The 136,306-nt window shown below is 38.4% G+C and overlaps 3 protein-coding genes across 8 annotated transcripts in view; all 3 read left to right on the top strand.

Annotated features, from left to right (window-relative positions):
• Window positions 1-25,616: 25,616 nt before the first annotated feature.
• On the top strand, window positions 25,617-72,272 carry LOC128229097 (zinc finger protein basonuclin-2-like). Of its 4 annotated transcripts, none has more exons than XM_052940763.1 (5): window positions 25,617-25,737; window positions 39,634-39,736; window positions 62,486-62,630; window positions 62,885-62,984; window positions 66,453-72,272. In XM_052940763.1, exons 1-5 carry the CDS (start codon window positions 25,723-25,725, stop codon window positions 68,973-68,975), a joined length of 2,886 nt encoding a protein of 961 aa, XP_052796723.1. In that variant the 5' UTR covers window positions 25,617-25,722; the 3' UTR covers window positions 68,976-72,272. The 4 variants fall into 4 exon arrangements, with proteins under 4 accessions (XP_052796723.1, XP_052796722.1, XP_052796721.1 ...); XM_052940762.1 differs by lacking the exon at window positions 25,617-25,737 and adding an exon at window positions 38,179-38,479 and having other exon boundaries at window positions 62,885-62,978; XM_052940761.1 differs by lacking the exon at window positions 25,617-25,737 and adding an exon at window positions 38,179-38,479.
• A 9,034-nt stretch (window positions 72,273-81,306) lies between these two features.
• Window positions 81,307-99,664, top strand: LOC128228311 (glycerol 3-phosphate dehydrogenase-like). Of its 3 annotated transcripts, none has more exons than XM_052939551.1 (7): window positions 81,307-81,369; window positions 84,820-84,959; window positions 85,529-85,679; window positions 86,011-86,372; window positions 86,499-86,617; window positions 86,931-87,138; window positions 98,748-99,664. In XM_052939551.1, the coding sequence occupies exons 2-7, from the start codon at window positions 84,820-84,822 to the stop codon at window positions 98,818-98,820; spliced, it is 1,053 nt and encodes a 350-aa protein (XP_052795511.1). In that variant the 5' UTR covers window positions 81,307-81,369; the 3' UTR covers window positions 98,821-99,664. The 3 variants fall into 3 exon arrangements, with proteins under 3 accessions (XP_052795511.1, XP_052795510.1, XP_052795512.1); XM_052939550.1 differs by having other exon boundaries at window positions 86,931-87,150; XM_052939552.1 differs by lacking the exon at window positions 84,820-84,959 and having other exon boundaries at window positions 81,325-81,369; window positions 86,931-87,150.
• Window positions 99,665-122,109: 22,445 nt separating this feature from the next.
• LOC128229009 (uncharacterized) overlaps window positions 122,110-136,306 on the top strand; it is a 17,151-nt gene continuing 2,954 nt past the window's right edge. The window contains exon 1 of the mRNA XM_052940632.1: window positions 122,110-122,568. Within this exon, the coding sequence (XP_052796592.1) occupies window positions 122,421-122,568 (148 nt within the window). The 5' untranslated portion in view covers window positions 122,110-122,420. The remainder of the gene's footprint in view (window positions 122,569-136,306) is intronic.

The raw sequence follows: 136,306 nt of genomic DNA, 5'->3' as shown, positions 1-136,306 counted from the left end.
TCTGTTAAATATATCTGCAACAGTGGCGATTCAAGGATATTTTACGTAAGAGGGGGCGTTACCCTTTCGCCCCTCCCTCAATACCAGAAAGTATTTGGTTTAAAATGTTGTCAGTGGGGTTTGAATGTACTCCCCCTAGCAAATTTTAACAATTTCTATTCCGAAATGATGCATTTTGAGTATTACTTTTTTCTCCAATATTGACAAATATAATATTGATATAAATATAATAACTTGGATGATTTTAGGGGCATGCGTGCGCCAGGTGCTTTCCTTGGACCTGCTAGTGTATAGGTGCACCGATTTCTGTACATTCTACTTTAGAGCCTAAAATCAGCTTAAAATGTATATCTGGCATAGTAATTTTTTCCCATTTTTCAGTTAAGTGTTAAGGCTTAAATCATTTTTTGCATCTGTTTGTATTGGTACATATACAAAATACTATAAGGGCATACCATTTCTAAAATCAATTTACGACTGTTTTGGGAACAAAAACTTTGACCTGTCAACATTTCAATACACAACTGCATATTTGTGTACAGTCAGCTATGCTCCTGATACCACGGACACCTTAATTAATAAATCTTTATTTATTGTTATTAGGTGTATCCACTAGCTAACGATGAGAAATTTTCAGATATCGATTACCTGGTTTATTCTTGTCGTACAGACACCATGTGGACACATACCTTATAAGTGAAGAGTATACAAACACACACATACAGGGTATATCAGAGCTTCTTGACAGCTCCCCTCGACTACCTGTGGTCTCTGTCTCTGGGTATCCAAAGATTGAATCCTCAAAAATATGGTACAAGACCATTAAACAATGGACTAGAAGCTACGATTGTACAGTCTCGAGAATCGTATGATTTTATAAATTGTAAGGACATTGTATGGATATGAAACCGAGGCATTATTTAAGGCAATATGCCACCTCAGAGGCTTTGTTGAGGTAGAGGTGTTGAAACTTTGATGCTCATGAAAACTGTATTAATTGACAAGAGCACACTCGGGCTTCCATATCCCTCCACAGAATTAAGAACAATATCAACTTCACCTTTAAACAAAAGATACCATTGAATGAACATTAAAAAAGCGCAATAAAAATACTGCACCTAGAGTATTTTTATGGTTCCTGTGCACTGAACTTCTGCTCAATTGGATCTATCTGTAAATGAAGTTTGAAGTCAATATCTCAACGCCTTTTCAAGTTATGCTCTGGACAATGAATGTGTATGAAAATTAACAATGGGAAATAATTGAAAGAATACTGCAGCCAGAGCTAAAGTTCTTGTGCACTGCACTTCTCCTTAATATCATCCATCTGTATATGAAGTTTGAAGTCAATACCTTTAATACTTTTCAAGTGTTCTCCAGAAAAGATTGCCTGGACACACACAACACACACAGGCTCACATACACATGCCTACCATTGCTTTATCCCCTTCGTTTGCCTTTTGTTGGGGGATAAAAACAGATTTTGGAGGAATTCAACAAGTGCTAAGTTAATTTTCAAGATTTTACAGGTTTTAGGATGATAAACACCAAAAAAATGTTTTACTTTTAGAATATAGGTCAGTTTTTGTAGTGACAGGTTTTTGAATGTGCAAAGTTAATATTGGGAATTGGCAGACTTGTCTCTCTTGATTATTAGCAATTCACATAACAGAATACTTACATAAATCAATCATTTACATTTATATGGTATTTTTAACAAAATTGTACTGCATTTCAGTTTTGGTTTGATTATTGTTGATATATATTCAAAGATGATATATTTTCGAAGAAAAGAAGTATAGTACTGGTCCTGTTATTGAAATACATTAAAATACATTCTTTTTAAAAGAGGTTATGTTGTTCTAGAAACCCTCAAAAAAGCTGCTTGTATATCTATATTTTCACCATAAAACACATGGTAGAACTCACTTTCCATTGTCTCTGCATTGGACTGATTCTTGTAACTGCTCATACAAATACAAATAGTTCCATATACCGTAAATGACCTATTAGACACACTGGACCTGTGGCTTTTTGAGAACTCTACTATATAAGAACCATTTTTCCTATTCAGCATATGTTTTAAAATCTTCTAAATTTTGATGTACAATCATGTATAGAGTCATAAATATCAAATACCAACTAGGCTTGTCACAACTACCCATCATCTAGACGGTAGAGTCAAAAGCCCGCACCTATAATCAGTGCTAAGTTTCCTCTACAGTGCTTCTGTATACACCTCCTATTGTGTAAAATAATAAAGTGGACCACTGAATATGTGGCTTCAAACTATGGACAAGAATGAGAACCTTCACATGCTCTGTTTTCAACATAGGTGGTGTGTAACCTAAATTATACAATAGGGTATGGCTTCAAATGCATGATGTGAGCATGTCAGCAGGTGCGCTACAACTGATGCAGATGTTATCCTTTTGATAAGTACATATTGCATTTTGTTTAAGTATATATAGCAGTGGCGGATCCAGGTTTCTCAGTTAGGGGGGGCGTAACTTCTGAAATTGACTTCTGTTGGCCGCTAAGGCCCCCATGTGTTTTCATGGTAATTCATGGGGTCGGAGGCCTTCGCGACGGCCTCAAGCTCTTAAATTATTGCATGTGTTTACTATGGAACGCCGATGTAAGACATAGGCTACTGATACTGCTACAGAAATATTATTATATGGTGGAAGAAACGATACTCTTTCTAACCTAACGCGTTTACAGCAATATACAGAGTTGCACATCTTGCTATTCGCAATCTAACTGACTTTCTGGCATATTTTCTCTAGGACACCTCTTTACTTTACCGTTTCTGAATATTATATTGTATTGGTGTGTTTATATATGTTATTCTAATGAATAGACACAACAAACATATTATTTTTCACCTCTATTACATGCAGATAAAAGTATTTTTCAAATTAATGTGTTCCTTTTTTCATTTCATACAAAATGATTCTGCTCAATTTATGCTAACTACGGTAAAAAATATTGAATCGAAGCTTTTCGCATTTCGCAAAAAGAATTTCGCATTAAGCAATTCGCAAAAAGCATTTCGCATAAAGCATTAAGCGTTTTGCAAAAAACATTAAGCATTATGCAAAAAGCATGAAGTATTTCGCATTTTGCAAGAAGCATTTCGCCCCGGCATTCCATAGTTTACACTGTTTTTACAAAGCTTGAACTGCGAAAAACACTTTGTAACGTAGTAACGCCGTTAAGCTGATCGTCACTTCCCTATAGAACAAGTTTTTTTCCCCGCATAAATTGAAAGACCTTGGTAAAATTAAAAAAGTAATTCATACAGTTATTGCGCAAACTTTTGTTTGTTCAGTGACACCGAGTGAAAGTGTCTGCTTTAAGCAAGTAGTCCGCTGAATTCTCGTGTATTTGATCTCTAAAGTTAATCTTGTTTCATATTATCGGATTTGGTGAAAATGTTACTGGATTGCTAAACGGTTTGGATCAATTAGACGCCGAGTTACTCGGCGTCTGATCCGGATCCAATCTGGTTGACGACATCACTACGGTCGCTATCAGCATGTTTAGGGTTACAAACAAAACTTTATCGAAATTACCCATTTACTTTATAGATACGCATGTATTAGCATCTCGAGCAGATAGAAATTGACGCCATAGTGGGAATGTTTTTTTTTTTATGAGTTTAAATGAATTGCCTCTCGTAAATTGTCCCTTACCGCTACAAACAGTGTTGACCCTTATCATACCGATCGCGACCATAGTAATTTTAAAGTTAACCAGCTTGGACGAACTAACTCGGCGTCTGATCTGGATCCAAGCTGTTTTACACTCAGTCAACTGTTTTACCAGTTTTCAGACGGGCCAAACAAGTTTTAATGACCAAACACATGATAATTCAGCGGACTATTTCTTTGAAGGCAGGATGAGGGTTAAACCATTACAGTTTGGGAGCTATGGAAACCGGAATCGGATCTGAATATGTTAAGGGTAGTTTGAAACTCTCCTCATGTCAAGTTTCATTTAATGCATTAATTCAAGCAATCTACATAGATTTGCATGAACTGTCGTGGAGGCTTTTATTTATGTCTTATGATCTAAAGACACCTCTTACTTTTGCACTTGGTAAAATTGATATCTTACTTGGCGATTAATGAGGATGATGATGATGATGAGGTTAGCATTGTACTACAGTAGGACAATGTTTTTGTCCGATTAAGTATTCTACGTTACGTGTCGTCTGATCTGAGCAGGGTCTTAACTTATCAATGTAGACGGCATGTGGTTATTTTTAGTTGTTAACAGTGCAGAGTCAGATCATATGCCGTACATCCAAAGCAGCGTCTGATCTTATTCTAAATTTACTGCCATTCATTTCTAGTTTATTGTTTAAAGTCGCTTTATACTGACTTCTGCGAATATATTCAGAGAAGGTGAAATATTAACTCCTTTCCGGCTGATGATATAATTATGCCCCCCTTCGAAGAAGAGGGGTATATTGCTTTGCACAGGCATGTCGGTATGTCGGTCGGTCAATCGGTCCGTCGGTAGACCAAAGCTTGTCCGAGTGATAACTCAACAATTCCTGGACGTATGGTCATCAAACTTGACATGAAGGTTGGGCCTGACCAGTAGATGACCCCTATTGATTTTAGGGCTCATCGGGTCAAAGGTCAAGGTCACAGTGACCTTTAATGGTAAAATAATTTTAAAGCTTGTCCGAGTGATAACTCAACAATGCCTAGACCTATGGTCATCAAACTTGATATGGAAGTTGGGCCTGACCATTAGATGACCCCTATTGTTATTGGGGGTCATCGGCCCAAAGGTCAAGGTCACAGTGACCTTGAATGGTAAAAGGATGTCCGAGTGATAACTCGACAATGCCTGCACCCTTGGCCTTCATTCTTGACTTGGATGTTGGGCCTGACCAGTAGCTGACCCCTATTGTTTTTGGGGCTCATCGGGTCAAAGATCAAGGTCATAGTGACATTGAATGGTAAAAGGTTGTCCGAGTGATAACTCAACAATTCCTGGACGTATGGTCATCAAACTTGACATGAAGGTTGGGCCTGACCAGTAGATGACCCCAATTGATTTTAGGGTCATCGGGTCAAAGGTCAAGGTCACAGTGACCTTTAATGGTAAAATAATTTTAAAGCTTGTCCGAGTGATAACTCAACAATGCCTAGACCTATGGTCATCAAACTTGATATGGAAGTTGGGCCTGACCATTAGATGACCCCTATTGTTATTGGGGGTCATCGGCCCAAAGGTCAAGGTCACAGTGACCTTGAATGGTAAAAGGATGTCCGAGTGATAACTCGACAATGCCTGCACCCTTGGCCCTCATTCTTGACTTGGATGTTGGGCCTGACCAGTAGCTGACCCCTATTGTTTTTGGGGCTCATCAGGTCAAAGATCAAGGTCATAGTGACATTGAATGGTAAAAGGTTGTCCGAGTGATAACTCAACAATGCCTGCACCCATGGCCCTCATAATTGACTTGGAGGTTGGGTCTGACCAGTAGATGAACCCTATTGTTTTTGGGGGTCATCCGGCCAAAGGTCAAGGTCACAGTGACCTTGAATGGTAAAAGGTTGTCCGTGTCATTACTCGACAATGCCTGCACCTATGGCCCTCAAACTTGACTTGGAGGTTGGATCAGTAGATGACCCCTATTGTTTTTGGGGGTCATCGGGCCAAAGGTCAAGGTCACAGTGACCTTGAATGGTAAAAGATTGTCTGAGTGATAACTCGACAATGCCTGCACCCACGGCCATCAAACTTGAATTGGAGGTTGAGCCTGACCATTAGATGGCCCCTATTGATTTTAGGGGTCATTGGGCCAAAGGTCAAGGTAACAGTGACTTTGAACGATAAAAGGTTGCCCGAGTGATAACTCAACAATGCCTGCGCCCATGGCCCTCAAACTTGACTTGGAGGTTGGGCCTGACCAGTAGATGACCCCTATTGATTTAAGGGGTCAGAGGTCAAGGTCACAGTGACCTTGAAAGCAAACTCGACAATTCCTGGACCTATGGTCATCAAACTTGACATGAAGGTTGGGCCTGACCAGTAGATGACCCCTCTTGACTTTGCGGGTCATCAGGCCAAGGTCAAGGTCACAGTAACCTTTAACGCAAAAAAGTTAACAAATCTTCTCCCAGTGATATCTCAACAATGCCTGAATCTATGATCATCAAACTTGACATGTAAGTTGGGCCTGACCAGGAGATGACCCTTATTGATTTTAGGAGTCATTGGGTCAAAGGTCAGGTTCACAGTGACCTTGAATGCGAAAATGTTTCAAGTGATAATTGGACAATGCCTGCACCCATGGCCCTCAAACTTGACTTGGAGTTGTGTCTGACCTGTAGATGACCCTTTATGATTTAAGAAGTCATTGGATCAAAGGTCAAGATTACAGTGACCTCGAACGAAAAATGCTTGTCTGTGTGATAACTTGTCAATGCCTGCACCCATGGCCCTCAAACTTAACATTTAGATTTTTGGTGACCAGCTGATGACTACTATGGATTTTGAGGTCATAGAGTCAAAGGTCATGGTCATAACACACTCTATCCTCAAACTTTGAATGGTCATAATCTTAAAACTGCCTCAACGGCATACAATGTTAGCGACAAATCAGCTGTCATTTCGGTCCATGCATATTTCATTTAATTGTCCATATAATCCTGACAAAATGGCGCTCAGGGGGGGCATAATGTTTGACAAACATCTCTTGTTAATATGGAAACAGCTTGGATCCATATAAGATGACAAGCTACTCGGCGTCTGATATGATTCAAAGCTGTTTGACACTCCCGCCATATCAATCTTTCGAACAGATTTGTTAAGCATAAGACAGTCGCTTATAGTAATAAACTTTAAAATACTTCCAAAGTCATAGAAATGTGAAGACAAATAAAAAAAAATTGTTTGCACAGAACGTAGTCTGCTGGGTGCTATTCTGTACATTGTATTTAGTCATTATGACGAACGATCCGAAAAGTGAAACAGACGAGCAAACGTCTGTTTCACTGACTTCTCAGGGTTAATACATTCAACACAATGTCGAATAAAACCAGAACATATTTTATTAAAATAACTGTTGTGTCCGATATTCCCCGCATGTATTTCAGCCGTCCGATATTCACTACAAAACTACGCATGTGTCCGATTGAACGGCGTTTTACTTCCTGTGTATAGCCGTTAAAAAGGAGGATAGCCAAACGCTAACACATTCTACTGAATATGTCATAATAGATAATTTAATCGATAAGAGCGTTCCACAACGTCTCGGACCAATTATGTTTCGTAAGAGTCCAATGTGGCCAAATAGATGTTCGATACAACCACGGTAAATCGAGATCTATTTTTTTTGTGTGGAGCAAATCATAACCTTAAAAGCTATCTACAATGATGGAACGATATTAATAATTTATACGTATACTTGGAAAATTTTAGGGGGGGGCGCGCACCGGGTCCGCCCCCCCTGGATCCGCCTATGTATAGTTAGGGTTGTCTTTGTTCTAGTTAGAATAGGAAAATAGACCTATAAAAAAGACCTCAAGCGCAACTGATTAAAAAAAAACAAAAAAAACTTTATCTACAGAATGCCCTGTTATATTTTAAGAATGCAAATAGTACGTAAACTGTCATCATGGGATACCCCCAATACAGTAATACTTCAGTGTGTACCATGGGTGATTAAGCTAGGAAAAGATCGTAATCATTGATAATGAATGAAGCAGTTTCATTTGTTCCACAATGAACCAATGCAGAAATATGAACAGATACTGTAAAAATGTTCTTGTCAAAGTTGGACTTGAACCTGTAGGTCCAGATCACTACAAGTTTTAGAACAGCTTCAGAACCTACTCCTCTGTGGAGACAACTGACAGTATATGGTTATTGAAGTATACTTAATTGTTACATGCAATTTCATTGGAAGAAGAGTTGTCTCCCCTGCCTCTTGCATCTCGTTGAATGGGTGGAGTTTAGCTGATTTCCAATCAAATCATTGATTTTTTTGTGGTACTAATCTTTCTTTATTTTTAAAAAAATGAACTCGCGTGGCTTTAAGAAACAAAGAACAAGTTTTTGTTTCAGTGAAAGATAGCAATATTTTTCTCTGAGTGAGACAAAATGTTATATTTTCTTTAGTTTCATGAGGTGAAATATTTTGAAATATGTTGGCTTAAAAACCATTCAAGATATTCAGATGAAACTTGGTACACATGTTATGCACAAGTAAAACAAGGCCCATAACTCTGACTTCAAATATTGTTATAGTCGTGGTGGCGATGGCATGCACAAACTTTAATTAACACACGTCATGTTGCTAGACACAATACATACATGCATAACTCTGACTTCAATAATTTTTTACATTGATGGCCGCAGCATTGCACAACAACATGTTGCCATAGAAAATCATAATTATGCAGATGTATAGCAAGGCCCACAACTCTGAATTTATAAATCACCAAAAAGCATCAAATACAAATTTTTCTAGCAGGCTTTGTGTCGGCTATATTGAAGTGTTTATGGAAATACTCATAGTTAAGGAATCTGCCCATGAATAGCGAGGCAAAGAGTCATATTTTCTAAACAAATTTTGACAAAAAATATTCTGGTGATTTTCCTTGTGTTGTGTCCGCATGGAGCCATAGACGAAAAGAAACGAAATTGATACTTGGTCTCTATGGTAACCGTTCCATTTGTCACAGTATGTCTTGAGCTGCTCTGCAGCTATCAACAATTTCCAATTCATTTCAATAACATTTTGTCATTTATTAGAGAGATAATGAATTTCATTTCCTGCCCTTTGACAACAGGAGGAGAAATTGTTTATTATAAAGGCAATCATAAATATATCAAGAATTCTGATGAAAAAGTTTACTTGATAGGACAGGGAATTCACTGTCCCATTGTGAACATGTATTTACATAAGTTGAAATAAATTAAGTGCAGACAAATGCAATTGATTATGATGGTGATGATGAGGGCAGTAGTATATATTTTACAATTGTATGTTTCTGCTACTTCAGATTGCTATTATAATCTAAATCAAGTTTGCACATGCACTTTTCCCCACATTTCAGGCTATTACCTCAAAGATGGTGTATATTTCATGTGCATGCACTTTTCCCCACATTTCAGGCTATTACCTCAAAGATGGTGTTTATTTCATGTGCATGCACTTTTCCCCACATTTCAGGCTATTTTCTCGAAGATGGTGTATATTTCATATGCATGCGCTTTTACCCACATTTCAGGCTATTCCCTTGATAATGGTGTATATTTCATGTACAAGCACTTTTCCCCACATTTCAGGCTATTCCCTTGAAAATGGTGTATATTTCATGTACATGCACTTTTACCCACATTTCAGCTAGGCTATTCCCTTGAAAATGGTGTATATTTTATGTACATGCACCTTTACCCCCATTTCAGGCTATTCCCTTGAAAATGGTGTATATTTCATGTACATACACTTTTACCCACATTTCAGACTTAGGTATTCCCTCGAAGCTGGTGTATATTTTCATGAACATGCACTTTTACCCACATTTCAGACTACGGTATTCCCTCGAAGCTGGTGTATATTTCATGTACATGCACTTTCACTTTTACCCACATTTCAGGCTATAAACTTGAAAATGGTGTATATTTCATGTACATGCACTTTCACTTTTACCCACATTTCAGGCTATAAACTTGAAAATGGTGTATATTTCTTGTACATGCACTTTTACCCACATTTCAGACTACGGTATTCCCTCGAAGCTGGTGTATATTTCATGTACATGCACTCTCACTTTTACCCACATTTCAGGTTATTCCTTTGAAGACGGTGTATATTTCATGTACATGCACAATATTTACATTTGCAAGGGATTATGACATCATTGTTTATTTCAATATTGCGCTCCGATTGGATTAGTGTGATGTCATTTATCCAATTGTTTACGACATAACAAATATCAGCTATTCTTTTATGCAAACATATGTTGTTTGTAACAAATACCCAATTCCAATTAGTAAATACTGCTAATTTTTAACGGTAATGAACAATTATTTTAAAATTGAATATAGGTATTGATCACATTTTTTCTTGTGTTTCATGGAATTTGCTCACATGCCCAACTGCACGCAAGAATTATGTGATCACTCCTGAAGTTATAGTGATTGGTAAGTGTGCTTTAATTCAGGTTATTCTCCTGAAGATAGTGTTTAATGCATGAACATGCACTTAAATACCTTTGGTAAGTGTGTCACATGTCAGGCTACTCTCTTGAAGAAGGTGTATTTTTCATGTTTTTGTACGCGACAATGGCACTCGGGTATCTTTTAAATATCTCCGTAATTTTCTCCCTTTTCTGCTACGGTATCTACCCTGTTGAAAATAACATGAACTGAGTTCATGAATTATTCATGATTTAATTCATGAACTATTCATGATCTTAGTTCATGAACTATTCATGATCTTAGTTCATGAACTATTCATGAATGACAAATTGGACAAATCAAGTTCATGAACTAAGTGGGAGTGAAATACCACCTAGTTCATGAACTTTCAAGTTAATGAACTCCCATTTAGTTCATGAACTTGATTTGTCCAATTTTTCATTCATGAATAGTTCATGAACAATTCATGAACGAAGTTGATTGAAGGGGTCATGGCTCTCAAACTTCACTTGGAGGTTGGGTCTGACCAGCAGATGACCCCTATTGATTGAAGGGGTCATCAGGTCAAAGGTCAAGGTCACAGTGACCTTTAATGGGAAATGGTTGTCAGTGCTTGTCTGAGTGATAACTCAACAATGCCTGGACCTATGGTCATCAAACTTGACATTGAGTCTGGGCCTGACCAGTAGATCACCCCTATTGCTAAAGGGGTTGTCGGGTTAAAGGTCAAGGTCATAGTTAATTTCAATGCTAAAATGTCCGAGTGATAACCCAACAATGCCTGCACCCATGGCCTTCAAACTTCACTTGGAGGTTGGGCCTGACCAGTATTTGATTTAAGGGGTCATTTGGTGAAAGGTAGAGGTCACAGTGACTTTGAATGCAAACATGACAATTCCTGGACTTATGGTCATTAAACTTGACATGAAGGATGGGCCTGGCCAGTAGATGACCCTTATTGATTAAATGGGTCATAAATGCTAAATGAATGCTAAAAGGTTTTCTGGGTGAGAACTCGACAATGCCCGCTGCCATGGCTCTCAAACTTCACTTGGAGGTTGGGTCTGACCAGTAGATGACCCCTATTGATTGAAGGGGTCATCAGGTCAAAGTTCAAGGTCAAAGTGACCTTGAACGCTATTATGACAATTCCTGGACCTATGGTCATCAAACTTGACATGAAGGTTGGGCCTGGCCAGTAGATGACCCCTATTGTTTTTAGGGGTCAAAGGATAAGGTCACAGTGACCTTTAGCATGAAAAGGTTTACAAAGCTTCTTCTAATGATAACTCAACAATGCCTGGACCTATGGCAATTAAACATTACATTGAGGCTGGGCCTGATCAGTAGATTCCCCCTGTTGATTTAGGGGTCATCAGGTCAGTGGTCAAGGTCACAGTGACCTTGAATGCTAAAAGGTTGTCCGAGTGATTACTGGAAATGCCTGCATCAATGGCAGCTTGACTTGGAGGTTGGGCCTGACCCCTATTGATTTTAAGGGTCATCAGTTCAAAGGTCAAGGTATCAATGACCTTGAACACAAAAAGCTTGTCTGTGTGATTTTAACTTGACAATGGCTGGTGCACACCCATGGCCCTCAAACTTGACATTTAGGTTGGGGGTGACCAGAAGAATTGAGGTCATAAAGTCAAAGGTCAAGGTCACAACTTATATTTGTCATCAAAATGACGTCATATTTACTTATTCCCTGCTGCTAAGGGGATACACCTTTATCTGCAAATATCAGTCATCATCTGAACATGATAACAAAACTGTACCTTCTATCCTCACACTTTGAATGGTCATAATCTTAAAAAAGCCTCAAAGGTAACCAATGTAAATGACAAATCAGCTGTCATTTCAGTCCATGCATATTTCATTCAATTGTCCAAATATTCTTGACAACATAGCGCTCTTATTTGAATTATGATTTTTTTTTTTTAAGATTTGCTTTATTTTTGCTTATAAAGAAATATTTAAAGGATTTGTTTGTTGGAGAAAAATGTGTCATGGATGAAAGAGAGATACAATAAAACTGTGATCATTCGAGTATGCCAGGCCTGTAGCTAAAAGCTTAAGTGATCCAATCTTTTGAATGATCCAAGTTTCCATTTAAGTCTGTTATGTCTTACAATGTATTTTCAAAGATTGAAGCCTTCATACAGGTTGTTAACTTTGGTACAGTTTATGTATTTTGTGGAAATCGCTCATATGTTCAATAGGTGTCGTATACTGAATGTGAAACTGTAGACGTAAAACAAACCAGAGAATAAATAGCAAAGTTTATATATAATTGTACAAAAAAGCTCATTTTCTAAACATGCAAAGTTGGAATTTGACAATGCTCAGGTGTTTGCAAAGTTTGTAAGATCTTTTTCATTCGTCATATTGCAAAGCAAAGTGGCAAAAAGGAATTCTTCTATGATGGACTGTTATGGTAGGGTTTTATTCATATGTTTATTACTCATTAACATTGCTAAAATTTAATTATTCATCATTAACTTTTTACAATTATCTTTTGAAATACCCTTATCAAGTTATAGCAGTCATATGTAAACAATGATAACTGTTTTTTCACCTCAGTAAATGGTGTGAGTTTAAACCTTGGGAAATGGTGTGAGTTTATGACCTCTAGGTAATTATTAGGTTTCGGGCATTATTTGTGTATTTGGGACCGGCAATAGTGCTCGATTCCTCAATTTTTTAGGTTTTGATCAATCGTCAGTATATTTTATATGAAAATAGAAGGAATCATGGTCGGGACTAAGCCATGACCTCGACCAATCGCTAGCTCTGGAATGATGGCCTGCTCGAGCAATCGCAGTTTTACTGTACATCAACTCCATTTTAACTTTCATTCTTTTCTATAATTTATATGAAAAAGAAATATATTTTAACACATAGAATTTTTTTATGTTCAAGAAATGTTATCAAGACAGTTAAAAATGCATGCATGTAAATGTAAATTTATATCTTAATGTAGGGAACCATTCTGGTTTTGCAATGACATATTTAGATAGGAAATATTTTGTGATTAAAACCATAAGCAGCTACTTTATCACTAAAAAAATAAAAATAAAAATACTCATCACAGTTAATAATAAAGTTGCTATAATCCTGCCCGTTTTTTTTTAGTTCACCTTAGCCGTATGCTGAGGGTGAGCTTTTAGGATCGATGATTGTCCATCGTCTGTCGTATGCCACACTTAGTTTGTTAACACTCTAGGGGTCACATTTTTGCCTCAATTGTCACGAAACTTGGTCAGGATGTTTGTCCCAGTAATTACTCGGACGAGTTTAAATATGGGTCATCTGGGGTCAAAAACTTGGTCATAGCACCCAAATATGGAAAAACCTTGTTGACACTCTAGAGGTAACATTTTGAGCTTAAATATCCTGGAAATTTGTCAGAAAGGTTTTTTCAATGATTTCTAGATCAAGATCGAATATGGGTCATCTGGGGTCAAAAACTATGTCACAACGCCCAAATATGGAAATACCTTGTTAACACTCTAGAGGTAACATTTTCAGCTCAAATATCCTTGAAATTTGTAAAAAGGTTGTTTCAATGATTTCTAGCTCAAGTTCGAATATGGGTCATCTTGGTAAAAAACTAGGTCACAGAGCCCAAATATGGAAATACTTTGTTAACATTCTAGAGGTAACATTTTCAGCCCAAATATCCTGGAAATTTGTCAGAAAGATTGTTTCGATGATTTCTAGCTCAAGTTCAAATATGGGTCATCTGGGGTCAAAAACTAGGTCACAACGCCCAAATATGGAAATACCTTGTTAACACTCTCAAGGTAACATTTTCAGCCCTAATATCCTGGAAATTTGTGAGAAAGGTTAATTTGATGATTTCTAGCTCAAGTATGATTATGGGTCATCTAGGGTTAAAAACTAGGTCACAGAGCCCAATTATGGAAAAACCTTGTTAACATTCTAGAGACAACATTTTCAGCCCAAATATCCTGGAAATTTGTCAGAAAGGTTGTTTCAATGATTTCTAGCTCAAGTTTAAATATGGGTTATCTGGGGTCAAAAACTAGGTCACAGAGCCCAAATATAGAAATACCTTGTTAACTCTCTCGAGGTAACATTTTCAGCCCAAATATCCTGGAAATATGAAAGAAAGGTTGTTTTGATGATTTCTAGCTCAAGTTCGAATATGGGTCATCTGGGGTCAAAAACTAGGTCACAGGGCCAAAATATGGAAATACCTTGTTAACACTCTCGAGGTAACAATTTCATACATCAGAGAAGCCAGATCCCTGTTATTGCCCTTTAATTATCAACAAGTCTATAGCACAAAGTTTTACTGAGGTGAGCAATATAGGGCCATCTTGGCCCTCTTGTTTGAGTTACCTCCCCTGAAACTCCTCATATCCGATAGCTTTTGAAGAGTTTGTAGAGGCCATATCTGGGATATTTGTGAATTTCAATTGATGCTTTTTTATTGCATTGCTTTAAATTTACTTTAAAATTTGATTCCCAAACCGGCTTATATCTTTCATGTTATGAGTTATTCCTACTTGTGTATAATAATGCTACAACCATTTACCTTCTACCAGGACATTGTATTATCAATGATGCTGTTTAATAGAAAATGGGCGTATGGGAAGCATCCATCACTTCCAGCGATACTCTTGTTATACTTATACACATATTGCCTGTGTTGAGGAGAAGTGCTTTGCATAAGAAACACAGTTCTGTGAATGGTATTAGAGTTATTGCACTTTGATTATTTTAATACTTATGTGTTTACTTCTTTCCGTAACTCCATAGCTATGTTTTTGAGGTATGGACATCAAACTTCAAACAACACATATCGACTGTGTTGTGGAGCCTCAGTTGCTGCATTTTTAGCTCGACTATTCGAAAACTTGAAACTTGAAACTTGTTTATTTGCTTAAACGCCTATTTCTACATATAAATACATATTCAATGGCGTTGAATAATTTATTATAAGATAATAAAAGCAATACAGCAATACAGACACAAGAAATAAATAACCAGTAATCACTGAAAAAAAAATCACGAATATTAGCACACAGTACACAACATACATAGTTCAATGAATAGTATATAAATTATTTACAACATGATGGGTGTTCACCATCGTGTAAACAGACAACAGCTCATCAATATATTGGTAAATAGTTCATGGGTATACATTTTAAACAATGCATAATAATCTCTGAAAAGATGAGTTTTCAAAATTAATGTTTCTTGAATATGTTTACTGAATCACTTTGTCTAAGGCTCAGAGGCAGTTCATTCCAAAGCTTAGGCTAGGCCAATAGTTCTAAAACTTCTGTTTATGAAGGTCTTTTTCTTATTAAAGGCACAACATAGCATCCTATTGATGATTCCGAGGATCGTAGTGTGCGTTTTGAATTTTTTCTAGACAAAAGTTCAATAAGGTATTGAGGAGCATTTCCAACGGAACAGTTGTACATATAAGTGAGGATCTTCAAATTAATTCTTGCCTTTATGGGTAACCAGTGCAGGTCATATAATGCCTGTTTTGAACTATCACGCCTAAAGCGGTTGAGAAAAAGTTTGGCACACATATTCTGGATGCGTTGTTATTTATGTAGTTCACACTGAGCGACACCATACAGAATGACGTTACAATAATCCAAGTGTGAAATTACTGATGACAGAACTTAGACCTCAGTTGCTTCTTTGGTTAGAAACTTACGGATAGTTTTTATCTTAAAATAGTTCAACATAGCAGTTTTACACTTTCTTTTAATATGCTTTTTGAAATTAAGTGTAGCATCTAGAAAAGCACCCAAATGTCTGATATAATTTGCAGTTTGATGTTATCACCACATATTTCAATTTCTTTGGTGTTACATTTATCCAACTGCGGGCGACTACCAAACATGATAAATTCTGTTTTGGATGCATTCATTTTTAGTTTGTTATTGTTCATTGAGTCATTTATGACAATAGCACAGCCTTGAAGTTCCTGAATTGCAGCCTCTTCTGCGATTGTTGTTGGTTTGAAACGAACGTTCGCTGTATGGTCGTCCGCAAACCCAAACACGGAAATGGACGGGAGCACAATGTCAAATAGAGTCCCAGCATAGGTCAAATAGAGCCAAGGACCCAAACAACTTCCTTGCGGGACACTACATGTAAGATGGCGCTGAGATGAAGAAATTTGATTCACCTTCATGCAGCAGCCATGTGGTTGCAGGTACGAATCCACCCATTCCAGCCCTGATCCACAAACACCATACTGGTTGGTCAATACATGGACGAGAATGTCGTGGTCGACCGTGTCGAACACCGCACTAAGGTCTATAGCTATTAGTGCCGTAACCCCCTGATGTTCCATCCCATCAAGCAAATCATTCCCAAGCCGAAGTAAAGCGGACTCGTGCGATAGGAAGAATAAGGAGAGCTATCCTAGTCACCCGAGTGTCGGCGTTGGTGTTGGTGTTGGCGTCGGTGTCGGCGTAACCACTTATGTTAGAGTTTGTGTACCACCTCAAATATTGACATATGGCTTTAAAACTTTGCACACTTGTTCAACATCATGCCCCCACCCTGTACACAGGAGGAGATAACTCTTTCAAGCATTTTTACAAATTTATGCCCCTTTTTCAAATTAGAATTCAGGTTAAAGTTTGCATTCCACCTCAAATATTTTTCAAAGTCCATTGACATCTGGCTTTGAAACTTTGCACACTTGTTAACCATCATGCCCCCAACCTGTACACAGGAGGAGGTAACTCATTCAAGCATTTTGACAAAATTATGCCCCTTCTTCTACTTAGAATTTATGTTCAAGTTTGCGTACCACCTCAAATATTTTCAAAGTCCATTGACATCTGGCTTGGAAACTTTGCATGCTTGTTTAAGTTTGCGTACCACCTCAAATATTTTCAAAGTCCATTGACATCTGGCTTTGAAACTTTGCACGCTTGTTCACCATTATGCCCCCAACCTGTACACAGGAGGAGGTAACTCTATCAAGCTTTTTGACAAAATTATGCCCCTTCTTCTACTTAGAATTTATGTTCAAGTTTGCGTACCACCTCAAATATTTTCAAAGTCCATTGACATCTGGCTTGGAAACTTTGCATGCTTGTTCACCATCATACCCCCAACCTGTACACAGGAGGAGGTAACTCTATCAAGCATTTTGACAAAATTATGCCCCTTTTTCGACTTAGAATTTACGTTAAAGTTTGCGTTCCACCTCAAATATTTTCCATTCAATTTATGTAAATATCTCAGCACATCATGTATTGCATTGAATTCTAATCTAACAGTGATCTATGCATGTTTCGCCAAAACCTTTTCAATAGGGATGGAAGCGAATATCTGAGTATCCGGATATCCGGATATCACGCAAGTATTCGGATACCAAAATGGGTATTCAAATATTCGTAAAGAATTAAAATTTCAATGAAATAGCTTAGCAGAGACATAGCAATTGTTATAAAACTTTTCAGATGAAATATTTCAGGTGATCAACAGTGTCTGTCGCGAAGCGGGTATGTGTCACAAATCGTCTGCTAATTGGGTGTTTGCACAAGGCGTGATATTGTGTCCTTGTGCAGCACCCGGTAAAGTTCTATGACCTTGTTTACAATGACAAGTGTTGTTTTATGATCTCAGATGTGCTTAATTGACACTAATTGGCACTAGTTGATATTAAACGGATTGATCATTAATCCGTAGGAATTGATCGTCCAATCACAACATAAGGGTCGTGCAATCAAAGCTATAAATGACCAATCGTATTTTTGATGAATATGCATGAAGAAATTATTGCTATCTGAACAATAAATACAAAAACAAATTTGTTTATCTTTTCACTTTTCAATCAAATTTCCATCATTTTGCATCTTGTAATTTAGTTTTCATACGATATGTAAACATGTTTAGTTTATTGATAAATAAAAAAGTACACGCATGTAAATTAAGAAAAATCAGATTGTCTTTTTGTATTTTTATCTTTTCCGCAATTATATCCTTCATTACAAAACGCCGCAGAAATTGTAGGTATTGCATTAAATCAAACAATGTAATGAAATAAAATTGCAATCGACTATCAAATAATCAAAGCGTCATTTAACATACCTGCTGATAATTAACAAACTCGAAAGCATGTGGCAGTAACCAAGCAACCACCTCGGCCGAATTTGCGAGGTGTTTATGTGGTATTCATCATGAGTTTTATGACGTAAAATGAGTTGTTTAGCTTTGATTATAACATTATAATTTATTAAGACTGAGAAAGAATAAATAAAAAAGTGAAATTGCCATATGACGAATTATAAATTAAGTGGACAATTATGTCAAATAACAGAAGGTGGGTGACATATAATAGGAAATTTACTTATTATGAAAACAATTTGATAAGAGTATCCGGATAGTATTCGAATACTTGATACGAATATCCGGATACCGATTTGGTATCCGGTTTCCATCCCTACTTTTCAATCCATACACTGAAAAGCGACGTAATAGTCAAGCACGCTGTCTCTGTGACAGCTCTTGTCATGTGTATGGTCCTTTTAGAGTTATTGCCCTTTTACTTTTATACTTGACTCCATAATTCCATGTTTTTAGGTATTGACTTCAAACTTCATACACATATTGATGGAGGAGAATTGTGCAAAGAAGACATTTATAGTGTGTGTATGGAATTTAAGGGTAATTGCCCTTTGATTATTTTGATGCTTATGTTTTAACGTATGTCCATAATATGATATGTTTTGAAGTATTGACTTCAAACTGTTCAAAAGAAACATTAGGACCATTTACTTAATTGATGCCTTCTCATCGACATTGAATGAGCATTCATCACTCCCAGAATACTCATTTTCAGAAAGACAAAAATCAATACATTATGAACAAACCAAAAACAAAATTAAATTTCACTGCCTTCATGTTTGTAAACAATGTGAACTTAGATGGATCTCTGGTCAAATGGCATTTTGCGCAAATCGAGGGTCTTTCCATTGGACGAGCAGCCTCGTTCTGGGATTGACCTCTATCAAATATAACTATGGAAAAATCAAACCAACCTGGGAACTAGTAAAATAATAAAACAAAAACATATGTGATTTTTTACTCTTCAATTGTACATAAATAGAGAAAATCTCCTAAAACGCTATAATATACAGTTACATTTCAAAGCATGAACATTATATATAAACATGGAAAACAGTTTAAAAGACATGTATATATGTAAATATGTAACTCCATCATTGTAGCACATGCCATTCATATCATCACGGCGATTTGAGCAATGTTGCACAGCTTCAACTTGCAGACAACACATTGGTGTGAAAGCTGATTCCTTAAATCACTTTAATTGGCAAAGGCATTTAAATTTACTGAAAATAGTTGATTTTTTTATGTCACTTGTCTAATTGCCAGTTATTGTAAAATTACGGGGACTTTTATAGTACCCGACAATATGTCCCTAAATTAAGGAATGAATTGTGGGTTGATGTCATTATTGGAGTATGAACACAATTGGGCTGGCCAAAGTGTGTGGAGCAAGCCCAATTGCTTTCATAACCACGATAATGATATCAACCCCGCAATGCATTACTTATATTTATACCATTAGTTCATAATTTCATTCAATAAATGTTAAAAAAATACTTCATTTCATTTAAGAAAACCTTTCAGTAAACCTTTCTTACCCATTCTGTAAATAGAACGACCCGACTGTAACCGGAAACATTTTTTCAAATGAGGTCACAATAATGCGGGAAAAGATCAACCACTTGAAATCACTTAAATGTTAAATTGAAACACTTATGGCAACAATACACTTAAAATATAATAAATTAACACTTTCTAAAATGTTTTATATTTTACGGGACCTTCTGACACAATACAAACAATAACAAGATCAATAGTTTTCATGTATATTGTTATGCTATGAATTGCGATCCGAACATAATCCAAAGATGTTGCGTTCATCGATTGATAAACCCAATTGCCGAAAGGCAGTTCATTTAAGGAATTGAAGTTGAGGTGTAAATATTGACATATGACAGGTGTTTAGTGCATTGTCATCACATTCACACCTCTGGCATTATGGGCCAGTCGTTGTAAAAAGAAGACAAACAAACAATATACACAACGACATAATTGTAGGCAAAAGGTTTATTAATCTATTTATTCAACAACAAAACATCGATTATTCGAATACCGATTTTGACATTTGAATACTAACCGTTTGATCGAATATTCATTTGAATCCCTAGTTGAAATGTGTGGTCTGTCTCAGCGCACGAGATGTATAGAGATTAAAGGCGCATGAAAATGTATTGTAAGGTGCTAAATAAATTGTCCAAACTTTTAGGGTTTTTTGGGGGGGGGGGGCGTTAAGGGGGAGAGGAGAGGGTGCCCATTCATTGCATGCCCGTTCTGATTGATATCTCAAACTTTTAGAAGCCCTGTTTGATATATATTCAAACTTGACTACAAACTATTTTACAGCAACCTTTCAATGTTTTTTTTGTTCAAAACTGGACTGCAAAATGTTGTTCTAAGAAATTCCAAAAGTATAATAAATTATTATGCTAACAAAACATTAAAATTTTATTGTTAAGCAATGGAAGGAAGTTGTTCTTCGGGAGGTAGGATTTCCGGAATGTTTACTTTAATTCTGACAAACCCTTTCTTTTATCTTTAATTATTTTCAGTATACTCCAACTAGGCAAAACAATTGGCATTGTGGGGGCTTATCCCATGTCCCCTGACATATTCATACATGCCATATCTCCCGGCGGGGGGGAAAAATCCCCCGGAATTTCGATCCAACCCCCGGTCTCCCGGTGGGAGATAAAAATCACCCGAAATTAAAAAAAAAAAATTTTTTTTTTTTTTTTTTTTTTTTTAGAAATTTTACATCAGGCAATAATGACAAAGTGAAACCACAGTATGTGAGTGAAACTGAATGTAAAGAAACAACTCCACAATGCCAAAAGGAAACTTTTACAACAAGTGATCAATTAATTTGTCTGAAAGTCATCAAAGGTGAAGCACAATTTTTTAAAAGACTTAGGATGGTAAATTTAATTTAATTGTCTCGAAAACATATTTTTCCAATGACATATTTTGTTCTGCAAGTGCATTACAGTATGACATGACAGTGTATCATAAGAATATGATAAAAACATAATGACATAAAATAATTCTGTATAATGAAAAAGTTAAGAGGTTTTCAAAGCAAACTTATAATATGTGAATACATTTTTTCGTACTTGCGTCTAAAAATACGTTAAAATTTCGCCAAATTACCTGCTAAAAAAATCCCCCTGAATACAACCAAAATCCCCCTGAATTTTCAGCCTTTTGAACAAATCCCCCTGAATGGTCTCCAGAAAATATGTCATGTATGCATATTTTAGTCCTCAACTGATTGTAAGCTTAAATTAAAAATACTAATGAATTCTTAACATGTTTTATTTGTCAACATAAGATTAATGCCTTAATGTTGAGTTCTGTGTGCCTAACATGTGCTGTAGACCTTTCTCGTTACTATGACAGACAGACTGTCATTGACAATGTTACCAATGGTGTGACTGTTGTGCTTTATCGCAATATTGGCCAGTTAATTATTCATGGTAATTAGTTTACCTTAATAACAAGTAGATGACTGTCTCCTTTCAATTATTCAAGGTGGCATGATAGGCAACTGTTCAATACAAGTCCCATGCTTACTTTGACACGTTTAAAAGCCACCCATGATCAATAGGGACATATAAAAGATGCTCCATTGTAAGAGATGATCTTTAAAAGGCTAATCTTCGTGAGCACATTTCTGAATTATGTTTCTGACCTGGTTTGTGATTTTCCACACTTGTCACTTTTATTTAGCTGATAGGCCAATGCCATAGTTAGTGGTCATTTACTAAAATATTAAATTGATGCCAAAAATATATAAAAAACCAAACAAGTTCACTTATAAGTGGATTTTCTTCTTGTTTTGGCCAGTGTTTTTGTTTACGGTACACATTTTAACTCTATTAACCGGAAGGCGTTGGGACCCAACTAAAAATTTCGAATTAACGATATTTCAGAATAATTTGTTTTAGAAAATGACAGCTATTGCGTATTATTGGTGACGTAAAATATTAAGTCCTGAAGATTTCAATGTAGGCTAAATGCTACCATGTTGCATTTTGTTTGAGTGATCATTCAGTATACATGTATGCTGAATTATTGTTTAATAAATTGCTTATAATTTGTAATTATATTTTATTTTTTTATTCATTAACAACATAATGTGTGTAAAACAAAATGAAAGCTCATGCATGCATTCGTAACATGGCACAGTTTATATAAAACATGTTTGAATAGCCAATCCAGATATCCTCCTGGACTAGAACTGTTATTTTGACTTCGAAATAATGATAATTCTGTAATAGTGATTTCAGTTATTTGATGGAAATTTTAATCAAACAAAGAAGATATAAAATCAGGACCAAAAAAAATCTAAATGATCGATAATTTTTGTTGAACGGTGTTCAGATTAACGGTGTTTAAATGTATTAACAAATAAAGAAATATGAATAAGAGGTTGACTTAGGCCTTTTAACTTTTTATATATTACCTTACTACCTGCATGATAGCAAAAACTGTCATGGTACCTTGTTTGTTTCTTAATTCTCAAAACTTTCAAAGATGTTTCATATTTAGCAACAGTTAATGTATGTTGAATCTGTCAATTTTTTGAATTATAAGTGTTTCCTGTTAGCAAAGAAATAAAAAATCCTGTGCGAAGCCCCAGCTCTGAGAAGCTGGCTATCGGTCCAATTTATTTTTGTTGCCATTTAATGAGTTTCCCCTGTAAGCTAGATGCTGTTGAGGGCACATGGGACATTGGACTGCAGCGATGGGCCAGCACACAGGCAGTTGGACACCATGCACAAGTTTACATATAAGCCAGGTGAGTCTTCGAGGAAAGGAGATTGACAGCACATAGCAATAGTGTAGACCATAAACTCTTACTGGTTGCATAAGAACACTTTAAACAACTTACTTGTGTTTATTAAGAAACCAACACTAGCACTATTTATCATGGTACTGGAAAACATGTGCAGGCATAATTATCTTTTATTTGAAAGCTATTTGAAAGCAAAATTATCTTGTATTTGAAAGCATAATTATCTTGTATTTGAAAAAAACAACCTTGGGGAAAATCTGAACATTCTATTCGTTATCATTTAGTTGTCAGTTTGTCAGTCTAAAAAAACCCCACAAAATTACCTCTTTTTCATCATTTTCTTTAAATCTGCACCAGAACTTTCAAAGGAACTTTTCATGCCTTGCAGGCCATGTTTACAGAATCAAAGGCCTCCAAGAGTCACCAGCCTGTGATAAATCTCCATGAAAGCTGGCTCCTGTGGCTGGATCAAATGTCCCTGCTTAACTGTACATACCAGCCTTGTAACAAGCTCACCTGCTGTAATTGACATTCCTGCCCAGCCACATGGCCTATCAGTCAATAGCTGAATTGAAAAATGGTTGATCATCTGCTTCAGGTTGGTTCAACTTGGTGTGCTTATTGAAGTAGTTTTGTACCTGAGGACTATCTGAAATTTACCTTTTTTATGTTTAACTTTGACAAGCCATATCAACTGCAATGTAAACAAACCAATCGATGCAACTATAAACTTTGTGACTACATTTCCTTCCATGTTGTCAAATATAAGACAAAAAACTGATAATTTGAAAAAGACCCATGATGATTCGCTTTGTTTTCTGGACAAAGAGTTCATATTGTTTATAGTATAGGCCCCATATATGCAGAGTACCAGCTAAGAAATAAATGGTTTAACATTATACGTCTTAACATGGCTAAGGCAACTGTACTTGTACAGTATAGGTTTCTGGGCTATAGAGCACTGTGTATGATGGATGTCTTGACATAGCAAATCCTGACTTAGTTGAAAATGGGGCTCAATGCTATTTTCATTTTTATTGTTGTCATTTGTGAAGATATAGGTTGATGTATTGTCATCTATGAAGCCATAGGTTCATGTATTGTCATCTGTGAAGACCACGGTTAATGTCTTTTCATCTGTGAAGACTATGGTTGATGTATTGTCATCTGGCAAAGGCTGATGTAATGTCATTTGTGTAAAACAAGGGTTGATGTATTGTCATCTGTGAATACATAGGTTGATGTCTTGTCCTATTGGGAAAACAAAGGATGGTGTATTTTTCAATTGTGAAGGCAATTAGGTTCATGTAGTGTCATCTGTGAAGGCAAAGGTTTATGTTTTGTCATCTGTGAAGACAAAGGTTCACCATTTGTCATCTATGAAGACAATTAGGTTCATGTATTGTCATATGTGAAGACAAAGGTTCAGTGTCATATGTGAAGACAATAAGGTTCATGCATTGTCATCTGTGAAGACAATTTGGTTTATGTATTGTCATCTGTGAAAACAATTAGGTTCATGTATTGTCATATGTCAAGACAAAGGCTGATGTATTTTTGTCATCTGTGAAGACAAAGGTTCATGTATTGTCATATGTGAAGACAAAGGTTCATGTATAGTCATCTGTGAAGACAAATGTTGGTATACTGTCAAGACAGGGTGTTCTTGTTATTGAAACTGTAGACATAGCAATATAGATTTCCATACTAAACGTAAAACCTACTTTTGGTTGTCATCTTGCAGAACAAGTCAAAGCACAGTCTTTCCTCAAGTAGGTTAATACTTTGATGAATTTGGAAAAAATAGTATTTGCATCCAAGTACAGTGTTCTTGACCATCAGTAGTTTTAGTTTATTATAAAATACTTATATCACAGTATGCATGTGTTATGGTATAAGTAAATATCAAAGTATTTAAAATTAAGTTGCAGAATGTCCAACAATGGAGAGGGAGTCAGAAGTCTTCAGTGACCTACGGGGACTAGGCTGTGATGGTTACAGTGCAGATTGCCCAACAGGTAGTTGTAACAGCATGTTCACTCATCTGAGTGAAAGGCCGCACACCCCCAGCAGCAGAATATACTGAATGTCATACAACTGAGTTTGATATTAGTGTTGTATTACATTATTTTAGACCAAAAGTACAGCCTCATTTACTTAAGTTTACAATCCCTGCATAACACAGTGTAAGAATCAACAGCCAACATGTTCTTGGCTTGGCTTATGAGCAGGTAAACACTACCCAGAAGTTGTGTACAGAGATAGTCACTTTGTTGATAAGTCACAGCAGCATTCACCTGGTGCGCCTGACAGTTCCAGTATCATCCTTTTAGTGAACCAAAACAATTCCCCAGCCAGCCATATGCCATTTGTCAGCCTTCCCAAACAGTAGCTGCTAAAGTCGCTACTTCTCTACCCGTCCATTTGCCAGTGTGGCTTCTGCGTGATCTAAATTTAGTAACAGTGTGAACTGTATTTCTGTGTACATAGGTGTGGGGAGGCCCGGTGTTCGCTGTGATTGGTCGCAATATATTTTCTTGAGAAATTCTCACTGCCATATACCAGTAGTGTCATAGATTCAAGGAATGTGAAGTGCCGTGGTCATCATGAAACCCTTAGAGGTAGGACATTTGTCGTATATTTTTAAGTATTTTTATAGTGCATTTAGTTTACAAATGTAAATTATGTCATTTTTGTATTATCTGTATTGGGGATGACAATCACTGCTTAATATTGTTGTCAGCTTCGAAATTGTATAACTAAAGACTATAAGATTTTCTTAGAATAGATAAAGATTTTACATCCGCGCCAGATAATTTATGGTTTAATTTACACACGAGGCTGGTTTTGTTAAATCTTGGAAGATTGTCAAATAATAAGGAAATGTATGTCAAATGTCAAACTGGTTTTTGAGTCATGGTTTTTGTCATGCATATGAGTAGCTGTTGTTTGTCTTGTGTAAGGGGGGTTTGTAATAAATCTTCTTTAAGATATCTAGACATGTCTGGCTTTATGATATCTGTAAGAAATAATTATCATACATGTGGTTGAACCATCTTTTGATACTTGTAATTCAAATACATTGCTTGATGACAATGCTCAATGCTAGTTTGATAGTTTTGCTCTTTAAATGTTTTTTTAATAAGGATTATTGCTCAATTAGAATTGGGTCTTCATTTCATCAAAAAAATTCTTTGTTCTTTGTTGTAAATTTCATTGTGATAATACATATTTCACAAAATTATTGTGCTTTGTGACAAATCTTTAAATGTCCCTTGCAACATGTGTATTCTTGTCTGTATATTTTTGTTTCTATATGAAGGCTGACCTGTGTTTTAATTAAATATTTTGACGAATTTCAAGTGAATTGTAGACAAAGACATTGTATAAGATGAGATCTATATAGATCACTTTAATGTCTTGACACAGGCAGGAAGTGAACAGGAAGCTGATGAGTACAAGCTGTATTCTCATTGGTTGAATTTTGGAGAGAAGTTCAGGTGTGAATACATTATGATAATTGATTGTACAGGTAAGTGGGTTTAAGTAGGAAGTGAAATAGGTATGTCCTGACTTTGAAAGACTGATTGAATCTCAGAAGCTGACAAAGATAAGACAAACCCAGGCCCCATACAGGGCAATGGAGGCAATTTGGTTAATCTGCTGGCTTATCAGGAAACATCAGGAGATTTTAAGTGAAGTCAGGAAGAGATTAGAGGGAGACATGGTGTCAGTGTTTACAAACCTGTAAATAAATGGATACAGCTCCCCAACATGTACAAGTCTGTCTTGTATTTTGTACACATAATTATGATAGAGAGGTCATTAGAGCCTATCTACTAATCATTATATGTTGTTGAAAAGGGATCAAAATAAAATGTGCACTGCTTTGGTAAAATAACTTTTTATTCTGGTACAATATTTAAATTAAAGTGTTCTTTGATGATAATTTGAGCCAAGTCGTAATGTTAACCAAGATCAGAGTCACAGAATGACTTCTGACAGTGTGTCTTTGTAGCAATGAGCGTGAGAACATCATGTTGTGACAAAGTTTTCCCTGTAAACATATCTTGAGTGAAATCTTGCACCACATGTCATTTCTGAACTACATAGTATAACATGATTTGTTGCCAGCACCCACACAGTCAACTAACACAGCCATAGCCCTTATTTCTCGAAATGTCCTAAGTCCCCTATAAAAGGATCAAGCTAAGCTTACTATTTTTGTTTTGGTATAATATGTGTAATATTCTCATTGCGAAGAGTTATGAGGGTTTTTGAAGGAAAGTCATAATTAAATTCTTGACAATTTTTTACTGTTTTGTTAAATCAAGTTTTAGTAAGTTATTTGGTTAACTGAAATAAGATGAGATGCTAAATGTTATGCTGAAGATGTTTGAGAAAGTTTAGCCTGGTCATTACATATATTATGCTCTGTTTAGCTGTAAGAAGTTTTGGTCTCTAAATTCACTTCTGAAGTGGTCATTTCATGAGAGGTTTTTATGCCATTTTCCCATCATTTTCCCTGTCGTTCCTAAGTAACAGCTGCTGATAAGCCCCAGTGTGGCTTTTATGTGTTAAATATGCCATGAAGGCTCTGGGTGACTTTTTGTATAGAAGTTGTCTCATGTGACAGTCCTGTTTTCAAGGAAATAGGGGCCTTAGGCAGGGAATTCAGAGTGAGATTAGTAAATTGGAAACACATGTGGCCACCCTGGCCTTAGAAAAAAACATGTCACATTGATACCAGCTAAGATAGGCTACAGTGTATCTTTCTTATTTCTGTAAATTCATGATTTTGAGGGTTATCATGCAGTTCTTAATTTCTTTGACAAATATTTAGTAACTTTCTGTATGAGATATAAGGACAGTTGTTCCAATCACATGAGCCATTCTAGAGTGTCTGAGGTTTGCACAGGACATGCGGCAGCTGACAGGAAACTGAACACACCTACCCCTTCAAAACTACCTGACACAGATCAACCCATTGATTTCCACACTTTCTTGGGGGAAATACTTGAAACTGTTTTCAAGACAGTAAGAGGCAGACCTAAAGTATCATAAAAGAACACATTAAAACAGTTGTTCCCTATCTGACAACACATCCATCCATTGAAAAACACTCTTGTCTTTTCTTTTAACATCATGTTCTACTGATCATCCTTTTAAAATAAAACAATTTTCAGTAGATCAGTTGCTATTGGTTTCTAAGTGTTCTGTTGAAAAAAGACAATGGCTTGATTATTTGGGGTAAATGTTTCTTTTTGAGATTGAAATAAAATGGAGTCTTGAAATAACGTTTGTCCTTCCAGCCCATGCATGAGATCTCGAGTGAGGTAACTGGTAAATGCTTGCATTGTTTCCTAGGTAATAAGAACATCAATGGATGCATGATAGGAAATTAATTATAACTTTGACACTGAAGGCCCTTGTTTCTTGTTCATACCTGCACTTCTGGCCTGTTCATAGTCTGTCCTGCTTTCTTAAACTGTCAGAGATTTTATGTGTCATGCTTTCTTCAAAACAAGAGAAATAAATAGCAATACATGGATAAATTGGGTAAAAAATGTCAGATTTATAAAAAACATGCCCTGCACTCTTATAAATTTAAGTGTGTTTTTGTGGTAAAATACCAAATTGTTGTTATTTAATCATTTTAGGGCAAAACCTAGCATTTTTTATTCCTTTGACAAAGTTCAGAGTTGATTTTCCTGCATTTTGTTTTTGCAGGATTTAGTACAGATCTTGTTAATTATTATGCATGTTTACTCAAAAGCCTTTGATGTTGTTAGCACCATTGAACATTCCATTAAACTAAGCTTGAAAAGAGAGTGCAAAGCAAAGAAATTGTTTTTTGGGACGTCAATACTTCATTAAAGACATCTAGATCAAAGACTGAGAAGCGTTTGACACTCGGAAAGAGCGGCGACATTTGCTGATCTCTGGTGACCAAATATATTGCCAACAAACATTACTGAGAAAATAAAACATGCCTAATGTAATAGATTGTATTGATTATATTAATGGTTTCCCTGTTTAAGTTATAGCGATTGATTCAAAAGTGACAATTGTTGGGGACATTTCCTCGCAAATGCCTAAAATACCACTCTTTTGACGAAGCGATGAATGTTTTCCTAAATGGAGTAATTATGTTCTTGCAGACAAAATAGCAAAAGTTTTGTCACTCTGTATCATATTGGACATTGAAATGACGCGACAACTGATTGAGGATGATAAATAGGGTTTGGAATACAAGTCAGAACGTTGGTTGCTTATGAATAACCATTGTCACGCTGCAAGATAGCTCCGAAAGTATTGCATTTTGTGGCATCTGAATTTAGCTCATTTACTTGTTTCTTGAGCCTTGTGGTCATCCTGCTAGCCACTGAGTCACCAAAAGAACTTCATATATATTTTCTTAAAAAATAGTGGACATGTTTTGGTTGACACTAAATTTATAAACTGAGTGTTTTATAGGTTCTGTCCCTTGTTCATTTTAGTGGAGAAAAGAGCCTGTTCAATGTTAGCTGTGCATTAATGTTTACTTGTAACATTTTTTTTTTTTTAAATTGATTGCTTTATCACAGTAGTTCTCTTTATTTGTGATATGTTTTTTTATTTATTAGGAATATATATAATTTTTTTTTTTTTTAAATCAAATATGTTATAGGTATACTGTGTAGAAAATTTTAGGTTCCAACCAAAACCACCAAATGTGCTATAAAAGAAATGAAAGGTGGTAAAGAGTATCATTTTTGCCTTGTTGAGAATATGGAAAGCCATGTGGTGACATTTTCTCAAGAACTAATGTCTCCTGGTATTGTTCCAATAGTTGTGGGACAGGGCAAATTGTTTCATGCTATTACTTCTCTCAATAAAATTAATCAACGTTTCATGTCGCAATGTCTTTCTTGGGACATTTATAGAGCGCAGAATGTCTCCAAACTTTTTAATTCAATTTATGTGACAAAGCATGTGGGGCAAATGTGGAATATCTATCGATATAACAGTATGTGATCAAGTTAATTGAAAACACCGTGCTATGGAGAGCCGAGTCTAATGGTGATTTTGGGCATTCTATCTTTGGAAAGTTTTGTGTGTGGACTTCTCCTTTCTCAGAAATGTCACAAATATTGTCCTGTGTCATTGAGAAGCTTTCTTATTGATTTCAAGCCTTTACAGCATCAAGTTTCAATCTTTTCCTGGACTATTGATGTTTTGCAATTCTGTCCTCCAAAATCGGGGCAATTAAATCGAGAGACCAAAAATTTTATAAGATTAAATCAGTAGATAGCTTTTCCTTGCTAAAATGATTTCAAGAATTCTTTTGTTGTTCAACGGGGCAATTTGATGAAAGTGTCTCCGTGGTTATGACAAAGTCGTAAGAATTCATTTATCTTTGTCAGAAGATACAAAACTGTTATGACAAAAAGGGAATCAGACAATATCCGACCCAAGGAGAATGAAAATGTTTTCCACTATGTCAATTTGCTGTAAAGGAATTGTTAATGAGAAATAAGAAAGCATGAACGGTGTTGGGAGATTTTCCCCAAAAGATACAAGTCAGAAAGAGTCCAAAGACATTGGTGGAGTTATAAGATACTCATCCAGAGTTTCACACAATCATTATTTTAAAACGAAACCCCCAAAACAGTCAGTGTATAGGTATTCGAAAGTTATTGTCAAAGAAAATGATCAATAACATTCCTGATTTAATTCTTGTCTGGTTTATTGCTTCCTGAGAAGCTTCCTGCTTGACATGTTTAAATATAAAAAATTGATGTGTCACATTCTGTGAGACTTGATTGAGAAAACAATGGAGTGATGTAACATTATCGTGTTTGTCACCTTTTGTCTTCTGGGATTGGAACTTCTTGATGTCACATTGTTAAGCCGTAGGTTTGCTCACATCGATTTTCGCCACTTCATTCCGTTTTCTAGTGACAGCATGTGACAGCACTTTGTCGCATGTCACAAGTCACAGCCATTTTTATGGTAATCTGATTGTAGATCAGAGTTATTCAAGTGGTTCCAGTGAAAAGAAAGCCTACGTTTGCAGTATTAGATTTAAACCGGCAGTGCCATGGAAAGCCTTTGAGTTCCTGTCGGTAGTTTGTCACAAACATCCCTGCAACTGCAGCTAGGAGGGTGCGAGGACATTGCGAGGACATTGCGAGGACGTTGCGAGGACATTGCAAGGACATTGCGAGGACATTGCGAGGACGTTGCGAGGACATTGCCGTCAGCATTGAAGGACCGCAACATTTACCATCAACTTTTGGTTGTTCATGATTTGTTTTCTGAATATTATAGTATTAAATAAATTATTTCGAGTATGCTGACACTTATCCAATACAAGATGCAAGAAGAGGGATGCAGATTTCCTCTCACTGTCAGATATGTAAACAGAAAAATGTATCATTTGAACATATTGTCATGGATTTTTGTAAATATTTCTTTCAAATGGTTAATTTCAAAATTTTAATTAAATCAAAACAATTTATTTCTTTAAATTACAAACAAATTCTGCTTGGAAAGTTTGATGGGGCATCCCTACATGGTGCACCCCTTGACAATTCCTCATGCCTTTATAAACCAGCTTTGTTGCTACATGTATGTGCATATGTAATTTATTATTGTAATGCATCTTGTTTATTAATTAAATATTTCAGAATCTGTAAGGAATGAAACTCGTATTCCACATGAAAAACTTCATGGTTAAAAGTTTTAAAGTAATTGTTTTAAAACAAATTGTTTCCTGGCAATATATTTAAATGTTTGTCTCAATTTGGTAAATGTCTAAAGTCAGTTTTATACTTCTTCCATAAACGATATGTCAGGTTACCAGTCTCTGAAGAGATCATTTTCTAACTTAAAACCCCAAAAATAATCACTAACTTGGTATCATTGAAATAATGTGCACTGAACAGATTTCATGTCACTGTTTTTTCTGAAGATAAATACTTTCTGTTGTAATGTTCTTTGAATTATGTGCATGTCAACTTCGTGAAATAGATTTAAAAGAAAATTTTACCATTCAAGAGCAATTTCATTTCGGGCAAATCGATGAAGCACATTTAATCTGACAAGTTAAATTGTAGTGCTTTTGGACCTTTATGCGACAGTTGATTGTCTTAGCTAGGACATAAAAACATTTAACGTTTGAGCTCTGATTTTCTTAACTGTCCTGAAAGCATTAAACTTCAGTGATGCATTACACTATGACACAAACATTTAAATGTGGGGTAAAAGTTATGTCTTTTGGCATGAGCCAGCGCCTTTACTCAGGAAATCTGCGACTAATATTCATGGAGGTTGCTTTCCCGTTTTATTAATTTCTTTGACAACCAGATTATTACAGTGCACATAATTACAGCCTGAAACTATGACAAAGATAGGGTGTGCTTCTTCTACCATCTTTGAATAAATCTTTTAGTCTAAGTACACAGTTGTGCCACAATTCCTTGGGAGACAGAATCTTGTTTGACAAAGATATGACTGTCTTGCGTGTCTCTTACAGTTTTAACTTTATTCCATTAAAGAATTTACTGCGGTAAAGCTACATCTCCATGTCATTATTGTTGTTCCAAAACTGTCTCCTTAAATGTGAATGATTACAACTAAAGAAATGTATTCAAATTAAAACCATGCCTGATTTTCAAGTTAGATCATCTTTATAAGATTACATCAAAATGGGCTTTATAGATTGAGTATTTACTTGGTTAGGCTTTCTAGATTGAATATGAACTTGGTTGGGCTCAATAGATTGAGTATGAACTTGGTTGGGCTTTCTTGATTGAGTAATAACTTGGTTGGACTTAATAGATTAAAAATGGACTGGTTGAGTCGATAGTATTGCGTATGAAGTTAGTGAGGCTTTCTAGATTGAATATGAACTTGGTTGGGCTTGAAAGATTCAGTATGAACTTGGTTGGGCTTTCTTGATTGAGTATGAACTTGGTTGGGCTTTCTAGATTGAGTTTGATCTTGGTTGGGCTAAATTCTAAATTGAGTCTGAACTTGGTTGGGCTCGATAGATTATGATCTTGGTTGGGCTCGATAGATTGAGTATGATTTTAGTTGGGGCTTTCTAGATTGAGTATGAACTTGGTTGGGCTCGCTAGATTGACTATAAACTTGGTTGGGCTTGATAGATTGAGTATGATCTTGGCTGGGCTTTCTAGATTGAGTATGATCTTGGTTGGGCTTGATAGATTGAGTATGAACTTGGTTTGGCTAGCTAGATTGAGTATGAACTTGGTTGAGCTTGATAGATCGAGTATGAACTTGGTTGGGCTTGATAGATTGAGTATGATTTTGGTTGAGCTCAATAGATTGAGTATGAACTTGGTTGGGCTCGCTTGATTGAGTATGAACTTGGTTGGGCTTGATAGATTGAGTATGATTTTGGTTGAGCTTGATAGATTGAGTATGAACTTGGTTGGGCTCGATAGATTGAGTATGATTTTGGTTGAGCTTGATTGATTGAGTATGAACTTGGTTGAGCTCGATAGATTGAGTATGAACTTGGTTGGGCTCGATAGATTGAGTATGAACTTGGTTGAGCTCGATAGATTGAGTATGATCTTGGTTGGGCTTTCTAGATTGAATATGGACTTGGTTGGGCTTGATGGATTGATTATGAACTTGGTTGGGCTTGATAGATTGAGTATGATTTTGGTTGAGCTCGATAGATTGAGTATGAACTTGGTTGGGCTCGCTTGATTGAGTATGAACTTGGTTGGGCTCGATAGATTGAGTATGATTTTGGTTGAGCTCGATAGATTGAGTATGAACTTGGTTGGGCTCGATAGATTGAGTATGATTTTGGTTGAGCTCGATTGATTGAGTATGAACTTGGTTGGGCTCGATAGATTGATTATGAACTTGGTTGGGCTCGATAGATTGAGTATGAACTTGGTTGAGCTCGATAGATTGAGTATGATCTTGGTTGGGCTTTCTAGATTGAATATGGACTTGGTTGGGCTTGATGGATTGATTATGAACTTGGTTGGACTTTCTGGATTGAGTATTGATAAGGTTAGACTCGATAGATAGAATATGGACATGTTTTGACTTGATAGATTGATTCTGGACTTGGTTTGGCTTAACAGAATTAATACAGACTTGGTTAAAAATGTGTTTTAGATACTTGAACATGATAATCAATAGTTGGTCAGATAGTGTTGGTTGACACCAATATCAACAAGTTCTCCAAGAACTGGACTTTCTAAGATGTTGAATTGTGTGAGTAGATAATCAAATCACTGCCAGATTGTCTCTGATATGTAATAAAGTGGGTATAAATCTGGTCCCAAGGAGTCAAAACATGCTGTTTAAAAATTCAGTCATTCCTAATGTGAGTGTAAGAAAATCTAGCACTCCCTGGAGAGTGACATTAACCATGACATAAACCTTTTGAAACTGCAGGGCAAGGTTCACAAGGCATTCTTAATGACAAGATATTGCCTGGCACTGTCTTTTTACCTTGTGTTTATGACACAGGAAATCAGAGACACAGAGGAACCCATCCATTATAGATGAGGAGAGGCCCTTAATGTTTAATGATGCTGTGACTTTTGTCCAGCTGTAAAGGTAATCCAATTTTACCTCAGTCAGGAAAATAATTGTGATACCATTGTGATATGGTACTGATTTGAGACAGTTATGTTTAATGGTAAAGAAGTAAGTGAGAAAGAAAACAATATTAGTATTGTGAGGAACGAAATCAAAGCACTGAAAAACATAAATGAAATATCTACGATGGAATGACAGGTCACACACACAATGACATATTATTATTGCCAAACAATTCCTGCTAAGTAATTGAAAATTAATTAATATCTATATACTCTCATTTTATATACATTTATTGTATTAAAGGTCTGTATTCACTGTGTTTGAATGGTGTGTGTTGGGCCAGGTACAGGAGGAGACTGTCTCCAGCCCTTGATGGCTGCCATCTGGTTCCCATTGTGGGCCAACTCTCATGTGTGTGACATGATTCACCCCCCATCAATCCAGCAAACATATGTGTAATTGTCCTGCCATAATTACTTAATTAAGGACACTCTTAGTCCTAGGACTGTCTCTTTGTACAAGGAGATGTGAACAATTTTGAGGTGTTTTTGTGGTTGGGGCACTTCTTTGAGACAATCATAGGCTTTGATGTACAATAGATACTCGGGTCGGGGACATAATGAATTATGTCAGTGTATAGTGTAGCTAGTGTTTAGTCTTTTTCCAAGTAGCTAGTAAAGCATTGATGCTCAACATGTCATCTTAGAATATAGGGAGAAATAATTATACCCATCACGTTTTTTCTGCAATCATGTAGAATATATTGTCATAAAACTACAGCAGTTATAACATTCTAAGCAACATTATCCTTACTACAGGTATTTTTTTTGCTGCAGATTAATTTATTTGACAATTTGTTAATTAATGCAAATAATTAAGTCATGCCAAACTTTTTCCTAGAGCGCAGAGGGAGAAAAAGTTCTCTCAGAAAAGAGTAATATTTATATTACTTGCATGATGATTTAATGAATGTGATTATTGTATTTTGTGGAATGGTGGAAGGTTATAACATGGGTCCTATGTGTGTTGTAAGTCTTTGATAAGCAGACATTGGTCTGAGATCAGTTTTGACAAGTGTCGGCTCATTTCGACAACCTTGCACCTCAATCATTCCTGGAAATGTCTATTGTCTAATACTTTTATAGCCTTATGAACAATTAGCAGTCATATGTCTAAGGCAAGATCACATATCAGCCATGAAACTCCAATCAAATTCAGCCACTTGAGTAAAAAGCCTTCGTGAGTGAGTGCCTTGTATTCTTTGTCAATTACAAGCATATTTTCAGGGCGCTGATTGTCACACCCTGTTGATTCCACAAGGGTCACATTCAAGTCTTGCTCTCATCTACATGCATTAGAATAAAGTCCAGAAAGGAACTTCCTGTCCTCGGAGACAAATAACTGAAAGGAGCCAAAAACATGATCCGAGAAAAACAATTAACTGCAGTAAAATCATGAGACTTTCCGTCTCCATTTTCAAAGTCACTTCATAAATATAATTTGTGATTATGACAGTATTATTTTGTGATGTCTTTTATTGCACATGCTACCCTTAGTCTGATTCCTGGGTGTCATTGATAGCTGTGATACAATTTTCATCTCCTAATGGATACTGTTGATGATTTCTTCTTGCAAGGTTCTTTCCTTATAATATTTACTGTACTCAATGAATGATACAAGGCCTGTAATTAAAAGCTCAGGTTTTCCTTTATTAACTGCAATATTATTTAAAAAATGATGACAAAAAATTAAAATTGTTTTCAATAATTTGAGCAATCAAATTTTGGCTGGTATTCAAACAAAAGAAACAACTTAGAATTTTAAAACTAATATTTTAGAAAATATTCTAAATATTGGACCAAAAATGAGTTTTCCCGGTAATGCACCTGAAAACACTTATTTAATAATTATTTTACTCTTTGATACTGAAATTGCAGAAAAAAATAAAATTTAAGTATAAAACAAAATGGCTGTAGTGTGGAGCGTACCCATGCCTGTAATGTAAAGAATAAAATAGAAAATCATTACAATATCCAGTCACCCAAAAATACTCATATTAGGCTGACGGATAGTTTTAATGAATAAATTGGTAGCATTACATGATAATGTCAATCAACCAATCATGATTCAGCCTTTTGTTGAATCATGTTACAAAAGTTTTTCAAAATCGTGGCCTGCAAAGACAATATTTGAGCATAATATCAACATTTATTGAAAGGTTCCAGCTGTCAGTATCTTAGTTTAAACACTCCTTATGATTTCCCATACTATATGAACGTAATATTTTTTTATTATGAAGAACTATGAAATAGTCCAATTAACATGTAGTTGAAATATTAATGTATATTTTATGTATGCTATGTAGTTAAAATGTTGAAATAAGTCTTAATATGTAAGAGATGACGGTATATTCTACTACTGACCAGTTGTCATGGTAACCATGCATCAGAGGGGTCTGAGAATGTCATTACTGATAAGCTGGACCCTAGGGGATAAACAGCTGCAATACATTGGTCATGGATACTTTTGCAACACTGCCCCTTGTGGTTGCAGTTCTGCTCTGGCCCCCAGGTATTTGTATAGGATTATACAAACATTTTTGCTGAACTGAAAATTGGATTGGACATATTTTCTTCTCAGAAAAATACTTTAATCAAATAACAAAAAAGTTGAGTACAAAATTTAAAGATACTGTATTTATTTAATCCCTTTTAAAAAGAAAACAGCATACACTTCAAACCTTTTAAATATGTGTAGAAACAACAACAACAAATTTTAATTAATGCCCAATGAGGCTGATACTATCATACAATAAATGCTGTTCAACTTTCTGATATTGTCACAGAGCAGCAGGAATTTTCTCCAATACAGGAACTGAGAGACTCCAATAGCAGTAACAGCATTTCCTGTGACTGTCCCGTTGTCCCGCTAGCGGGGCGTGTATATCTGCTGACGGGACAGTCTCTCTGAACTCCGTTTGTCCAATACCCGCCGTCTTTCCTGTATATAGTCAACTTTTTTTTGAGCCTGTGACAATATATAGCCAGAGCCATTGTTGTTAAAAGAACAAAATGTACTAGAATGGGTAAAGATAATTTTTTGACGACAAGTTTTCTGGGACATAATTGTTTTTTAAAAAGAGGGATAAAAAAGTCATTATTCTTAAAAAAAAACATTTAAATGAAAAAAAAAACATTTAGTAAACCTTGGTTAAAATTTGTCTGTAATGGTTAAGAGTCTTCAACAACAAAATGATTAATAAAAGTTAAGAAATGGGCAAGATTTTGGCAAATACTTGTAGAGTAGACTGCATGCCAGGATGGCAGATAAGATCTGTAGGTAGCTTCTTATTGGACAGTAGGACAATCAGCAGCCAGATAAATTATTTACAGGACACATGTGGAATCCTTCTGGCTGGAAGGTCCCTGCATTTCCTGTCATGTGACATAGTGGCTGTTCTTGATTGATTGAGACAGGTTGGAACTTTGGTGGGCTTGATTGACATGATCACATGCCACAAAGATTTGTCAAGGAATGGCTCATCACTGGAGATGATTTTTGCAGACTTCAGATAAACTTTGCTTCTTGATTGAGACTCGCTTGGTGCCAAACAGTTACTGAAGTGTTAGTAGTGATTGAGGTAACTTTATGAATTAAAAGGTTTATTGAAGAGTTTTATGAGTAGTGAAATACCTGGTTTCATGCAGGTGCTGATAAGCCTTGGACATTGTGTTACAAATGCCTGAGAAAACCATTTCTATGGATTCTATAGCTTGTAAAAAGGTAGGTTTTACTGAAGTGTTTAAACAATGTTGATACTTTTAATGTGATTTATAGAATTAACAATCATGAATTATTATTTTGTATTACTCAAAATATTTTTTTAAACCTTTATTACATTTTTGATGAACTATTCTAAGACATTTTCTCTAATAATTGTGTTTTTTCTTTCATCTAAAATATACTTCATTTAATCATAATTCATTGTAGTTTAGTTTGCCCCAAGAACTGTCAGTATTTATATTGATAGTCAATTTAAAGCATCATTTACCCAATAGATATCATTCTGTTACTATGAAAGTCTTCAAAAGCATCAGAGACGCAGCTCACTGTGCCAAAGAAGTAAATTTAGTGAGAATTGATTATGATAATGATTTAAAAGGTTAAGTGCCGGAGCATATGTTCCTCTCCAACATCACTCTTGGAGCAGGCTTCCAAGGGTTTCCAATACCAGCAGCCCTTGTATTGGGTGGCACATATTGGGTTCAAAGTTCATTAAAAGGTTTTGTCTATTCTACTTGAATTTGAAATATTTTTTCCTCCTGTGCAGTAATGACGTAGCACAGAGTTAATGCAAAACAAGCAATTATGAGTTAACTCGCTTGCTCTTCTAATCATTATCAGGTTTTGAGAACTGTTCAGACTTTGAAGAGATAACATTGAAAAGTGATGATGTTCTAAGACATTGCATCCTACATGTGAAAACAATAAAAAAATGTTGTGCTTTGTGAAATTAAATTATTTAAATGAAGCAGGATAATTTGTTACACTTATGAAAATAAAATAATAGTTGCGTTTTCTTTTTTTAAATTAAGTGATTTTTTTTTTAAATTAAGTGATTTTTTTTTTAATTTAGGAAATAACATGCTGTGAGATGACACAAGTTAAACAAACTCTATATATAAGACATTAATTGCCAAAAGTGAATCAACATAGAAGACTAGAGGTTGTTTGAAAAGGAAACCGGTTTTATCCCTCCATACTTGAGCTCTAGAGTGTCCAAAAGCTGGTGGACTATCTCCCTTTAGAGAGTTACTGTAGACAAAATGGTAGAGAGTGTGAGAACTGGCTCTGCTCTGCTGGACCTCGCCAAGTCTGAGCGATACCGCCGGGTGCTGCAGTACATATCATCAACACCTCCACGTCTCTTCTTTCAGGCCATACGATGTACAACCCCGAGCTGTGGCTGCGAATGTTTTCTCCCAGCCAAGTCCAGTCTTCGCTTGTGTGACACGTGCAAGCATGGTTGGGTCGCCCACGGTAAGTGATATCTCCTCATAGATAAGTAGATTTATCATCTATAGCATCTTTAGCATGTCTTATTTGGAAAGCTGTTGTCATATTTTTATTGGCTACACATATTAACTATGCATGATTGGTTTTTCATTACATGAAAAATGAATTATAAAGGGCAAAGGGTTGCTGTCACACAATAAAGTTAAATATTTGCTTTTTTCCCCCGGAGGGTAAACTCGCCAATATCATGAGGAGGCATTTTTGTCTTAGAATTAAAAAAATAGATGAACTACCGGTACATATTAAATTGATAGAATGAATGATAAAATCATGAAATATTACTATCTCTATCTTAAATTAATTTCATTAAAAAAAGTGTAGAAAAAAATATAAGTTCATATCAAGTGTATTTCTCAAGTCTATACATATGTAACCGAGAAAACCCCTCTATATTTTTGTCTCCAAGCAATATTTACCAGCATGTCTCCCCTGGATAGATTAATGGTCTGTACTGGGAAAGGTCAGTTGTGTCCTGCCGCACAATGGAGCTTGGCCATATTTGGTCAGCATCAGTAAATCTTGGCCCGGGTGGTGACACTTAGTTATATTACATGTCCCTCTCTTTTTCGACTGCCCTGTAGAGGAGGTCTCGCTAGTAGTTGACAGCAATACTTACAAAAGAATGTTATGCCTACAAAATTTAATCTATATATATATGCAATGCTTACAAATGAAAAGTCTACACAAAATAAATGTACATGTAATGTTTATTTTTAAATTATATGTAATGCTTACAAAATTCAAAGTGTACATGAAAAAAATAACAATATAATCTGCTAACATATAGGTAAAAAAAACTTCACCCTGTGTCATTTTCTAGTGACCTAATACAGTGCTGATGGGCACAGCCACTTGACACCTTTGTGTGTAAGCCAATTTTATTTGGATATTACATGATAAAAAATGGAAGGAATGAAGATTTATTTGCTAATTTCATAATTGAACAAAAATTTCTCGGCATTTCAGTAATTATTTGTTCAATAAAAGAAATAATTTCTTAATTTAATTTCAATAAATGTTTCCATATACAGAAAACTGAGTACCACAGTATGTTGGTAGTTCATGTATTTGAATATTGCAAAAATAGGAAGTTTGTAGCGATTGTTTCCAAATTCTGGCAATACAAATATATGTTCAATAAAAAAAGGCACCTGAATGGGTGAAAGTTTTCAGCGCTAATACTGAACTCAGGTTTTTGGCAAATATTTCTTCTATTTAATGTATTACAAAATGAAACACCCTATTTTCCGCATATTTTATTTGTCTTACCTTTCTTCCTTGCACATGTTAAATATTTCACATGGAAAATTTCTTCTGTATGTTTGTTTTTCATGGATATTATAATAAAACAAATTTAAACAATTTTGAGGTGATATTTTTCATTGAATTGACATGATGCAGAATCGGAGGAAGACTACCCTGGATAGTATTTTTTTAACAAAAGAAAATATTAACATTTGTTTGTCCAGGGTTACCATCTGTCAACAGTATTGCTATATATCGCTGATTTTACTACATTTTTAACTTTAATTGACAATAAATCAGAATTAAAATTAATTAATAAATAAAGTTTAAGCAAAAGTATATTTACAAAGCTTAATAAAATAAAGAAAGAGACAATAGTCATTATGTAAAGTGGGTGGATGGTTAAAGACAGTTAAATAACTGCAGAAAAGGGCAAAAGCATTTTATTGATATTTTATTTATAAAATTGCTTATTGTTCGCCTCAATTATTTTTTAAACATATTAATTGTTACCGATTAAAATAAATATTTTGAGAACATGTGATATCTCAGTATTTTGAAAATTTTGATTGGCTATTTTTTTAATATGAAAGTTTGTTTAAATTAATAATACTAGTATTTTGTGTATTTTATTGTGACATGACAACATTAGAACACTTTGTGTTGTTTCTTTCTTGTGCCTTATCCATAGTACTTTAAATAAATAGAGATTTAGAATAATTATGAGTAAAAGCTACATAAGAAACAGTGTTATGGTTTAAAGAAAGATTAAATCTTTCTCTTCAGAATTTTTTTTTTCTGAAAACATTAAAATCATATAAATATACAATGTAAGGAGAGCAATGGTACTCTGCCGTCTTTCTTCTCTTCCAGAAAAAGTTACTCTCTAAACTTCTCAGTATTGACAGGTTAAAAAATTACCCATTTAAGCATATTTGATCGCAGGTAATTTATACAATATGTTTTATAAATGTGCTCAGGTTTCAAATTTTTACATACATTTTTTTAAATGGTTGATACAAAAATATTACAAAGTGCCCTAAGAATACCACTTAAAAATATTATATTAAAAAAATGTTTATAACTACATTTAAAATTATTTTATCATACATTTCTGGTGCTTTTGAAGACTTTATCAGTGATGTCATTTTCGAAGTAACTTAACTTAAGAAATTCCACAGTATTCAGATTTTATGCATTTAAATGTCATTTTAGATTTTAAGCATATAATAAACAGAATGAGTTTCATTAAGATATCAATTATATTTTATCTCATTAATATTTAAGTTGGATATTCTGCTACTCATAAAGTAACTGTATGACTTTGGGTCCTGGCTCAATTAAATATTATCCATACCACACCGAAACAAACTATTATCATCAGTGTTTTCCTATATCCTAAAGAAAATTATGAGTTAAGAACAAATTTACAAGAATTATTCATTTTTGTGGTGTACTTGTCGAGTTACGGCCCTTGTGGTGTACTTGTTGAGTGATGTCCCTTGGCATCGACCTGTGGTGTACTTGTTGAGTGATGTCCCTTGGCCAACTGCACCTTGACGTCAGCCTGTGGTGTACTTGATGAGTTATGTCCCTTGGCCAATTGCACCTTGGCATCGACCTGTGGTGTACTTGTTGAGTGATGTCCCTTGGCCAACTGCACCTTGACGTCAGCCTGTGGTGTACTTGTTGAGTGATGTCCCTTGGCCAACTGCACCTTGGCATCAACCTGTGGTGTACTTGTCTAACAATGTCCCTTGGCCAGCTGCACCTTGGCATAGACCTGTGGTGTTCTAGCCTAATAATGTCCCTTGGCCAACTGTACCTAGCATCGACCTGTGGTATTCTTGTTGGGCTATGTTCCTTTGCCAACCACACCATGGCATCAACCTGTGGTGTACTTGACGAGTTGTGTCCCTTGGCCAACTGCACCTTGGCATCAGCCTGTGGTGTACTTGTCTAATAATGTTTCTTGGCCAACTGCACCTTGGTATTGGCCTTTGGTGTACATGTCTAATTATGTGCCTTGGCCAACTGCACCTTGGTATTGGCCTTTGGTGTACTTGTCTAATTATGTGCCTTGGCCAACTGCACCTTGGTATTGGCCTTTGGTGTACATGTCTAATTATGTGCCTTGGCCAACTGCACCTTGGTATTGGCCTTTGGTGTACTTGTCTAATTATGTGCCTTGGCCAACTGCACCTTGGTATTGGCCTTTGGTGTACTTGTCTAATTATGTGCCTTGGCCAACTGCACCTTGGTATTGGCCTTTGGTGTACTTGTCTAATTATGTCCCTTGGCCAACTGCACCTTGGCATCAGCCTGTGGTGTACTTGTCTAATAATGTTTCTTGGCCAACTGCACCTTGGTATTGGCCTTTGGTGTACATGTCTAATTATGTGCCTTGGCCAACTGCACCTTGGTATTGGCCTTTGGTGTACTTGTCTAATTATGTGCCTTGGCCAACTGCACCTTGGTATTGGCCTTTGGTGTACTTGTCTAATTATGTGCCTTGGCCAATCTCACCTTTTCATCAGCCTGTGGTGTACTTATCGAGTTGTGTCCCTTGGCCAACCAGACGTTGGCATCGGCCTGTGGTATTCTGGTCAAGTTATGTGTCTTGGCCAACCACACCCATGCATCGGCCTTTGGTGTTTTTGTCCTTGGTTGAGTTTTTCCTTTTAGCTTATCAAGATATTTCTAGAACAGTACATTAGCCTGAGATTTTATGTCAAATTACAGGAACATTTTTTGGCTGCTTTATGATAATAGCATTTTCAAATTTTACGAAATGATGGCTTTTTACCAGACAAAAGCTGTTTATTTAGGCGGAGCTTCTCTATAATTCAAAATAAAGTCTAAAAAGACTATCTAGTAGTTAAGGAATAAGAAACACGACAATGTCATCAATAAATATCATCCCAGTAAATTGACTGGTTTTAAGCCTGCCGTATAAAACACGTTTACGGAGATTGTGAACCCCACGTCTCCCGTGCTTTATTGCCTGGGACATCACGTCATTGGGCCATTTATTTACAAATGCTATCTTCACTTAAATGCTTAAGACCCATTCGTGTCCCTATATTTATTAGACAGAATCCTTACATATATGGAACACAAAGATATAATTTGCCAGATTTGCCGTGCCCGCTCTATAATCTGCGTCAGACAAATAGTATTGCAATGACAGTCCTCTAAAATACCCAGATCAATATGAAAAAATCACAGCGGACATTTTTAGAAGGATGTTTGCCATAATTTGTAGCTTTACATCAATTTTATGGGCTCACCTCAGCAAGGAATGGAATACTAAATTCATAAGAGAAGTTTTAGGACAGTTAGTTGTCGCAGATAGTCATAAATCGTGTGGACGGCTCCCATTTAGTGTGGTCCTGTGTCAGGGGTAGAGTATTCATCATGTTTCATTACTCTGCTGGCAATGAGCATTTTGATGGGAAAACAGCTCATATCCATAGTAAATTAGGAATATAGAATTAGCAGAAGAAACATTCTTCCTAACAAAATTTGTCTTGGACAAGAGTTGTGATATGAAAAATTTGATGTTGTCATAAAAACCTTACATGTTTTCTTTTTTTGAAAGTCATTTGTACTTCTTTAATTAAATTAACAATATGAAGTTAATTTACAAACACAAATTCAATTTGTTAAATGTGCCAAATATGTGTTAAACAAAAATCTAATACAGCCGTTTAAAAATTAACATAAGTAATTGTAGACAAACCAGCTTTCTGTAATTAATTGTCCTTCCAACATTTACAGTTAAGTTTTTCTTTTTGGTTGCTGTTGCGTGAATTGTTGGCCAATGTTCGTCACGAGGACATCCAATTACAGTTGAGTTAATTGAGTTACACAAAAGAAACAGAATGACTTTGTTATTGCTTGAAAAGTATCGCATTCAATTAGATTGTCCTCAAAATAATTTCAAGTCACACTCTACTAATGGAGAGACAGTTATCATTGAAATAAAGCCATCATGAATTGATACTAAAGAAGCAATTTCTTCCATACCAATTTCAGCCTCCCATGGCAATGTTACTTTCTCTTTGACTTCTTTAGGGTCCCCTGATAAATATAAATGATAAAGACGATATCGTTATAGACAAACAATTGATTCCGTAAATGGAATTGTAAACTCTCAGAGGACACAGGACATCATCCAGAAAATAGATTTTCCGGCAAACTGCACAAAGAAGAAATAAAAATCAAACATCCCATTTATTGTCAACGTGAAATGGGAATGTGAAAAATAGTTGTGACACTTGGTTCTTTCACAAACTTGATTGAACAAGAATCAATGCTACAAGTGTCTATCGAAATCCATCATTTGTCAGGGGCTTTGTATCACATTCCATATTAAGCCAAATACAATTAAAATTGTCAATACTTATGTCTCTGAATCATATCGCTGTCTAAGGATTGTGCGACAGTTAAATTATTGTCCGGTGATGCTAGCACAACCTTAATTTCCTCCTACAAATTGTCTAAGATCAAACCTTAAGATTGTTTATCATACGAGGTGACACATGTTATTTTGTTCTGTGGTCATGGTTCCAGATTGGCTTTCCTCAGACAGTTTTGATGATACAAGTTGAGGAAATTTCATTTGTTTTGGGTAGTTTATTGGCCGCCATCATGCGATGCTATATGGGAGGGATCGTGCAGACAGCAAGGACAGTCTCGCAATAAATGGACACGAGGACAGTCCCAAAACCATTAAACTGAATCAACTTTTGGGGTATAAATAGATTTCCTCCATGTGGTAAATTTTTGTATGTTTGAATTTTAAATAAGGAACAATGATGGAATGTGTTCATGTTTGTTGGAATTATTGCTCATTTGTTTACACAGCACAGTCATGCTCAGGCTTTATGCAGAATATTAAAAGGACTTGGTCGTGTGTCATCTATTTTGTCAAAACTTTGGCGATGTATTGTGTTTTAAACACATAGACAATTGTTTTTTGGCGGTGACCGCGGTCATTTGTCTGGTCCACTCTTCGATATTAACCATCAATGGAATATTGACACTGACCACGTTGTGATAAATGTACCGGCCATCCGGTGACAGCAGTCTCATCAATATTACTGCCCGCGTGTCTAATTATATTTGTCTTACACCCCAATTCCTACCACAACCATCGTATGATGATTCGTCATAGAGCTTATAATGTCCAGCTCTAAACTAATCGTCATTTTTGTTTACACTTGAGCGATGATTCTGCGACAAGTTTTTATCAGGCGATCAACATAACTTGAAATCTGGACCATATTACAGACATCTTGACAGTCTCATTAGTGACGGGAAGTCTTGGCCATATTTGTACTTTACTTGATCGCAGTTGGTTGACGCCTTCCGCAGTACTAATCATTAGGACTGTCATCAGAGCTTTCAGTTCGTTTCTTGGATAAACAGTGTCATTTACAGGATAATCAACTTAATAATCTTTAATGCATGCAAATTATGTGTTTCAAGATTTGCCAGCAGATTCGTTTTTAATCTGTGGGGGAAATTGTATTTATGAGTTTAATAAAATTACTGTACATGTGTTTGTGAAAGAAATGTGGTGTTTGGAGAAACATTCTTAATTGATCATGGGCATAGCTATTGAAAACAGAAAGTTTGTCTCAGTTTCTAAGTGAAAGACCAGACATCAGAGATCAACAGAGAAGCCATTTGCCAAAACCTCAAGTGGAAAATCACAGATATTTACTTGTCAAACTCAATTATAGTTAGGTCCAATCTGTACCTACAAAAATTTATAACATGTGCGAGGATGTGTTAAAAATTTCTATCAGGAAGTCCTAATTATGTTTACATTTGGTTGCCCTGGCAACGGGCCATCAGGAAGCCAGGTATCGGGTGCTGGTGTCCCAGACAGACACGGCCTGCCACCTTATCTGTCTGATAAAAGACATCCCCGTCCTAGACTGGCCCATGCTGCTGCCGTCACCATTGCAGAGGGCAGCTTTCAGTATTTTAAACAAATAAATGTGATGTGAGAAACCCTGATTTTATTCAGTAAAAAAATAATAATGTAAAAACAAAATGAAAAAGTATTGTAGGTGAGCCAATATCTAGACAAAATGGCAAAGTTTATCACATATTCCCAAAATTTAAAATTAATGTTTCCTGACTATCACAGGACACAGCAGCTATCTTCTACTGTTTTAATCAGCAGTGTGATACAGGACCACATTTATATCAGATTGTTTTTCTCTTCTGGCTTTATCACAGGCTTATCAGCAGTGCCAGGTCATTTGGCATGGGGACCAAGCCTCCGGGTACTCCAGATCTCAAAACAAAAACATTTACAGCTAGTCATATCCTGTGCCTTGGCTTCTAATTTGTGATGTATATTATTTTTTAAGACATTTTCAGAGGCAAAATTATAATCTGATTTTTCCTGCCTTGTAACATTCACCTTGATCATTTTGTATAATCTTCAAGGCTAATGAAAAATAAAGCATTTGGAAAAGATGATATATTTGATTAAGGCAATTAAATGAAGAGTTATCTCCCTCTGCAACAAGTGCAGGTTGGGGATATTTACCCTGATGGTAATGGTTGTTATCTGTCAATTTCCGCATCTTATCAGGGGCTTGTATCTAAATAAAAGTGGTAAGATGTAGCCATATCTAATGACAAGAACCTGTTTGTTGCCGATGCTACATGATAGCTGGACTCTGGCATGTATGCTTGCATGAATTGTATGCCTGAATTCGCCATCAGAACTTTGACAGCCCTGCTTCCCATCTTGAAAGAAAATACTTTACTCTGAAATGCAGAAGATGACAGGGTTCAAGTTTGAAATATTAATTGTCAATTCAGCTTGAATACTGATTATGGCAATTTGTTGAGACAATCAAGATAGTGGTATTCACAGGCATTTTTTGCCAACTTGGTTGCCAAATATTGGCGGAGAAATGACAAGTAATGGACGACCAAGTGGCGTTATTCATTCACTGAATGTGTTAATACGACAAATTGATAATTTTGGATGCACATCGGCATCGAGTCCCTGATCTATCTGTCACATCATAAATTTCTTAGGACGTTCTTTTACAACTTTGATCCATGATATTTTACAGAATTTCCATAATTCTGTCAGCGTAATTTCTCATCAGCCTTATTGAGGAGACTAGTCTCGATAATGTCACATTTGAATGATTCAACCTAAGTGATACAAAGTGACCCCGGTACAAGACTGTCATTTTTCCACAAACGACTTTCGATTTTCGTATTGCTAGAGACGGCCCTTTTTGGTTGGTGCTCATGTAATTATGACAATTTTTCATCAGACAAGATCATGCTTCCTTGTGCCTGTGGCTGGTGCTCATCATCCATAGAAAATTGACAAAGCATCATAATAGGACATAAATGACTAATTTGCTTGGGGATAGTTCAAAACAGATAAATTTGTATCATAATAACATTTTATTGGCGGAGTCTCTCAAAGGACTCGTTAAATGAGGGACGAAAGTCAATTGTCATGTAGAGAGCCATTACTTTAAATCATCGAATTTCGCCCACAAATTGTCTGTTGGGATACTTGTACAACAAATTAGTATTAGTCGCGCTTGTTTGATATTGTCCTGTCTAATATCAGTAGGATTCAATTGTGCGGGTGACATATTAGCTGTATTTAGAGGGTCAATGAGGAGCTATTAACGCAGTTAGCGATGGATGCCTCGTGTACCTTCTATATATACTCCTCACCATGGTGGATGTGAAATAGAAGCCGAGGGTGGGACATACAGAACAAGAATGTCTAAATGTTTGATTTTTAGGAGTGGTCATTGGCATTCTGAGGTGTACTGGGCAAAAACAATCTTCTCATGAAAGCAGTTTACATTATTTTGAAAGTGGGTACCAGAGGAATCATGGAAACACATGGAATTTGATCAATGTATTTTTTGCAGAAAGACCCCTCTTCAGGAGTAATGGGTTCTGTTATTGTGGTGCCATATTGTAAATCACTCATTCTTCATTTACCTGTAAACTATTTTAACAACACACACAGATTTGTCAATTTCCTCCTGTCTTCTTGTCTCTACACTAATTCCTTCAACAGACATCGCGGAAACTTGAACATGAAGGAAATTACATTCTAGAAAAATGACATTGACTTAATAATATGCTATTCAAACTATACTAAAACAAGATTTAGGATGCTGTTGGTAATTGTTTCTACTTAAACATGTTCAATTGTATTTGCTAACGAACAAGGAAAGCATCAAATTAACAGCTATAAAATATGGTACAAGTATTAAAGGGGAAAATAACTAGCAAAGATAAAATACATGGGCCTTAAGTAAATCCAACCTCTTCAAGGAAAGATTTGTTTTTGCACACTGGATAGGCATTTCCGGAGAATTTAGCGTGCTGGAATACTCTGCCAACCCCATGCTAAATGAGTCACGCGCTGTGACGCAATACTTTTTATTTCTTTATAATACACTTTATGTAAGCATAATTATGATACTTTAATAGATGATTTCTATTAACATTTTCTTAACAAAAAATATAGCGTCAACACAAAACAAAATAACTCTTAAAAGATGTTGTATTGCAGGAATTTCGAATGTATGCAGTCAATAAAAATTACTGGGCGTCATGTTGTCCGTAAACATCATTGCACACGCTTTTTGGTAAAACATACAAAAATGCATTTTTCTATGCCAAGTTTTTCACAAAAAAGCCTTGTAACCTGGCAACACAGGTGGCCTCACGTTGGATTTTTCTATCCGGACCGGAATCACATGACAGATATTATAAGTATCATTTGGTTTGAAATTATGTCTGTGTCCTAATGAGAGGCAATGAAATATTTGTTTCCTGTTTGACTGCTGATCTCATGTCAAGGCATCTCATGTCAAGGCATCTATGACCACACATGCCCCCAGTGTGTTGATGCAATCAGTGCCATGTTTACTCCTATCCTTCATCTGTACTTGTGTCCAGGTCCTGGTCATCTGATGTAGATGGGAGATCATACAACCTGATAGCCAATGTCCAGTTTTCTGCAGTACTCTACTGTGTTGGTGTTTATGTGGTCAGCCCTGCATAAGACTGATGTTTATTTTAGTGGTAATCTATAGTTTTTTTGCAGTATAAATATGAAAGAAAGCTAGGTACAGGTCTTTATAGAGACTTCTGCCTGAAGGAACCACACAAAGGCAGATTTTCATCAGTAGACCAAGTACATTTTCATAAACTGCAGAAGACACCCAGTGCCATGTGGAGAGCCAGGATGATACTTATCAGTCATATAAATTCTGCTGGGAGATATCAATCTTTTGATGTCATTTCTTGGCTCAGATTTGGCCAATTTTCATTGGTTGCAGAAGATAGCTGCATATCAGGCACAGTGTGGCACCAGTAGCAAGGACCAGAGATGTGAGCACCTGTCCTCAACATAAACTCTGCTGTTCAATCTGTCTCTGCAGGCCTGCTGCCTCCTTTGCTTTTGTGGTCTTATGTCTTCAACTTAATCTTTTATATTGATGTATATACATGTATTTAAAAAGAAAAAATGGGACATTGGGATATTTGCCCATAATACTGTGACTAATAAAACTCAGAATGATACTGCATATTTCTCAATTTGAATGTCATTAAAAGAGGAAATGAATGCAACTAATTGTTGTTATTTTAGCAGCTGTATATCTTTATTAAAATTTCACAGGTACAATGATATATTTCACTAAAATAATGGCTTATATTTATTATAAATCATTAGAATCGTTCCACGTTTTCTGGAAAAGCTGTGAATTTTTTGGTTGTCATGTGCTGTGGGCTGGCAGTACATGATTTTTGCTGGAGCTAAATGCTATGGGCGTATGTTGTGCTTGATAGTTGTCATTTGTTTCATGGCGCCAGACCATTAATACTCAGGCTTTTGTCAGTTTGAACAAGTCAACACATGGTAAATAGTGGGAAAAAATGAATGATAAGTGTAAAGTGAGACATGTTAATAATTTAAGCCAGTGCAGGAATTCGTTCAATCAACTGAAAAGAACTAAATATCTAAAGTGAATGACACAGAGGGTTCTAATATGCTATCCTTCCAGTCTGGTGTAAAGTGATAGTCAGTGCCCCTTACATCATGTCAGCTTTCTGGCATCTGTCCTCAGACAAGGGACACTCTTGGGACCTGAAGTAAATGTCATTAGCAGGAACAAAAGCTCAGAGACCATAGATAAACGCTGTTTGATGGTCGCCAGTATTGCGGGATGGCTGCTGTATCAGGCCGCGGACTATCAGGGGAGGCAGTTGGGCTTTCACTATGTAACATGGTTAGCCTATCTCCTCCCGGAGGCCTCATCCGCCTTCATTGCACACTGTTTGATCTCCCTGCCAAATGATATTGTCACCATGAATGATCGGGTGTAATTTGCATGATACACATTAAGAGATAGGCAAAAATTTTATGACAAACGTTTGCCTCCAAAACAGAGTATTTTTAGTCCATTACTGCAGTTAATGTCGCAGATGCTCGGGATACTCTGGTCTAGAGGGCCACAAGTGTCCTAGTGTTAGGGAATTTGCATAAAAGGCTGAGGACTATAAAACATTTTATGGTGGCTCTTGCCTGTCATTGTTTGGATAGCTGTCTTCTGTCATTCTCTGAGGCTAGGAGACACTTTATGATGAGTGTTCTTCATGTGTCGGCATAAAACCAACATGCCATCATTGTCTTTGCCAGCTCTTGGCATTAACTTTTATGTTCCTGATGTGAGAAGAACTTGAGTCCATAATGTACACAATGAATATAAGTATAGGCCTCCAAGACAAAGGCAATTATTCTGTGCTCAAGGACAGTCCCCGGTCCACACTTTACATTGCGTTTGTTAGCTATTGTATTCACAACAGTTCACCACAATCACCAGGCAGAGCTTATATTTAATATCATTTACGAAACTTTAACATTATTTAATGTTATGCCTTGACTGCACTGTGTCATGTTGATGTGGTATCATTTTCACATGAATGTATTCACAATATAACTGTTATTTTTGTTCTTTTGCAAGCAATACAATCTGATGCTTATGGTAAGTTTCCTTCGTGTTTGTATGTAGGTTTTTTGTTGTTGTTTTTTTTACAATCTTTTCTAAGTATTTTATCTCTTATGAGTCCTCCCTGCTATTTTGTATGCATGTGTCCATTTTGCTGTAGACAGAAAAGCACAGTGGACCATTTTTTGTCAATTATTTGTCGGCTCTTTTGCTATATTACGATTATTTCATGCTTCTCAGTGGTATATTGATAAATAATGGTTGATTATAATTTTCCTAATAAATTCACTGTTTGAAACAATGAGTTCATTCAAATATAATTTCACTGTTTCTCTCATTTTAGCTTGCACACATTATTTAGAAGAAAAATCAATGATGTCATTGGCTAAAATTTGGCAGAATATTCCAAATGAATATCAATTAATTATTATTTTTGATGAATTATAAGCATGGAGTAAAGAGAAAATCTAGTTTTTTTTTCTGTGTAAGATTGCAAAATATTTCATCTCATGAAATCTGAAAGTAAATATTTCACACATGGTGAAGCAAGTTTAGTTTTGGTGCTCACTATTGAAATATATTGTGATGTTACTGTCTGAGATTATCAATTATCCTCTTTTTATTTCTACCAAAATGTCTGTATATATATTGTCTTGTAAATGGCAAAATAGAGTTTTGCTGACAAAAGAATCTTTGTCTGAGCCCTAAATATTTTAAATATGCCCTAGTAACATTTAAAATTGTTAAATAATTCCATTTTTTTTCTTTACTCTGTCAGGAATTCTTTGGATCTTGTGTAACCCTTTCAAAGAAGCTGGAGTCTATAGACAGGGGCTTAAAGCACTGATTAAGATTAGCACAAACATTTTAATTGTTTTCCTCATGTCTTCCAGCAGTGTTTAATCATCAATAGCTTTCTTGCCTAAAAGGAACCAACTTTCAAACACTGGGATTAAGAAACAGGAACCTCATAATATTAAAGGTATTTGTGCTCAAAATTACCATTTCCAATAAAACTTTCTGAATTACTTTCTTTATGGGACACAGGATTAGTTATGCATTATCTTTAATAATCACTGTCTTTTAGTTTTTGCCTTTTTGTGATTGAAACTTGGTTCATTTTGTACTTGAAGAATTATCCATGTTATCCCCGGGAATCCACACAAACTGGATCAAAGTTGTGCGCTATGACGGCAATGAGGAAGCAGGGTTTTGATGCTACTCATCTTCTATATCTTTATGCCACCACATGGGACATACATCTGCCCATTAGCATTGTACAAATTGCTCAAATTATTTTAAGACAAAAATTAGATCCTCATGTTATTATGGTTAATTGATTAAACACATTTGTGCATTTTGGCATGCATGACAACTTTTAATTTTTGCAAAGAACACAAAATTGATCTTGTTCTGTAAACAGGCCATTATTTCATTATTAACAGTCCTTTATGATAGCTGGTTTCAATATATTTGTAACATGTAGTTTACGACCAAATGTTTTTTTATAGTCTTATATTTTACCAAGAGAAATTCAAGGGGCTTAGGAGGATGATAGTCCAATTATTTCAGCTTTAGAGCTGGAATCCTGCCTGTGTCCCCTGTCTGAAGAAGAATTAGTACAACCTTTGATTTGTGGCGCTGTAAAGGCACTTGTTCTCACTTTGCGGTTTAATCAAGGTGAAATGTTTTTCCAAAGAGGCTTTGACCCCAAACTTCCAGACTTAAGCAAATTAACCCTCAATGTCATAATATGCACTTCCTGAACTTCAGGTGCATTGAAATAAAAACCATTTCCAGTATCTGAAATAACAACCACATCATCTCCACCATCAAAAGTTTGTTTGGGTTCAATGTGTTGCTCTTTAGGTTGTATGCTTAATCAAATGCAGCATTGTCACATTATAATCTTGTTAAAACACATTTGGATCCTGACATTTTCATTAATAAAATGTAAGCTAAACCTTAAAACCTTTTTACCAGCTAATAAGGACATATTTATCATTTCAATCTAAAAACCAATCTTAGAACTGTTGTGGTAGTCTTTAAGGATGGCAATTTTCATATTGTCATTGCACAAATTTGATTTAAAAGTGTGTAATTTGTCACAAGAAGGACGGAATACGCAGGAATCTGCTTATCCGGATACTCAAGTTCCCCATGTAATTAAATTGGTCGGGAATGACACAATGAAAGAATTGGAGTGTCGCATGTAGTAGGACAATTAATTGTCCAATGTCTTGCAAAAGCGGGAAAACTTTTGTCTTCCAGAGTCAACTTTTGTCACTGAGAGGGACAAATCAGAAGTAAATATTTTTCCACAGTCATCTTAATTTGATGGAAGTCAGTATTTGAAGTAAGGCAAAACAGAAAGTAATGAAATGTTTTCGTTTTGTCCTATGACGTTTTTGCTCTCAACTGCTCTTGACGATGTCTATGATTATTGGAAAAAGGGGTACATTTTGATCTATAACTTCTTGTACATGTTATGGAAGCTTTTCATGAAATTAATTTTGTTTTACATACATTCATTAGTTACCAACATGGATGTTCTAGCTAGGTAATGAGACATGTGTTTCCTGGTTTCTTTGTCAGGGTAAGACTATCCTCTACAAATGCACAATGTTATTTCAACAATTAAAGGAAGGAGTTTTTGTGGATCAATTATGGAATTTGTTTGATATTTATGGTGATACTCTAAATGACAGAGCTATGCTGAAGGTGTTTAGGACCAGTTATTTTCAATTGAAAGCAATGAATGTACTGCAGGAATATGGGTTTTTTGTCTGATTTTATAACTGGAGATAATTAGTCAAGAATGTTTACAGGAGCACGAATTAGCAAAAACAAAACAAATTTGTGTCTGAGTGACACATATTTAGAACAAAGGGATATTCTGTTCAGAAACAAATACATTTTTTATTACAACTTCTGGTCTCTAGATCCTATTTAGTCTTCAAATGTTGTCTGTGTGTTGGAAGGGACAGGGGACTGCATGGTTTATTTAGTCCTCAAATGTTGTCCGGGTGATGGAAGGGAGAGAGGACAGCATGGTTTAAGAGAATTATTCTTATTTTAATATAGCACAAAAGCTTTTTTCATTTCCCTGAATCTGTCTTGGACATTTTATCTGTTGGACATAATTTTGAAGTCTATGGCTTGATGATATCCACTAATGGTCTAGTGTTGGTTAAAAAATGCTCCACTGCCATACTTAATTATCCCTGGGTTTGTTTCCTTTGAATTTATTGTTTCTAATGGTACATTATACTGACAAGTCTAATTAAAAACACTCCAAAGGACAGATTTGAAGCTCCAAACTTGAACGGGTGCCCAGGTTTTTGATTGTACATTGATCTGAGAGGCTTAGCACTCACCAGTAGGCCTGGCAGGCTAGCTGTCTTCAAGCAAGCCCAGCTCAGTGCTGAACAATAAAGTGACGAGAGGGAGTACATGAAATCTGTTCCCAATTGCTCCTCTCAAATTAATTTTATAATGAAAGCAAAAAAGTTTCATAACATCAACACAGTTTTCAATGAGGAGTGGTATACAAACTTTTTACTGTATCCTTTGGCTTGTTTCTTTGTATTTGAAGGTGGACGGTCTTTTCTGATGGCTGGTAGATAGAGCAGGCATTTTCTGGTCATTAACCAGCCTGTCATAAATATTCCCACCGACCCTGGGTACCATTCACACTCCTAATGACTGCCTTATGTTTAGAAAAATGTCTTGGCCTGTCCAGAACAATTTTGCTCACAGTTTATGGCTTAGGCCTGTGGAGTGATTTGTTGATAGGCACTAGATGTTTTGGACTTGTGACCTGCCACCATTATATTTATGCTAATGGCATTTCTGTGCACAAGGAATAGAATATAATAGGTGAACATTTACTCAGGCATTTCATTTTCATCATTGCAAACAATTTTGTCCGGGATTATAATGCCCAAGGACAAGCAGCATTTTTAGTGTCTAACCATTCCTTGAAGACCTGGTTGCTATAATAATTTCAAGACACACACAGCTGATTAGCGTCAATACGACAGGAAAAATGTTGTGCACGAATTCCCACATATATCAAACACTTGAGTGTTATGGACAGCCATTATTAAAAAAGTATTAAATAAATTATCATAGCTTTTTGACAGTGTTCCAACTTCCTGATTCTCTTAGAACTTCTGTTTGACAAAAATGAAAGTGGCAATTACAGTGAAGTACTGCAGCAACATGTGCTTTTGTATTTATGACTTTTAATTAAGAGACTGCCATCTCATTGAAAGTAAAATATTAGAAAATGCTGGTACTCTCATAGGAATTTAATATTTTCTGTACTTGCAAGTCATTCTCATGTCAGCAACCTTAGGGTGGTCATTTTCAACACCAGACAAGTATTCAGTCAGACAAGAACAAAAGAATGAAAAAGTGGTTTGAAAGTTGTTTTTATCAGGGCATTTGTAAGGATCATACATGCCTGGCCTGAGGTGGAGAAACAGAGATCGTGGAACTGCTAGTGATTCTGAGTAACATTTAGGCCTAGCTTCACCCCTGTTCCACAGAGCTATCATAGACTCTAGAAAAAACACTGATAGCTATACCCCTGTCCCACAGAGCTATCACTAACTCCAGGAATACACTGATAGCTATACCCCTGCCCTGAGAGCTATCACAGACTCTAGGAATACACTGATAGCTATACCCCTGCCCTGAGAGCTATCACAGACTCCAGGAAGACAATGATAGCTATACCCCTGTCCCACAGAGCTATCACAGACTCCAGGAATACACTGATAGCTATACCCCTGTTCTACAGAGCTATCACAGACTCCAGGAATACACTGATAGCTATACCCCTGTCCCACAGAGCTATCACAGACTCTAGGAATACACTGATAGCTATACCCCTGCCCTGAGAGCTATCACAGACTCTAGGAATACACTGATAGCTATACCCCTGCCCTGAGAGCTATCACCGACTCCAGGAAGACAATGATAGCTATACCCCTGTCCCACAGAGCTATCACAGACTCCAGGAATACACTGATAGATATACCCCTGTTCTACAGAGCTATCACAGACTCCAGGAATACACTGATAGCTATACCCCTGTCCCACAGAGCTATCACAGACTCTAGGAATACACTGATAGCTATACCCCTGCCCTGAGAGCTATCACAGACTCTAGGAATACACTGATAGCTATACCCCTGCCCTGAGAGCTATCACCGACTCCAGGAAGACAATGATAGCTATACCCCTGTCCCACAGAGCTATCTGACTCCAGGAAGACACTGATTATTAATAGTAAACCCTTACATGAAGTAGACCTAAGTAATTGCTTCATAATGAGATTTCACTAAAATTGAAACAAGCGAGCTTGACTAATGATGCACAGATGGCTGGTTCAATGGTGGGGTTGGCTGTTGAGACTCTCAGAGATTCCTCTCCTCCCTGGCCATCACTTCTCAAGCCTCTTCCTGTCTCAGCACATGTTCACAGTCATTCAGAGGCTTTTTGCGTCACTGTTACCCATAAAATTTTGAAGATATTGATATTTCCGTGATTGTGTATGTTCATTATCCATCTATACTTTATCACTCCCACACCTGTGGTTAGCTATTTCAGTATTTAAGTCATTTTGTACACAAACTGATATTACAATTTTGCTAATAGCTTTTGAATATTTTGAGACTCTTGACAGCAAAAAAGTAGCACAGGTGTCTTTAATAGTTGAATATTTTCATGTTCAATATCATTGCTATAAAGTGAAGTATGAACATGTGCATCAAAATGTTCATTTCCTAATTGCCTAAATTCTATCTTGCAGATCTGCTATTTAGTGCAGACTTCACAAATTTGCAGATTCTTGTCACTATATCTATATATATCAATGTTTTTTTCTGTGTGAATTCAAAACTTTAATACCTAATGATGTGCAACCAAGCAGAGTGGCATTTTAGCATCACTTCAATAGCACTCATGTCTGACTTTTAAGCAATCATGGTGATATAATTTGAAAACATAATGAGGTTAAAATTAGTTACATCTTGCCAAATGTGAAGACATTTTACTTCACATGGTGATCATCTGCATTACATCACAAATTTTAATTTTATGAACATATTAAAGTATGTAATTAGATTATGAAGTTTTCTTATGGTAATAAAACCTTGGCACATGTTTTTTAATATGCTTGAATTAATCAAAATAAGAAAACACATTTAAACTTCCATTGATTTTGGTGATTTTGTTTCTGAAGCTGCATGACTCTTTGTTTGTCGAAGACAGAAAACAGTAGCAAGTTCTGAAGTCTTTTGAGAGACAATGACCACAGACAACCGTATGTTTTATCTCAAACCTGTCAGGTGAAAAAAGAGCATATGTTCACACAAAAGCTTGTATCCCACCTTACTAACCATAAATTAGTTTTACAGATGATATGTGACTGTCATTCCTGTCTGTGTTTATCACTGAGTTGGATGAATGTTGCAGTCGGCCCAGCCATACAGGGCATATCAGTATCAACTGAACTGATCAACAGTTTATCGGCAGCTGGAGTTTTTGAAGAGTTTCAAGTGCCGTTCAAGTTTGGCAATCACTCAAGTCACCTGGCAAAGTGTAAAAGCCATACCTGCTTGTCTTGTCTCAAGAATTTTCACAAAAATCTTAAATTGCCAGGAACTTGGGTCTCAGATAGCTGGAATCATCATCTCAACTTCCTTGTTGACAGTTTTGGCATGTCTGAAAATGTGTTCTCACTAAACTTTCTCAAAGCACTGCATTCATGTCCTCAAATTCTATGAACATAGACTAAAATCAATAAGTTAATTCATGATAATAACATTGTATGTAAAATAATTAGACTGGGTCCCCTGCACCATGTGCACAAGGGTTGAAAGGAAGTGAACTGAGAAAAAGACAGTTATAATAACTGCACATGAAGGGTGGGGAGGGTAACAGGAGCCATCTGGCCCGCTTTGTGATCACAGGCCTGAATTAGAACACATGCGGGACACAGAACAAGCTTCAGGGAGACATATGTCTGTCATTTATACCAATTAATGCTTCCCTGGATAACTGGATGTGTATTAGAACTAACAAGGAAAACAGGGTAGTATTAATTCTACAAAGTCAACAAGTTCCAAGGAGTGGGCTGTGAGTTGTTTTCAGAATAAGTAGCTATTAATAAAGACCATAAGTTAGATATCAAGCCACAAATTAACGGTACACAGATTTTAATTTCTTTGTCTGGGACATCAAGGCCCTCTGACTTATCTCTTCAGGAATAATTCATGAGTGTTAAACACTTTTAAGTGCATGTAGAATAACCTGCATCAAATAAGAAAAAGGTTGTCCAGTTAGAACAGTGGTTAGCCCACTTCTCACCAAGGCTTCCTGGGTTTCTGGTCACCAAGCTGGACAAGTGTGTTGTTTTCTAAATACTCAGGTTCCCCCTGCAACACAAGTCCGCATTTCTGTGTATCATTGTGCAATGAGATACTAAGCATAAGTTAATATAACTTTCTTCGCAATTGTTGTAACATAAAGAAAGTTCAAACTAAATTATACTTCAGGGACACCCTGTTTTGGAAACATATTTTTTTCGCATCCCAAATATTATAATTAACTGATTTTAGTCAAATAAAATGATTCACACAGTGGTTTCAAACTGTAATCATGCCAATCTGGATGAATGTAAATTACTTTACATCCCCTGTTAAAGGACATGTTGAGTTTAAGTTGCGATAAGTCATTCATAAAATATTGTTATCAGGGTGTTACATAATAAATTTTCTGAATCTTGACATGGAAACTGAAATGCAACAATTCTATGAAACAAGAAACCATTTTTGTTTTGCATTTTAATTTCTTTGCACTTTGAAACAATCACTTTTCTGTTTTTCTTTCAATGTTGATCTCAGCAAGTTCAGTTTTTCATAGAACTTGCAAATAATGTATTTTTTAATCTAGCCATTAACTCATTTTTAGTTCTAAGATAAGAAAAACCCTCATGCTAAAAAGTATTGCGATATTTATCGTTAAACAATTTCTGAACCATTCCACAGCATCAAAATGACATTATTGAATTAAATATTTGCGTGACGATATGAATAAACCCTCATCTGTCGCAAACCATTTCCAAATTGGGGAAGAATAATTGTTGTCCGTGTCCCAAATTGACGATTATTTCTAAACTCCTCTAATTGACTTCATCTATTCTGGACCTGTTTTAGTCTCACTTCAATAATTCTGCCAAACATTCGAGCCACTGTCTCTGTACGGAGGCAGGGAATCTTTGGCAAAAATCTAGAAATGGCCGTCTTTGCATGAGTACAACATCTAAAGGTGTCCTAAAGGACTGGTCTATTATATTAGGAACATATTGGGCTGGCCATCATTTTTGTAGTAGTTAAACCATTACTGATCTATGTCTCTGGTAGCTGTCAAGGGGTCCACTAGGGAGACACTTTTAAAGTAATTACAGCCCCACCGGGGCTGGGAAAACATACTTATTAGGGTACCTCGTCAGGACAAATGGAACTGGCATGCCAAATTTACATTACCATGGCCAGCCTCCTGGCTAAGATATGATTTGTATCTGTCTCTTTGATCAGGAACTTTGTTTATTCACATGACAGAAAGTGTGGTGTTTGTGGCTGTAGAAAATAAATCCACTTCCTCAAATATAAGTCAAAATTAAACTCTATGTATAAGTATCTTATATATTATTGTTAAGAAACATGTATGGTTAAATTTGTCGATGCAATTTACTTATTGATTGTATTTTTGTTATAGATTTCTTGTAAAATTAGCTGTTTTTCTTTGAATGAATTCTGCATTTTCTTAACTCTATGGAAAAAAGTTATAATATTGCCCCATATCCTTGCCAAGGTCTTTGGAGATCAAGTACCATGTTTACCAAGTAGATCAAGTGTGGTGCCGTGACTAAGTGCCCTGTGATGCCATGTAACCATGGTAACCTACTGAATTAATGTAGTGTGTGACATTTGTATGGCTTATCAGCAGGCTGTGTCTCTTTGTGTTGGCATGTGTTCCCGGCAGGCATGTCAATGTTCGCAGAGTGCCATTAACTGCTGGGCGGTTTCTACCACTAACCTTGTTATTAATATCTAATATCTTGGAAGGACTGAAGGAACAAAACTCTTGTTTTATTTTGGGGTGAGAGGTATTTTATCATGGGTTCTTGTCATGAAGTAAAAGTGGAAGAACAATAAAAATATTCTTGTCCTCTCTTAGATTGACTGATACTTTGAAAACCTGCTGCAACTCACATGTGCAGTTCTGTATGTATTATGTGAATGAAATACTTCACTTTTTATGAGAATCAGAAATATAAATCAACATCATGACAATACATATGGGTTATTCATTGAGGGGTTACTATATATGGTGCAGAAATGAATGTTTCAGACATATGCACTCATTATGTGTCGTTGCCCTTACGGCTGATCCAATTATGCCAATCTTGAGAACACAGATGGATAAATTAATTCCACATTAATGACAGAACTGTTTGGCACAAAATATGTCTTGTACAGCAGAGAGCCATTAAATGCAAGGACTGACAGTCACTTCTGAAAGTAAAAATTTCATACCATCTATAACCTATATAATGGCAGCTTTATATATACTCAGCAACAAAAAATTTGCAACATGGTATATAACTGAAAATAATTTTGTTATGTAAAAGTAAGATGACATGAAGTAAATTTTTAATGAATAAGAATGGGCAGAGTGAGACTAATGATATCGACGACATCAACATTCGTCAACATCGGTTTTTTTATGCGTTGCGACATGAAGCCGAATAAGAACATGGTAATACATGAACCAATCTACGTCAAATAAAATTTGACCTCCATATAACATCGGAGACGATAGTAAAAGCTTGAAAATTTTGCTTTGTAGATATTATATTGAATTAGCGTAAACTTTGTGACTTTCGATGCCAGGCCCTTACCAATAGCAAATATGTTTTTGACACAGTAAATGAATATCTATTTAACCTTTGTTACATTTTAAGGTAGGGAAGAGTTGACACTTACCAAAAATGTATAACAATTCATCTGGATATTAAATATTTGTTTTGAAATATTGATATATAAACGCATTGTTGCATGAGTTTTTTCTGAATTTATGAATAAATGCATAGTTTAAATGCTCCTTTTTCTTTCTTTTATGTTATAATAAAGGTAGTTCCTTTTTTTGTTAATCATTTTGAGTGTTATATGACATGATTATCAATATGTAATGGTGATCATTTTCAGGAAGGTCATAACTGCAAAGGCTTGTTTACAAGTACTAGTAGGGAACTTGTTTCAGCACAACTATTGTAGAAATTCTACACAATCATGAAATACTTGAAAGAAAATGAATATTCCGTGTGATGTTTACTGTGTACAATGATATATTTCAGCCCTGGACAAGCTTGGTTACCGTCATGTGTTCAATGCTGGACTGCAGGTGGAGATCGTTCAACCAAACATTGTGTTTGACATTGCATCCCTCATGCTGTATGGAGCACAGGCCACGCCCATACGACTGAAAATACTCCTTGACAGGTCAGCAGTCAATGCTTACATAATTATTTCCATCATGCCAATGTATGATATGACAATTTTGCTTAAAATGTTTCTTGTTGTATTTAAGTTTTTGGCTTCTGCATTCATTCCTGTAGTCTCATTGCTTAATCAAAAAGTAATTGATGAATTGGAAAAACTGCTGTCATAATTATATATGTTTAAAATATGAAATGTTTACATATGACAATAAATGTAACCATTCTATTATATGTATTTTTATGTTACATGTGCAGGTTGTTCAGCGTATTACAGCACGAGGAAGTATTACAAGTGCTGCACGGGTTTGGCTGGACGTACGAAGACTATGCACGTGGCTATATCCTACAGGTACAGGTACAGACCCACATTACACAATAAAGCTGTGCATGTTATATCCCTTTCCCCTTTTTTAACCTAATTTATTGGCTGGGAAAACAAAGTTAAATTGGAGTCTCAAGGTTACATTAAGATGTGTGGACTAAACCAGAGATGTTGCTGTAATGAACATGACATGCTTTCAATAAAGCCATCAGAGACAGTCTGAAATCTGGTCCCTGTTCATATCTTGTACTTAGATTTAGATAATGTGGCAAATTTACAGTAATCAGTTGGCATGGAGACAAGGGGACTGTGTTGCTTGTGCCTGAACTTTTCTCTGTATGTTCCCGTAGGCCAGAGATGGGGCACATGGCGGCTGTGTTGACGGGTCAATGATAGTCTTATGTCTGGCGTGTAGACTGATTGCTGAAATTACTCTGTCAAACCTACCAGCACACCCTGACACTTACACTCAACTCTTTAAACTGGTTTAAAATTTTAATGGCAATGTCTTGAAATATCCTGGTGTTTTCTGGTTATTTTGTTTGGTTAGGAAAAAACTCCCACATCTAGAGTGTTGTGTAATATTTTAAAAACTGCGACATACTCCTCGATGAATTTGAGAAATTGGAGATTGATTTTTTTTAACAAAATATACACTTAACCAAATTACAGAGCAATCGTGTAAGTTTTATCATATCTTGGCAGATATTGAGGATTTTACACATTTTTACACAGATTTTAGCCTTTATAATATTCTTTAAATGTGGCTTCACAACACTTTCATAATGAGGCCCAGCATTCATTAAACATCTTGAGTCATTTCGTAACTTACCGGGTAAGTTGAGTTCCTTAAGTTTTCATAGTGAAGTTTTAATATGACTCTCAAGTGTTTTTAAGACAACAGTTTTTGTATATTAACATAAAATTAATAAAAAAAGGAAATGTTTTAGATACTATTTAGTTATTATATCATATGACCAGTGAGATACTAGGAAATGACTCAAGATATTTTATGGTTACAGGCCCAGATTTTTATTTACTTCGAAAAAAAGCTTGGAAGATCATTTTTTCTCTGCCTGAATTATCTTCAACATGTCAAACACTGGTACAATTCCTGCTACAAAATGACACCGTAGTGCAGCTGGCTGTGTACATGCATGTGTGTCGGGATCTCGTCCTTCCTATTTCCCTTGAAAGTGTCAAAGAGACAGTAATTACACACCTCTCTGATATATTGTGACCGGCTTAGTGTCAAGTGACCAATATCATAAGTATTATAACCTGTGGATCTGTCACACAAAGAAATACCACTGTATAATTCTATCCTGAAAACATCTCCTCTGGGAAAATTGCAATTAGTTTACTGGTGGTGATCGTGGAAGGGGGGGGGGGGGAATCTTTGGTCCAAGGGAAGGAACTCTGCCTAAATGTGTCAATAGTAATGAATACACTTGTTTCCCCTCTTTTCTTGCCATGAATATTTATTTTGTACTGATTTTATTATTATTATTTTATTTATTATTATACTTCATTATGGTAATCATGTTAACTGATATATCAACCATTTATTTTTGAATTTTATTGATGTTTTCTGCACATTAAGTAAAGTTCATTTGGTGCTAGACTTTCATAGAAGTGAAACTTGTGAACCTAACAGTATATTTTCATTAGATGCTTAGGATGACCTTTTATTAACAGTAAAAATTGAAGGGTTTCTGACATCTTTATATTTTAATGAATTTATGATTAAGCAAGAATTTCATTTTGATTCTGAAATAGTAATTTTAAGAAATGTTACCAGACATTAGCTCCAAGTATAATGAATAATTGAGGAAACATTTCATTAGATTTTCAAGGAAGAAAAGACAATCTATTGCCATAATTATCTTCATGTAAAACATTTTTATGCCCCCACAAAGTGGCGGCATATAGGGTTGCCCTTGTCCGTACGTACGTCTGTCTGTCTGTCTGTCTGTCTGTACGTACGTACGTCCCGAAGATTGTTTCCGATCTAATTCTTGAAAACCGTTTGTCCAATCCTCACCAAACTTTAAACACATGTTTGTGACTATAATATCTTGATCAAGTTCGATAGTCATGGAAATCGCTTTAGTCATTTAGGAGTTACGGCCCTTTTTTGCCAAAAATACTTCAAAAATATATGTTTCCAATCTAATTCTTGAAAAGTATGTGTCCAATCCTCACCAAACTTTACATACATGATTGTGACCATAATATCTTGATCAAGTTCGATAGCCATGGAAATCGCTTTTGTCATTTAGGAGTTACGGCCCTTTATTGGCAAAAAAAGACTTGAAAAATACGTCCCGAAGATTGTTTTCGATCTAATTCTTGAAAACTGTTTGTCCAATCCTCACCAAACTTTTAACACATGTTTGTGACCATAATATCTTGATCAAGTTCGATAGCCATGGAAATCGCTTTAATCATTTAGGAGTTAGGGCCCTCAGATTATCCTGAATAATCATTATGGCTTATTTTCTGTGACAAAAAATCGAAGTGGGGGCATCCGTGTCCTATGGACACATTTTAGTTGATATTGACATTATCCAAAACCTGAAACCATTTGAGATATTGCAGTGAAACTGTTTGACATGCCCAAAAACACATAGGGCTGTAATACCTCCTAACTTAAGTCAATTTCTTAAATTTTTCATAGTCCAATTAAAGAAATGTATAAGTGTTTTAACAATAAGCTCAATGAAAAGAATGAATTTTGGAAATTTTGAAAATTTTATTTGATATGACTAACAAGATACTAAATTTAGGAAAGTGATTTAAGTTAAGAAATGACTTAAGAAGTTATATGAATACTACCCCAGATTAGTAAATCCCCTTGATTAACTGGAATGCAGTCAGTTGTACTTGCTTGTACTGCTTATGCTGTGTAGTCGAATGGCTTGAATGATTGAATGATTCATTTATGGATAGATTGGTGAATTAGATTTAGCTTTTAATTTCTGGTCTACCTATTGGAAGATTCATGGAATATATAACTAAATGAGATTAAATACAGAATAAGCGAGAATTATGGAGTAAAATTAATAATATCTGCTTTGTGGTGCATCACTCTAAGCGGAAATCCTACTGGTTTTATGGTGTTTACAGCATTTGTCTCTGATCATTATCAGATTAATGTTGGTTTGAAAGTCAAACCATGAACATTATTAATGCCTAATTGAAATTGAAAATAACAATGATTTAACGGATGCTGTTTATAGTCCTGCCTGTCATTTTACCTGAAACAATATCATTCATTGTGAGATTTTTTTTGTTTTATTCATAGGTGGCACAGTGTACTTGCTTTTATATTGTTGTAATGGTACGCTGTTGTCGAAAGAATTTGTAGCAATGTTAGTCAACTAATCAGTTATATGTTGATATGAAATGTAATGAAATATGACAAGAAGTTCATATTTCATTACATTTCATGAGTGACTCCACAACTTGTTTATATAGTCAACATTTTTCTTTTTGCAGGAGACCTCTGGCCGTGTATTGGACAAGTGGATCTGCGCTACAAGGGACGAGGAGTTCGTAATTATGCAGCAGTTCCTGCGCTTTGGGGAAACCAAATCCATTGCCCAGGAGATCATTCTTCAGGACACAAAAGAAAGACAGGATATCTTCCTCAAGCAGACAACACATAACGACAGTGAAATAAAAAAGTTTATTGACCGGAGCAATCTCTCTATGCAAAATCTTATTCGTCCATTTGATGTTCGTCACCTATTTGGTGCTAGATTGCCATACTTGTCCCCGACAGGAAGCCGGTTGTTAAGCCCTCCACTTGGGTTTTCCACCCCAACCTCTAGCTCCCGTGACCTACGACCTCCGCTGATATCGGTGAGCTCTACCAGCCCTGTGACCACGTCCCCACTAGGCAGACTGCAAACAATGCAGCCATTTGACTACCGGCGTGAGTCAGTCAGCCCTTCAGCTCTTAGCCCTGGAGAGAAACCATCCTCCCGTGCCTCTCCAAAGAGTGAAAGTCCACAAAATCTTAGCAAGAACCCTGCCTCTGCGCAGTCCACACCTCCTCACACACCATTTACTCCAGTAAAGCATGAAAATGAGCCCCATATGAGTCACATCTCCCTGCCTCAAACCCTACACCTGGGTGGACCTGCCCTCATCTTGCCCGCGCTTCAGAGACATGGACCACCTGATGATGGAGTCATCAACTTTTCTTTGAAAGAGGACCAAGACAGCCAATCTTACTATGATAGAAAGAATAAACATTTAAGGAAATCATCCAATCCTATCAAACGTAACTGGATGCCTGACCCTAGCTTTGGGGCTTCAATGATCGGACCAAATGGAAAGAAACGTGTTCTATGTACCGCCTGCAATAAGTCATTCTGTGACAAAGGGGCCCTGAAAATCCATTACAGTGCTGTTCACTTAAAAGAAATGCACAAGTGTTCAGTTGAAGGTTGCACCATGATGTTCAGTTCAAGACGCAGTAGAAATCGCCACAGTGCAAATCCAAATCCAAAACTCCACATGCCACAAAAACGACCAAAGATTCCTGAGGGGGCCAGACTTGTTGATGATGGAACCGGTGCTTCTGCCAAGCGCCAACTTTCTTCCCCTCCATCTGTTTTCATGTCTAATTCAATGATGTCGCAAAGCCCTGGAAGCATGGTTGAATGTCCAAGCCAGCGGCCGTTTTACGCCGACCCAAACATTACAATGCCAGTATTTCCAACAGCTGCTAAGCGTCTTAAACTAGATGGTTTAGATGATGGACCAAAGGACCTGAGCTTACCAATTATGAGGAGTGGACAGAGCTCACGGGAGACAAGTCCTGGGAATGCAAGTCTGTCTCTGGTGCCTGATCATGTCCTTGATGAGTACCAGAATGCTGTAAAAGGGTCTCTAGATGACAGCCAGGATTCAGACAGCAGCAACACTCAGGCTACTGGCTCCCCAGGCCAGCCCCGTTTACACAATAGAAGGAAGAATATACCAACACGTCTTGCCCAGCCATACAGGGAACCAAATGGGTGTAATGAGGAAAGTCTGACCAGCAGAGAAAATGTTGATGGAAATGAGCATGAGAATTTGAAAAATGGGTCTGATGTGGCAAAGCTTGAAGTAGATAATGAATGTTCTGACATAGATGATAGGTCTCTGGATAAGAGTGATGGCAAGCTGGTTATAAATGATGACGAAGATGACAGTTGTAATGAGGATGATGAAGAGGATGATGATATGGATACAGGGGAGGTTCTAGACTTTGCAATGCACATGCCAGAAGGATTGGATGGGGAGAATATGTCGGGTCCAGATTCCAATGATGCTTCACATGATTCAAATGAAGATTCTTCTGATAATTCTAAACATGGAGAGTCATTGTCTGATGTTGAAATACCTTTGGATAAAGAAAACCCCAAACAGTGTATATCTTGTGGAAAAGCTTTTTTGAATATTTTTGGACTAAAAATTCACTATAAGAATGTTCACTTGAAGCTGATGCACAAATGTACCGTTGAAGGCTGCAGTGCCTCCTTTCCATCTAAGCGTAGTAGAGACAGGCACAGCTCAAACCTTAACCTCCACAGGAAACTCCTCTTGACTGCAGAAGATCAAAATTCTGCTTCTGGAGAAACTGATGACAATCAGAACTTTAGGGCTGATGTTATACAGAAACTGTATGAACAGAACATGTCTAGTGATGATGATAATGCGGAACCTACTGACTTGAGTCAACCTGTTGTTAATGGAAAGTTTACCAATGACAAAGCCATACACGATACTGATCATGATAACTGTGTGAATGAAAATAAGACCAATGAATCCAACAGTGACTTTTTGGGAAGTGCAGAACACCAAAATGGTACCCAGGAGGAGCCGAGTGAAGACATGGACTTGCCAAAAAACAACAACTCAAAGTCCTTGGTTGACAAAGTTTCCCCAAACACCCGCAAATCCAGGCGGCAGGTTGGCCAAGGTGATATTCGCAAGACCACTGTTGGTGATAAGGCTGTTTCTGTGTAAAGTAATGCTGATATGTTCAATGTATGCATGAAACTGCCAAATAAGACTTGATATTTAAATATGTATTTGACTTGAATCAAGTCCATTTTTCTTAAGTGAAGTGGAAGATAAGCTGTCTAAACTTGAAATGCCAAAATAATGTATCAGTATCCAGCCAGTTATGTCATATGTTGGAGGCCAAAATGTGCAATTTATTGTTTGTAATTGAAATCGAGATTACTCTATGCATAATAATTATTCTAACAAGTATATTTCACTATGCATGATAATTATTTTAAAAGTTATTCATTCTTATACATGGTTTTATTGCTTAATGCATTTTGAAGGAATAGCATGGGCATTTTTATTATATTAACGTTTTGACATGAAAACCTGAACCATGACATTTTTTATTTATCATTATTATGTTATGTAAAATACTTGAAAAAATAGGGATTTGAAAGCCAGTTTAGATATTAATATGTTTTTTACTGATTTCAACTGTTGTGGGCTGTTTGTTGTTAAAGCCGTTAGAAACTGGTTTAACATATAAAGATAGAAGCATTGATATGTGAATATGTTTATAATATTATAGTTCAGTTAAATGTTAATGTTAATTCGTTATTATACCAAGCTTCTACATTTAGGTCAGAGTTGTTTTTCTGTTAGCTTTCAATATTGGTTTACTTTGGAATTTCTTATAACTCAACTACTTAAGACTGTCAAATATTTATATGTGTTGTGTATATGTAACATATTTCTATGATGTACATTTATAGCTGTTAATACATTGATGTTGTTCTTGTATATTAGATGTTGTATCATAGAATCTCATGCTTTATATTGTTGTTATGTCTATGCTGACTATGTTACTGCCAATATCGCTCTGCTAGATTAGACTGGCATGATTTTAACGTGCTAGTTAATATTCACTCATGAAGACATTACATGTTGGTAACAGTGCAGAATTAACATAGAAACCCCCCCACAATCTGTGACCACTGATTGGCAATTTAATTAAAGATATTGGCTAATTTTGGTGAAGTCAGTCGAAATAGTGATGCTCAATTTGTTATTTGTGCTTTTATTACTTAAATTTTATGCATATATATGTAGTTATGTAATGAGTATTGCTAATTTATTTATTAATCTTCATCATTATGTGTACGACTTTCTCTTTAACATTTAAAAAAAAAAAAATTGGTAAGAATTGTTGATGTATCGGTATGTTAGTATGGATATATTCCCACCATGTCGTAGCTCCGTTATAACGGGCACGGCAAACATCACTTTGTTTCTATGCAATTTGTTATAGCGCTATTTTCATTGTAGTTTGTACAATAGAAATAGCAGTTTCTTACTAGATAGTAAATATGCACTTGATGTTTAATATGATCTCTTTATATATATATGACTTTAATAAATGTCTTGTAGGAATAAGAAACTGTTCCGTGTACCTGCCAGACTTGGTAGTTTTCCCTGACAATTTTTATGCTACTTTGATTTTCTGACCAAGGTTTTTATGTTTGTTTCACTGTTATATGTGAGCAAAGTTCAGCCCAGGCAGAATCTATGCGATAAATGCCCTTACAATATATTCATTGAAACGCAGTTTATGCAAAAAAGTGACACTCTTATTAAAAATCAATTCATACACATGTATAACAAACATAGATTTTGGGTGATAAACCTTTAACTACTTACTAAATGCATTTTTGGAAAATATTTCTTACTGATAATACCATTGTTACCTTGTATTTAATAGCTTTACACGTAAAATATTACCGGTAAATGATAGGTGAGTGATCAAAGATTAAGTGTGATCTACTGTTGTAAGGTAGAAATACCATGTTTTCTGCATTTAAAATTAAACTCGGTATCCTTCATGGGAACCATTGTTTTTTACATTTATTCATCCTTTTTGGTATATAAAAACATTTGTATTAATTGTAGAAAATCTTATTTTGGAGTAAAAGTGCATCTTTAATGATCTTACATGGCATTACAATTTTTTATTGAAATAGGGTCCTTAGTGTTATAATTATGTTGATGTAATCTTTAATCTGTACATGTAGTTCTGAGGGTATGAAACAAGTAAATATACTAGTTTTGTTATATTTCTTAAATTTTATATATGTTACTGGATTAATCACTTTCAATGATTCAAAATCAAGACATTCTGCTCTTTAATTTTGTGTAAGCTGTTTATGGGTTAGCTTTGTCAAAGCAAATGGTCAAGTTATAGGGTAAGATAGGATAGTTTTTGGTCAGTTTGGCCAGTCAGAGGATAATAACTGAAACTGAAATGGCTCAAGTAGTTTCAAATTACGTCTATTTATAACACTTATAAAATAAGTTGCGCAAAAAAACTTGTGTAGACATTTTATTTTCTCTTGTATTTAATCTAATACTGTAGAATAATATCATTTTTGAACACAAACATGAACAAACTCTATAATTCACCAAAAGGGAAACAGAATTATATATACGAATTACTCGCTTAATTATAAAGAAGATGTGTCCTATGATGACATTATTGAAAACATTTTTGTTTGTCATAAGGCGTAAATAATACGATTGTTTACGGTTTCATGCCCCAAAGAGATCAAATTCTGTCAAACAAACAATTCTTTTTCACACCAATTTGAACAAAACCACCACAGATGATAGTTTGAACGCTGAGTTTATAACATATTAAATGTATGTACATAACAGATATATATATCAGCCATTCAATATCACCGGCTTACACACCCTGTTTTTTTTCCATATTTTTATTTTCTGTCAGTATTACTATGATTGTGTTCTTAAGCAGTTTCCATAGTGTCTATGCAACGTACCAACCATGTGCTCAGTAATAAATAATTGTTTCTTTAAAAACATGCAAGTACTGATTTCTTTTTTGTGTGTATTATTGTTCAATAGCCATGCAATTATATTTATGCAACATAAACAAAACAGAAAATCACTGTCCTCATGCTGTGTAGCTCATAGCTAAGTGATTTCCGTTCATTGTAATATACTTACTCAACTGAAAGCACATTTAATATTGCAATGTACAGTCATCTTTATATAATTATTGTTATTTTATTAGGCTTTCTGTTTTGATATTTTATAGCAGCAATGTTGCCAAATGTAGCACCAGACGGGTGTAGTTATAATTCTGTCCAGTTAATTTATTATATTAAGTTTAGTGCATGTTAGACTAGCGACCATATATGTGTATTGTAAGGTATAATGTAGATCTGTGAAAGTGTCTCGAGAGCAGGCCATGTACATTGGTTATATAGTGGAATAGAATAAACAATTTTAAAAGCATTTTCATTGTCCTTGTTTGATTTTGTGTGTAGCTTGCACTCCGGGGGCGCTTTCCGCAGCATTGGCTTCACACTTTAGTTTCCAATTAATAAATCTTGAACAACTTGTCTGAGATTATTCAAACCTTATAAATTATGCACATTGGCAAGGCTTATTGAATTTTGGGTCAGAAGGTCAATGTCATGCTGACCTTTAAAGCAAAATCGGCTTTCATTCAATTAAATCTTAAAATGTGAATTACCGACACTGTCCTCCAACTCTGGAGGCATATGGTTATGGTCAGTAGATGACCCTTATTTTGTCCCTTTCAAAAAAAGTGGTGAATATTGTGTTGCAATTGTGCTGTCGTTGATCCAAATCTTGTCCGATTGATAACTAGAGAACGCTTGGGCTTCGAAGGCAGTTTGGTCATGGCCAGCAAATGATCCTTTTTATTATGAGGTCAGTAGCTGAAAGGTCACAGTTGTGGTGACACAAAAAGCTCGTGCACTTAATAGCTAGAGTATGATTGGGCCTATGGTCCTCAAGATTATTGGTAGCAAGGTTGGTCATGAAGAGCAGATGATGTATGTAATGAGTTTGAGGTCAGAGGTTACGATCGCGATGACATTGAACTCAACACGCTTGTCCGATTAATAGTAAAAGTATGCTTGGGACTGCAGTCCTCAGACTCGGTTGGAAACTTGGTCACGACCAGCAGCTGACCCCTGTTGAGACCTAAAATCACAATGACAATGAACACCAAAAAAACTTGTGCAATGTATAAATAGAGTATTATTGGGCCTAAGGACCTCAAATGTGGTAGAAATGTTGGTTGTGACCAGCTGATGAATCCTATTGATCACTTGGTCAACGGTCAATATGACCATTTAACACAAATAGCTCTTCCGATTGATTACAACATTATGCCAATTTATGCTAAGGCCTACTGTCCTGGTCATGACCACATATCATATAACTGGTATAAAAATGATTTAAAAGTCATGGTCGTGTGAACTTGAACACCAAAACCTTGTCCAAATGACCAATAGAGGACCTAGCTAGGAACTAGGACCTACGGTCCTCACATTTGATAGATAGGTTGGTATTACCTGCAGATGACCACTTTTGATTTTAAGGTCAAATGTCAAGGTCATAGTAACCTTGAACAGAAACAACTTGTCCGATCAATATATGGAGAACACTTGGACGCACCATCCGCAAACTAAGTAGAGACGTTGGTCATATATAACCTGTTAATCCCTAATGTAAACCCCTATTTTATATCAACAGATCAAAATACCAGTGCCACTAGATAGACCACAATCATGGTCATATTTTAATGCATACTTTAAATAAAAAAAAGTTAAACGTTACCCCTTTGGTCATCAAATAATATTACAATCGACAACCAACATTCTGTAACAGGCCATAAAAGATGGGGTCTTGAACCTCATACCATCACATGAGTTTGTTCATGAATGGGTGCCAAAGAAGGAGGGAAAATAGAGTTCTTGTGAGCAAAGAATTCTTCAAGGTTTCTGTCTCGTACTTGACATAAAACATACAGTTTAGAAAAGAGGGAACAATCCTGTTTAAGGAAGCTAATCTGCTGATTTTTTTGAGATCTGTTTGGGAGTTTGTCTTCTGAAAAGAGGAAATTTGTTTTGTTTAATAGAACTACTCAGCTGTGTGCCACTCTATTATAACCGCTCAGCCAAAAACATGTTGTAATGGCCCTTTCCAACCTGTTCTATGTTCCTCACAGTTTCAGCAACACTGGAATCTACAATAATCCTACTGTCTAAGACCAGAATATTTTTTAGAGAGGTCATTAAATGGGTTTCCCATATCTGGACCTAAAACCATCCAGCGCAGCAGCTGATTGGCATTTTCAGTGAGCCCTACAGCTCCACCATCACCTTTGATGAGTTTATTATTTTGTTCATGTGCACGGTCAAGTGCAATTGCCGAGAATAATCGGTGAATTTTGTGAACAAAAAACTTGCCTTGTGCAAACTGGGTGGCAACATCTGGGTTTTTCTGTTCAAGGACAACCACGTCATGAAAGTGCACGGGCAGCCAACAAGCATAATTTGGATGTTCAAGAGCAAAAAAAAAAGCACGGGGCAAGCAACAGGAAAGCTTCCTTGAACAACGCCAAACTACCTTTAAGCAATGATTAAATTTAATTTCAAACCTCAGTGTGATTGACCAAATCAGAATGGTACAAACACTTTCCGTTTAATCAAACGTGCTATCCTGAAACTCTGGTTCTCTGACAAGAAACGCCCGATATATAAGGAATTACGAGGCACATGCTACTACCTGATTTGCATAGAAAGTTCTACTAACATGTGATGCTTTTAAAAAAGAATATGCAGTACCAACAGTTGCTACATTTGTCCAGCCACTGTCTTTCAACCAATTATTAAGAGCTTTCAGACCGACAATTTAAATGTGATGGCGTTGGTAAGCACTGGTTATTTGCACTATTTTGGTCTGAAGAATTCATTTTTTTCAATCCGCCGTAATTTGAGTTTACTAAAAGAATTCTACAGAGTTTGTGCCATTTGGCTTATGTTTTAAAAGGGTTTCTGGCATGCCTTCACCATCATATATCAAGCTTATATCAACTGCCATTGGAAGGCTTTTCAAATCATCAAACCACTTCAAATCTTCTACCAATGATATATAGCCAATGTTATTGTTAGACATTAAAGTAGTTGGACTAGTTAGCCCTTCAAAAGTGTTGCTTTTGCACAAAATAATTTTTGACCAATTCATTAATTTGGCCATTGTCTGATGTTTGAAAACATATGGACGATTAGCCATGTTTCTTGTGTTAGTTTTTGTAAAAGAAAACTAGTCTACATGATGTAGAACTACACAAAAGTTAGTCTCTATATTATGGGTTCATGTTAAATAATCAAAAGATAGAATCACTAAATACTGGATGTCTTTTAAAAATTATAAAGCTAGTTCTATCAAATTTTAGAAAATATATCATTTAATGATGTTTTTACAAAATAAAAATAGGTTTCATTAAATGTTATCGCTTTAAAATGTTAATCATTGATCAACTTCTTAGTACATTAAATATAAATGTTGAACAAACAGTCTATGTCGTCTCAAAACCATGTGGCATTTTTTATTGGTGCTTGTTTTAATACTATTTCAGCTTTTTGGTAAATATCATAGCTTACCTCTTAACATTTTGAAATATTGCAGTAAGTTTCAGGCATAAATTCATTTCAGTTAGCAGAGAATTATGTATAACCAAATGTAATTGATCAACAAAAATTCGTCTGCAAATGGCAAATTTTAAACAAGGGGAAATAACTTGTTTATTTTAATCCAAATAAATTACTCGAAATGATTCATTTTTTTTTAATAAAGATCAATTCTTGTATTGAAAATGATTAATTGGTCTGAAATTGTATTGATATATTATTTTGATGAATAATTTAAATGTCAAAACATGTATTGCGGTTGGATTTTGTCGGCCATTTTGGACTTATCAGAGTGGGTCTAGGGCTCATTTTTCAGTTTGTTCTTAAGATAGTGTGTTCAAAAATTGGTGCTGTTCCCATTTTCTGAAGTATTCTGGCAACTATCTGACTGGACTATTATCCGCATACCATCGTAAGCAAACTTCCTGTAGCAGGTCATAACCGACGGGGTCTTTAACCTCATACCATCGACAGCCAACATCTTCCTGTAGCAGGTCATAACCGACGGGGTCTTTAATCACATACCATCGACAGCCAACGTTCAACTTCCTGTAGCAGGTCACAACCGACGGCCGGGGTCTTTAATCTCATACCATCGACAGCCAACTTCTTGTAGCAGGTCACAACCGACGGGGTCTTTAACCTCATACCATCGACAGCCAACATCCTGTAGCAGGTCACTACCGACGGGGTCTTTAACCTCATACCATAGACAGCCAACATCCTGTAGCAGTCATAAACGATGGGGTCTTTAACCTCATACAATCGACAGCCAACATTCTGTAGCAGTCATAAACGATATGGTCTTTAACCTCATACAATCGACAGCCAACATCCTGTAGCAGTCATAAACGATAGGGTCTTTAACCTCATACAATCGACAGCCAACATCCTGTAGCAGGTCACAACCGACGGGGTCTTTAACCTCATACCATAGACAGCCAACATCCTGTAGCAGTCATAAACGATAGGGTCTTTAACCTCATACAATCGACAGCCAACATCCTGTAGCAGGTCATAACCGACGGGGTCTTTAACCTCATACCATAGACAGCCAACATCCTGTAGCAGTCATAAACGATAGGGTCTTTAACCTCATACAATCGACAGCCAACATCCTGTAGCAGGTCACAACCGATGGGGTCTTTAACCTCATACCATAGACAGCCAACATCCTATAGCAGTCACAACCGACGGGGTCTTTAACCTCATACCATAGACAGCCAACTTCCTATAGCAGTCACAACCGACGGGGTCTTTAACCTCATACCATAGACAGCCAACTTCCTATAGCAGTCACAACCGACGGGGTCTTTAACCTCATATCATAGACAGCCAACTTCCTGTAGCAGTCATAAACGATAGGGTCTTTAACCTCATACAATCGACAGCCAACATCCTGTAGCAGTCATAAACGATAGGGTCTTTAACCTCATACAATCGACAGCCAACATCCTGTAGCAGGTCACAACCGACGGGGTCTTTAACCTCATACAATCGACAGCCAACATCCTGTAGCAGGTCACAACCGACGGGGTCTTTAACCTCATACCATAGACAGCCAACATCCTGTAGCAGTCATAAACGATAGGGTCTTTAACCTCATACAATCGACAGCCAACATCCTGTAGCAGGTCACAACCGATGGGGTCTTTAACCTCATACCATAGACAGCCAACATCCTATAGCAGTCACAACCGACGGGGTCTTTAACCTCATACCATAGACAGCCAACATCCTGTAGCAGTCATAAACGATGGGGTCTTTAACCTCATACCATAGACAGCCAACTTCCTATAGCAGTCACAACCGACGGGGTCTTTAACCTCATACCATCGACAGCCAACATTGTGTAGCAGGTCACAACCTGCGGGGTCTAAATAACCTCATACCATAAACAGCCAACTTCCTGTAGCAGTCATAAACGATAGGGTCTTTAACCTCATACAATCGACAGCCAACATCCTGTAGCAGGTCACAACCGACGGGGTCTTTAACCTTATACCATAGACAGCCAACATCCTGTAGCAGTCATCAACGATGGGGTCTTTAAGTTCATACAATCGACAGCCAACTTCTTGTAGCAGGTCACAACCGACGGGGTGTTTAACCTCATACCATGGACAGCCAACATCCTGTAGCAGGTTACAACCGACGGGGTCTTTAACCTCATACAATCGACAGCCAACTTCCTGTAGCAGTCATAAATGATAGGGTCTTTAACCTCATACCATCGACAGCCAACTTCTTGTAGCAGGTCATAACCGACGGAATTTTTAACCTTATACCATCGACAGCAAACATCCTGTAGCAGTCACAACCGACGGGGTCTTTAACCTCATACCATCGACAACCAACTTCCTGTAGTAGTCATAAACGATAGGGTCTTTAACCTCATACAATCGACAGCCAACATTCTGTAGCAGGTCACAACCTACGGGGTCTAAATAACCTCATACCATCGACAGCCAACTTCCTGTAGCAGTCATAAACGATAGGGTCTTTAACCTCATACAATCGACAGCCAACATTCTGTAGCAGGTCACAACCGACGGGGTCTTTAACCTCATACCATAGACAGCCAACATCCTGTAGCAGTCATAAACGATAGGGTCTTTAACCTCATACAATCGACAGCCAACATCCTGTAGCAGGTCACAACCGATGGGGTCTTTAACCTCATACCATAGACAGCCAACATCCTATAGCAGTCACAACCGACGGGGTCTTTAACCTCATACCATAGACAGCCAACATCCTGTAGCAGTCATAAACGATGGGGACTTTAACCTCATACCATAGACAGCCAACTTCCTATAGCAGTCACAACCGACGGGGTCTTTAACCTCATACCATCGACAGCCAACACTGTGTAGCAGGTCACAACCTACGGGGTCTAAATAACCTCATACCATAAACAGCCAACTTCCTGTAGCAGTCATAAATGATAGGGTCTTTAACCTCATACAATCGACAGCCAACATCCTGTAGCAGGTCACAACCGACGGGGTCTTTAACCTCATACCATAGACAGCCAACATCCTGTAGCAGTCATCAACGACGGGGTCTTTAAGTTCATACCATCGACAGCCAACTTCTTGTAGCAGGTCACAACCGACGGGGTCTTTAACCTAATACCATGGACAGCCAACATCCTGTAGCAGGTTACAACCGACGGGGTCTTTAACCTCATACAATCGACAGCCAACTTCCTGTAGCAGTCATAAATGATAGGGTCTTTAACCTCATACCATCGACAGCCAACTTCTTGTAGCAGGTCATAACCGATGGAATTTTTAACCTTATACCATCGACAGCAAACATCCTGTAGCAGTCACAACCGACGGGGTCTTTAACCTCATACCATCGACAACCAACTTCCTGTAGTAGTCATAAACGATAGGGTCTATAACCTCATACAATCGACAGCCAACATTCTGTAGCAGGTCACAACCTACGGGGTCTAAATAACCTCATACCATCGACAGCCAACTTCCTGTAGCAGGTCATAAACGATGGGGTCTTTAAGTTCATACCATCGACAGCCAACTTCCTGTAGCAGGTCATAAAAGATGGGATTTTTAACCTCAAACCATAGACAGCCAACTTCCTGTAGCAGGTCATAAACGATGGGGTCTTTAAGTTCATACCATCGACAGCCAACTTCCTGTAGCAGGTCATAAACGATGGGGTCTGTAAGTTCATACCATCGACAGCCAACTTCGTGTAGCAGGTCATAAACGATGGGATTTTTAACCTCATACCATAGACAGCCAACTTCCTGTAGCAGGTCATAAACGATGGGGTCTTTAAGTTCATACCATCGACATCCAACTTCCTGTAGCAGGTCATAAACGATGGGGTCTGTAAGTTCATACCATCGACAGCCAACTTCCTGTAGCAGGTCATAAAAGATGGGATTTTTAACCTCATACCATAGACAGCCAACTTCCTGTAGCAGGTCATAAACGATGGGGTCTTTAAGTTCATACCATCGACATCCAACTTCCTGTAGCAGGTCATAAACGATGGGGTCTGTAAGTTCATACCATCGACAGCCAACTTCCTGTAGCAGGTCATAAAAGATGGGATTTTTAACCTCATACCATAGACAGCCAACTTCCTGTAGCAGGTCATAAACGATGGGGTCTTTAAGTTCATACCATCGACATCCAACTTCCTGTAGCAGGTCATCAACGATGGGGTCTTTAAGTTCATACCATCGACAGCCAACTTCTTGTAGCAGGTCATAAACGATGGGGTCTTTAAGTTCATACCATCGACAGCCAACTTCCTGTAGCAGGTCATAAACGATGGGATCTTTAACCTCATACAATCGACGACCAACTTTCTGTAGCAGGTCATAAACGATGGGATCTTTAACCTCATACAATCGACGACTAACTTTCTGTAGCAGGTCATAAACGAAGGGGTCTTTAAGTTCATACCATCGACAGCCAACTTCCTGTAGCAGGTCATAAACGATGGGGTCTTTAAGTTCATACAATCGACGACCAACTTTCTGTAGCAGGTCATAAACGATGGGGTCTTTAAGTTCATACCATCGACAGCCAACTTCCTGTAGCAGTCATAAACGATAGGGTCTTTAACCTCATACCATCGACAGCCAACATCCTGTAGCAGGTTACAACCGACGGGGTCTTTAACCTCATACCATCGACAGCCAACATCCTGTAGCAGGTTACAACCGACGGGGTCTTTAACCTCATACCATAGACAGCCAACATCCTGTAGCAGTCATAAACGATAGGGTCTTTAACCTCATACCATAGACAGCCAACATCCTGTAGCAGTCATAAACGATAGGGTCTTTAACCTCATACCATAGACAGCCAACATCCTGTAGTAGTCATAAACGATAGGGTCTTTAACCTCATACCATAGACAGCCAACATCCTGTAGCAGTCATAAACGATGGGGTCTTTAACCTCATACCATAGACAGCCAACATCCTGTAGCAGTCACAACAGACGGGGTCTTTAACCCCATACCATCGACAGCCATTTTTTTTGTAGCAGGTCATAAACGATGGAATCTCGAACCTATTACGATCGACAGCCAACTTCCTGTAGCAGGCTATAATCGGTGAGGTCTTCAATTCACAGAGATGGCACAGCGTGAGGAGCCATACATTCTGTTACAAAGGAAAGCTACTTTTCAGAGGCATCGAATTTTACACAAATGCTCAAAAAGGGCCAACACTTATTTCAAAAATCATTTTTTGAAACACTACAAATAAAAGAAGAACATATGCATATTAAAAGTGTGATCGGATTGTTTTATTTAAAAAATGCAGAAGAATGTTTGGGTTCTTCTTATTGCAGTGTATCTTTGGTTGACCAACAAAAAACTAATAAAAGGACCAAAATGTATAATCAAAGGTTTATAATATATATAAACGCATCTTACAGGGCAAGAGTTTTTTTTCTAGCATATATGTAGATAAGTAAGAAGTTTAGTCTACTGTCTTTTATAGCAATTTAACTGATTTTCCCTAAATAATTTACTTAAGTTTCCGAAACAAAGGATTTTCTCGAAGTTTCACATCATGCTCAGATGCTCTACATGTATAAATCATAGTCACATTTATAAAGTTTGTCTTATTTGCCAACATTTTACGTGTAATCCCCATAACAACGTTTAACGACTGCTACGGCAACGTCATATTACTAAAAATGGTCACAACATTACGTCATATATATAAATAACATGTATTTAACGTTTAAGGGAGACCACTGCGCGGGATTGAACTGGCACAAGGAGTTAACCCTGTTCAGTAAATTTTAGTATTGTTGTCTGCTACCTATTTATCCTTGATCAAAACTGAAAGTATATAGATAAATCAAGTGCTCGAATGCTGAAGGGTAAGTGCAACAATTTGGGTCCACAATGTTCCACAGTGTTGTATCATAGACTACAAGTTTTTATAGCACTACTGTATATAACAGCTTTATAACAACTGATTTAAATTATGTGTAAGAACATATTAAGATCTATGTACTTTGGACTAAACATGCCAGTCGAAACTAGACCATCACATCCATACATACGAGTAGGTTCGCAATCGGGAGAAAATTTTCACCGGATTTTTTTTAACTCGTCGAGGTCTCGGGAACTGGGTGAAAATGTGCACCCGAGTCTTCGCCGAGCTCGTAGAACATTTTGATTTCGGGAGCCGCTCGCAAGGGCCCCGCCGGTAGAGCTCATGCGGGCACTCGATGTCCGTGCGGACTTTGAACACCGCGAGTCCCGTAATGGCCAGGCACGGTCAACGAACGATGTTCGTGCGGATTTGGAACACCGCGAGTCCCCCAAGAGTCTTGCACGGTCAACGTACGATGTCCACGCGGATTTGAAAAACCGCGAGTCCCGTTAGAGCCTTACACGGCCAACGTACGATGTTCGTGCGGATTTGGAACACCGCGAGTCCCGTTAGAGCCTTGCACGGTCAACGTACGATGTCCATGCAGATTTGGAACACCGCGAGTCCCGTAAGAGCCTTGCACGGTCAACGTACGATGTCCGTGCGGATTTGGAACACCGCGAGTCCCGTTAGAGCCTTGCACGGTCAACGTACGATGTCCGTGCGAATATGGAACACCGCGAGTCCCCCAAGAGTCTTGCACGGTCAACGTACGATGTCCACGCGGATTTGAAAAACCGCGAGTCCCGTTAGAGCCTTACACGGCCAACGTACGATGTCCGTGCGGATTTGGAACACCGCGAGTCCCCTAAGAGCCTTGCACGGTCAACGTACGATGTCCGTGCGGATTTGGAACACCGCGAGTCCCCTAAGAGCCTTGCACGGTCAACGTACGATGTCCGTGCGGATTTGGAACAAAGCGAGTCCCGTTAGAGCCTTGCAAGGTCAACGTACGATGTCCGTTGGAATTTGGAACACCGCGAGTCCCGTTAGAGCCTTGCACGGTCAACGTACGATGTCCATATGGATTTGGAACAGCACGAGGCCCGTAAGAGCCTTACACGGTCAACGTACGATGTCCATATGGATTTGGAACACTGCGAGTCCCCTAAGAGCCTTGCACGGTCAACGTACGATGTCCGTGCGGATTTGGAACAAAGCGAGTCCCGTTAGAGCCTTGCAAGGTCAACGTACGATGTCCGTTGGAATTTGGAACACCGCGAGTCCCGTTAGAGCCTTGCACGGTCAACGTACGATGTCCATATGGATTTGGAACACCACGAGGCCCGTAAGAGCCTTACACGGTCAACGTACGATGTCCGTATGGATTTTGAACACCGCGAGTCCCGTAAGAGCCTTGCACGGTCAACGTACGATGTCCGTATGGATTTTGAACACCGCGAGTCCCGTAAGAGCCTTGCACGGTCAACGTACGATGTCCGTGCGGATTTGGAACACCACGAGGCCCGTAACATCCTTGTACGGTCAACGTACGATATCCGTGCGGATTTGGAACACGGCGAGGCCCGTAATAGTCTTGCACGGTCAATGTATGATGTCCGTTCTGATTTGGAACACCGCAAGGCCCGTAAGAGTCTTGCACGGTCAACGTACGATGTCGGTGTGAACTAGGAATATCGTTAGTCTAATAATAATAATAATAATAATAATAATAATAATAATAATAATAACAACTTTATTTAACGAAGGTTACATACTAAGTGTACAATCATTACAGACATACTACTTATTTCCAGCATGGCCTTCACACAAAAAGTATTACAAAAACACATGTACTATACATATTAAGCAACATACAAAACATACATTCACACTATCACTATCATACATTTCTTCGACAAACACAACTCAGTTTAATATGATGATTATAAATTGCAATAATTTCATACTGTAAATAATGTAGATATATTCAGTAAAACCACATTCAATCAATATATTTACATATTTGGTAGTATCCATTACAAGTTGTTGCAAGAATGTCATATACGTACATTAACACAATTCATGTAAACAATGAACTATTTATTATAATGTGATTTAAATAAAGTGTCAAGATTTTTTGTTCATGTGATAAAATTATTTTGCCAATAAGTAGCCTTTTAATGCATGTTTAAAGGCTGGTAGCTTATCTTGACATTTTATGTATGTAGGAAGATTATTCCAAATTTTCATTGCTTTATAGGCAAATGTATTTTTGATATAGTCTCGTAAGAGTATTGCTACGGACACATATTTAATAAGTCTAAATTTATTATTACTAGACTAACTCACAGGATTTGAGTCAGTGTTTGGTGTAAAATTATATATCAAATTCATTTTATAACCAATTACTGACAAAAGTAACGATTTCTAACAAAAATCTGATCACTGATACCATCCTTTAAGAAAGATCGCAGTTTTCTTTACATAACCAAAAAAAATCTTTAAATACTGTGCATCTTTGAGAAGCTCAGTCCATAACGTTGACAATGATATACAACACTTGACACTTCATTGGCAAAACAAAAAGAAATCAATTAAAAATGAATCCAATCAGTGAAATTTATAAATGTCAGAGAAGTTTTTAGAATCGTTAATTATGCGATTCTGTAAAAACATGCACAGACACCATTTGGCAAATAAATTTGAATTTTCATAAATGGCACAACTGGCCTTCTATTCGGTAACAATCCAAATTCAGTTTTAATAACTATCGGCTAAAATATTCCTAGAATAACGGTTGTTGTCATTTTTTCGATCTCCGGCAACTGGCTTGACCATTCCAGAAACCCCCTTCCCTCAACCCGCTATCTGCGCGCGATATTTTCAAAACAGAAACTTATTTGGATTGTTACCCAATAAAACGTTAGTTGTGCCTAAGGCTTTTATCAAATTACGTGCATATCTATCTTCGATAAGCAACATTTATTTTCTACCTAAGGCGGATTTCTACGAATTCGGGAATCGGGGGTATCGAAGAGGTCCGCGGCAATCATGCTAAGGTGTTGCGGTCACATACGCGGACCCGCACTCTGCCCCTGATGTTTTCACGGCTCTATTTGGCCGTGTGTAAGCCGCAGGGGAATTACAGGATAATACTGCAAACGCTCTTTACGTTATTTAACGACATTTACACATAGTTCGGTGCGCTCGCACGGACATCGCGATATTCTCGTAATATGATCCCAAACAAGTACGACACCAAATGCTGCTAGCCCCCGGTTGGTGCCCGTGCGTTGCTTTTTACTATCACCGTGTTTCTCATTAAAGCGACTTTATTTCAATAGTTACAGATGTTTGATATGTTATCATTATGCCGGCTTAATTAAAAGGTTTCAGTTCTAGTCAGTATACAGAACGAGACTTGATTAACGTCTTACATCGATTATAGATGGATACATATGACGTCATTGTTATCGGCGGCGGAGTGACGGGGTGTGCCTGTCTGTTCGAACTGGCGTCATGTGGGTATTCGTGCCTTTTACTTGAGAAAAATGACCATCTGCTTGACGAGGCTAGCTCGGGAAACAGGTATATAGTTTATGTAGAGCTCCGACATAGTCGCCACAAAGGCGATTTGTGCGAATGTTCACCTTGATAAAATGCGGTGTGTCTCGTACAAGACCCCATGTATATCGGTCAATGGCCAATGCACACTAAAGGGTCGTTTGTCAAAATTGGCTTCTCTGGTTGTAACTGGACAATGCATTAGGGAATTTTATATTAACTTGGCACAAATAATCATCATTAGAAGACGGCGTGTCGCGTTCAAGACATACTAGTAAGTCTGTAGGTAAAAGTTCAATTACACTCAAGGGTCATTGGTCAAAATCCGATGTATGTTGGATTTTCCGGGCTGTTACTTGCCCATGCATTAGGGGATTTAAAAATACTTTGCCCAACTGTTCACATTGAGAAGACCGTGTGGCGCGTGCAGGACTCATATCTGTAGGATCAAGGTCATACTTAGGGATCATTTTTCAGAATTATTGATATAGGTTTTTTGTTCTTTTTTGTATTACAATTATTTTTTTAGATTTATCCGAAAATTGTGGCCCTTTGTTATATGTATGAAGCTACTTTTAGGCGCACTGTTGCAGTGGGATGCTGCACACGGGGTTTGACGCCGTGGAGCCACTGGAGAGTGACTGTATCCGGGTGTGCCAGAAACGCGTCTTTCCCCTTGCCCGGAAGATAGGGGTGCCCGTCAACCACATCGGCGCCACCATGGTCGCCTGGAGCCAGCAACAGGTAACTCAGATTATCAATGTAATCGGAATCTGGTGTTAATAATCGTTGACGCTATATGTCTGAGGCCAAAGACTGATTGTAAAAACTCTATATAGTTCCTATATCAATAAGTTTATATATTAACCAATATTTGTATTTTACATGAAACATGGATGGACTCGAAGTATATATACTTACATTTATTTAAAAAGGAGACTTATAGCAGTTTGCTTACCACCTAAGTTGAATATAATACAATTTACAAGAACACCCATATATGCACCATTCTGTTAAGAATTATAATTGTTAAAATATGCTCTTTTAATATTTAATGTTTTTAAAAACAATGTAGCTACAGAACTTCGACAAAGTCAAAGATAATTCAAGACAGGTCGATTGCAGTGAAGTCCGCGAACTGAGTGTATCCGAGCTGTATGCGCGGGAGTCGCGACTGGGCCCGGGGGCGCTAGGCGCCTTGCATATCCCTGGAGAGGCGGTCACCGACCCCTGGCTTCTCCCCATCCTGCTAGCTAACGACGCACGGAAAAAGGGGGCTAGGCTGGTATGCTGGTCACGTGTTGAGAGCTTGTCACGTGACGGAAACAAGTGGACAGTGGACTCCACTTCAGGGAAATACAGGGGGAGATGTGTGATTAACTGTGGAGGCCTCTACGGTGATATTCTTGAAGGACTAGCGTGCGGACAGGCGTTTAGGTAAGATACTGTATCCTGTTTGTAGTGGGAATCGGTGTTCGTTGTAAAGAATGAAATAAGTATTTGTTATCAAATCATGTGTGTTTAAGACGAACGTGTTACCTATGAACTAACATTTTCTTTTAGAATCTTACCACGGAAAGGACAGTATACAGTATACTCGGCTGCGGCCTGTTCGATTATAAAGTCAAGCATACTTCCGGTTCCAACGAGTGCCGGAAAAGGTGTTATTGTGTTCCGTTCAGGTAAGTCTCCATTCTCTTTGCAGTACGGTATTGCAGACCGGAAATTCCTTGGAAAAATGACGCCGTCTGCTTATTATACCTTTTTCTTGATGTTTATTTTAAACCGAATACAGTATATTGTACTGTTACACAGTTATATAATCCAGTTTAACAGATCTTTTGTTGGAGTGCTTATTTCACTATGTTCATAGAAATAGAAGGTATATGGCGTCAATGTATAAGAGATATGCGTTGTTACGATAAAGCATTCTCATAGAACTGATAAAGGAGCACTGCGATTCTTCAATTATCTTAACCTCGGTGCATGTTCCAGTGTACGATAATGTGGTGGTGGGGCCAACCAACGAATACGTACAGAGCCGGGAGAGAGCGCCTATTAACACTGACGTCACGCGGCGTCTCGCGGAAGTCGCAAGGAGCGTCGTCCCGGATTTGACGTCACATCCTATCGTTACCATGTACACGGGCGTGCGGCCAGCCACGAAGGACAAGGATTACATCATACATGGCGACAGAGAAAAGTATAAGAATAAGTATATATCCACTTTTGTTTCTACATGCAAAGAACTTAGTTCCATATTTGGCTAGAGTGTGTCTTTATAACGATTGGCAGCATAACGTACCATACGTATCAGAATTTTGGTTCTATTCTAGTCACAAATCGGAATCTGGTTTCTCTATTATACGCGTAGAAAACGTTTTATTTCCGCCAGCGGTGAATTATTATCTTTAATGAATGAATTCTGATGAATTATGGTGTCAAATCAGAGCATCATTGCCAGGGGGTCATGATCCACCGAATATTTATGCGTTAATATGTTATTTCTGATAGAATTTGGTAAATTCATATTTATGCACTGGATTATACCTTAAGTAATTCTTTAACCATTCATCTTACACGCTTGTGGATTATTCGGAAACTCACTTAATACCGTTCATTTTTTGTTTACAACAGAGTATAAACAAGAAGTAATCTGGTAGGCAAATGACAAGCAAGTGAAGTTTTAATATTGTTTTCGGAGAAGACGAAATCGTGTTGTTTCAACTATTTTAATGTCTTTTAGAGTAAATACAATTTCATTTGTCTGCAACGCCTGTATTATAAACACACAGGAAATTTATCATTGATAAAATTACGCGTATTCAATCTTAAGCGTAACATTTATTTGTATACATGACCAGCAGACAGTGGTCGGCTGTTTGATATACTGGAATTTGCTCGTTATCAACTCGGAAACTTTATCTCGATTAACATCGGTTTAATCTTTAAACTTAAAGCACAATTTAGAAAAGTCGGGGTTCCGTGTTCCAGCGGTCACAGGCTCGATCCACCGCCTCAGCGCCAACATATATGGCGGTCTTTCTATAGGGACGTTAAACGGGGGTCCCGTGTGATAGTGATATACCCTGGTACAAGAGTTACCTACAGCACGGTATAACCCAAGGTCGGTACCTACAGCCCGGTATTTTTCCAGGCCAGTACCTACAGCACGATGTACTTCAAGGCCGGTACTTTCAGTACGGTATACTTCAAGGCCGGTACCTACATCACGGTATACGTCAAAGCCGGTGCCTACAGCGCGGTATACCCCTAGGCCGGTACCTTCAGTACGATATACTTAAAGGCCGGAACCTACAGCACGGTATACCCAAAGGCCGGTACCTACAGCACGGTATACTTCAACGTCGTTGCCTACAGCACGGTATACAACAAGGCCGGTACCTACAGCACGATATACTCCAAGGCCGGTGCTTACAGCACGATATACTGCAAGGCCGGTACCTACAGCATGGTATACTTCAAAGCCTATGCCTGCAGCACGGTATACTTCCAAGTCCGGTGCCTTCAGCACGATATACTTCAAGGCCGGTACATACATCACGGTATACCCCAAGGCCGGTACCTACAGGACGGTGTAACCCCAAGGCCGGTGCCTACAGCACGGTGTAACCCCAAGGTCGGTACCTACAGCACGATATACCCCAAGGCCGGTGCCTACAGCACGATATACCCCAAGGCCGGTGCCTACAGCACGATATACCCCAAGGCCGGTACCTACATCACGGTATACGTCAAAGCCGGTGCCTACAGCACGGTTTACTTTAAGGCCGGTACCTACAGCACGGTTTACTTCAAGGCCGGTGCCTACAGCACGATATACCCCAAGGCCGGTACCTACATCACGGTATACGTCAAAGCCGGTGCCTACAGCACGATATACTTCAAGGCCGGTACCTACAGCACGGTTTACTTCAAGGCCGGTGCCTACAGCACGATATACCCCAAGGCCGGTACCTTCAGCACGGTATACCCCAAGGCAGGTACCTACAGCACGGTATACCCCAAGGCCGGTGCCTACAGCACGATATACCCCAAGGCCGGTGCCTACAGCACGATATACCCCAAGGCTGTAACTACAGTACGGTATACCACAAGGCCGGTACCTACAGCACAGTATACCCCAAGGCCGGTACCTACAGCACGGTATACCCCAAGGCCGGTGCCTACAGCACGATATACCCCAAGGCCGGTGCCTACAGCACGATATACCCCAAGGCCGGTACCTACATCACGGTATACGTCAAAGCCGGTGCCTACAGCACGGTTTACTTCAAGGCCGGTACCTACAGCACGGTTTACTTCAAGGCCGGTGCCTACAGCACGATATACCCCAAGGCCGGTACCTACATCACGGTATACGTCAAAGCCGGTGCCTACAGCACGATATACTTCAAGGCCGGTACCTACAGCACGGTTTACTTCAAGGCCGGTGCCTACAGCACGATATACCCCAAGGCCGGTACCTACAGTACGGTATACTTCAAGGCCGGTATCTACCTAAAAGGCAAATTGCCAAATGAAATTTTAACATTTTATACGACATTAAAAAAGTTCAGATATGTGTTTGAACTATGATAAAACAATTGTGGTTCTATCCTATGTGCATATGTCAAAACATCAAAGCTGATATTATTATAGAAGTCACAATCGTAAAAAGGTGCGTTTCATCCTCAACTGACAAAATATCACAATAACAACATATCATTACATTTTGCGTACCTACTTGGTTCTATGGCCAATGGTAAATTACAACATCGTAATTTGGAAAGAACACAGCGTTGGTCACTACACAGTCATACAAAAGCAATTAGATTAATAATAACATATATGAATCTGTTTTAAACTCATGTTTGTAGGTTCTATTAGTTGTAAGCTTATTACCAAAATTTGCACCTCTGCCATCGCATTGGAGGCTATCATTTCATGCAGTTACATGCAATGAAAACAGTTTTTAAATACTAAAGGTCATACTTTAAAAAGATCGATCATGATATTAATTCAGTTAATTGTTAATTTTCGTGTTATGAAATTGCTACAGTTTTTTTCACAATTCGTTTCCTACTAAATTACTATTCATGAGCACCACAACCTATTCATTGGCACCACAACGTTCAGAAAATCGAGCATAGTGCAGCAAGTTAAACAAATAAAGTTCTAAAATTTGTAACGCGGCAACCTTTTGTCAATAAAAAGCCATACACATGTAAAGAAAATGCTTAAACGTAAGGTACGAGAACAATTCTCACGAAAATCCAGATTTTTACGTCGTCAACACTAACGTCTAGCAAGTTATGCAAGTTCTAGACGATCAGATATTAAATCTTATTCAGAACTTTTACATTTAGAACAACTCATGGCCATTCCTGTGTGGAACTACATTCTCCAATTTTTTAAATTTACTCGAATAATCCTCTAAAAATGAAAAATAAGAAACCATACTCACTGTTTACATCCATATTCCACTCATTGGCACTATAACGGAAGACGCGTTGGAGCATTTTCAACACATAACAAAATGTTATGGCTCCAATGATGACCCGCCGTGTAGTATTTACGGTTGAGCTTGCACTTCCATTCCTAGAAAGTGTCCTTAACATTATTCTCACATGAAGTGCGCTCCGGTTGTTCATCACGCCTTCTATTACGGTCATGTTTACATGTTAACTGCACACTTCTGCAGCGATTCCGTACTTGTATTGTGCAGCGATACCGTACTTGTATTGAGCAACGAGTCCGTACTTGTATTGTGCAGCAATTCCGTACTTGTATTGAGCAGCGATTCCGTACTTGTATTGAGCAGCGATTCCGTACTTGTATTGTGCAGCGATTCCGTACTTGTATTGTGCAGCGATTCCGTACTTGTATTGTGCAGCGATTCCGTACTTGTATTGAGCAGCGATTCCGTACTTGTATTGGGCAGCGATTCCGTACTTGTATTGTGCAGCGATTCCGTACTTGTATTGAGCAAAGATTCCGTACGTGTATTGTGCAACAATTCCGTACTTGTATGAGCAGCGATTCCTAACTTGTATTGAGCAGCGATTCCGTACTTGTATTGGGCAGATTCTGTACTTGTGTTGTGCAACGATTCCGTACTTGTATTGAGCAGCGATTCCGTACTTGTATTGAGCAGCGATTCCGTACTTGTATTGGGCAGATTCCGTACTTGTATTGAGCAGCGATTCCGTACTCTTATTGTGCACCGATTCCGTACTTTGTATTGTGCAGCGATGCTGTACTTATATTGTGCAGCGATTCCGTACTTGTATTGTGCAGCGATTCTGTACTTGTATTGTGCACCGATTCCGTACTTGTGTTGTGCAGCGATTCCGTACTTGTATTGTGCAGCGATGCTGTACTTATATTGTGCAGCGATTCCGTACATGTATTGTGCAGCGATGCTGTACTTATATTGTGCAGCGATTCCGTACTTGTATTGTGCGGCGATTCCGTACTTATATTGTGCAGCGATGCTGTACTTATATTGTGCAGCGATTCCGTACTTGTATTGTGCACCGATTCTGTACTTGTATTGTGTGGCGATTCCGTACTTGTATTGTGCAGCGACGTTGTACTTATATTGTGCAGCGATTCCGTACTTGTATTGTGCAGTGATTCTGTACTTGTATTGTGCAGCGATTCCGTACTTGTGTTGTGTAGCGATTCCGTACTTGTATAATGCAGCGATTCCGTACTTGTATTGGCCAGATTCCGTACTTGTATTGTGCAGCGATTCTGTACTTGTATAATGCAGCGATTCCGTACTTGTATTATGCAGCGATTCCGTACTTGTATTGGCCAGATTCCGTACTTGTATTGTGCAACGATTCCGTACTTGTATTGGGCAGATTCCGTACTTGTATTGGGCAGATTCCGTACTTGTATTGTGCAACGATTCCGTACTTGTATTGTGCAGCGATTCCGTACTTGTATTGGGCAGATTCCGTACTTATATTGTGCAACGATTCCGTACTTGTAAAGGGCAGGTTCCGTACTTGTATTGTGCAACGATTCTGTACTTGTAATGTGCAGCGATTCTGTACTTGTATAATGCAGCGATTCCGTACGTGTTTTGTTCAGCGATTCTGTACTTGTATTGTGCAGCGATTCCGTACTTGTATTGTGCAGCGATTCCGTACTTGTATTGTGCAGCGATTTCCTACTTGTATTGTGCAGCGATTCCCTACTTGTATTGTGCAGCGATTCTGTAATTGTATTGTGCAGCTATTCCCTACTTGTATTGTGCAGCGATTCCGTACTTGTATTGTGCAGCGATTCCCTACTTGTATTGTGCAGCGATTCCGTACTTGTATAATGCAGCGATTCCGTACTTGTATTGTTCACCGATTCCGTACTTGTATTGAGCACCGATTCCGTAATTGTATTGTGCAATGATTCCGTACTTGTATTGTGCAGCGATTCCGTACTTGTATTGAGCAACGATTCCGTACTTGTATCATGCAGCGATTTTGTACTTGTATTGAGCAACGATTCCGTACTTGTATAATGCAGCGATTCCGTACTTGTATTGTTCACCGATTCCGTACTTGTATTGAGCACCGATTCCGTAATTGTATTGTGCAATGATTCCGTACTTGTATTGTGCAGCGATTCCGTACTTGTATTGAGCAGCGATTCCGTACTTGTGTTGTGCAGCGATTCCGTACTTGTATTGTGCAGCGATGCTGTACTTATATTGTGCAGCGATTCCGTACTTGTATTGTGCAGCGATGCTGTACTTATATTGTGCAGCGATTCCGTACTTGTATTGTGCACCGATTCTGTACTTGTATTGTGTGGCGATTCCGTGCTTGTATTGTGCAGCGACGTTGTACTTATATTGTGCAGCGATTCCGTACATGTATTGTGCAGTGATTCTGTACTTGTATTGTGCAGCGATTCCGTACTTGTGTTGTGTAGCGATTCCGTACTTGTATAATGCAGCGATTCCGTACTTGTATTATGCAGCGATTCCGTACTTGTATTGGCCAGATTCCGTACTTGTATTGTGCAACGATTCCGTACTTGTATTGGGCAGATTCCGTACTTGTATTGTGCAACGATTCCGTACTTGTATTGTGCAGCGATTCCGTACTTGTATTGGGCAGATTCCGTACTTATATTGTGCAACGATTCCGTACTTGTAAAGGGCAGGTTCCGTACTTGTATTGTGCAACGATTCTGTACTTGTAATGTGCAGCGATTCTGTACTTGTATAATGCAGCGATTCCGTACGTGTTTTGTTCAGCGATTCTGTACTTGTATTGTGCAGCGATTCCGTACTTGTATTGTGCAGCGATTTCGTACTTGTATTGTGCAGCTATTCCCTACTTGTATTGTGCAGCGATTCCCTACTTGTATTGTGCAGCGATTCTGTAATTGTATTGTGCAGCTATTCCCTACTTGCATTGTGCAGCGATTCCGTACTTGTATTGTGCAGCGATTCCCTTCTTGTATTGTGCAGCGATTCCGTACTTGTATAATGCAGCGATTCCGTACTTGTATTGAGCACCGATTCCGTTCTTGTATTGAGCACCGATTCCGTAATTGTATTGTGCAATGATTCCGTACTTGTATTGTGCAGCGATTCCGTACTTGTATTGAGCAACGATTCCGTACTTGTATCATGCAGCGATTTTGTACTTGTATTGAGCAACGATTCCGTACTTGTATAATGCAGCGATTCCGTACTTGTATTGTGCAGCGATTCCGTACTTGTATAATGCAGCGATTCCGTACTTGTACTGAGCAGCGATTCTGTACTTGTATTGAGCAGTGATTCCGTACTTGTATTGAGCAGCGATTCTGTACTTGTATAATGCAGCGATTCCGTACTTGTATTGTGCAGCGATTCCGTACTTGTATTGTGCAGCGATTCGGTACTTGTATAATGCAGCGATTCTGTACTTGTATTGAGCAGCGATTCTGTATTTGTATAATGCAGCGATTCCGTACTTGTATTGAGCTGCGAATCTGTACTTGTATTGAGCAGCGATTCTGTACTTGTATAATGCAGCGATTCCGTACTTGTATTGAGCAGCGAATCTGTACATGTATTGAGCAGCGATACTGTACTTGTATAATGCAGCGATTCCGTACTTGTATTGAGCAGCGATTCCGTACTTGTATTGAGCAGCGATTCTGTACTTGTATAATGCAGCGATTCCGTACTTGTATTGAGCAACGAATCTGTACTTTTATAATGCAGCGATTCCGTACTTGTATTGTGCAGCGATTCCGTACTGATATTGTGCAGCGATTCCGTACTTGTCTTGAGCAGCGATTCTGTACCTGTATAATGCAGCGATTCCGTACTTGTATTGTGCAGCAATTCTGTACTTGTATTGTGCAGCGATTCCGTACTTGTATTGTGCAGCTATTCCCTGCTTGTAGTGTGCAGCGATTCCGTACTTGTATTGTGCAGCGATTCCATACTTGTATTCAGCAACGATTCCGTACTTGTATTGTGCAGCGATTCCGTACTTGTATTGAGCAACGATTCCGTACTTGTATTGTGCAGCGATTCCGTACTTGTATTGGGCAGCGATTCCGTACTTGTATTGAGCAGCGATTTTGTACTTGTATTGAGCAACGATTCCGTACTTGTATTGTGCAGCGATTCTGTACTTGTATTGTGCAGCTATTCCCTACTTGTATTGTGCAGCGATTCCGTACTTGTATTGTGCAGCGATTCCGTACTTGTATTGAGCAGCGAATCCGTACTTGCATTGTGCAGCGATTCCGTACTTGTATTTTGCAGCAAATCCGTACTTGTGTTGTGCTCCGATTCCGTACTAATATTGTGCACCGATTCCGTACTTGTATTGAGCAACGATTCCGTACTGGTTTTGTGCAGCGATTCCGTACTTTTATAGAGCAGCGATTCCGTACTTGTATTGAGCAGCGAGTCCGTACTTGTATTGAGCAGCGATTCCGTACTTGTATTGAACAGCGATTCCGTACTTGTATTGAGCAGCGATTCGGTACTTGTATTGTGCAGCGATTCCGTACTTATATTGTGCAGCGATTCCGTACTTGTATTGTGCTCCGATTCCGTATTTGTATTGTGCAGCGATTCCGTACTTTTATTGTGCAGCGATTCCGTACTTATATTGTGCAGCGATTCCGTACTTGTATTGTGCTCCGATTCCGTACTTGTATTGAGCAGCGATTCCGTACTTGTATAGTGCTCCGATTCCGTACTTGTATTGTGCAGCGATTCCTTACTTGTATTGTGCAGCGATTCCGTACTTGTATTTTGCAGCGATTCCGTACTTGTATTGTGCTCCGATTCCGTGCTTGTATTGTGCAGCGATTCCCTACTTGTATTGAGCAACGATTCCGTACTGGTATTGAGCAACGATTCCGTACCTGTAGTGAGCAACGATTCCGTATTTGTATTGTGCCGCATTTCCGTACTTGTATTGAGTAACGATTCCGTACTTGTATTGTTCTCCGATTCCGTACTTGTATTGTTCTCCGATTCCGTACTTGTATTGAGTTCCGATTCCGTACTTGTATTGAGCACCGATTTCGTACTTGTATTAGGCACTGATTCCGTACTTGTATTGAGCACCGATTCCGTACTTGTATTGAACAACGATTCCGTACTTGTATTTAGCAACGAATCCGTACTTGTATTGAGCAACGATTCCGTACTTGTATTGTGCAGCGATTCCGTACTTGTATTTTGCACCGATTCTGCACCTGTACTGTGCAGCGATTCCGTTCCTGTATTGTGCAGCGATTCCGTTCCTGTATTGAGCAGCGATTCTGTACCTGTATTGTGCAGCGATTCTGTATCTGTATTGTGCAGCGATTCTGTACCTGAACTGTGCAGCGATTCCGTTCCTGTATTGAGCAGAGATTCTGTACCTGTATTGTGCAGCGATTCTGTACCTGTACTGTGCAGAAATTCCGAGTCTGGATTGTACAGCGATTCCGTTCCTGTATTGAGTAGCGATTCTGTATTTGTATTGTGCAGCGATTCCGTTCCTGTATTGAGCAGCGATTCTGTACTTGTATTGAGCAGCGATTCTGTACTTGTATTGTGCAGCGATTCTGTACTGGTATTGTGCTGCGATTCTGTATCTGTACTGTGCAGCAATTCCGGGTCTGGATTGTGCAGCGATTACGTTCCTGTATTGAGCAGCGATTCTGTACTTGTATTGTGCAGCGATTCCGTTCCTGTATTGAGCAGCGATTCTGTACTTGTATTGTGCAGCGATTCCGTTCCTGTATTGAGCAGCGATTCTGTACTTGTATTGACAGCGATTCTGTACTTGTATTGTGCAGCGATTCTGTACTTGTATTGTGCAGCGATTCTGTATCTGTATTGTGCAGCGGTTCTGTACCTGTACTGCGCAGCAATTCCGAGTCTGGATTGTGCAGCGATTCCGTTCCTGTATTTAGCAGCGATTCTGTACTTGTATTGTGCAGCGATTCCATTCCTGTATTGAGCAGCGATTCTGTACTTGTATTGTGCAGCGATTCCGTTCCTGTTTTGAGGACCGATTCTGTTCTTGTATTGTGCAGCGATTCCGTTCCTGTATTGAGCAGCGATTCTGTACTGGTATTGTGCAGCGATTCCGTTCCTGTATTGGGCAGCGATTCTGTACTTGTTTTTAGCAGCGATTCTGTACTTGTATTGTGCAACGATTCCGTACTTGTATTGTGCGGCGATTCCGTACTTGTAATGAGCAGCGATTCCGTTCCTGTAATGAGCAGCGATTCTGTGCTTGCATTGTGCAGCGATTCCGTTCCTGTATTGAGCAGCGGTTCTGTACTTGTATTGTGCAGCGATTCCGTTCCTGTATTGAGGAGCGATTCCGTACCTGTATTGTGCAGCGATTCCGTACTTGTATTGAGCAGCGATTCTGTACTTGTATTGTGCAGCGATTCTGTACCTGTTTTGTGCAGCGATTATGTACCTGTATTGTGCAGCGATTCCGTTCCTGTATTGAGCAGCGAATCTGTACTTGTATTGTGCAGCGATTCCGTTCCTGTATTGAGCAGCGATTCCATACGTATATTGTGCATCGATTCCGTACTTGTATTGAGCAGCGATTCCGTTCCTGTATTGTGCAGCGATTCCGTTCCTGTATTGAGCAGGGATTCCGTACTTGTATTATGCAGCGATTCCGTTCCTGTATTGAGCAGCGGTTCTGTACTTGAAGTGTTGTTTGAACCTTTCTTATTTTTGACCTTTTGGTTGGAAAAATTTGAATGGACACCTGCAGCCATGCTTGGCTCATTCATCCTGTTCTGTTAGCACCGTCGGCGTTTTGATTTATATACTACTAGCTGAAAATTACGAAATTTGTCTTATATGATTATAAGATGTGTACCTCCATCAATTAACTCATAAATGTCAATGCATATGACCTTTTTAGAACTATGCCATTTTTTTATATGACATGTTATTTCAGTGGATATTAACGAACTAGTTTTCTATCCCCAGATGTTGTTGTTTTCAGTTTGAACTCACAACTGAATGTAGGTGTAGATGCTGTTTCGCAAAACGTGTACTTAAAATGATCTATAAAACAGATTGGAACGCTGTGTGATGTATTACTGGTTATTTTGATTGTGTGAAGTAAGCAAACATACGACATTGGACATTTAAATTGATTGTTGTGATTGGAAGAAATTGACAATGGACATTCAAATAAATGTACAAAAAATGAATGTCATGCTTGCACAACATTTGACATTCAAAAATTAAATGTCGGGCTCGCACGACATTTGACATTCAAAAAAAACGAATGTTGTGCTTTGACGAATCATTACCCGCTTTGTTCTAATTATGCCGACTTATAAATATCAGGAAGGTTTGTAAAACACATAGTTTCATATTAACTCCACAGCATGGATATGACGTAGCAGGTCAACTAGTTTAGTCTATATGTCAGCACGACCTTCATGTTCAATGTCGTAACGACTTCCATTTTTTTTAAATAGTTTTCGAGGTCCAATGTCGTGACAACACGAGATTCATTTTGGAATGTTCAATGTCGTGCCAGCACGAGATTTATTTCGGAATGTTCCATGTCGTGCCGGGACAATATTTGTTTTTAAATGTTCAATGTGATGCCAGCACGACATTTATATTTTGAATACTTTTCAATGTCCAATGTCGTAAACGACATTAATGTTTTGAACGTTCAATTTTGAGTGTGCAGTCCTGTCCAGTCATGCCAGCACGACATTCAGTTTGAATGTCCAGTGTCATGCAAGCTCAAAAATAGTTAAAATGTCAAAGCCAAATGTCGTGCCAAGTGTCGTGTCAAACGTTGTGTAAGCAAGACAATCATTTTTTGAATGTCCAATGTCGTGCCAGCATTACATTATCTTTTGTATTTCCAACTTTTAATGTCTAGCCAGCAAAACCTTTTTATGAATATATTTCAATGCCCAATGTCACTACATTCATTTGTTGAATATTGAATATCCAGCACGACATTCATTTTTTTATATTTTGCTTGGAATGTCCAATATCCTGCCAGCACGACAGTCGTTTTTGAATGTCCAATGTCCAATGTAGTGCCAGCACGACATTTACTTTTGAATGTTCAATGTCCAATGTCGTATGTTTAGCTTACTTTGCACAGCTGGGTGTTTAAGCTATTTTTGCCGCATGTGCTATTACATTTTTTTCTAGAAATATATTACTTCAAGGAAACCCGAGGCCTATGAAGCTTCAGGCTTTATTCAAATGTCAAGGTTGTACATGCGTTTAAAACATGTGATAAAGGATTTAATCTATCCCGTCTTTTGCCCTTATTGCAGACGGTGGGTGGGATCCGATCTACTGGATTGTCGGGCTGTCTCGGCATCGCAGAGCGCGTGGCCAACATTATAGCCGAGAGTTTTGACCTTACTCCCACCGGACGTAGGAATTTGCACGTGGACCAGCCGGAAGTGACGTTCACTGGGTACAACACAGCCGTCGTCGACGGTTGGGAAAACAGGATAACACATCCTCTGACATTAGCGGGCAAACAGCAAGAAGCGGCGGCCAAACTGTAGACACTGCCTGACGCAAAGAAAATATGCACGTGAAGTTTAGTTTTTTTGTTATATATAAGAAATACAAAATCATACGTTACCACACGTGTCAGTCGTTCTTCCTCTTATGCAGTCAGAAGACACAGAGCTCAAACAATTTGTATGGTGTGCTTAATATATTTTTGAGTTCACAACAGCTAAATTTGAAGTTGTTGGGCGAATTTCGTTTTGATTATACCTTTATGTGTATTTCATTTTTAATATTGACCGCTACTGTTATCATATATTCACAATGTCGTGGATGTAGATCGACACTATACTGCTTAGTTATATTGGAACTGTAGTTATGACCAAATGTTGCTTGAAGAATTACTTAGACCAAATGAACGGCGGGGAATCGTTGGAACTGAAGTATTTTGTAATAAGTTGAAAAAGTTTTTTCGTTATGGTGCCAGGAGGTGAACGGTGAGTATGATCGGTTGTTTTTTTATTTCCAGCTGTTCTACGCGCATAATAAAAGATAATGGGGGAATGTAGTACCTCATAGAATTTACTTTCTCCCAAAATTTGACCATACTAGAAATTTGTTTCTCCCACCTTAGAAAAGTAGATCCAAAAAATTGACCATGCTAGAAATTGCCAACGGGCATAGATAAAACAAGTACCTGTATGGAACTCCTTTTTATTGTCATCACACAATTACCTCCCTTGTTAAAGACCGTCGTCTGTCAGCATCATGGAAACCTTGTCTTGTAGCAATATTTAGACAATTATTAATTATTTCTCGCTTCAAATGACACCATAAACAAGTTTTCACGCTCCATTCGAGAAATAATGCTGCACTCTTCTCAGAACTATTTCAAAAACGATTTGACTATTAACATAATCTGAAAGACTGCGCACATATCCATGACAACCACGGAATATCACATATCTATACACATTTATTTTCACTACGCACAAAAGAGTTCCAACGAAAAAAATCCATTTAACGTATTTTGTTTAACTGAGGTGGGAGAAAAAGCATCTACCATAGCCACTCGTGTAAGATAGGTTGTAAGACAATGGACATTCAAAAATGAAAGTCATGCTGGCACGACATTCGGCATTGGACATTCAAAAATGAAAGTCGTGCTGGCACGACAATGTACATTCAAAAATGAAAGTCGTTCTGGCACGACATTGGACATTCAAAGATGAAAGTCGTGCCAGCACGACAATGGCCATTCAAAAATGAAAGTCGTTCTGGCACGACATTGGCCATTCAAAGATGAAAGTCGTGCCAGCACGACAATGGCCATTCAAAAATGAAAGTCGTTCTGGCACGACATTGGACATTCAAAGATGAAAGTCGTGCCAGCACGACAATGGCCATTCAAAAATGAAAGTCGTTCTGGCACGACAGTGGAAATTCAGAAATAAAAGTCGTGCTGGCACGACATTGGACATTCGAAAATGAAAGTCGTGCTGGCACGATAATGGACATTCAAAATAATCAAAAATAAAAGTCGTGCTGGCACGACATTCGGCATTGGACATTCAAAAATGAAAGTCGTGCTGGCACGACATTTGGCATTGGTCATTCAAAATTGATAGTAGTGCTGGCACGACATTGAGCATTGGATATTCAAAAAAAACAAAGTCATGCTGGCACGATATTTGGCATTGGACATACAAAAATGAAAGTCGCGCTGGCACGACATTCGGCATTAGACGTACAAAAATGAAAGTCATTCTGGCACGGCAGCGGCAATTGGACATTCAGAAATGAAAGTCGTGCTTGCACAACATTTAAACATTGGACATACAAAAAATCAATGTCGTGTTGGCTCGACTTTCATTTTTAAATGTCCAATGGCCAATGTCTTATGTTAATTTAACTCCACACAGCTGAAATAATCGACTACCAATTGAAGTTGAAAGCTGGTATAATATAGAGCTAAATGAAAATGTGCACTTTGTGATAAAAGCTGTATTGGTGATGAATTTCACTATATACTTGAACATAGCTGTTTGCTGAATAAAGAAAACGATTTATTGAAAGAAAATCATATCAGTTTCCAATATTTATTCATTTTCAACTTCCAGTCAGTGTTCTTTACAACAAGAGTAGATAACACCTCGTTGAAATGGTTCTTCCTTGACGACGACCTTGTAGAACATTGGCACGATCTGAGAGTACACCGTTTACAAAAACGTGTTATTTAGAATATAAATATCTTCCATGGCCGAGAGTGAAAGATAGGTTCATTCTTACCCGAAAACGGTGTTTTGTGGAAACGAGGTTAACCGAGTTTCCGCAAAACACCCGGCGCGAGGGTTGGGATGAACCTTTCTTGCATTCCGGACGTGTGTTTCCGGTTATGTGACCAGTGCTGGAAAACCCCATCTTACATACCCCATGTAAGATGAGTCACGCGCAACAACGCGCCACTTCATATTTCATTTATTGTATGGTTTATGAAAGTTATATCATGCAATTTCAATATAGCGCAATCAAATATATATGTTTGCAAGACTTTTAATTAAAATTGAAAATAATTCATCGTTAAAAACGCTATTTTTAGTATTTAAAATCACTGCGCTCTATGACGTCAGTAAACAACGTCGCACGCGCTTTTTGGTGTAATTGTACTTAAGTTCGTTTTCTACGTATTTTTTTCCACAAATTCATAATTTCAGGTATGCAAGAAAAAATATCAATCATGTTTTTCCGGTCCGGATAAAAAAATCCGACCCTCGGGCACGTTGCGTGGCCGGTAACTCGGCAAGCCTCGTTACCGGCTTACGCGCGTGCCCGAGGGTCGGATTTTTTTATCCGTACCGGAAACTTTCACATGATAGATACTTATATCCTTACACGAGCGGCTATGAAAGATGCTTTTTCTCCCACCTCAGTTAACAAAATTAAGTAAAAATGTATTTTTTTTTTTGCTGGAACTCTTTTGTGCGAAGTGAAAATATATGTGTATGGATATGTGATCATTCGTGGTTGTCATTGATATGCGCGCAGTGATTCAGCTTATATTAATAGTCAAATCGGTCTTTAAATAGTTCTGAGGAGAGTGAAGCTTTATTTCTTGGAAGGTGCGTTAAAACATTTTTATGGTGACATTTGAAGCCACAAATAATTAATAAGCATTCTAAATATTGCCACACGACAAGGTTTCTATGATGATACAGACGGCAGTCTTCAACAAGGGAGGTAATTACAATGTAATGACCATTAAAAATGAGTTCCATACGGGTACTTGTTTTATCTTTGTCCGTGGGCAAGATAAAAATGTTTAGGTATGGTTTAATTTTTGGATCTACTTATCTGAGGTGGGAGAATAGGCTTTCTTTGTATTTTGCACCTCAATGAGAGACGACCGTACTTTTATGATGAGTTCTAACCTTTCCTTTTTTATAAACAGATATGATGCTCTCAATTTTGCGTCCATTTGGTATGCATGTCATTTTGAAAATGATATGGAATAAAACCGTTAAGTACATTCTGAGCTATTTACCACCGTATCGTATGTGTTCATTTGTAATTGATTCAATCCCGTGGGCTTTTCTGAGTTTCATGCATTTATTGCAACATTTATATAAAAACAACACCTTCATGCTCAAGTTGTCCATTAATAACGGGTCTCCTTCGATTCCACAATGCGTGTCTCACAGGTAATACTCTCAGATAACCATTTTCATATCGCTTATGTTTTTTCGAAGTGGCATCAGTTTAATAGGATTCATGAGCTGGTGTGAGCATATTCGATTTCTGTCACAGAGGTCTTCGATTTACACTTTTTTCTCACCAGACTACAGAAAAGCCCTATATCACATTCAGCTGTTTTATCAAGATTGTCATAAAAGGAGTTATTGTACAAATTAATTGCATTCTTTTGTTCATTAATAAAATTTTGTCTAGCATGTTTATGTAATAGTTAGATGACTTGAAGTGAGCTCTTAATGATTAAGAATGGGCGGTGTGAGTTTAGTGAACGAGACCTTATTAATAGTTAAGATGTTGCTTCAGGTCATCTAACTGACTTAGAATACAACCTCATTGGCTGGCACCTTGTAAACGCAAACTCTGACGCAGGGAGTGTGTATTGGGTGAGTGGCAGTCGGCAGACTTGGGTTGGGGAACGTTTCAGAACCATTCGTGGTTTTGTCTCTTTTAGTGTCATCTTTAATACATTGCGAAAATCATAGACAGATATGGGTGCCTTTTGAACAAAGCATGTGGCGTGTAACGCTAGAATTGGAGGAAATACCGTGTTTTATCTTGTAGTCAATGCGCCATGCATGGCATAAACTAAAACAAACAGCAATCCTGTCATCCATAATTGAATCCGTCCCGTGAGTTGCTAAATCAAACATGGAATTCGATTGCCATGTTGTTCGATTCAGATCTTTGAATAAATCACGAAAGCGGTACTATCAGAATGTGTTAGACTCTTTCCGTCTTAATGGCGCGCCGAGTGTTGGTAGTCTGGCTGACCGTAGTGTTTACGCGATATTTTGCCACCACAGGCAAGGACGTGTTGAGTCGCCAATGTTGTTCCATTAAAGCTACTAACTTGTTTGACATATGCCGTACATGTATATGTTTCCATACTTCTCAACTTACTCCTTTAGATGTTCCAGTGACATGTAAACGATTTAGCTCACAATCTTGTTCATGTGAGAGGATGATGTCATTCGGATTGCGTCAACACATAGCTTATACATACCGGAAGCCACAGCTTCAGATTTTTCAATCCGTCCCGAAAACATGTTAATACTTTTTTTGCATAAAAGTTGACGTCTATAAAGCAGTTTTAGTGCAGTTCACCGAAAAGCGCGTGCGTTTAAAAACCAAAGTTGATGTGTGTTCAGCTTACACAGTATTCAAGTGGTTTAATATCATTTACATAATTGTTTGCTGTTGCTGTTCGGAAATAAAATAACATCAATTTGGTTAGACTTATCAAATAAAGTTAGGCCATAATGCGGATCAGCCGGTCTGTCCCTTCTGAACGACCTGCGGATCAGCCGGTCTGTCCCTTCTAAATGACTTGCGGATCAGCCGGTCTGTCCCTTCTAAACGACCTGCGGATCAGCCGGTCTGTCCCTTCTAAACGACCTGCGGATCAGCCGGTTTGTCCCTTCTAAAGGACATGCGGATCAGCCGGTCTTTCCCTTCTGAACGACCTGCGGATCAGCCGGTCTCTCCCTTCTGAACGACCTGCAGATCAGCCGGTCTGTCCTTTCAAACCACCTGCGGATCAGCCGGTCTGTCCCTTCTAAACGACCTGCGGATCAGCCGGTCTGTCCCTTCTAAACGACCTGCGGATCAGCCGGTCTGTCCCTTCTAAACGACCTTCGATTCAGCCGGTCTCTCCTTTCTAAACGACCTGCGGATCAGCCGGTCTGTCCTTTCTATACGACCTGCGGATCAGCCGGTCTGTCCTTTCTAAACGACCTGCGGATCAGCCGGTCTGTCCTTTCTAAACGACCTGCGGATCAGCCGGTCTGTCCTTTCTATACGACCTACGATTCAGCCGGTCTGTCCTTTCTAAACGACCTGCGGATCAGCCGGTCTGTCCTTTCTAAACGACCTGCGGATCAGCTGGTCTTTCCCTTCTAAACGATCTGCGGATCAGATGTCCCTTTTAAATGAGCTGCGGATCAGCCGGTCTGTCGCTTCCAAACGACCTCCACGATGCGGATCAGCCGGTCTATCCCTTCCAAACGACCTACACCATGCAGATCAGCCGGTATATCACTTCTTAAGTACATCCACCATTCGGATCAGCCGGTATGTCCCTTCTATGCGACCTCATGCATGCGGATAAGCCGGTAAACACTTCTTAATGGGCTCTGACATGCTGATGATCCGATCTGTCACTTGCGGATTATGTGGTCAGGAACTATTCATAATTACAACAATAAGATGGACGTTGCTGTGAGGGAAACCAATAAGGTGGAAGGTGCTGTGAGAGACACCAATAAGGAATACGTTGCTGTGAGAGACACCAATAAGGTGCGCTTGCTGTGAGAGATACCAGTAAGGTGCACGTTGCTGTGAGAGACATCAATGAAGTGAACGATGCTGTGAGAGACACTTATAAGGTGTACGATTCTGTAAGAGACACCAATACGGTGCGCGTTGCTGTGAAAGACACCAATAAGGTGTACGATGCTGTGAGAGACACCAATAAGGTGCGCGTTGCAGTGAGAGACACCAATAAGGTGTACGATGCTGTGAGAGACACAAATTAGGTGTACGATGCTGTGAGAGACACCAATAAGATGTACGATGCTGTGAGAGACACCAATAAGGTGTACGATGCTGTGAGAGACACAGATAAGGTGTACGTTGCTGTGAGAGACACCAATAAGGTGCGAATTGCTGTGAGAGACACCAATAAGGTGTACGATGCTGTGAGAGACACAGATAAGGTGTACGTTGCTGTGAGAGACACCAATAAGGTGCGAATTGCTGTGAGAGACACCAATTAGGTGTACGATGCTGTGAGAGACACCAATAAGGTACACGTTGATGTGAGAGACACCAATAAGATGTACGATGCTGTGAGAGACACCAATGCGGTGCGCGTTGCTGTGAGAGACATCAATAATGTGTACGATGCTGTGAGGGACACAAATTAGGTGTACGATGCTGTGAGGGACACCAATAAGGTGCGCGTTGCTGTGAGAGACACCAATTAGGTGTACGACGCTGTGAGAAACACCAATTAGGTGCACGTTGCTGTAAGAGACACCAATAAGGTGCGCGTTGCTGTGAGAGACACCAATTAGGTGTACGATGCTGTGTGAGACACCAATTAGGTGTACGACACTGTGAGAGACACCAATTAGGTGCGCGTTGTTGTGAGAGACACCAATTAGGTGCGCGTTGCTGTGAGAGACACCAATAAGGTGTGCGTTGCTGTGAGAGACACCAATAAGATGCGCGTTGCTGTGAGAGACACCAATAAGGTGTACGATGCTGTGAGAGACACCAATGCGGTGCGCGTTGCGGTGAGAGACATCAATAAGGTGTACGATGCTGTGAGAGACACAAATTAGGTGTAGGATGCTGTGTGAGACACCAATAAGATGAACGATGCTGTGAGAGACACCGATAAGGTGTAAGATGCTGTGAGAGACACCAATAAGGTGTATGATGCTGTGAGAGACACTAATAAGGTGTACGATGCTGTGAGAGACACCAATAAGGTGTTCGATGCTTGTGAGAGACACCAATTTGGTGTGCGTTGCTATGAGAGACACCAATAAGGTGCGCGTTGCTGTGAGAGACACCAATTAGATGTACGACGCTGTGAGAGACACCAATTAGGTACGCGTTGCTGTGAGAGACACCAATTAGGTGTACGACGCTGTGAGAGACACCAATTAGGTGCGCGTTGCTGTGAGAGACAACAATAAGGTGCGAGTTGCTGTGAGAGACACCAATTAGGTGTACGATGCTGTGAGAGACACCAATAAGGTACACGTTGATGTGAGAGACACCAATAAGATGTACGATGCTGTGAGAGACACCAATGCGGTGCGCGTTGCTGTGAGAGACATAAATAATGTGTACGATGCTGTGAGAGACACAAATTAGGTGTACGATGCTGTGAGGGACACCAATAAGGTGCGCGTTGCTGTGAAAGACACCAATAAGGTGTACGACGCTGTGAGAAACACCAATAATGTGTACGATGCTGTGAGAGGCACAAATCAGGTGTACGATGCTGTGAGGGACACCAATAAGGTGCGCGTTGCTGTGAAAGATACCAATAAGGTGTACGACGCTGTGAGAAACACCAATTAGGAGCACGTTGCTGTAAGAGACACCAATAAGGTGCGCGTTGCTGTGAGAGACACCAATTAGGTGTACGATGCTGTGTGAGACACCAATTAGGTGTACGACGCTGTGAGAGACACCAATTAGGTGCGCGTTGCTGTGAGAGACACCAATGAGGTGCGCGTTGCTGTGAGAGACACCAATAAGGTGTGCGTTGCTGTGAGAGACACCAATAAGGTGCGCGTTGCTGTGAGAGACACCAATGCGGTGCGCGTTGCTGTGAGAGACATCAATAATGTGTACGATGCTGTGAGGGACACAAATTAGGTGTACGATGCTGTGAGGGACACCAATAAGGTGCGCGTTGCTGTGAGAGACACCAATTAGGTGTACGACGCTGTGAGAAACACCAATTAGGTGCACGTTGCTGTAAGAGACACCAATAAGGTGCGCGTTGCTGTGAGAGACACCAATTAGGTGTACGATGCTGTGTGAGACACCAATTAGGTGTACGACACTGTGAGAGACACCAATTAGTAGCGCGTTGTTGTGAGAGACACCAATTAGGTGCGCGTTGCTGTGAGAGACACCAATAAGGTGTGCGTTGCTGTGAGAGACACCAATAAGATGCGCGTTGCTGTGAGAGACACCAATAAGGTGTACGATGCTGTGAGAGACACCAATGCGGTGCGCGTTGCGGTAAGAGACATCAATAAGGTGTACGATGCTGTGAGAGACACAAATTAGGTGTAGGATGCTGTGTGAGACACCAATAAGATGAACGATGCTGTGAGAGACACCGATAAGGTGTAAGATGCTGTGAGAGACACCAATAAGGTGTATGATGTTGTGAGAGACACTAATAAGGTGTACGATGCTGTGAGAGACACCAATAAGGTGTTCGATGCTTGTGAGAGACACCAATTTGGTGTGCTTTGCTGTGAGAGACACCAATACGGTGCGCGTTGCTGTGAGAGACACCAATTAGATGTACAACGCTGTGAGAGACACCAATTAGGTGCGCGTTGCTGTGAGAGACACCAATTATGTGTACGATGCTGTGAGAGACACCAATTAGGTGCGCGTTGCTGTGAGAGACACCAATAAGGTGTACGATGCTGTGAGAGACACCAATAAGGTGCGCGTTGCTGTGAGAGACACCAATAGGTGCACGTTGATGTGCGAGATACCAAAACGGAGCACGTTGCTATGAGAGACATCAATAAGGTGCGCGTTGCTGTGAGAGACACCAATTAGATGTACGAAGCTGTGAGAGACACCAATAAGGTGCGCGTTGCTGTGAGAGACACCAATTAGGTGTACGATGCTGTGAGAGACACCAATTAGGTGCGCGTTGCTGTGAGAGACACCAATAAGGTGCGCGTTGCTGTGAGAGACACCAATTAAGTGTACGATGCTGTGAGAGACACCAATTAGGTGCGCGTTGCTGTGAGAGACACCAATAAGGTGCGCGTTGCTGTGAGAGACACCAATTAGGTGTACGATGCTGTGAGAGACACCAATAAGGTGCGCGTTGCTGTGAGAGACACCAATAGGTGGACGTTGATGTGCGAGATACCAAAACGGAGCACGTTGCTATGAGAGACATCAATAAGGTGCGCGTTGCTGTGAGAGACACCAATTAGATGTACGAAGCTGTGAGAGACACCAATAAGGTGCGCGTTGCTGTGAGAGACACCAATTAGGTGTACGATGCTGTGAGAGACACCAATTAGATGCGCTTTGCTGTGAGAGACACCAATAAGGTGTGCGTTGCTGTGAGAGACACCAATTAGGTGTACGATGCTGTGAAAGACACCAATAAGGTGCGCGTTGCTGTGAGAGACACTAATAGGTGCACGTTGATGTGCGAGATACCAAAACGGAGCACGTTGCTGTGAATGACATCAATAAGGTGTACGATGCTGTGAGAGACACAAATTAGGTGTACAATGCTGTGAGAGACACCAATAAGGTGTATGCTGCTGTGAATTACACTAATAAGGTGTACGATGCTGTTAGAGACACTAATAAGGTGTTCGAAACTTATGAGAGACACCAATTAGATGTACGATGCTGAGAGAGACACCAATTCGGTGCGCGTTGCTGTGAGAGACACCAATAAGGTGCGCGTTGCTGTGAGAGACACCAATGAGGTGTACGACGCTGTGAGAGACACCAATAATGTGCGCGTTGCTTTGAGAGACACCAATTAGGTGTACGATGCTGTGAGAGACACCAATTAGGTGCGCATTGCTGTGAGAGACACCAATAAGGTGCGCGTTGCTGTGAGAGACACCAATTAGTTGTACGATGCTATGAGAGACACTAATAAGGTGCGCGTTGCTGTGAGAGACATCAATAAGGTGTACGATGCTGTGAGAGACACCAATTAAGTGTATGATGCTGTGAGAGACACCAATAAGGTGTACGATGCTGTGAGATACACCAATGCGTTGCGCGTTGCTTTGAGAGACATCAATAAGGTGTACGATGCTGTGAGAGACACAAATTTGGTGTACGATGCTGTGAGAGACACCATAAGATACGCGTTGCTGTGAGAGACACCAATAAGGTGTTTGATAATGTGAGAGACACCAATAAAATGGTAGGTGATGTGAGACAACGATAATGTGGTAGGAGATGTGCGAGATACCAAAACGTAGCACGTTGTTGTGAGATAAACCAATAGGTGCACGTTGTTGTGAGGGACACCAATAAGGTGTACGACGCTGCGAGAGACACCGATAAGGTGAATGGTGCTGTGAGAGAAACCAATCAGGTGCACGTTGCTGTGAGAGACACCAATACGGTGGACGATGCTGAAAGAGACACAAATAAGGCGCACAGTGCTTTGAGAGAAAGCAATAAGACGCACGTTGCTATGAGAGACACCAATAAGGTGCACAAACCAATAAGACGCACGTTGCTGTGAGAGACACCAATGCGATTGGCGATGCTGTAAAAGACACCAATAAGACGCACTGTGCTTTGAGAGAAACCAATAAGGTGGAAGGTGCTGTAAGAGACAACGATAAGGTGTTCGATGCTGTGAGAGACACCGATAAGGTGGACGATGCTGTGAGAGACACCAATAATGTGCGCCTTGCTTTAAGAGAAACCAATAAGGTTGTTGGTGCTGTGAGAAACACCGATAAGGTGGTAGCTGCTGTGAGAGACATCAATAAGGTGCGCGTGGTTTTGAGAGAAACCTTTAAGGTTGTTGGTGCTGTGAGAAACACCGATAAGGTGTACTTTGCTGTAAGAGACACCAATACGGTGCACGTTGCTTATGGAGACACCAATAGGGTGCACGTTGCTATGAGAGACACCAATACGGTTCCCTATGCTTAGAAAGACACCAATAAGACGTACGATGTTGTGCGAGAGACCACTTCGGTGGACGATGCTTAGAGAAATACCAATAAAGGCAAGTTGTTGTGAGAGACACCAAAACGGTGGACGATGCCAATAAGGTTTATGATGATGTGAGAGAAACAAATAAGGTGCAAGCTGCTGTAAGAGACACCAATACAGTGGACGATGCTGTGGCAGACACCAATAAGGTGTATGATGCTCTGGGAGACAGCAATAAGGTGCACGACGCTATGAGAGAAACCAATAAGGTGCATGATGCTGTTGGAGACACCAATCCGGTGCACGATGCTTAGAGAAACACCAATTTGCTCCACAATGCTTTTAAAGACACAGATACGGTGAACGATGCTGTTGGAGACACCAATAAGGTGCACTTTGCTGAGAGAGACACCAATACGGTGCACGATGCTTAGAGACACACCAATAAGGTGCACGATGCTTTGAGAGGCACAAATACGGTGGACGATGCTTTTGGAGACATCATTAAGGTAAACGTTGCTGTCAGAGACACCAATACGGTGCACGTTGCTGTGAGAGATACCAATAGAAGACACGATTCTGTGAGAAACACCAATATGCTGCACGATGCTGTGTTACTCACCAATAAGCTGCATGAGGATGTGTAAGACACCACTCGAATGCTGTGAGAGACACCAGTAAGGTGTAAGATGTTGCAAGAGCGCCAAATAGGGTGAAAGATGCAGTTAAAGACACAAATTAGATACACAATGCTGTAAGAGACATCAATAAGCTGCACGACGACACACTTACGATATACGTTGATGTGAAATGCACCGATAAGATGTACGGTGTTGTAAGAGACACCAATAAGGTGGAAGGTGCTGTTTAGACACCAATATCGTGCACGATGCTGTGAGAGACACCAAAAAGGTGAACGATGCTGTTAGAAACACCGGTAAGGTGGTAGGTGTTGTGCTAGATGTATACCAATAAGGTGCACGATGCTTAGAGAGACACCAATAAGGTGCACGATGCTCTGAAAGAAACCAATAAGGTGCACGAGGCTCTGAGAGAAACCAATAAGGTGCACGAGGCTCTGAGAGAAACCAATAAGGTGCACGAGGCTCTGAGAGAAACCAATAAGGTGTACGGTGCTGTGAGAGACACCGATTAGGTGGACGACGCTGTGGGAGACTCTAATAAGGTGCATGGTTCTATGAGAGATACCAGTAAGGTACACGATGATGTCTGAGACACCAATTAGATGTACAGTTTTGTAAGAAACACCAATAAGGTGCACGTTGATGTGAGAGACACCAATACGGTGCACGGTTCTATTAGAGACACCAATAAGGTGCTCGATGCTGTGAGAGACATACAATAAGACACTAAGTTTAGACGAGACTTTCCATCCTTTATAGTGAGATTGCACAGACTCATGAATAAAGCACCATTCAGTATAAGGATTTTTAATTTTATTTGCACCACCGATACGTGGTGGAGTTGGCGTTTGGTAGGCGTGGTTTACAACAGCAATTAGTTTGTTTGCTCTGTTTTCCAATGCGGTTATGTGAACGTTATAAACCATTCTTAACAGTATGTTTAACTAACCATTTCAAAAGAAAAGAAAGTTTATCAATATTTCTTACAATTTTAATGACACTTCTTAGAATACAACATACATTTTCAGTCAATGAAACGACTTATCGGCCTGTATAAAACGTTTAGAATTTCATCCCTCAAGCTCCGCCTACTCAAAATCTGTGTAAGCGTTACCATATTTTGAAATGTGCTTTTCCTGACCGTTGTGTGTGGTAAACCCACGTGACACTCGACATCATTTTCATGTATAATTGTAAGCAAATGTTCGCCTGATTATCAAAATGGTATGAAGAAAATTGAAAGTGTTATTTCTGACGCACAATTTGGTGTCTGAAGTATATTCTTCAAAACTATGTTAACTTGAATAAACTTTTATATTGCTGTTGTATTGACATGAATTGCTCTTTTGATTCCATTTATCTCCATGCGCTATGATTGAAGTTGTATAAATCCAATTTAGATGGTAAAATGTTACGTATAATACTCAGTGTGTACCAGGTAGTTAAGAATTTGTGTTAAACACTGTAATAGCAATTCAGATCAATTTAATACCGCAGTAGGCTTAAGGCAAGTGGGAAATAATGTCCCCGATAATGTTTACTTTCTATTCGTTGAAGACTTGGAATTACATTTACTAAATATAAATGATTGTTGTCCAGCTTTGCAGAATATATGTTTAATTTTATTGCTATAGCAGATGCTATGGTTAAACTTGGTGAAACCCCGGAATATGGCACTAGATGTGTTATATAATAACTATAATAGATGGGGTTTAGAAGAAAAACATTACTGAAACAAAAAGCGTAGTTTTTCGCAAGAATTGCAAAGATTTCTTCTAAAGTGTCACTTAGTGATAAGGTTTTTGACCCCATGTGACATTTTTTAAATTACGGTGAGATTTCATCAAGAGGAAAATGGTAATCCTGTTTTTCAAACGTTTTCTTTGTTGTCCGGATAGCGCAGTGGTTAGTACACTTGCCTCTCACCAAGGCGACCCGAGTTCGATTCCCTGGGAGCCTGTGAGTTTATTAATGGTCATACAGCCGGACAAGTTGGTTTTCTCAGGGTACACCGGTTTCCCCCACAACACAAGACCACACTCTCGCACAACACCGTGCCAACTTTCTTCACAACTATTGAAAAATATATAAGGTTTATACTAAACATTTTCTTGATCTTTGAAGCTGAATGTTCAAATATTTGCCTTCATATAAAACAAATAAAAGAAGCAACATCTTCTTGAACATAAATGGGATGTTATATCATCGTTCAAATATCTTTTTCAACTGTTTGTGGTTGGAATACGTAATACGAACAGCGAGCGCGGCTCTTAAACTGATAACCCCGGAACCGACAAGACGTGTGTCCAGACTCGTCCTAGAATACGGCCATGCTGTCCAACCAACAGTTACCGTGAGTTGAGTTTATACAATACTAGCGTGGTCTTCACTCCTAACCTGGAAAACGACCTGTCTTCAAGCGAATCCGCCAAGTCTCTGAGAATGAGGGATGACTGAACACCCATGTATCATGGAACAAACTCTTAAATTAGAAATATGTTTTTACCCAATGGTTATCCAATTGTTTTGCTAACACGTTCGACCTTTGGTATTTTCATTAAAAAATTAAAAATGGCGGTGTAGTAGTTTGGTCATTTATTCATGCCCTGTTTAATTCAAACGTGTATTTGTGTTTTGTTTTGAACAAAGATGAACTAATAAACGCTCATTGATTATTGTTCAGAAAATATTTGCACTAAAAAAACGATTATTTACTACTAAACTATAACAAATACCTGAAAACCTTTTATCCACGGATCAGAAATAGAAAATTGGCAGCTACGTCATCAGCTATACTTTTAACATGGGGGCGTCCGTCGTGTAAGCGGCGTAGAAAAACTCTTTTCAAAGAAAATTTAATTAAAATATTAATGAAACTCCTAAAATAAGCATAAAAGAAACATCATACGTGATCATATAAAACAATATGTTTTTACTCGTTGCGAACTTCCCTCGTGGCTTCGCCACTTCTGAAAATATGTACTTCTATGACACTCGTGAAATAAAATACGATATTACACTGGGATCAACAAATATCCTTTGCGCATTTTGTAAAAAAGGCTAAGAATGGCTACTGTAACGAGTCAGTTTGCATTTACAACAAAAGATGTTGTATTATCGTGGTGGAACTTACTGCTTTCAAAACACATTGACGTGTCGAATGGTACCTCGTTTAATTTGTTTACATTTATTAAAAAAAATGTTTTTGTTTTTTGTCTAGCTAAAATGAATAGTCCTTTTTTTTAAAAATATACGATATTTAGATAAAACTTACCTCATAATGCCCCGTGAAAGGGTGCAGTCGGTTCTCCTCCCTGGTAAAGGTATTGTCATTCCTTTATGTGGAGGTCGCGTCAGAATTACGTCAGCATTACGTAACTACCCCACTATTAGACCACGACCTTTTCTGTCCCATCTTTGATGTGTTGCTCCAACCTTACACGTGTTTGTATTTCAATCGATGCCGCATTACGTTCATTGTTTAAACAACTGATTGGTTTCATATTTAAACAAAGAACATGTAACGACCATATCCCCTAATGATGATATGGTTATTAAAGTGTTTAGTCTAACAATAACACGAACTACTGTAGACGTCCATACCAAATAATTGTTATTTTAATAAAGTGATTATTGTGTCTTACCAGTCACAGTCTGCTAATAGTTTGAAAAACCTCTTAGTGCTGGTCATAAAATAAAGTCAGTCCCAACGTTGTAACAAAACTAATTTAACGCCACAAAACAATCTAGCTAATTAAAAGAAATAATTGTCGTTCCGAGAGTAGGAATTCGAATGAAATGTTGAAACATGATTGTTAAAACTGATTTATTCCCCACTTTGAGAATCATTCTTCGTATGAGACTATACATGACGCATAATTGATTTTTTTCTGAGGCATTTGTTCTCATGGTTTCTTGTAATGACATTACTGAATAAAACTTGCTCATTAGTGATACAAAGGTTATATTTCAGTGTTTTTGTACTGTTTGAGACCAAAATTTCGGCCCCACTCCCCTCTGAAAAAAGTATATATTTCTCTCATGCCTAGGTAAAAAAATCCCCTGAATTTATCTTTATGGAGATTGACCTTTTCACATTTAGCAAATGTAGCAATATAGTATCACTCATGAAAATGTCGATAGGTTTAATAAAGTGTTTGCAAACAGGTTGAACGTTATATATATAATGTCAGGAAACAAGTTGAACGTTATATAAATAATGTCAGGAAACAAGTTGAACGTTATATAAATAATGTCAGGAAATAAGTTGAACGTTATATAAATAATGTCAGGAAACAAGTTGAACGTTATATAAATAATGTCAGGAAACAAGTTGAACGTTATATAAATAATGTCAGGAAATAAGTTGAACGTTATATAAATAATGTCAGGAAACAAGTTGAACGTTATATAAATAATGTCAGGAAACAAGTTGAACGTTATATAAATAATGTCAGGAAATAAGTTGAACGTTATATAAATAATGTCAGGAAACAAGTTGAACGTTATATAAATAATGTCAGGAAACAAGTTGAACGTTATATAAATAATGTCAGGAAACAAGTTGAACGTTATATAAATAATGTCAGGAAATAAGTTGAACGTTATATAAATAATGTCAGGAAATAAGTTGAACGTTATATAAATAATGTCAGGAAACAAGTTGAACGTTATATAAATAATGTCAGGAAACAAGTTGAACGTTATATAAATAATGTCAGGATTTTCCGCAGTCACAGTGCCGCGCCACCATTCCCTTAAAATTTGATATGTATTTAATTATGGAAGAACATTTGTTTGGTTGGTGTTTACTGCCCAGAAACGTGATCTAGCGGAGACGAAAACATGTTGTTTCTGAATAATATAAAAAATGTGTGTTAAATAACACCGTACGTAAACATTTAAGGTATGTTTAAAGTGCAATTCCTTACGTTGACTATTTATTTTAATTTTCAGTCACATTAACTTGATTTAAGACTTTGGTTAAAAGGCCAGTACGCACGAAATACATAATTGGAAACACCACTTATATTTATTTCTTAGCAACGGGAGGCCTGTCCTACTCCTGTCTTGTCACACAATCAGCAAGCATGTGGCCTATTGCTGCGTGATATCTCCTCGGAATCGAGCGGGAGTTACATCCCTTACCTCCTTTTATTTTTATCTCCAGGCGATTCCCCTACATGGATGGTAAAAAAATGCAAGTATGCGTTAGTACGTTTTCATTGCCTTACCAGACTATTTTGCTCGTTAATCCACATGGATATTGTCGGCTTAAAATTAGCATGTCAAATGCAGTCATGTGCAAATGTTTGTCCACACTTCTGAAGCATTGTTGCTGAAAATCTAGAGACGACGTTATTTACGCTCACTTTCATTTTGAGATTGGACACAACATGTGTACCCATACACCATAAATATGCGTACCCAAACACAACAACATGCATACCCATACACCACAACATGCGTACCCATACACCACAATATGCTTACCCATACACCACAACATGAGTATCCATACATAAAACATTGATATATCTATAAGCTGCATAATGTTATATTATTCAATAATAAAAGGCATTATCGGCCACTTAGTACCAAATAGTGCCACATAGTATCAAATAGTGCCACACAGTACCACAAAGTGCCTCAAAGTATCCCATAGTGCCACATAGTACCACAAAGTGCCTCAAAGTATCACATAGTACCACAAAGTACCACATAGTACCACATAGTACCAAATAGTGAAATATAGTGCTACATAGTGCCACACAGTACCACAAAGTGCCTCAAAGTATCACATAGTGCCACATAGTACCACAAAGTGCTTCAAAGTATCACCATAGTGCCATATAGTGCCACATAGTACCACATAGGACTTAAAAATGCCACATTGTACCACAAAGTGCCACATAGTTCCACACAGTACCACATAGTATCCCATAGTATCACATAGCGCCACATAGCCCCACAAAATACTACATAGTATACTATGTACCACATAGTATCACATAGTACCACATAGAAACCACATAGTACGACATAGTGCCACCTAGTATCACATATAACCAGTACCACATAGTTACGCATAGTACCACAAAGTGCCTCATAGTACCACATATTGCCACAAAGTACCAAATTGTGCCACATAGTATCACATACATGTAGTACCAAATAGTGCCACATAGTACAACATAGTACCAAATAGTACCACATAGTACCAAATAGTGCCACATAGTACAACATAGTACAACTTAGTACCAAATAGTACAACATAGTACCAAATAGTACCAAATAGTACAACAAAGTACAACGTAGTACCAAATAGTACAACATAGTACCAAATAGTACCACATAGTACCAAATAGTGCCACATAGTACAACATAGTACCACATAGTACCAAATAGTACCACTTAGTACCAAATAGTGCCAAATAGTACCAAATAGTGCCACATAGTACAACAAAGTACAACATAGTACCAAATAGTACAACATAGTACCAAATAGTACCACATAGTACCAAATAGTACCACATAGTACCAAAAAGTGCCACATAGTACAACAAAGTACAACATAGTACCAAATAGTACCACATAGTACAACAAAGTACAACATAGTACCAAATAGTACAACATAGTACCAAATAGTACCACATAGTACAACATAGTACCAAATAGTGCAACATAGTACAACATAGTACCAAATAGTACCATATAGTACAACATAGTACCAAATAGTGAAACATAGTACAACATAGTGCCACATAGTACCAAATAGTACAACATAGTACCAAATAGTTCCACATAGTACAACATAGTACCAAATAGTACCAAATAGTGCCAAATAGTACCACAGTGTACCACATAGTACAAAATAGTACCAAATAGTGCCAAATAGTACAACATAGTACCAAATAGTACCACAAAGTACAACATAGTACCAAATAGTACCACGAAGTACAACATAGTACCAAATAGTACCACATAGTACAACAAAGTACAACATAGTACCAAATAGTACAACATAGTACCAAATAGTACAACATAGTACCAAAAAGTACAACATAGTACAACATAGTACCAAATAGTACAACATAGTACCAAATAGTGCCACATAGTACAACAAAGTACAACATAGTACCAAATAGTACCACATAGTACCAAATAGTACAACATAGTACAACATAGTACCAAATAGTGCAACATAGTACAACATAGTACCAAATAGTACCATATAGTACCAAATAGTGCCACATAGTATCACATAGTACCAAATAGTACCACATAGTACCAAATAGTACAACATAGTACCAAATAGTACCACATAGTACCACATAGTGCCACATAGTACCACATAGTACCACAAAATACCACAAAGTGCCAACTAATACCACATATTGCCACAAAGTACCACATTGTGCTATATAGTAACACATAATGTCACATACGGCCAAATAATACCACAGAGTGCAAGAAAGTGCTTTATATCATCACATAGGCCACATTATGCCGCATAACGCCAGAGAGTGACACAATGAACCACAAAGTGCCAAATAATACCACATAATGCAAATAAGTACCACATTGTGCCACAAAGTAACATATATTGCCACATAGTGCCGCAAAGTAGCACATTGTATCACATAGTGCCACAAGGTTACACATATTGCCACATAGTGCCACAGTGAACCTACGAGACTACAAAATGCAAAATAATACCATATAGTGCCACAAAGTTCCACAACGTACCACACTGTACAACACAGTGTCACATAGTACCATATAGAACACATAGTGGCAAATAATACCACATAGTGCCACAAAGTAACACATTGTACCACACTGTACAACACAGTGTCACATAGTACCATATAGAACACATAGTGGCAAATAATACCACATAGTGCCACAAAGTAACACATTGTACCACACTGTACAACACAGTGTCACATAGTACCATATAGAACACATAGTGGCAAATAATAACACATAGTGCCACAAAGTAACACATTGTACCACACTGTACAACACAGTGTCACATAGTACCATATAGAACACATAGTGGCAAATAATACCACATAGTGCCACAAAGTAACACATTGTACCACACTGTACAACACAGTGTCACATTGTACCATATAGAACACATAGTGGCAAATAATACCACATAGTGCCACAAAGTAACACATTGTACCACACTGTACAACACAGTGTCACATAGTACCATATAGAACACATAGTGGCAAATAATACCACATAGTGCCACAAAGTAACACATTGTACCACACTGTACAACACAGTGTCACATTGTACCATATAGAACACATAGTGGCAAATAATACCATATAGTGCCACAAAGTAACACATTGTACCACACTGTACAACACAGTGTCACATAGTACCATATAGAACACATAGTGGCAAATAATACCACATAGTGCCACAAAGTAGCACATTGTACCACACTGTACAACACAGTGTCACATAGTACCATATAGAACACATAGTGGCAAATAATACCACATAGTGCCACAAAGTAACACATTGTACCACACTGTACAACACAGTGTCACATAGTACCATATAGAACACATAGTGGCAAATAATACCACATAGTGCCACAAAGTAACACATTGTACCACACTGTACAACACAGTGTCACATAGTACCATATAGAACACATAGTGGCAAATAATACCACATAGTGCCACAAAGTAACACATTGTACCACACTGTACAACACAGTGTCACATAGTACCATATAAAACACATAGTGGCAAATAATACCACATAGTGCCACAAAGTAACACATTGTACCACACTGTACAACACAGTGTCACATAGTACCATATAGAACACATAGTGGCAAATAATACCACATAGTGCCACAAAGTAACACATTGTACCACACTGTACAACACAGTGTCACATAGTACCATATAGAACACATAGTGGCAAATAATACCATATAGTGCCACAAAGTAACACATTGTACCACACTGTACAACACAGTGTCACATAGTACCATATAGAGCACATAGTGGCAAATAATACCACATAGTGCCACAAAGTAACACATTGTACCACACTGTACAACACAGTGTCACATAGTACCATATAAAACACATAGTGGCAAATAATACCACATAGTGCCACAAAGTAACACATTGTACCACACTGTACAACACAGTGTCACATAGTACCATATAGAACACATAGTGGCAAATAATACCACATAGTGCCACAAAGTAACACATTGTACCACACTGTACAACACAGTGTCACATAGTACCATATAGAACACATAGTGGCAAATAATACCATATAGTGCCACAAAGTAACACATTGTACCACACTGTACAACACAGTGTCACATAGTACCATATAGAGCACATAGTGGCAAATAATACCACATAGTGCCACAAAGTAACACATTGTACCACACTGTACAACACAGTGTCACATAGTACCATATAGAACACATAGTGGCAAATAATACCACATAGTGCCACAAAGTAACACATTGTACCACACTGTACAACACGGTGTCACACAGTACCATATAGAACACATAGTGGCAAATAATACCACATAGTGCCACAAAGTAACACATTGTACCACACTGTACAACACGGTGTCACATAGTACCATATAGAACACATAGTGGCAAATAATACCACATAGTGCCACAAAGTAACACATTGTACCACAATGTACAACACAGTGTCACATAGTACCATATAGAACACATAGTGGCAAATAATACCACATAGTGCCACAAAGTAACATATTGTACATCACTGTACAACACAGTGTCACATAGTACCATATAGAACACATAGTGGCAAATAATACCACATAGTGCCACAAAGTAACACATTGTACCACACTGTACAACACAGTGTCACATAGTACCATATAGAACACATAGTGGCAAATAATACCACATAGTGCCACAAAGTAACACATTGTACCACACTGTACAACACAGTGTCACATAGTACCATATAGAACACATAGTGGCAAATAATACCACATAGTGCCACAAAGTAACACATTGTACCACACTGTACAACACAGTGTCACATAGTACCATATAGAACACATAGTTGCAAATAATACCACATAGTGCCACAAAGTAACACATTGTACCACACTGTACAACACAGTGTCACATAGTACCATATAGAACACATAGTGGCAAATAATACCACATAGTGCCACAAAGTAACACATTGTACCACACTGTACAACAAAGTGTCACATAGTACCATATAGAACACATAGTGGCAAATAATACCACATAGTGCCACAAAGTAACACATTGTACCACACTGTACAACACAGTGTCACATAGTTCAATATAGAACACATAGTGGCAAATAATACCACATAGTGCCACAAAGTAACACATTGTACCACACTGTACAACACAGTGTCACATAGTACCATATAGAACACATAGTGGCAAATGATACCACATAGTGCCACAAAGTAACACATTGTACCACACTGTACAACACAGTGTCACATAGTACCATATAGAACACATAGTGACAAATAATAACACATAGTGCCACAAAGTAACACATTGTACCACACTGTACAACACAGTGTCACATAGTACCATATAGAACACATAGTGGCAAGTAAGTAATTAATATTTTAATACAAGCACTAAATCATATTCGTAGGCATTAAGCATTGATACTATCACCTTAACGTAGGCAGTGGGCACTTCGAGACATAGACAAATGTATTTCCCCTGACTTCGGGCATGAGCAGTCGTTAAACTTGATATCTACTTCCTCTTCTTCCAATCCACTCATCTATTTCTGTTCTTATCACTTCGTACCTGTTTAAAAAAGACTGCTATTGGAAATTATTGGTAATAATCTCCTTAATCCTTACTTATCATGTATGTAATTTATTTCTTTGCTTAATGTACTTTTACACAATAAATATTGTTTGAACAAAATGTAGTAGTCACATTTACGTGGACCGATATTTTACTAAAAATGCATATCCATATAAAACATGAGTTTATGATCGTCATTTAATTTACGAACAAAAGAGATCATTTCGAAAATTGATACTCCACGTTTAAATACTCCAATGACCTTCCACGAGATTCCCAGAAACTCCGTGTAAGTTGATGCCTATGACGATGTTAGTGAACAGGTGATAATTAAAAGTAGCAGCCTCCTATTTGGTTTTTTGCCAGTGTCGTCAATATCTGGTCAGTGTCGCCACTTCTCGAATATCAGCACCGCTATTGGCATTTTATCTCCCATAGTGTTCCTATAAAACATTACCGTTACAAGCTTTGCCTTCAGTCAACACGTGGGAACAGTTCCAGAACCAACACTCTTCATTCTTACTTTCCGTTTTTCATTTCCGATGGTAGTGGCGTCACAGAAACACAAATTATAAATAATAAAATACAATAAGGAACGCAATAAACCTTCGAACAATATAGACTCTCGCGCTTCAAATGAGTAATTTGGACATATACGTCAAGTAACAGGATACTCGCGGAATCGAATGGCAAAACTAAGCAACAACTTAATTTTTAAAAGTTCATTAAACAGGAAATCATAAAGTGTGTTTGAAAATTACACTCCAGAGTAATAATCTATATTTATAAAGCCGGGATAACTGTCTGACATGAATTCTAATATGATCGTATACTGTTTCGTTTCTGTTCTGGTCGGGTTATGTGTCGTCTCGTCCTACCCGCTGGATGACTGGTCAGTGGCAGCAGCTATGGGCGACCCATACACAGACTCCGGCTCCGAGGTGCTCTTCGATGACGGTCAGTATTTAATACACTCTTATATAATAGCTATTTAAAAAGTAAAAACATCTAAAGTAGCATGCTATGATACACTTTGTAATTTACGTTTAAAGGGCAGAACATAAAAATACTACTCAGATTATATTTTTTTAGACATGATAGGTGAATTACTTATTGCTGAGGCATAAGATGTAACTGATTTAAAAATGGCATTAACATATCAATAAACAGTTATGTTCTTGTAAGTTGGAGTAAGTAAATATAATTGGTATTTTGTCAAAGATTGCATTTTAACAACTGTATTCGTTTTTTTTATGCCAATGAACACCTTTTCATATTTTTGATAACGATACATTTTTCCATCGACATTCGACATCGTCATAGTCATGTTCCAAATGTCTTAGAATGTAACCTGTATTCAGCAGGCGAGGAACCAAACTATGACGTCATACCTTTAATACTGTAAGACTTCAAATCTTAACGATAAAGCGGGGTACTTATTGAAACTGGCGATTTCATTGGCTGGCCATATAAGTTATGACAGGAATAAACGTAGCGATAAAAGAAACGACAAAATAATAAATCGACCTTAAAGTTTAAACTCAACCTCAAGTACATGACCTAGGCCATACCAAACTGATTCTTTGTTTAGCGTCATGATCCAATTTCAAAACTTACAAAAACGGACTGGATATCCGAACAAAAGAATTCTCTTCACAACAGTTACCATTTTATTAATGAAAATCATAAAGCATCATATTAATTTATAGGTCCATACATCAAGCAAATTGAACATATTAGGAAATATTTCTTGACTCAGATACAAAAAATTCATGCTCTAGATAACTATATGTTTCTGTATAATTCAGATGTTCGTATAAAAACATTCTGAATGCTGAAAAACGCCCGATGACGCTAAACATAGAATAATGGTACGACCGTATGTGTTGAGCGCGGCACACCATGTCCACATGTCAACTAGCGGGTCGAGAGGGGAATGTACCCGGGCTTACCCTCTGCAATGTGGCAATGTCTTAGACTGATCTTTTAATGGCATTATGGTAGAAAAAAACCCAACATTAAAATACATAATAAGGCCCATATTATACTAAATCTATCCAATCAACATCGGTGTGTTCATACCACGTGATAAATTACGTCATAATGTTACGTCGGAAGGCATCAAACGAATACTTAAATCAAATATAAATTTACTATTTCTTTACCATTTTAAATGAAACATAGCGCCGTCTACGCCGCCGACAGAGCCCCGCCTTCGGTCTTTTACCGAAGTTTGGTCAAGAGTTTAGTTTCTTTAAACACTTCGATAAACCTTTTCTCAAAACCGCCGTCTGACGGAGCACTGTCAAAACATATCTTACAAACACGTTTGTCAAAGTGTTTGAAAAACTAATCCCCTAATCGAATTCCGGTAAAAGACCGAAGACGGGGCTCTGTAAGCGGCATAGACTGCCCTTTGTTTCATTTAAAAGTGTGGACATATAGAAAAGTAATCTTTGTTTTAATTTCTCATTCGAACAAAATATTGCCTTCCGACGTAGCCTTTATGACGTAATTTATCACGTGGTATACACACACTGAACATGTTCTCCCCATACAATTATAAAGCGCCGTGGGCGTCGGTTATATGTGACCCAGAATGCCACCCTCAATTTTCATTTTTTTGCGGTCCAACAGACGTGATAAGGTTTAAGTAATACCCATTCTTAATATAACACATCAAACGATTTTTACATTTAGTTATAGAAGATCCATGACTCTGATTTTATAACAAATTGAAATCATTACCAGTAACCATTTGTCAGCGTGATTCAATATTTGTTGAACATTAATAGAATCACTTGCAAAATACAATTTGCTTGGCAGTTGAGTGGTCTTAAAGCAACTCGTGTGGGATTAATGTTTGCTAATGCCAAGTGAATTATTGGTTCCATTTTAACAATAGCATTAATATCTGGAAGACACAAAACAACAGCTATGATAAAATACTATTTAAGGGAACCTGTGCAACGTTTTTAACCGAGGCTGTTTATTGAACTAAATTGAACTGGATTGTCACTCGGACTCTCCGATCGTTTTTTTTCCATGACCAAAGACCTGTAAAACATGAAAAACACACACCAAAATCACCAAAGGCACAATTTCTCAACGTGTTGTTTTTCATACAGTGTTATATATATATAAATATTAAAATGCATAGTTTAGAATCATGATTGGGGGCACAATAATTGTGGTTGTTTGACATAATAAATTAATAATATTTTAAAACAATTGCTTCGATACGTGTGGAATATGCTCTATCGAAAAAACAATTATTGTGTGTAGGTACATACTAACAGTTTTTAAGTTTGTAGTGGTCTACATTATATTTTGTAAACTACCAACTAACTGTGCCAGACACAAGTTATATCTACCGCTTCACCTGATTAAAATCAATAACTGCTGACTGCTGATTTACTAAATAAATAAATGAATTAGAACACTTGCAAAATACTGCCTTCTCATTGGACAAATATAATGTTGACCACGAAGAGACCATTGCGCTGTTACTTGTTTGTAAAGCGCTCGTGTAATTGTATTGCGAAGCTGTTATTTTGTACATTACCATTTTGATAAATTCGACTTTCATGTATATCAACGCATATATAATTCAATGAACGACACTTTAATGTATTGTTAAGACAAAACAAACCTAGAGGGTATTTTTAAATCATGATTGTAGTCACATTTTTAAATTTTTAAAATTCTTTAATGGATGATTATTGTGAGGATAAAAATCTTATCATGAATTTACATCTGGTCAAAGTAATATATATATATATATATCTAACTGTACTTTTTCTTTATTCTAATTGTTTGAATATAATGTGAGTTTGTAATTTGTAAGTAGTTATTTTTCTTTTAGGTCAATTGTTCTAATAACGGGTGATAGTGGTCTAGTGGTATAGGTGTCCGCCTCTCACCCAAGAGGTTGTGGGTTCGATCCCCACCAGGGGTACTTTCTCATAGCCTCTCAAAAAGGACACAGTACTGGTTACTGCCCAGGAAACGGACTCGAGAGTGATTCTATAAGCTATCAGCTTTCGTCACAATCGAGCTAAAATACATTAGTATAAACCAATTGTTTTAATCATTAAAATCTGCAAAACGTCAATTTCGCTGTTTGAAAAATCAATGAAAAAGTTGAGCGTTGGAAAAAAGGTTTAATGCCAGGGATTCCCATCGAGTTTTCACTGGCCGTGTCAGTATTGTCCGGTTTAATGACAGGAATTTCCATTAGGTTTTCCCAGATCATGCCAGTATTGTCCGGTTTAATGCCAGGGATTTCCATTGGGTTTCCACGGACCATGCCAGTATTGTCCGGTTTAATGCCAGGAATTTCCATTGGGTTTTCACGGACCATGCCAGTATTGTCCGGTTTAATGCCAGGGATTTCCATTGGGTTTCCACGGACCATGCCAGTATTGTCCGGTTTAATGCCAGGAATTTCCATTGGGTTTTCCCAGACCATGCCAGTATTGTCCGGTTTAATGCCAGGGATTTCCATTGGGTTTCCACGGACCATGCCAGTATTGTCCGGTTTAATGCCATGGATTTCCATTGGGTTTCCACGGACCATGCCAGTATTGTCCGGTATAATGCCAGGAATTTCCATTGGGTTTTCCCAGACCATGCCAGTATTGTCCGGTTTAACGCCATGGATTTCCATTGGGTTTCCACGGACCATGCCAGTATTGTCCGGTTTAACGCCAGGAATTTCCATTTGGTCTTCCCAGACCATGTCAGTATTGTCCGATTTAACGTCAGGGATTTCCATTGTGTTTCCACGGACCGTGCTAGTATTGTCCGGTTTGAAGACAAGGATTTCCAACGAGTCTCCCCAGACCATGTCAGTATTGTCCGGGTTTAAAAACGCCAGGGATTTCCATTCAGTTTTCCCTGACTGTGCCAGTATTGTCCGGTTTAAACTTTAAACACATGGATTTCCATTGGGTTTTCCATGATCGTGCCAGTAGTGTCTGGTTTAAACACAGGGATTTATAACGAGTCTTCCCAGGGATTTACTTTCGGTGTTCACTGACCGTGCTCATATTGTCCGGTTTAGCCACATGGATTTCCATTGACCCCCGACCCCTACACACACTTATTTTATTCGATGGTCTTTCCATGGCGGCAAGCCCAATCTGTGGAAGTTTCATATTCACGTGAACTATTTGTGTTGATTTCTTTTTGTTTCTCCTCTTGTTTGTTTGGTTGGTTATGGCCTTTATTTGGCCCATGTGCCGTTAAACAAGACCACACCTTCCATTAGGCAACCAGTTAATGAACAATTTGATACCGAAGAAGATTATCTTTATAACCTCTTAGCTTCCTATCAAAATATGATGCTAGTATATGAAGTTGTTGTACTTTTAATTTTCAATTATACTATAAATATAATTATAAACTACAGAAACACTCGCATTATCCGAACGATGCCATTCAAACGCAATGTCATTTGAAGATAAAAGTAAAGTCAAACCGTGTGTTAATATGATATTGGTTTAAATACCAAAGTCGTTACCAAACCCTGTATTGCTATTTTCAGTTGCATCATCAGTTTGGTATATGTAATTTGCATCTGGATGGACAGATATTTGATCGATTAATTGCGTACATGCGTTCAGTTGTGTATGTGTTGATCTGTTATAAATTAGTCACGGCAGTGTTGGTATTAGAAAGATCAGTTGGGTCTGTGTCTGTGTTGGTGTTAGAAAGGTCAGTTCCGTCTGTGTTGGTGTTAGAAAGGTCAGTTTCGTCTGTATTGGTGCTTGAAAGGTCAGTTCCGTCTGTGTTGATGTTAGAAATGTCAGTTTCGTCGGTGGTGGTGTTTGAAAGATCAGTTACGGTTACGGCGGTGTTGGTTCTAGAAAGATCAGTTACGGTGGTGTTGGTGCTTGAAATATCAGTTTCGTAGAAGATGTGTTTGTGTGTGAAAGATCAGTTTCGTCTGTGTTGGTGCTTGAAAGATCAGTTGCGGTGGTGTTGATGTTTGAAACCTGTCTTGTGTACTTCTTGGTTGTTCGATTTAAGTTTGAATGATTATATGTATGCTAATCTCGAATTTTACATGTTTATCATTTTGTTGCTGGTTGTGTATTATTATCAACATTGTAAGTTACTTCATAAAAACATGCCTTGATTCCGTTCCGAATAGAAAGTATTTCGGTACATGTTATATCAAATGGCCAGATTGTTTTCAATGAAACCGCATTACATTGAACTTGGTTAGGTCTCTATAATTTACCACTCTAGAACGCTATTTTTGCCATAGAAATTATTGCGTTATGTCGTGTCGTCCACCACCTTATTAATACTTGTCATTACTGCTCGGAAATCAGTCAAATTAGACAACCATCCCGCGGGCTGTATAGAATACATAATTACATGGGTCTCCGCAGAGTCAGTTGAACTGGGCCTAATATAGCCAAGCGCTATAACTGGATCATTTTCACCGACAGATCTGTGACAGCTACATGTAACTGATGATATTGTGCAATATTAATGACCATTACGTTAGAAACTACGATATATTAACAGGAGTGCGTCTGCTGCATGAGAAATTGATAAACGAACACTATATTACCACAATTTGCTTCCATGTTGGTGACAAATTGGTTGACTGACGTGCTCGTAAAGCGTGAGCAGCCTTCCTTCCATTCACTTCCACTTTGGGAAGGTCTTCCGCCCTGCCCATGTCATAATGAACAGGTCCACAGCAAAGAGAGCCATCAGTCTTAATTAGACGTTGTGGAATATGACTGTTCCATGTATAACGAGAGGCAGTTAGACGTCATGGCTTAATTCACCCTGAGATTTGGCAACAATCACGGCGATGCCAGAATGAGGCTGTCACGGAATGATTTCTTTAACTGGAAATGAGATTTGAAAGGAATAATAGCTCGAAGCAGACCATTTGATCTTATTCAGATCATTAAAGGGAACAGTTGATCCGATTCGTTGGTGATACAATAGCGTAATTGTAATTATATGTCTTCAACCATTTACGTACATGTAAATGAGTTAGTTCATGGCAATAACAATATACCATATACGTGCTCTTAGAGTGGACACATTAACCAGCCGATTTCATTTCTTAAAATGTAAATAAAAGATGCACTCTTACTCCCAAATAAGATGTACCACAATTAATACTACTGTTTTAATATTCCAAAAAGGATAAATTAATGTCGAAAACGATGGTACTTATGAAGGATACCTAGTTTAATTTGAAATAAATGAACATTAGACACGATATTTCTACCTTTTGAGACCATAGCAGACCACAGTAAATATTTTAACATTCACCAATCATTTTATATTTTTGCGCTTTCTGCTTTTAAATACACGGTTACAATTGTGTTATCAGAAACAAATATTTTCCATAAATGCATAATTTGGTAATTAGTTAAAGGTTTATCAGTCAAAATTGATGTCTGTTATACATGTGAGTGTATTGATTTTGAATAAGAGTGTCGCTTTAAACAGATGTTAAAAACAAATCGTTATTTTTAATAAAATATATCGTTAAAATGCGTCTGACATCATTCCCTCTTAAATATATATTTAAAACTTATATATGAACTTTAACGCATTAACATATTATAATTTAATATAAACTACGTATGCGATTAAATTGTCAAATGGAGCTCGATATAGTCATCAAAGTATAGTTGACCGCGACTAGCAACGTGTCTAATTTGTTTTACGGCGGCATTTGATCTTAACGAAAAATAGGGGTTCGGTCTTTGAATGGACATTTCCCTATGACATTCCACATGGCGTTGTGTGATTCAGGTATGAGGAGTCTATGAAATTCCACATGGCGTTGTGTGATTCAGGTATGAGGAGTCTTACTGAACGTTTCTGCGGAGCCTAGAAGTTTATTTGCGATTTTCATGTAAGCACGCGCTTCCAATGATAAGTCTTCTGATTGCCAGCTGGACAGAGTAAGAATGACGAAAGTGTTGGGTAAGATTGGTCACATGACCAACTTTGCACTTAGATGGATTGTATTCCATAATACAATGAACACTACAATTAATTATGGACTTGTCTAAAGGAAAAAAAACACTCATTGTCTAACAGACACTAAGTAAACCTAATTGAGGCAGTACGGGTAGAATTTGGCTGGATGGCTCAAATGCTTCTATTTAAAAATTCTAACAGTTACAACTAGTTATGAAATATGACGACATTTACTAGCGGTTGAAACCATAACAACATGGACAATTACAAAAAAACCCATACTTTTATGTTAAAAAACACCTTTATTTTTTTTTCTAATTTGGCTTCAAAATATTAGAATTTGACTTAAGTTTAGAAATGACATGATACTTTTTATGAATATCGGCACTGGTCTATGATTAAATGTAAGTATCTTGATTACGTAGATATATAAATGAAACACTTCTAATATCAGTAATGAAATATCGGTTACAAGCAAATCATGTCATGAGCACAGCCGAATTTTACTTATGTCCGGTAATGATCGTGTTAATCGGTGTATGCGCTCAGTGAGCTATGTTTTTATTATGTTCCATTGTTAGTGTCTACTTTTAGGGGACATATTTCCCTGAATTTATGCAATTATTGCAAATTGTTAGTCGCCGAATATGTCTGAAAACGATCAAATTGACTTCCAGATAAGAATTTTTTTGGGAAAACTTAAAATTGGTACATATGCGTAGCACTAAATTCTGTCATCGACGTTAAAGGCCGACAGCGATGCAAAAGCGGGTGGGGAAGGTCAAAAACTAAACCGTTAATAAAAACATGTTTTATTGAGCTTTGATGAACGATATTTTTTGGAAGTGAAACATCTATTCTTGGTGACATGTTTTGGGTTAGTTAGGTGTTAAACAAATAAAAAAAAAAGATTTTAACAAATTTTGGATCAGAAAGCATTCACATTATTACGGCAATGTCTGCGACATTAGTACTTCGTTTTAATGTCAAAACGCCCCAGACTACCTATTCAATAACGTCTTGAGATATCTTGATGATATCTTGTCAAATAAGAAAGTTTTTCAGAAAAATAATGAAATTTCGCTGATGAAATTCATTTCCGGGTTACAAAAAAAATATGTATCTTTTTTAAATAGCTGCAATCAACACAAAGCCGCAATACATTGTTGATTGGGCAGTTTTGATAAATTTGACTCACAAACATATTCTTTTTGTATTAGGACATTTCCGAGAAAACGTAAATGCTTTATGATTGGAAATCTGATAAAATATTATTTCATAAAAAAAGGCTCAACTCCTTATTACAGTTTTTCATGTTGCATCGGATATATGAGTCATTCTTGTTAAATATTAATCCTCAAAACTAAATAGAAGTTGATTTTTTAAAACATTTAAAATTTTGGTCCCTAAATCGACTTTTGCATCGCTGCCTGCCCTTAAACAGTATCAAAAATACAATTGGGATTAAAATACAACATCACGCACGCGCAATTGACAATTATACTCTATTAATAATACTATCACGTTACAAAACTGCTAATGCTCCCGCTTTTAAACTTTAAACGTGTTTCCTGACTAGGTTCGCTGGAATATGAATATTTAAGTGTTAAGTGCAAGTGTTGAAGTCATTGAATTACAAACACTGAAATAAACTAATCACAACCAACCAACGTTCAAAAAAGAACCCAAACCGAACTAATTATTATTTTCTCGATATGAGGCACTTGGATCATATATGATATCACGAACCTTTAAATCAAACAATAATACAATCGTTTTAACGAGATAAAAAAGCCCATATAAATCACATTTATAATTATACCTTTATTTATATAATGCTTTGTCAAAGTTTGCATAAATTAACAATACTATTATAGAGAATGGTTACTGTTGTTATGTTGTGTAGTGAGTCTCGTTGAGTGTATGTTGTTTTGTTGCGTTGTGAGTCTCGTTGAGCGTATGTTGTTTTGGGGCCTTGTGAGTCTCGTTGAGTGTATGTTGTTTTGTGGCGTTGTGAGTCTCGTTGAGTGTATGTTGTTTTGGGGCGTAGTGAGTCTCATTGAGTGTATGTTGTTTTGGGGCGTTGTGAGTCTCGTTGAGTTTCAGTCGTTTTGGGGCGTTGTGAGTCTCGTTGAGTGTATGTTGTTTTGGGGCGTTGTGAGTCTCGTTGAGTGTATGTTGTTTTGGGGCGTTGTGAGTCTCGTTGAGTGTATGTTGTTGTGATGCGTTGTGAGTCTCGTTGAGTGTATGTTGTTTTGGGGCGTTGTGAGTCTCTTTGAGTTTCAGTCGTTTTGGGGCGTTGTGAGTCTCGTTGAGTGTATGTTGTTTTGGGGCGTTGTGAGTCTCGTTGAGTGTATGTTGTTTTGATGCGTTGTGAGTCTCGTTGAGTGTATGTTGTTTTGGGGCGTTGTGAGTCTCTTTGAGTTTCAGTCGTTTTGGGGCGTTGTGAGTCTCGTTGAGTGTCTGTTGTTGTGTGGCGTTGTGAGTCTGGTTGAGTGTATGTTGTTTCGTGCCGTTGTGTATGACGTTGAGTGTAGGTTGTTTCGTGCCGTTGTGTATGACGTTGAGTGTATGTTGTCGTTGAGTGTATGTTGTTTCATGCCGTTGTGTATGACATCGAGTGTATGTTGTTTCGTGCCGTTGTCTATGACATCGAGTGTATGTTGTTTCGTGCCGTTGTGTATGACGTTGAGTGTATGTTGTTGTGTGCCGTTCTGTGTCACGTTGAGTGCCTGCAATGCAATGATCGTGTCTTTAAACAATCTTGATTAGTTGGCTCTGGTTGTTGTGATCGTCTCTGTTGCTATCATTGTTTTTTTTGTAAAATACTAAAGTTCACTACCCATCCTTGCTTGGCAAACCCTGGACCCCGAGTTATTTCAAGTTCTCAGTATAGACGTTTACTATATTTCCCAGCCATTATGATAATAAAAACGTTTGCGTGTTCAATTAACATTTATTTTCCCCCTGGGCTTCTGAATTTAATACGATTAATGACGCAATCGTACACGGCTAGTGTCGCCAAAACGAGAACAAGTCATATTTATGTCGTTTAACTGGCATTCCTGGTAAGTATAGTTAATATGTACTGGAAATATGTATTTTATGAATCTATAAAAACGACAATATTTAACCGCATAATATCATATATGATCTTCCCAACACAGATATTCAAATATCCATAAATGATCAATTATTCACCAGAAGCATATCCAGAACATTTCTTCGAGGAAATGATCTCAGTGTAACTGTTTTCATAGTTCTTCGAACATTTCAAGATAACCGTATGACGAACAGCTTTATTTATTACCCAAGTGTGTTTAACAATACAAAGGAAACTACAGGGGACAAGCTCAGTAATGAATACATGGAGACACAAGGTGAGGGCCCAAACGACTCTGAACGAGTGACACAAACGTTCACACACAAAAAAACAGACCGCACACGCATCAAAATGGCTCTATTAAAAATGCAGGAACGGTCAGTGAAAACGAGATCACTGGACCAAGAATCCCCCATGGGTTTAAACTAGTTTATATTGCCATAACCTCATACGTGTATCAAACGCTAGCGATTCAGGGGGTGGGGGGCAGCCATAACCTCATACGTGTATCAACCACTAGTGATTCAGGGGGGGGGGGCAGCCATAACCTCATACGTGTATCAACCACTAGTGATTCAGGGGGGGGGGCAGCCATAACCTCATACGTATATCAACCACTAGTGATTCAGGGGGGGGGGGCAGCCATAACCTCTTACGTGTATCAACCGCTAGCGAGTCAGGGGGGGGGGGGGGGCAGCCATAACCTCATACGTGTATCAACCACTAGCGATTCAGGGGGGGGGGGCAGCCATAACCTCATACGTGTATCAACCACTAGCGATTCAGGGAGGGGGGGCAGCCATAACCTCATACTTGTATCAACCACTAGCGATTCAGGGGGGGGGCAGCCATAACCTCATACGTGTATCAACCACTAGCGATTCAGGGGGGGGGGCAGCCATAACCTCATACTTGTATCAACCACTACCGATTCAGGGGGGGGGCAGCCAAAACCTCATACGTGTATCAACCACTAGCGATTCAGGTGGGGGGGGGGCAGCCATAACCTCACACGTGTATCAACCACTAGCGATTCAGGGGGGGGGGGCAGCCATCACCTCATACTTGTATCAACCACTAGCGATTCAGTGGGGGGGGGGGGGCAGCCATAACCTCATACGTGTATCAACCACTAGCGATTCAGGGGGGGGGGGCAGCCATAACCTCATACGTGTATCAACCACTAGCGATTCAGGGGGGGGGGGCAGCCATAACCTCATACTTGTATCAACCACTAGCGATTCAGTGGGGGGGGCAGCCATAACCTCATACGTGTATCAACCACTAGCGATTCAGGGGGGGCAGCCATAACCTCATACGTGTATCAACCGCTAGTGATTCGGGGGGGGGGGCAGCCACAACCTCATACGTGTATCAACCGCTAGTGATTCAGGGGGGGGGGCAGCCATAACCTCATACGTGTATCAACCGCTAGTGATTCAGGGGGGGGGGGGGCAGCCATAACCTCATACGTGTATCAACCACTAGCGATTCAGGGGGGGGGGGCAGCCATAACCTCATACGTGTATCAACCACTAGCGATTCAGGGGGGGGGGAGCCATAACCTCATACGTGTATCAACCACTAGCGATTCAGGGAGGGGGGGGCAGCCATAACCTCATACTTGTTATCAACCACTAGCGATTCAGGGGGGGGGGGGGGCAGCCATAACCTCATACTTGTATCAACCACTAGCGATTCAGGGGGGGGGGGCAGCCATAACCTCATACGTGTATCAACCACTAGCGATTCAGGGGGGGGGGGGGCAGCCATAACCTCATACGTGTATCAACCACTAGCGATTCAGGGGGGGGGGCAGCCATAACCTCATACTTGTATCAACCACTAGCGATTCAGGGGGGGGGCAGCCATAACCTCATACGTGTATCAACCACTAGCGATTCAGGGGGGGGGGGGGCAGCCATAACCTCATACTTGTATCAACCACTAGCGATTCAGGGGGGGGGGGCAGCCATAACCTCATACGTGTATCAACCACTAGCGATTCAGGGGCGAGGGGCAGCCATAACCTCATACGTGTATCAACCACTAGCGATTCAGGGGCGAGGGGCAGCCATAACCTCATACGTGTATCAACCACTAGCGATTCAGGGGGGGGGGGGGGCAGCCATAACCTCATACTTGTATCAACCACTAGCGATTCAGAGAGGGGAGGGGGCGGCCTTTACCATAAACTTTAATCAACTACTAGCGATTCAGAGGTGGGGCGGACCCGGCCATAACCTCATACTTGTATCAACCAATAGCGCTTCAAGGGGGGGGGGAGGCATGACCTCATACTTATATCAACCAATATCGATTCAGATGAGGGGGCGGACCCGGCCATAACCTCATACTTGTATCTACCACTAGCGATTCAGGGGGGGGGGGGCAGCCATAACCTCATACGTGTATCAACCACTAGCGATTCAGGGGGGGGGGGGCTGCCATAACCTCATACGTGTATCAACCACTAGCGATTCAGGGGAGAGGGGCAGCCATAACCTCATACGTGTATCAACCACTAGCGATTCAGGGGGGGGGGGGCAGCCATAACCTCATACTTGTATCAACCACTAGCGATTCAGAGGGGCGAGGGGGCGGACCCGGCCATAACCTCATACTTGTATCAACCACTAGCGATTCAGAGGGGGGAGGGGGCGGCCATAACCTAAAACTTGAATCAACCACTAGCGATTCAGAGGTGGGGGCGGACCCGGCCATAACCTCATACTTGTATCAACCACTAGCGATTCAAGGGGGGGGGGAGGCATGACCTCATACTTATATCAACCAATATCGATTCAGATGAGGGGGCGGACCCGGCAATAACCTCATACTTGTATCTACCACTAGCGATTCAGGGGGCAGAGGGACGGGGCGGACCCGGCCATAACCGCATGCTTATATCAACCACTAGCGATTCAGAGGGGGGAGGGGGCGGACCCAGCCATAACCGCATGCTTATATCAACCACTAGCGATTCAGAGGGGGGAGGGGGCGGACCCAGCCATAACCTCATATTTGTATCAACCACTAGCGAATCAGAGAGGGCGAGGGGGCGGACCCGGCCATAACCTCATACTTGTATCTACCACTAGCGATTAAGGGGGGGGGGGGCGGACCCGGTCATAACCGCATACTTATATCAACCACTAGCGATTCAGTGGGGGGCGGCGGCCATAACTTCATACCTGTATCAACCACTAGCGATTCAGTGGAGGGCGGCGGTTATAACTTCATACTTATATCAACCACTATCGATTCAGAGGGGGCGGACCCGGCCATAACCTCATACTTGTATCAACCACTAGCGATTCAGGAGGGGAAGGGGGCAGACTCGGCCAAAACCACATACTTGTATCAACCACTAGCGATTCGGGGGGGGGGGGAGAGTGGGCGGACCCGGCCATAACCTCATACTTGTATCTACCACTAGCGATTCAGGGTGGGAGGGGGGGGGGGGGTGCGGACCCGGCCATAACCTCATACTTGACCGGCCATAACCTCATACTTGTAATCAACTACTAGCGATTCAGAGGGGTGGAGGGCGGACCCAGCCATAACCTCATACTTGTAATCAACTACTAGCGATTCAGAGGGGGAGAGGCGGTCCCGGCCATA

Source organism: Mya arenaria, chromosome 3 (assembly GCF_026914265.1).
Source record: "Mya arenaria isolate MELC-2E11 chromosome 3, ASM2691426v1".
In the NCBI taxonomy this organism is placed as follows: domain Eukaryota; kingdom Metazoa; phylum Mollusca; class Bivalvia; order Myida; family Myidae; genus Mya; species Mya arenaria.
The sequence above is the reverse complement of the archived record's forward strand: the minus strand, read 5'-3'. Positions and strand labels throughout refer to the sequence as shown.

Excerpts from the sequence above, each read along its gene's own strand:
- LOC128229097 (XM_052940761.1), top strand. The coding sequence starts at position 38,435 with ATGCCTGAGAAAACCATTTCTATGGATTCTATAGCTTGTAAAAAG. Across the intron at positions 38,480-39,633 it reads ATTCTATAGCTTGTAAAAAG|GCCATACGATGTACAACCCC; the intron begins GTAGGTTTTACT and ends CTCTTCTTTCAG. Across the intron at positions 62,631-62,884 it reads CTGAAAATACTCCTTGACAG|GTTGTTCAGCGTATTACAGC; the intron begins GTCAGCAGTCAA and ends TTACATGTGCAG.
- LOC128228311 (XM_052939550.1), top strand. The coding sequence starts at position 84,820 with ATGGATACATATGACGTCATTGTTATCGGCGGCGGAGTGACGGGGTGT. Across the intron at positions 84,960-85,528 it reads GAGGCTAGCTCGGGAAACAG|TGGGATGCTGCACACGGGGT; the intron begins GTATATAGTTTA and ends GCACTGTTGCAG. Across the intron at positions 86,618-86,930 it reads TGTTATTGTGTTCCGTTCAG|TGTACGATAATGTGGTGGTG; the intron begins GTAAGTCTCCAT and ends TGCATGTTCCAG.